At 44.9% G+C, this 144,179-nt stretch overlaps 1 protein-coding gene across 1 annotated transcript; it reads right to left on the bottom strand.

Moving 5' to 3' along the window:
• Positions 1-25,632: 25,632 nt before the first annotated feature.
• ZMYM2 (zinc finger MYM-type containing 2) lies at positions 25,633-115,397 on the bottom strand. Its single transcript, XM_044288057.1, has 24 exons — positions 115,285-115,397; positions 81,009-81,843; positions 76,576-76,858; positions 75,756-75,918; positions 74,070-74,282; positions 60,912-61,122; positions 56,137-56,252; positions 51,644-51,757; positions 49,092-49,242; positions 48,640-48,812; positions 45,248-45,413; positions 44,136-44,170; positions 43,896-44,025; positions 42,035-42,150; positions 40,785-41,082; positions 40,190-40,552; positions 39,991-40,104; positions 38,447-38,541; positions 35,659-35,797; positions 35,180-35,331; positions 31,242-31,356; positions 29,905-30,156; positions 28,246-28,366; positions 25,633-26,526 (listed from the first exon to the last, which is right to left on the bottom strand). Exons 2-24 carry the CDS (start codon positions 81,766-81,768, stop codon positions 26,337-26,339), a joined length of 4,470 nt encoding a protein of 1,489 aa, XP_044143992.1. The 5' UTR covers positions 81,769-81,843; positions 115,285-115,397; the 3' UTR covers positions 25,633-26,336.
• Between the last annotated feature and the right edge of the window lie 28,782 nt (positions 115,398-144,179).

Below are 144,179 nucleotides of genomic sequence, written 5' to 3' on the forward strand. Positions count from 1 at the left end.
CAGTATTTGGCAGAAACAGTTATATGGCAACCCTCAATCAGTTGTCACAACCAGACAGCTGAGAAGCTCTGACAGAAGCCTTTCAGAACCTCCTTCTTGAGTTTCTTTGTTGTGATGTTCAGTTCCTCATCTCGTTAGCCTCTCTCAGCTGTCATGTAGTTTGGACTGATTGCTTCCCTTTAAATTCCTCCCCATAATGCATTACTGGGCGGCTTATACTACTTCCTGGAGTGTGTGTGCATGCTGATCTTGTTTTCCAGTCTGCTAAAAAGTTAAGTGCTGAACATTTATCTGTTATTTTCTGTTTGCTGGATCCCAGGTGACCCTGACTCCCTCCGTGTCTGGTGTAGGGAGCCGGTGGTCGTGTCCCCTCACTATTGTAGGGTGTTCAGGGGTGATATAGTCGAGGTACGTGGATATGCAACCATCCACCTCTGGGATCTTTGCATAGGCTGAGCAGCCAGGGAAAGTCTCAGGTCTTGTGCAGGGGTCTCCCTTTTGGTTCCTTAGCTTTGGTTCCAGTGAGTCATATATGCATGTTGCTTTGTCTTGTTTCCTGTACACCGTCCGTGACATCAGTATTTAGTTGAAGCAGGTGTATCGCAGCCCTCAATCAGTATTTGGTGGAAACAGGTATATAGCAGCCCTCAATCAGTATTTGGCGGAAACAGTTATATAGCACCCCTTAATCAGTATTTGGCGGAAACAGGTATATGGCACTCCTCAATCAGTATTTGGTGGAAGCAGGTGTATCGCAGCCCTCAATAAGTATTTGGTGAAAGAAGGTATATAGCAATAGCACCCTCAATCAGTATTGTGTGAAAGAAGGTATATAGCAACCCTCAATCAGTATTTTGTGGAAGAAGGTATATAGCACCCCTCAATCAGTATTTGGCGGAAACTGATATATAGCACCCCTCAATCAGTATTTGGCAGAAACAGGTATATAGCACCCCTCAATCAGTATTTGGCGGAAACAGGTATATAGCACCCCTCAATCAGTATTTGACGGAAAGAGGTATATGGCACCCCTCAATCAGTTTTTTGTGGAAGCAGGTGTATCGCAGCCCTCAAATCAGTATTTTGTGGAAACAGGTATATAGCACCCCTCAATCAGTATTTGGCGGAAACAGGTATATAGCACCCCTCAATCAGTATTTGTCTGAAACAGGTATATAGCACCCCTCAATCAGTTTTTGGCGGAAACAGTTATATAGCACCCCTCAATCAGTATTTTGTGGAATAAGGTATATGGCACCCCTCACTCAGTATTTGGCGGAAACAGGTATATGGCACCCCTCAATCAGTATTTCGCGGAAACTGGTATATAGCACCCCTCAATCAGTATTTTGTGAAAGCAGGTGTATCGCAGCCCTCAATCAGTATTTGGTGGAAACAGGTATATAGCACCCCTCAATCAGTATTTGGCGGAAAGAGTTATATAGCACCCCTCAATCAGTATTTGGCAGAAACAGGTATATGGCACTCCTCAATCAGTATTTGGTGGAAGCAGGTGTATCGCAGCCCTCAATAAGTATTTGGTGAAAGAAGGTATATAGCAATAGCACCCTCAATCAGTATTGTGTGAAAGAAGGTATATAGCAACCCTCAATCAGTATTTTGTGGAAGAAGGTATATAGCACCCTTCAATCAGTATTTGGCGGAAACAGGTATATAGTACCCCTTAATCAGTATTTGGCAGAAACAGGTATATAGCACCCCTCAATCAGTATTTGGCGGAAACAGGTATATAGCACCCTTCAATCAGTATTTGACGGAAAGAGGTATATGGCACCCCTCAATCAGTTTTTTGTGGAAGCAGGTGTATCGCAGCCCTCAAATCAGTATTTTGGGGAAACAGGTATATAGCACCCCTCAATCAGTATTTGGCGGATACAGGTATATAGCACCCCTCAATCAGTATTTGTCTGAAACAGGTATATAGCACCCCTCAATCAGTTTTTGGCGGAAACAGTTATATAGCACCCCTCAATCAGTATTTTGTGGAATAAGGTATATGGCACCCCTTTACTCAGTATTTGGCGGAAACAGGTATATGGCACCCCTCAATCAGTATTTCGCGGAAACTGGTATATAGCACCCCTCAATCAGTATTTTGTGAAAGCAGGTGTATCGCAGCCCTCAATCAGTATTTGGTGGAAAAAGGTATATAGCAATAGCACCCCTCAATCAGTATTTTGTAGAAGAAGGTATATAGCACCCCTCAATTAGTATTTGACGGAAACTGGTATATATCACCCCTCAATCAGTATTTGGCGGAAACAGGTATATGGCACCCCTCAATCAGTATTTGGCGGAAACAGGCATATAGCACCCCTCAATCAGTATTTGGCGGAAACAGTTATATAGCACCCCCTCAATCAGTATTTAACGGAAACAGGTATATGGCACCACTCAATCAGTATTTTGTGGAATCAGGTGTATCACAGCCCTCAATCAGTATTTGGTGAAAGAAGGTATATAGCAATAGCACCCCTCAATCAGTGTTGTGTGAAAGAAGGTATATAGGAACCCTCAATCAGTATTTTGTGGAAGAAGGTATATAGCACCTCTCAATCAGTATTTGGCAGAAACTGATATATAGCACCCCTCAATCAGTATTTTGTGGAAGCAGGAGTATCGCAGCCCTCAATCAGTATTTGGTGGAAACAGGTATATAGCACCCCTCAATCAGTATTTGCCAGAAACAGGCATATGGCATCCCTCAATCAGTATTTTGTGGAAGCAGGTGTATCGCAGCCCTCAATCAGTATTTGGTGGAAGAAGGTATGTAGCAATAGCACCCCTTAATCAGTATTTTGTGGAAGAAGGTATATGGCATTCCTCAATCAGTATTTGGTGGATACAGGTATATAGCACCCCTCAATCAGTATTCGGCGGAAACAGGTATATAGCACCCTTTAATCAGTATTTGGCGGAAACAGGTATATGGCACCCCTCAATCAGTATTTTGTGGAAGCAGGTGTATCGCAGCCCTCAATCAGTATTTGGTGGAAGAAAGTATGTAGCAATAGCACCCCTTAATCAGTATTTTGTGGAAGAAGGTATATGGCACCCCTCAATCAGTATTTGGTGGATACAGGTATATAGCACCCCTCAATCAGTATTTGGCGGAAACAGGTATATAGCACCCCTCAATCACAATTTTGTGGAAGAAGGTATATCGCAGCCCTCAAGCAGTTTTTTTAGGGGCAGCAGGTATATCACACCCGTTGCAATTAGTTATTCCAATAGCGTTTATTCCTCTATCTAGCTGAGGTATCACAGCAGAACCGCACACAACTGCTACACAATACAAATACACTATAATATAATTTCTATGTTTGAAAGTATATTATAGGTATATTACACCCCTCTATATCACACCTATCGATAGCACACCTATACCAGTCCTTAAAAGGACTTTTGTGGACCTATTAGCTAGCGTTTGCTGTCCCTAACTGTCCCTGCTCCAAAATGCAACCTCTTCCTACAATGGAAAAACACAAAATGTAAAATGGCTGCCAGATCGGGGTTCTCTTATAGGGTTTGGGGTGTGTCCATGTGCTGAAATGTCTCAATTGGCTGACCTGTCCCACCTGATGGATGTGTCATAGGTCAAAGTTCGGCGCTGTGCATAAAAATATGGCGCGTGTGAATATCGCCATCCCTGTTTGTTACTATGTACCATGCAAGGTGTACTACATCAGAAACCTCATTGAAAAGGAATATTTAGGCAATAGAGGGTGGGGAAAAGTACTTATATACAGTGGAGGAATAGAGGTTAGAGTAATGAGAGGCAAATTTTGTGCAAATTGCTTGTATTAGTTCTCACTGTCAATGTCTGAATTCCTTGTTGCTCAGAGTATCTACACTGGAATGTGCAAGGGATAAAGATTTCAGAATTTATTTGTGTAGCTGCTGCCCTGGAGACTGCTGCACGTGCAGACTCTCATGTGTCTTGGTGAAGATTGCTGAGCCCGCAACTCTTCCATTAAATAAAGTTTAGGAATTAATTCATGCTTCAGACGTCTCTGATTGTTATTCTGTGTTAATTTTGGACCAAGAAATTACAGTCAGGGAATACAAAGCTAATACAAATTTTCACACACCACATATATTTTTTCAGCTGTTTTAAACTCTCAGATAGATAGATAGATAATTTGTGTGGATTTGGGCAACAGATAATTACATAATGATTACATTGTACATTTACAAACAGCAAAATTGTCTGTGTAACAAAAACTATTAACGACATCTTTGCCATTATGAAACTAGCATTCAGGAAATATATATTGGTTAGGGCGCAATCTAATAGATACCATTAACAATATATATCTGTATGTATCTGGTAAAGCCAGTGAAGAACACTTTTACACTTAAATAACTTTTTTGTTGTACATTGCCCAGAGAGAAAGGAATTGGAATTGTGCCACCTCCTGGTGAAAGTTTATACTGCACATTGTTGTAGCGTTAGACCATAAAAAGTTCGAAACCTGGCCATTTTCCCTTCAATTTTTATAGGTTTTTTTATGGAGCACATAACATTTTCTCTGCGTAGTTATGTAACACAGGACCTTATTTTTATTCCAATTGTATTTTAGTATTTTTATATTATTTATGCACAAAAAGGAAAAATAATTTCATTTTCATTTCCTGGAGTCCGTAGGCAGAGCCACAAATGTTTTTGTCACAAATCAACAAGTTAAACAGCATTTGTCAGCAGATTTGTACCTATGAAACTGGCTGACCTGTTACATGTGCGCTTGGAAGCTGAAGGCATCTGTGTTCAGGGGCGGATTGGCCATAAACCTCAATCACAAAGGTAAAAGCAGAAGACCAGGTGGCTGCTTTGCAAACCTCCTCTAATGGAACCCTTCTGTACTTGGCCTAGGATGCAGATGTAGAACACATTGACTGATGTCTAAGATTTAAAAAGAACCATCACCATGAAAATGCAATGAAATCTGCTGGCAGCATGTTATAGAGCAGGAGGAGCTGAGCAGACTGATATAGATTTATGGGAAAAGATTCATTATGTTACGGTAATTTAAACCATTGCTTTTTCTATATTTAGGAGTCATGTGCGAGGTACAACTTAATTATTGACTTTCTTGTATGCTTAGTTACCTGTCAATCACTGATAGGGCTACCCACATTACTCCTGAATGAGCAGAGATTTAAATGAATAAATTAAAATAGAATAGACAAAACTAGGTGCTCCTGGGTCAGAAGAAGATGACCACTACTGCTTTTGCTTGCTCCCTCCTGGTTTTGTCCAGGACATGAGGGGTGCCAGCCAGCCCAAAAGCAATGAGGGCTTCCATTAATACAAATGGAAGTGCTCATTGCTGAAGCGCTGACACCCACATACTGCAGCGGGGCAGGGAGCGGGGCGCATAGTTCCATGCCCCGCCGCCGATCACCGCCATAGGCTTCAGGCCTAGTAGGCCTGAAGCCTATGCGGTAGTGAAATCACAGCACAGGCGCGCGTGATGACGTCATCGCGCGCGCCTGTGTTGGGACTCAGCAGCACAGTGCCGGGACTGTGCGAGCAAGCACAGGTAAGTATTTAGCTTTTATTTATTTTTTTCTTTTTCTTTTATGTGCCAACTTTGGGGGACATGAGGGGGCCGGGGTGCACACAGGACAGAGGACGTGTGAGGGGGGGAGGGGGGGGGGGAAATGTGGTGGGATACTGTGTGGGGGCAAATTTTTTTATTTTATGTTATGTGCCAACTTTGGGGGACATGAGGGGGGTGCACACAGGAGGACGTGGGGGGGGGGATATGGTGGGATACTGTGTGGCACAGTGGGGCAAATTATTATGAGAGGGATTACTTTGTGGGGGGAAAATTACTATATGGGCAATGTGGGAGACACTACTGTGTGGGGGGCAGAGTGGGGGACACTACTGTGTGGGGGGCAGCGTGGGGGACACTACTGTGTGGGGGGCAGCGTGGGGGATACTACTGTGTGGGGGGCAGCGTGGGGGACACTACTGTGTGTGGGCAGCCCTGGGGACACTACTGTGTTGGAGGCAGTGTGGGGGACACTACTGTGTGGGGGCAGTGTGGGGGATACTACTGTATGGCGGTAGTGTGGGGGATACTACTGTATGGGGGCAGTGTGGGGGACACTACTGTGTGGGGGAAACTACTTTGTGGGGGACACTACTGTATGGGGCAGTGTGGGGGACACTACTGTGTGGGGGACACTACTGTGTGGGGGAAACTACTGTGTGGGGGGCAGTGTGGGGGAAAGTAGTGTCACAGTAGTGTCCCCCACACAGTAGTGTCCCCCACACAGTAGTGTCCCCCACGCAGCCCCCCACACAGTAGTGTCCCCCACGCAGCCCCCCACACAGTAGTGTCCCCCACACTGCCCCCCACACAGTAGTGTCCCCCACAATTCCCCCCATACAGTAGTGTCCCCTACACAGTAGTGTCCCCTACACAGTAGTGTCCCCCACGTAACCCCCCACACAGTTGTGTCCCCCACACAGTAGTATCCCCCACGCTGCCCCCCACACAGTAGTGTCTCCCACATTGCCCATATAGTAATTTCCCCCCACATAGTAATCCCTCCCATAATAATTTGCTCCCACTGTGTCACCCCCCCCTCCCCCTTAATACTTGACCACGTACCTCTTACATCCAGGGACATCTCCTGTCATGTATACCTTCTCTTTCCTCTTCTCCTCCGTTAAACCGCCATGATAAATTCTTTCAGCCGCATCTCGTCTCTACAGAGTTTTTAACACAGACATGTTAGATTTCTCAATTTTTCCATCAACCCCCCCATCCTGGCGTCCCAACAGTGTCATCCTGCTGCCACCCCCAATACTGTGCACGTTGTGCCCCCCAATGCCCCAGGTACTATACTGCTGAAAAAACAGTGACCCTAAGGCCTCATGCACACGACCGGTGTTGTGTTCCGTTCCGCAAAATGGGGTTCCATTGTTCCGTGATCCGTTTCCGTGTGTCTTCCTTTATTTTTGGAGGATCACCAGACATGAAGGAAAGTAAAAAAAAAGTCTAAGTCAAGTTTGCCAAGCAAATGATAGGAAAAAAACAGACGCGGACGACAACCTTGTGTGCCTCCGTGTTTTTTCACGTACCCATTGACTTGAATCGGTCCGCGAACCGTTTTCCGTTAAAAAAATAGGACAGGTTATATTTTTTTGATGGACCAAAACCACGGATCACGGACGCGGATGACAAGCGGTGCATTAGCCGAGTTTTCAACGGACCCATTGAAAGTCAATGGGTCCGCAGAAAAACACAAAAAACTGAACGGACACGGAATGAAACAACGGTCATGTGCATGAGGCCTAATAGACATAATTGGGGTAATTTATCAAACTGGTGTAAAGTAGAACTGGATTTCTAAAAGAGCTGTCAAATATGAAAGGTGGAATCTTATTGGCTGCTATGGGCAACTAAGCCAGTTCTACTTTACACCAGTTTGATAAATTACCCCAAATGTCCCTATAGTGTCTACAGCAGCTATAATGTCCCCTAGAGTGCCCCCAGTAATAATACCACCCTCTATTGTGCTCCAGGTAATAATCCCTGTATAGTGTCCCCATAAATAATAGAATGGCCCCTACAGTGCCTCCCCAATAGAAAGGCCCCCATGCTGCCCCACTACTGTATGGGGGGCAGTGTGGGGGAAATTACTGTGTGGGGGGCAGCATGGGGGCCTTTCTATTGTGGAGGCACTGTAGGGACCATTCTATTATTTCTGGGGACACTATACAGGCATTATTACCTGGAGCACAATATAGGGTGTTATTATTACTGAGGACACTCTAGGGGACATTATAGCTGCTGTGGACACTATAGGAACATTTGGGGTAATTTATCAAACTGGTGTAAAGTAGAACTGGCTTAGTTGCCCATAGCAGCCAATCAGATTCCACCTTTTATATTTGACAGCTCTTTTGGAAATCCAGTTCTACTTTACACCAGTTTGATAAATAACCCCAATTATGTCTATTAGGCCTCTTTCAGACGGGCGTTGCGGGAAAATGTGCGGGTGCGTTGCGGGAACACCCGGGATTTTTCCGCGCGAGTGCAAAACATTGTAATGCGTTTTTCACTCGCGTGAGAAAAATCACGCATGTTTGGTACCCAAACCCAAACTTCTTCACAGAAGTTCGGGCTTGGGATCGGTGTTCTGTAGATTGTATTATTTTCCCTTATAACATGGTTATAAGGGAAAATAATAGCATTCTGAATACAGAATGCATAGTAAAATAGCGCTGGAGGGGTTAAAAAAAATAAAAAATTATTTAACTCACCTTAGTCCACATGATCGCGTAGCCCGGCATCTCTTCTGTCTCCTTTGCTGAACAGGACCTGTGGTGAGCATTCACTGCAGGAACAGGACCTGTGGTGACGTCACTCCGGTCATTACATGATCCATCACCATGGTAAAAGATCATGTGATGGAACATGTGATGGAACATGTGATGACCGGAGTGACGTCACCACAGGTCCTGTTCCGCAAAGGAGACAGACGAGATGTGGACTAAGTGGACTAAGGTGAGTTAATTTTTTTATTTTATTTTTTAACCCCTCCAGCGCTATTGTACTATGCATTCTGTATTCAGAATGCTATCATTTTCCCTTATAACCATGTTATAAGGGAAAATAATAATGATCGGGTCTCCATCCCGATCGTCTCCTAGCAACCGTGCATGAAAATCGTACCGCATCCGCACTTGCTTGCTGATGCTTGCGATTTTCACGCAACCCCACTCATTTCTATGGGGCCTGCGTTACGTGAAAAACGCACAAAATAGAGCATGCTGCGATTTTCACGCAACGCATAAGTGATGCGTGAAAATCACCGCTCATGTGAACAGCCCCATAGAAATGAATGGGTCGGTATTTAGTGCGGGTGCAATGCGTTCAACTCACGCATCGCATCCACGCGGAATACTCGCCCGTGTGAAAGGGGCCTTAGGGTCACTATTTTTTCAGCAGTATAGTACCTGGGGCATTGGGGGGCACAACGTGCACAGTATTGGGGGTGGCAGCAGGATAACACTGTGGGGACAGCAGGATGGGGGGGGGAGGTTGATGGAAAAATTGAGAAATCTAACGTGTCTGTGTTAAAAACTCTGTAGAGACGAGATGCGGCTGAAAGAATTTATCATGGCGGTCTAACGGAGGAGAAGAGGAAAGAGAAGGTCTACATGACAGGAGATGTCCCTGGATGTAACAGGTACGTATTGATGGGAGGGGGGGGGGGGTGCCAGAGAAATGATCCCCCTGTTTGTAATAATTAGAGATAAGCGAATTTCATATTTTTAAATTCGTTTATGCTTCGTTTGGTGGTAGAAGCAGAATTGCGTTATGGATTTCGTTACCATGGACCATAACGCAATTCTAAGACGGAATGCATAATGAAATGCCTTTAAAGGCATTCCGTTATTCACTCCATCATAATAGAAGTCTATGGGCTGAAAAACGGATCTGTCCCGTTTCCGTTATGCAGGGGAGTCCTCTCCTGCAAAACTGAAACGGATCCATTATGCATTCCGTCATAGAATTGCGTTATGGTCGGTGTTAACGGAATCAATAACGCAATTATGCTTTCACCACTAAACGAAGCGTGAATGAATTTCATAAGATGAAATTTGCTCATTTCTAGTAATAATCTTCAAGGAGATTATATGAGAATCCAGGATGAAGCCCAAGTATCTGATTTGTCTACATGGGATGAGATGTGACTTGTTCAAATCAATCAAATATCCATGTTTCTGAATGAGTGCTTATGGTAAGCAGAAGGTGATTTTGTAGAAACTTTTGCGTTGGGACTATTATCAACCACTTGTACTAGTAAGGAATTGCTCAGATTCCTTGGGCTATGGAGGTGACATTAGCACTACTAATGGCTTGGTGAAAATAAGGGGGCTGAAGACAGCCAGAATGGAAGACTTGTAAAATGAAGATGCAGAAGGCTGTGTTTTGTTTTGATGGCCACACATAGGAATTTCCTGTGGGCTAACAGAATAAGAATATAATCTTGTAATTACAATTTTGAAAAAAATACATAAAAAAAACGAGATTTTTGTATAACTTACCAGTAAAATCTCTTTCTCGCTCTTCCTTGGGGGACACAGGAAACCTTGGGTATAGCTCATCTCCATAGGAGGCGTGACACTAAGTGAAAGACTGTTAAGCCCCTCCTCCAGCAGCTATACCCTCCGCCTGGAGAGAGAGACTTCCAGTTATGTGCCCAAGTAGTTAAAACAAAGGCAAGGAGCAACCAAAGTAACACCAACAAGTCAAAACACCCGTCAGGGCAACCAAAACCATGGGTGGGTGCTGTGTCCCCCAAGGAAGAGCGAGAAAGAGATTTTACTGGTAAGTTATACAAAAATCTCGTTTTCTCGCCCAATTCCTTGGGGGACACAGGAAACCTTGGGACGTTCAAAAGCAGTCCACAAATAGGGAGGGACCACAACCCAAGGCGAATGAAAGCACCATAGGCATTAAGGCACCGCCGCCTGCAAGACCAGGCGGCCCAAAGCAGCATCCGCCGATGCATAAGTGTTCACCCTGTAGAACTTGGTGAAAGTGTGCAAAGAAGACCAGGTGGCCGCTTTGCACAATTGTTCAGCCGAAGCTCGATTACGCTGAGCCCAGGAAGCCCCGACCGCTCTGGTAGAATGAGCGGTAACACCAAAGGGCGGTTCCCTGCCCTTAGCACGGTAAGCCTCAACAATAGCCATCTTGATGAAGCGGGCAATAACCACCTTAGACGCCGCCAGCCCCCTGCGCGGACCCTCCGGAACCACAAACAGAGAATCCGAGCGCCGAAAGGGTCTGGTTACATCCAGGTAGATCCTCAGAGCCCGAACAACATCCAGACGGTGAAGATCCCGTTCCCGAGGATGAGACGGGGACGGGCACAGAGAAGGAAGGACAATATCTTCATTCAGGTGAAAGGCGGACACCACCTTCGGAAGAAAATCCGGAACTGGGCGGAGAACCACCTTGTCCTGGTGAAAAACCAAGAGGGGTTCCACGCAAGAAAGTGCCGCCAACTCAGACACACGCCGAAGAGACGTGATGGCGACGAGGAAGAAAACTTTGCAAGACAACAAGCGAGGGGAAACCTTGCGCAGAGGCTCGAAAGGGGAAGATTGGAGAGCCGTCAGTACAACATTAAGATCCCAAGAAGGAACGGAAGCGCGATATGGGGGAGCACAGTGAGCAACCCCCTGAAGAAAGGTCTTAACTGGACCGAGCGGAGCCAGAGGGCGCTGAAACAGGACCGAAAGCGCTGAGATCTGACCCTTCAGGGTACTGAGACCCAAACCCAAATCCAGACCAGACTGTAAAAAGGATAAAATCGTGGGGAGAGAAAAACGAAGAGGAGGAATCCCCAAGGTCTCGCAGAAAGTCAAATAGGCCCGCCAGGTTCGGTAATAAATCCTGGACGATGCCGGTTTACGCGCACGAATCATGGTACGGACCACGTCAGCAGAAAACCCCCGCCGCGTCAGGACCGCGGTTTCAATAGCCACGCCGCTAAACGTAGCGACCTTAAATGCTGGTGGAAGATCGGCCCTTGAGAGAGGAGGTCTTCTCTTAGAGGCAGAGGCAAAGGAGCGTCTGCCAGGAGCAACATAAGGTCGGCGTACCAAGGACGACGAGGCCAATCCGGGGCTATCAGGATCGCTGGCGTGCCCTCCGCCGCGATCTTCCGAAGGACCCGTGGAAGAAGAGGCAAGGGCGGAAACACGTAGAGGAGCGAAAATTCCGTCCAGGGAAGGACGAGCGCGTCCGCGCCGTAAGCGTCCGGATCCTTGGCTCTGGCCATGTAGGTGGGAAGCTTGTGGTTGAATCTGGAGGCCATGAGATCCACGTCCGGACGACCCCAACGGAGACAAAGAGACTCGAAGACGTCGGGGTGCAGAGACCACTCGCCCGGGTCGATCGTCGTCCGGCTGAGGAAATCCGCCGCCCAATTGTCCACCCCCGGGATGTAAATGGCCGAAAGGGCAGGAACATGAACTTCCGCCCAGCGAAGGATTAGAGACACCTCCCTCATCGCCGCCGCGCTGCGAGTGCCCCCCTGATGATTTATGTACGCCACAGCCGTGGCATTGTCTGATTGGACCCGAACTGGGAGACCCCGAAGCAGCGAAGTCCAATGCCAGAGCGAGAGGAGAATGGCCCTCAGCTCCAGAACGTTGATCGGCAGTTTGGACTCCGATGGAGACCAAGTGCCTTGGACGGACCGAGGAGGAAACACCCCCCCCAACCTCGCAGACTGGCATCGGTGGTAATCACCAACCAAGTTATCGGCAGGAAGGACTTCCCCTGGAGAGGGGTCAGCAGCCACCAGAGGAGAGAGGAGCGAACCTGGGGGGAAAGGGGAAAATGCCGATCCAGACTCTCCTGGGACTTGTCCCAGGCGGACAGAATGGCCGTCTGAAAGGTGCGGGAGTGATACTGCGCGTAAGGAATCGCTTCGAAGCAGGACACCATCTGTCCCAAGACCCGCATGCTGAACCGGAAGGAAGGATGGCGGTGGGTCAGAAGGCTCCGAACCGACCGATGAAGGAGCTGGCGCTTCTCCGACGGAAGCCGAACCTCCGCTGCATCTGTATCCAGCAGCATCCCCAGAAAGACCAGTTGCCTGGATGGAACAAGAGAGGATTTGGGGAGGTTGATAATCCAACCGAACCGGCGTAAGGTTTGTAGCGAGAGATCCACACTGGTGGAAGTCAGTGACAGAGAAGGTGCCTTGATTAGGAGATCGTCCAGATATGGAAGTAGAAAAACTCCCCTGGAACGAAGTAAGGCGAGGACAGGGGCAAGGACCTTCGTGAAAACGCGAGGGGCCGTCGCCAGCCCGAAGGGGAGGGCAACGAACTGGTAGTGGTCGGACCCTACTGCAAAGCGCAGAAAGCACTGATGACACAGAGCGATTGGAATATGAAGGTAGGCGTCCTGAATGTCGATAGAGGCCAGGAACTCCCCCTTTTCCAGAGAGGCCACCACCGACCTGAGAGACTCCATCCGGAATCGCTGAAGACGAAGGAAACGGTTCAACCGTTTTAGATCCAGAATGGGACGAACCGAACCTTCCTTTTTGGGGACCACAAAAAGGTTCGAATAGAACCCCTTGAATCTGTCTCCCATAGGAACCGGGGCGATGACCCCTTTGTCCAGAAGGGTGTGAACGGCAGTAAAGAAATCGGCCGCCCCTCGGGAATCCTGAGAAACCCGGGAGCGAAAGAACCGAACTGGGGGGAGGGACGCAAACTCGAGCTTGTACCCGGAAGACACAACCTCGAGGGCCCAGGCGTCGGAGACGTGCGCCTGCCAGAAGTCCCTGAACAGGAGGAGACGTCCCCCCACCCGGGTGGGTGGGGGCGCACCTTCAGGCAGGGGTCTGCTTGGTCGCGGGAGGGCGAGCAGGCTGTGACTTGCGCCAGGAGGGCTGGGTCCGAAAAAAAGGTTTTTTACGTCTGTCCTGGACAGGGTTAGTGGATGGACCTGAAGTGGTGCGAGGTGCGGGAGCCCTACGGGAAGACCTGAAGCGAGAAAAGGTGGGACGACCACGAGTGGCGCTCCTAGTCCTGGATTGGGGAAGATGTGTACTCTTCCCCCCCGTGGCTTCGGAGATGATTTCATCCAAGCGGGTCCCGAACAATCGAGAACCAGTGAAGGGAAGGCCAGTAAGAGATCGCTTTGACGCGGCGTCCGCCGACCAAACCTTTAACCAAAGCTCCCTCCTAGCCGAAACGGCCAGGGCAGACGAACGGGCTATGAGAGCCCCCGCATCCAGGGATGCTTCACAGACAAATTTACCGGCCTGAACGATAAGTTGAGCTAGAGCACGGAGGTCTTGAATAGGGACGTCGGATTCAAGCTCCAGATCCAGCTGAGACACCCACTCTGAAACCGCTTTTCCAGCCCAAGCGGAGGCAAAGACCGGCCTAAGAGCGGAACCGGAGGCTGCAAAGATACCTTTTGTAAGGGCCTCTATACGGCGATCCTCAGTGGATTGTAAGGAAGAACCATCTGCAACGGGAATAGCCGTGCTCTTGGACAAACGGGCCACAGGGGGGTCGACTTTAGGTGGTGACGCCCAGTTTGTAATGCAATCCGCCGGGAATGGATAACAGACATCCAACTTTTTTGGCGGGGTAAAACGTGCATCAGGACGGGCCCAGGCCTTAGAAACCACTGACGAAAAGTCAGCATGGAGGGGAAAAACTGCAGATGCCTGTTTTTGGCGAAAAAAGGAAACACTGTTTTTTTCAGGATCAGGAGGATCATCGTGAATCTTAAAGGTATCACGGATATTGTTAATAAGATGGCCCACGGCAGAAGCCAGCTTTGAAGGCAGTGCCGAGTCCATATCCCAATCGGAATCGACTAGTTCCCCTTCAGAGGGCAAATCCTGTAATGAGGAAGGGCCCGACTGAGAGCGCACCCTTGGGGGGGATACCGAAGCATCCGAGGATGATAGGTGTTCCGCCCTTGGCCGCTTCTGGGGTTGACGGGCTCTGGAGGTGTCGCCTGCAGAGAGAGACTCAGACGGGTCGGCTAAGACAGCGGACCCGGAGGGCCCAGCAGGGGAATCATCCGGCTGCGGTAATGGCAATGCATCTGCAAGGCGGCCCACAACGCTAGTGAGACTAACCACAGCCTGGGAAAGGGATCTAGCCCAGTCAGGGGGATCCAAGAGGCCAGGGGGTGACACAACAGATGGCGGACCCTGCAATGGGTCTTTGCAAGCCGAGCAATGCGGGTCAGACTGCCCTTGAGGAAGGGGCGCCTTACATGCGGTGCAGGTATGATACCAAGGTCCAGCAGGCACTAAGGGGTCAGACATGTTGGTTGGAAGCAATATAAAATGCGTCCAGGCCAGAGGGCTGCAGTGCTAGAGAGGGTCAACAGTCCTACCAGGTCACAGTGGGAGCAGACGGCAGAGCAGCGGCAACAGCAAAAGAACGGCAGCGGCAACCTGAGGTAATGATCCGTCCTGTAGTGAGACTGATCACAGCAGCAAGCAGGCACGAGAAGAGGCGGGGCTAGCGAGGAGCGGGAAGAAAGGACGTCCGCCCCTTAATTGAATCCTAAGAAGCGGCGACGAAGCTCCGCCCCCCGCTTTTTCGCGCGCGCGCGATTCAAAAATCACATGCCGCCAAGCCTTGAATAGTCTACCCGGTCCGTCTCCCTTGCCCTCCGCCGCAAGCGGAGGCGAATGACAACAACGGTGCAGGACAAGAGCCCGAAAGGAGAGGCCCAGCGCGGACCCTTGCGGTCGCTGTACGCAGCAACCCACCTCCTTGAGCACCGCTCAGCTCACGCATACCAGGGAGCCGACAGGGCGATAGGCCCGCCCCTGAATCGGGACAACGAAGGCCAGGCAGAGACAGCAGGAGCCAGGACCCTAACGGGGACAGAGAGGAGGGGGGGAGAGGGTGGAACGGCTGCACAGCCACCTCACCATTCGACGTCTTCACCCTCTGTCCATCCAGCTGGGACGCCCCTTCAGCCACTGGCACCAAAGTGGCAGAAGCTGGAGAGGGGCTTGCAGGTGGGCGACCCTGTGCTGGCGGGATGCAGGAGAGCTGGGCTGCCCTGGTCCTCCTTTTCTTCTGTGGGGGAGGCAGCAGGGCGGATAACCGGCACTGGCGCAGCTCAACCCCGGGAAAACAGAGAGGTCTACTGCGACTCTGTTGTCCCTGTAGAAAAAATAAAATAAAAAAATAATCATTAGCAAAGACAGCTCTGCAGTGCAGAGAGTGTCTTGCCTCCTTGACACTAAGCAAAAAACTGGAAGTCTCTCTCTCCAGGCGGAGGGTATAGCTGCTGGAGGAGGGGCTTAACAGTCTTTCACTTAGTGTCACGCCTCCTATGGAGATGAGCTATACCCAAGGTTTCCTGTGTCCCCCAAGGAATTGGGCGAGAAATGTTATTATACATTAGAGGAATGACTGCTCTGATGGATTCCATCTGAAATTTCAATTTCTGGATTTTTTGGGTTCAAAAAAGTAAAGTCTATGAAAAGTCTCTGACATTTTGTTTTGGTGCCACAAAAACTCAGGTATAAACTGAAAATGGTTGACGGCTTGGTACTTTTCCTAGGACTTTTATAGAAATTCTTGGAGAAGGGACATAACTTGAGGATTGTCCTCTGAATTTATTTTAAAAAAAAAGGATCCAGAGGAATGCTTCTCAGATACAGAGAATATCCTCAACTGATTGTGGATTGGACCCAGACAGCGGTGGTTATCTCCAACCCGGCTCTGCAGAAAAGTGAAAGCCTTGCCCCTCACCAGACGAATGGATCTGGCAACATACGGTATCAGAGTTAGGATCTTTTTGGATAATTTTCTTTGAAGAAGATTCACTTTTGGGATGAAAATTCATGTCTCCCTCTGATTTCTGTGACTTTTAGGAGATCTTTTAAACAGCTGCTTATATGGTCTCAAGAATGGTTTCCTGAGTAGTTGGAGCAAGGTGGAGGGAAAAAAAAAAACCTTTTCCTTTTAGTGAAGGTTTCCAAATCTTTGTGAGTTGCGTCCTAAACAAAGAACTGGGATGGAACAGCAAGGAGCAAAAATTGCATTTGGAAGAAACATCCCCTGGCTGTTGCTTAATACATCATGCTCTTCTTGCATCTGTAGAAAGCGTTATAATTTTAGAGGCTAATTTCAATCTGTTGGGGGATAACACATAAACTCAGCTGTTTACATAAGAAGCAGTAGAGATTACAAAGATTAACGTTTTGGTACTATGTCTTGGATATCATTAGAGAGATTGCTCAGCCAGATATGTAGAGTCTTAGCAACTGGAATAGTGGACAATGAGGAATAGAACATTGCTGCAGAATAATATTTTTTTTCAGCAATGGAGTCTGCATTTGGGTCCAAATGATCTTTTAGCATGGAAGACTTCTCAGAGGGGAAAAAACGGCTAACTACATTTTAGGAGCGGATTCACAATTCTTAGTATCCTTCCGATCGAAATAATACAGTGACATGTAATGTACACTCCAAACTAAAAAGTTGATACAGCACTTAAATAGATTTTCAAAAAGATTGGTGCGTAATTTATTGCAGATGAATACATACCAGATTGGTGTATATGCATCTGCAATACATTACACACTGATCTTTTAGAAAATCTAATGGACTGCTGCCTCAACTTCTTCCCCACAGTGGGGAGCACCCACACATCTGATCTTCTATATATTATACCTGGAGTGCTTTTCCCCAAGTTTTTCTATTGAAATATGCACTGACATGGAGGGTCCATTCACATGTGCGGAACAGGTACGGACCAATTTATTTTCAATGGGACCGGAATGTGCTGTCAGCATCCACGGAACCGCACTTCCGTTCCGCAAAAAAAAATAGAACATACCCTATTCTTGTCCGCAATTGGTTAGTATGGTACACAGAGATAAGGAAAGAGAGGCGTTGCATTAGGGGCTTGTAAGAGGGCTGGAAATCAGCCATATCCTTCTTGCAAAGAAACTGTATCCTTTACCATAACTTGCAATGGGTTACTCTTTGACCCTGTTGCAGTAGCAATACCACCTAATCGAACTGTTTGTAGAACATGTCAGCATTGCAATAATGCTATGTCGATGCATGTTATTATATCTCCCAGCACGGACGTATGTCATGCAACGGTCATCCATCCTACCATGATTTACCATGTACTGTGAGATGCAAATGTATGTGCACTACTGTGGGTGAAACACCCTGTTAGTATTGAGATCGTAGCAGACATGTACAGTGATGACTTCATGAGCAGGCCATGACAGCACACTCTTGTAGTCATATACCTTGGGCATGATGTGATAGACCAGGGAAAATGGCAAGTAGATTATACAGTATAGCACAGTGCAGTATATTTTATTGCACTGGGAGGGGTGGACATCTACAAACCAATTGTATTATCACTTTGGATCTTAAAGTGTAGTCCCTATAAATAGTCTAAAACAGGGATGATGCTCAACCTGCGGCCCTACAGCTGTTGTAAAACTACAACTCCCACTATGCCCTGCTGTAGGCTGATACGCTGTCCAGGAACGCTGGGAGTTGTAGTTTTGCAACAGCTGGAGGGGCGCATGTTGAGCATGCCTGGTCTAAAAGAAAAGGATCAATAACCGTTTTCTCCTCGGCTTCTTCTTGAGCTGCAGAGAAAGCACAAATAGCAGTGCTCTACAGACCTCATGGTCAGGAGCAGTCAGGGAATGGAAGACTTAGGCTACTTTCACACTAGCGTTCGGGGATCCGCTTGAGAGTTCCGTTTGAAGGCTCTCACAAGCGGCCCCGAACGCATCCGTTCAGCCCTAATGCATTCTGAGTGGATGCGGATCCGCTCAGAATGCATCAGTCTGGCACAGTTTGTCCTCCGCTCCGCAGGCGGACACCCGAACGCGTTGCAGCGCTCGGGTGTCCGCCTGGCCATGCGGAGGCAAACGGATCCGTCCAGACTTGCAATGTAAAATCAATGGGGACGGAGCCGTTTGAAGTTGACACAATATGGCTCAATTTCAAACGGATCCGACCCCTATTGACTTTCAATGTAAAGTCTGGACGGATCCGTCTGAGCAACTTTCACACTTAGAATTTTTTCTAAACTATAATGCAGACGGATCCGTTCTGAACGGATCCCATCGTCTGCATTATAGGATGGAGCGGATCCGTCTGTGCAGACACCAGACAGATCCGCTCTGAACGCAAGTGTGAAAGTAGCCTTAGCAGGTGCTGCTGCTGCTGGAGATTAAGTCCGCAATTATTCCTGCAAGTAACTAGCGGAATTGATTGCTGCAAGTAATAAGAGTACAACACCTCAGGGCTTAGCAACTGAATCTGAATACCTGAGAGGAGTTGGAGCTAGAGCAGACGACGAAGACACAAGCTGTCTAGCCTGTGCATCCTGGAAGCAGCCAAGTACTGTGTATGGACAGGCCTGTAACAAAGAACAGGCAGCTTGCAAGCAACCCTAAAAGTGAGAAACTGGGGCACATTTACTATAGTGTCTGCAGCAGTTTTAAAATTGCTATTTTAGACTGTCTTATGTTTTTTTTTTTTTATGTAACTACTGAAAACGTGCCCATTTTAGGCCCCTTGCAGACACGTGTGTGTCACGCTGCGAGTCTGAAGCACAGCTCCCGTCCTGACCTCCCAGCACTGACAGGGTCACATAGCCTTATATTGATTTATGATGCTATGTAACTCTTACAGTTCTGGAAAGTATAAGATGACACTAACATAATGCGGTCAGTGTTATCCAATACAGTTCACCTATTTTGAATTATTTTTTTTACCAATTCAGAAGTTTGCTAACTTTTGTGTCTATTTCCAACCTAGTCACCGTACATAGGTGTGCCTTATTTTGCATCCGATTTAGGCTGGGTTCGGGAACATGTGCGATTTTTCTGCGCGAGTGCAAAACATTGTAATGCGTTTTGCACGCACGTGAGAAAAATCCGCATGTTTGGTACCCAAACCCTTTGGGATCGGGGTTGTGTAGATTGTAATATTTTCCCTTATAACATGGTTATAAGGGAAAAGAATAGCATTCTAAATACAGAATGCATAGTACAATAGCGCTGGAGGGGTTAAAAAATAATTTAACTCACCTTAATCCACTTGCTCGCGCGCAGCCGGCATCTCTTGTGTCGTCGGCATCTCTTGTGTCTATTCACAAATGGGGATTCGGTATATGATGTCATTGTCGGCGAAACCTTGGGATCTAGTGATCACCAGTCAGTGTGGTTTAATATAAGAACTGTGAAAGAGTCCCACCACACAAAAACAAAAGTTTTAGATTTTAGAAAAACAGACTTTTCAAAAATGAAATTAGTCATAAATGAGTCCTTATCAGACTGGAACGGATTACATGGAGTCCAGGAGAAATGGGACTACTTAAAAGTGGCACTATTGAAGGCAACAGAAAATTGCATTAGACTTGTCAGTAAAAGCAAAAAAAGGAAGAGACCACTGTGGTACTCAGCAGAAGTGGCCCAAATCATTAAAAATAAAAAGCTAGCATTTTGTAATTATAAAAAAAAACAGAGCAATGAAGATAAGGAAATCTACAAGATTAGGCAGAAAGAGGCCAAGCAAGTTATAAGAACTTCTAAAGCTCAGGCAGAAGAGAAATTAGCTCAGTCTATGAAAAAAGGGGATAAGACATTCTTCAGATATATAAATGAAAAAAGGAAATTAAAACAAGGAATAACTAAATTAAAAATAAAGGACGGGAGGTATGTAGAAGAGAATAAAGGGCTAGCCGACTGCCTTAATGAATACTTCTGTTCAGTTTTTAAAAAAGAAGAAGGAGAAGGACCTCCACTAGAAAGGATGACTATTAAATTGTTTGATGCATGTGTCTTTACAGAGGAAGATGTTCTAAGTTTGCTGTCTAAAGTGAAGACAAATAAGTCACAGGGGCCTGATGAGATACACCCAAAATTATTAAAAGAGCTTAGTGGTGAGCTGGCAAAACCGTTAACAGATTTATTTAACCAATCATTAGTAACAGGAGTCGTCCCGGAAGATTGGAAATTGGCAAATGTCGTGCCCATTAACAAGAAAGGTAGTAGGGAGGAATCGAGCAACTATAGACCAGTGAGTCTGACATCAATAGTAGGCAAATTAATGGAAACCCTATTAAAGGATAGGATTGTGGAACATCTAAAATCCCATGGATTGCAAGATGAAAAACAGCATGGGTTTACTTCAGGGAGACCATGTCAAACAAATCTTATAGATTTTTTTGACTGGGTGACTAAAATAATAGACGGTGGAGGTGCAGTAGACATCGCATATCTAGATTTTAGTAAGGCTTTTGACACTGTCCCACATAGAAGACTTATCAATAAACTGCAGTCATTGAGCATGGACTCCCATATTGTTGAGTGGATTAGGCAGTGGCTGAGTGACAGACAACAGAGGGTTGTAGTCAATGGAGAACATTCAAAACAAGGTCATGTTACCAGTGGGATTCCACAGGGATCTGTACTGGGACCAATTTTGTTTAATATCTTCATAAGTGATATTGCAAAAGGCCTCGATGGTAAGGTTTGTCTTTTTGCTGATGACACAAAGATATGTAACAGGGTTGATGTTCCTGGAGGGAAACGCCAAATGGAAAAGGATTTAGGAAAACTAGAAGAATGGTCAGAACTCTGGCAACTGAAATTTAATGTGGATAAGTGCAAGATAATGCACCTGGGGCGTAAAAACCCAAGGGCAGAATATAGAATATTTGACACAGTCCTGACCTCAGTATCTCAGGAAAGGGATTTAGGATTAATTATTTCAGAAGACTTAAAGGTGGGAAGACAATGTAATAAAGCAGCACGAAATGCCAGCAGAATGCTTGGATGTATAGGGAGAGGTATAAGCAGTAGAAAGAGGGAGGTGCTCATGCCGCTGTACAGAACACTGGTGAGACCTCACCTGGAGTATTGTGCGCAGTACTGGAGGCCATATCTCCAGAAGGATATAGATACTCTAGAGAGAGTTCAGAGAAGAGCTACTAAACTGGGTCCATGGATTGCAGGATAAAACTTACCAGGAAAGATTAAAAAGACCTTAATATGTATAGCTTGGAAGAAAGAAGAGACCGAGGGGATATGATAGAAACTTTTAAATACATAAAGGGAATCAACTCGGTAAAGGAGGAGAGCATATTTAAAAGAAGAAAAACTACCACAAGAGAACACAGTTTTAAATTAGAGGGGCAAAGGTTTAAAAGTAATATCAGGAAGTATTACTATACTGAGAGAGTAGTGGATGCATGGAATAGCCTTCCTGCAGAAGTGGTAGCTGCAAATACAGTGAAGGAGTTTAAGCATGCATGGGATAGGCATAAGGCTATCCTTCATATAAGATAGGGCCAGGGACTATTCATAGGATTCAGATATATTGGGCAGACTAGATGGGCCAAATGGTTCTTATCTGCCGACACATTCTATGTTTCTATGTCGTCTTTGCTGTGTACAGGAAAAGGACCTGTGGTGACGTCACTCCGGTCATCACATGATCCATCACCATGGTAAAAGGTCATGTGATGACCGGAGTGACATCACCACAGGTCCTTTTCCTGCACACAGCAAAAAAGAAGACAGAAAAGCCACTTGTTCGCGCAGCCGACATCTCAAGGAGAGTTAAATTATTATTATTTTTTTAACCCCTCCAGCGCTATTGTACTATGCATTCTGTATTAAGAATGCTATTATTTTCCCTTATAACCATGTTATAAGGGAAAATAATGATGATCGGGTCTCCATCCATATAGTCTCCTAGCAACCATGCGTGAAAATTGCACCGCATCCGCACTTGCTTGCGATTTTCACTCAGCCCCATTCACTTCTATGGGGCCTGCGTTGCGTGATAAACGCACAATATAGAGCATGTTGCGATTTTCACGCAACGCATAAGTGATGCGTGAAAATCACAGCTCATGTGCACAGCCCCATAGAAATGAATGGTCCGGATTCACTATGGATGCAATGCGTTCACCTCCCGCATTGCACCCGTGCGGAAATCTCACCCATGTGAACTCAGCCTTAGTCGTAAAAACTGTCTAATTTCTACTCCACACCAAGGCTAAAGTACTTTTCAGACTGCCTGTGGATGTCATTTCTGTGTCTGTTTCACAAAGTGACAGACTAGGTCAGTGATGGCCAACCTTGGCACTCTAGCTGTGGTGAAACTACGACTCCCAGCATGCTCCATTTATTTCTATAGAGTTCTGAGAGCAGCCAAGCAAGAGGGGCATCTTGGGAGTTGTAGTTTTACCACAGCTGGAGTGCCAAGGTAAGCCATCACTGGACTAGGTCTTACTCCTGGCTACAAAATTCAGACCACACACCCACCGAATTTGTCACGCAGTGATCACTTGCAACATTTTACGTAAACTTGATAAATGACCCCTATAGTATGTACGTTGCTTCATTGTATTTAATAAATAAAAGTGTAGCTAATAAATTCCTCTTTATATTTGAACACCCCCTGTATCGCGCACGAATGGCAGTGTGAGTATATCTCCAAAGAGGCCAGGGGTTGGCTGTACCACAAACAACATTTTAATCTGGACAAGGGGATGGGAGCCACAGTACTGGAATGGCAGGTCTTTAAAAAATAAATAAGTTTACTGTTATTTTTTTCCCCTTTGTCCATGGATTGTGGTTTGTAATTCTGCTACTCCCTGTACAATTGAAAGGCACGCTGCTGTAATACTAGACACAGCCCATGGACAGCATGGTGTTATAGCAGGGATCAGCAACCTGCGGCGCTCCAGGTGTTCTGAAACTACAACTCCCAGAATTCTCCATTCACTTTTATAGGAGTTATATAAACAGCCGAGTATGCTTGCCTGCTGGGAGTTGTAGTTTCACAGCAGCTGGAGTGCTGAAGGTTGTTGATCCCTGTGTTATAGGGATAGGAGAGGAGTTTCTGAACACAGACGACAATATCCAGAAGTACACAAATGAGATCACCACTTTCTGTACTTGCCCCTACCAATAAAGTGTATTTTGGCGTATTAACATTTAAGCATAACTTTATTGCTTTTGCATAGTCTTAATACGTTTTGAAACCATAGAAGAAAAAGCACTAACATTTATAACAATGTAAATTGCAAGATTTAAAAAGAAAATGCAGTTAGTAATGTAATATTGCCCTCAGTACCATCAATATAGGTTCATTGGAAATTGCCTACATTAAACAGGCAGCACCCCTATCCATGATTATTCAAGAAAAAGTGCTTTGTGACGATCAATCCTTGGGTCTGGGTGACCCCAATATAACGCAAATCAAATGTTTTACAGTCCAAACTTCAAACGCAAAACTTAAAACTGTATTGAAAAACTGCACATCTGCTGAGGGGGGAACACAATCCTAGAACTAGGAATTATAAAAAAAAAAAAAAACTAGGATCCCTTACGATGGTTTTTGACAATTGAGTTTGTGGTAAAGACGGTTGGACTTTAAAGGGGGTGTCCACTTTACTAACAGTTGCACGAGAGGTATAGAGGTTTTATCTCATAGTTCTGATATTGTGACAACCATTAGCAATGCAACAGCTAATATTGGTTTCTGACCAGGACTATTCAGACTTCCTGTGGTTAGGTAGATCCAGAAAGGGTATTCATATATACTCCAGTCCATTCTGTTTAGGGTACCTTCACAACGGCTGTATGAATGGCTCTGCAAAATTTGCAGAACGGATGCAGACCCATTAATTTCAATAGGGATGGAAAAGATGCAGGCAGCACACAGAGTGCTGTTCATGTCTGTACTTCCGTTCCATGGCCACGCAGAAAATAGAGCATGTCCTATTCTTTTATTACAGGCATCGTCTATATAGCGCCGGCCCTGTGCATTCTGCAAAATGTGGAAAGCACACGCCCGGTATTCGTGTTTTGTAGATCTGCAATTTGCTGACTACATGGTTGTGTGAATGCAGCCTTATAGTCCTGAAAGAATGATCAAAAAAGTTTAATAACTTTGGCAATTTCTCATATTTTAATTAAATGTGGTTGGTCAAGGAGAAAAATCATGTCCTTTTTTTTTATTTATTTTTATTAAGACGAAAAAGTAGCACACTTGCCCACAGGTGGGATGTACCGTTGCAGTTTAGTTCCACTCATTTAGGGCAGTGAAACTGCAATATTTCTCGGGGAAAAAAACAGCTATGTTTTCTAACTACACAGAGCCAACATTACTTGTGCCGTCAATCAATTTTAGGTTTAAAAGGTTTCAAACTGAATTATTGCACGCACTGATAAAAGGGTTGTATAGCGCCTAACTCCTCTACAAATATGGGGGAAAAATTACGGCAGAATCAGAACTGACTATCAATAGCTGTGGTAAGGAACTCCTAATTCTAGATGAGAAAGACTTGCAAATTACCTCAAAGCATTTATAAAAACAAATGGCCACTTCAACCGGACTTTAGCACCTTAAACGTTTGAAAGGCACTGAAATATGTGGCTTGAACACAAGGTTTTCAGCACCACACGACCCACTGTAGTTGCAGACGATTCAAACCCACGTCCTAAATTCTTTTATACCAGTCAGAAGGCGGATATTGCAAGGTCGCTTTAATGCTTTAGGAATGTGCTCTACTAAAAGGGTTATGTCACAATAAAGTACTTATCTATCCACAGGAGAGCCGATAAATAGAAGACTGAAGGGATTCTGACCACAGGGGCCCTGAGAATAAGGGGTTTTTGAGTTCCCTCTCTGAATGGAACAGTAGTGCGCTTGCTGGTCTTCTGCTCCAGTCACTTCCATGAGGCTGAAATTAAATAGTGCTATCGGTACAATAGACTAAAATGGAGCAGTGGAATAATAGGACACTACCGCTTCATATAGAATGAGGGGACTCTGGAACCCTTCATTCTCAGGATTAATAGGGGTCCCCAAGGGACAGACTTCTCACCATTTGTTATTTATCACCTATGTATAGGTGATAAACATTTGAGGGATAACTCCTTTAATAACAAAAACATTTTTTTTTTAAACTTTATCCCACAGAACAGCCTAACTTTTTCAGCTACTCAAATGCAGACCGTAATTTTATTTATGTGGCAATATAAGAATCACAAAGAAAATTCATGGTAATATTTTAATTGGGAGGGGCTAAAATAAAAATAAAAAAATAGGGAGAAATGAAACAAAATTAACCAAAAGTTCACGTTACAGTACACAAATATTGACATTTTCAAAATGGTCTAGTTTTTGGTACAGACAAGAATTTCATTCTAAATAAGTCAATAGGATTTCTCTATTATCCCCAAACTCAAAATAAAAACAGTTCCTATGACTTTACAGTTGAAGTTAAAATTTGAGAAGGCATAATCTAAATCTTGTTAATTCTAGCTGATTTACTTAACTAGCGAATTTAAGAAACTGGGCAAAACCTTTTCTTTTTTTTTTCTTTTTTTTACAGAAAGCTTTTCGACAGTAGAATTGTGCAATATGGAGATAAAGCAAATACACATGGCACATTCTCATTCGGATCTCATGTAAAAAGTTACAAACATCCCTAATTCAAATAAATAATAAAAAAAAAAATCTGAGTTGTATGTGTTGTGTTTTAGGTTTCCTAAAATTCACTACAAGGAAAATGGCAAAATGTCACACAAATATTTACATGGTTATACCCGGGCCGGGTACACTGCTACAAAACTCATAAAATACATGTGGAGTAAACGTGAAATGTTTTTCACTCTTCGCTCTCAGTTATTCACGCCAGCAGCTTGTCTATCTAACGTGACATCCATTCTTGCCACCACTTTACAGCTTGCAACAAGATTTAGTCTGTGTCTTCATCCAGTTCATAACTGTTTTTGTCATAAATATCCTTTACTAGTAAAACCCGTATTAGCATGTTTTCCAAAGTGTTGCGACCCAGGGGAGTTGACGTGAACCACAGAGAGGAATCAGAAGGGATGCTGTCAGGAGTCAAATAAAACACATCCAATCTCTGGTTGAGATTCTGGGGGCTGCAAAAAAGAGAAGAATTAAACATGTTTAAATAAAAGTAGGGGAGGAACAAAAAATAAAAAAAAATCTTTAAACATAAAACATTTTGAATATTGAAAACATTCCAATACAACAAAGCGAGGAGATGCAACAGAGCAAAACATAGAACTGGTAATAGGGGATTGCACAAAAAAAATCTAAATTTCAGAGTTAATAGGGTTGTCTATGATTAGAAATATGGATCATCTTTTTTCACCAGAAACTGCGCCACTCTTGTTAATAAGCTGTGTCTGGTATTGAACTTCATCTCCTATTTAACCTCCTAACAGTTCTGCCCAAGTGCTCTGGCAGTAGGGGAGGGCTGCTTTAGCTGCTTCTCTATCTGAATAGGTAGCAACTAGAGATATGGGATTCCAAGCTTTGGAACAATACAAGAACCACAGGATTATCTTCAGTATCTTCAGTACATTGGAAGATATCGCTGTTAGAAATCGGGATGGCAGTGAATGCAGCTAAAAGCGAAAGTAAATGCAGATATTATCACGGTCATTCCACACTCAATTTCTAACTGCGATCTATTCTGCTCATGATTATGGTCTTGTATAAAAGCTTGCACTTCCAGCTTTCATATCTCTAGCTGCTAACAAAATCGTCTCGCCATTACTAAGGCAAGATGAAACACAGTTCCAACCACCAGATGGCCAGGACACAGCAGAGCGGGCCAGTGTGTGCTGTTTTTGTAGCTCTTATTGCAGTGTGTGGGAGCTACAGAAATCGCGTAGAGCAGCAAGCTATGACTCAAACACCACAGCTTGCTGCGCTATGCTGTTTCCATAGATCCAATTCAATGCAACTGGAGTTACTGAAACAGCAAGCACACCATGCGCCGCTGTTTCCTGGCCGGCTGGTGTTCGGGACGGTGCCTCATCTTGCCTTAGTAATGGCGAGAGGAGACAAACCATTTAAAACTAAAAGCTTTTTCCTGTAACATAGCAAGGGTTAACAGCAGAACAAAACTATTTGATCACTTTTTATTTAGCTTTTTGGGAAGCAGGAAAAAGAAAAGGCAGCAATTCTGCCATTGCTTTATGGGTTTTTATTTTTCTGGCATACAAATACTTTCCCTCTTCGTTGTACATTGTGGAAGTAGGGAGGGGGTAAAACAACAAATGGAAAAACCCCAAAAAAACAAGTGGAATCCACACCAAAATCCACATAGAAAAAAATTGTGTGTGAACATACCCTTAAGAGCTTGTTCACACGACTGTTGCCCCTCCGTGCCCATGCTGTGGACCGCAAATCGTGGTCCGCATTGCACGGGCAATGACCGCGGGCCAGCCGCATGCAGATCGCGGACCCATTTACTTGAACGGGTCTGCGATCCATCCGTTCCGCAAAAAAATAAAATAAAGCAAGTTCTATCTTTTTGAGGTGCGGAGGCACGGAATGGTTTCGTTCCATATCTCCGGATTTGCGGACCCATTCAAGTGAACAGGTCCGCATTCATGATGCGGAATGCACACGGACGGTGCCCAGTGTATTGCGGACTCGCCGTATACGGGCCCCAATATGGCAACGGCTGTAGGAATGAGCCCTTAGGCTAAATACCTATTTAACAGCATTTGTATCACAAACGCATTTTATTACGCAAGTATAGTTTGTTAAATACATATATAGTCTGTGCAGATGAGGAAAACCTCTAGGCGCCTATAAGCAGATGACTGATACTTTTACATTACCTTAGAGATAGATAGTATTCAAAAATTTTCACAGGGCAACGTGATGGGTCAGCTGTGTTTTCAATCTGTTCCATTACTGCCTCGTCATCTTCATGTTTCCTTTTCCCAGGGACAACTTTATCTACAAGAGACATGTAACATATGTTAAATGTTTGCACAAGAAGCACAACATGCAACATCCATGTAGTTTATGCCTGGACTACATAAACAAATTTTGATCAGCTGGCTGAAAGAAAAAAAAATCATCATTCACCAAGTCATCAGAATACATCAAGAAAAATACATTAATTAAAATGACGCAAATAATCATTAGATGGCAGAGACTCAGACGGCAATAATACTGGTGCATTTTAGCAGCGGAATCGTGGACACAAAACCAAGTTTACTGGAAGTTGTGCTACTCGGTATCCTCAGTTTGTTTCAGAAAAGCAATGAAGGACCAAAAAGGATGTTCAAGTGTAGCCTAAGGGTAGAATTATGCATGTAACTTGAGACAAGGGGAAAAATGGATCCTAGTCTTTTTTTAAGTTCTTTCTTCCTTCCTTTTTCCAATCTCAGCTTTAAAAAAAAAAAAAAAAAAAAGCTGCGTCAAAGACTGCATGTGTGATTTCAGCATAAGGCTTCTTACACATGAGCAATATGGAACTAGTCTGACTTGTCAGTGAAAAACATCTTTCCCTCAGTTTGCTTTAATGTTTTTTGCAAATCTGTTAAAGCCAGTTTCACACTGGCGTTAGCTGTTCCAGCAGGGGAACAGCCTGCCGGGTCTGTACTATCGTGTGCTGCTGGAAGTCAGTTCCAAAAACCGGAGCATGCTGTGATACTTGTCTGGCTGCCTCTCTACAGGTTTGATGTGCTGAGGCTGGATCTCCGGCCGGTCCCTATTATAGTGAAAGAGCCCGGGCGGAATTCTGGCAGCACACATGTGCAAACGGTAGTACAGATCCGGCAGCTGTTCCCCTGCCAGAACAGCTTAACACCAGTGTGAAACTGGCCTAAGTTCTTAAGATTTTACTGCACAGATGCAATCAGTTTTTTTGTCTTTTTTTAAGGGTTCACATGTGTGGATAAAAACTGAAGAATAACACAAAGCATCTCCTAGCCACCATCAGTAAAAAAACAGACCGCACACTGATGACGTTCATGGGCCATGTTTTTTTTTCACTGACCCAATGACATGAATGGACTAGTTCCCGGTGAAAAACAGAAGGCGACATAACACACTGCTATTTTTTTTCCTGAACATACAGATGGTGGGTAAAAATAAAATATATGCTCAAGTGCATATATATTCAAATTGGTCAGTGCTCAGTCCAGATGCTAGCCATTCTAAAAATGGAACGCATCCCCACGAAAACTTGGTTTGAGTGAAATAAGCCTGTAATGTGTGCATGAAATGAGTGCCGTATTACGCCTGGGCCTACTACAGGACAGGAATTACTACATCATAGGGTTCTATGGTAATCTAAGTTTGGTTCAGTTGAACCACAAAGGGTGTGACTATTGAAGACTTGAATAAAGAGCCGTATTAAAGCTGTGTAAAAGCGGCCTTACTTCGGTCAGCAGTAATATGTATTTTATTTTTTTCACAAACAAATTGCAAAACAGGTGACTGATGGCGAGTAATTTTTATTAACGCAATGAAACTAAACGGTTTACCTTCACTGTCGCTCTCAAATAATGAAGAACCCTGGTATTGAAGACAAGCCCGTTTCTCTTGCGTAAGGGGATTTCTTTTCCATTGTTTTAAGACGCTACCAAAAGAAAGTCTTAAGTGCTGATCTACTGTCCTCAAATTAAAATACTTAGTATTAAAGTAGAAGAGGGTAAAAAGCAGACACATGGCAGATTGAGTTCCAAGCTGATTTGTTAGCCACAAATAAGGTTCCTCGACGCGTGAAAATATTGAGCCTACAAGTGAGATTTAAAAAAGAAAATCAAAATCAAAAAATTATAGAAATATCTATCAATATTAAATACCATCCACCTACTCATACCTTTCTCTTAGGGCTCATGCACAAGACCATATGTATTTTGCGCAATCCATCGTAACAATGCCTGTCCTTGTCTGCAAAACGGACAATAATATGATCTGTTCTATTTTTTATTTTTTTTGTAGAACAGACAGACATACGGAAACGGAATGCACTCCGAGTCATTTCTGTGGATCCATTTAAGTGAATGGTTCCACATACAGGCTGCAAACCCCCACACCCCCCAAAAAAGAAACCGAACGGACACGGAAAGAAAATACATCTGCGTGCATGAGCCCTTAGTCACTAAAGCAGCCCAGGATCATGGAGTAGATTATAGAGAGGTACTGATTTGCACGGATGCGAGTTTAGCACGGACATATAAAATGTCTATGCAGTCTCTCTTGCTGTGCCTCTAAGATCCTGCCTGCAGGCACACATTACATTAAAAATTTACAACAGCTCCTTGTTGGCATATAAACCTCCAGAGGATTATTCATTTATCTTATGCAGTTATATAGCGCTACTATATTCAGCAGCGCTTTACAGACATTAGCATCACACTGTCCCCAATGGGGCTCACAATCACGGGGAGAACATACAAACTCAATGTGGATGTCCTTGGTCGGATTAGAACCTAGGACCCCAGTGCTGCAAGGCACCAGTGCTAACCACTGAGCCACCGTGCTGCCAAAATAATAAAAAATAAGGCATGCCACACAATATTTTTGCCACACCATGACAGCGAGCTTTACTATTAAAACTGGCATAAGAAAAGTCAGTCATAAAACTTTTAACCCCCAAGTGCCTAGGGTGGTCTTACGTTACCCTGGCAAATAAATGTGAGCTAGCATGTCTCTTACTAGCTTCTATTCTACCTTGGCATGTGTCCAATATTGTTCCCTCTGCTGAACTATTGGAATTTTAGCATTGCATATAGCTTGCCAGAAAAGTAGTCAGTAGGCATTTAAATCACAATATAACTCCAAAACAGCAAGACATTGTATTTGTTTAATTGCTTACCATCTGGTAGAATACTTGGCTGCCAACTTCTAAGAATATTATTGAGGGTCTGTCCAAATATCTCATAATCTTCATCATAAAATATATTTTCTTTCTTCCTGCTGGCAGACAAGAACTAAAAAAAAACCAAAAAAAAAAACCAAAACAACAACCTGTTAAATCTCCATTACACGCACCAGAATTTAAATCAACAAATGTGCAAACTACAGCCCATTTTATTAACCCCTTCAGTACAGAGCCACTTTTCACCTTAAATTCCAGGCCAATTTTTGCAAATCTGACATGCGTCACTTTATGTGTGTACTTCATCAATATATTTTACCTTTATTTATGAAAAACTCCCAAATTTACCAAAAATTTGCAATTTACAAAATTTCTATTTCTCTGCTTTTAAAACAAAGTGATACCTCAAAATATTTATTACTTAACATTCCCCATATGTCTACTTTATGTTGGCATCATTTTGTAAATGTAAATTTTTTAGGACGTTAAAAAGGTTTTAGAAGTTTACAAGCAATTTTACTACACCCCTCAAATTATTTAAAACTGATGTTACAAACTTTGTTAAACCTTGAAGTGTTCCACAAGAATTAAAGGAAAATGGAGGTGAAATTTCAAAATGTCACTTTTTTTGTAGATTTTTTATGTTAATCAATTTTTTCTTGCAACAAAGCAAGGGTTAACAGCAAAATATACCTCAATATATATTACTCTGATTCTGCAGTTTACAGAAATACCGCATATGTGGTTGTAAACTGCTCTATGGACACATGGCAGTGGTCAGAATTAGATGATCTACTAGTTGAGGAAATAGCTAAAATGACATTGAAGGGGGAAGTTATCATTATGGGAGACTTCAATCTTCCTGATGTAAACTGGAAAACCAAAATAGCTAGTTCTGCCAGAAGTACAGATATTCTAAATTCCCTACCGGGATTATCTCTACAGCAAGTAGTTGAGGAGCCAACCCGGAGGGAGGCCATTTTAGATTTAGTATTCACAAATGGGAATTTGGTATCTGATATTACTGTAGGGGAAAGCTTGGGATCTAGTGATCAGTACAGTGACTGAGTCACACCACACAAAAACAAAAAGTTTTAGATTTTAGAAAAACCTGACTTTTCTAAAATTTGATTAGTGGTATACGAGTCCCTATCAGATTGGAACAGTTTCAATGGAGTCCAGGAGAAATGGGACTACTTAAAAGTGGCATTATTGAAGGCAACAGAAAATTGCACACGAGGATGACAGGCTAATTTATAAGATTAGACAGAGAGAGGCCAAGCAAGTTATAAGAGCTTCTAAAGCACAGGCAGAAGAGAAATTAGCTCAGGTCAGTGAAAAAAGGCGATAAGACATTCTTCAGATACCTAAATGAAAAAAGGAAACTAAAAAAAATGGAATTACCAAATTAAAAACAAAAAGGAGGAAGGTATATGGAAGAAGATAAAGAACTAGCTGACTGCCTCAATGAATACTTCTGTTCAGTTTTTACAAAGGAAAATGAAGGAAAAGGACCTCAGTTAGGGAGGAAAACTAATGAATCTTTTGATGCATGTGTCTTTACAGAGGAAGAGGTTCTAAGTCAGCTGTCAGGGGCCTGATGGGATACACCCAAAGCTATTAAAAAAGAGCTCAGCGGCGAACTAGCAAAACCATTAACAGATTTATTTAACCAATCACTGGTAGCAGAAGTCCTCCCAAAAGATTGAGCACAACATTTGCTCATTTCCATTCACAAGAAAGGTAGTAGGGAGGAATGGGGCAACTATAGGCCAGTAAGCCTGACATCAATAGTAGGGAAATTAATGGAAACCATACTTCAGCATGGGTTTACTTCAGGGAGATCATGTCAAACTAATCTTATTGATTTTTTTGACTGGGTGACTAAAATGATAGATGGCGGAGGTGCAGTAGAGATCGCTTATCTAGACTTCAGTAAGGCATAGAAGGCTTATCAATAAATTGCAGTCTTTGTGCTTGGACTCCCATATTGTTGAAAGGATTGGGCAGTGGCTGAGGGACAGACAACAGAGGGTTGTAGTCAATGGAGTATATTCAGACCATGGTCTTGTTACCAGTGGGGTACCTCAGGGATCTGTTCTGGGACCCATATTGTTTAATATCTTTATCAGCGAACATGCAGAAGGCCTTGATGGTAAGGCGTGTCTTTTTGCTGATGACACAAAGATTTGTAACAGGGTTGATGTTCCTGGAGGGATACATCAAAAGGAAAAGGATTTAGGAAAACTAGAGGAATGGTCAAAAATCTGGAAACTAAAATGTAATGTTGATAAGTGCAAGATAATGCACCTGGGGCGTAAAAACCCAAGAGCAGAATATAAAATCAATGATACAGTCCTAACTTCAGTATCTGAGGAAAGGGATTTAGGGGTCATTATTTCAGAAGACTTAAAGGTAGGCAGACAATGTCATAGAGCAGCAGGAAATGCTAGCAGAATGCTTGGGTGTATAGGGAGAGGCATTACCAGTAGAAAGAGGGAGGTGCTCATGCCGCTCTACAGAGCACTAGTAAGACCTCACTTGGAGTATTGTGCTCAGTACTGGAGACCATATCTCCAGAAAGATATTGATACTTTGGAGAGAGTTCAGAGAAGAGCTACTAAACTAGTACATGGATTGCAGGATAAAACTTACCAGGAAAGATTAAAAGGACCTTAACATGTATAGCTTAGAAGAAAGACGGGACAGAGGGGATATGATAGAAACTTTTAAATACATAAAGGGAATCAACAAGGTAAAAGAGGAGAGAATATTTAAAAGAAGAAAAACTGCTACAAGAGGACATAGTTTTAAATTAGAGGGGCAAAGGGTTAAAAGTAATATCAGGAAGTATTACTTTACTGAGAGAGTAGTGGATGCATGGAATAGCCTTCCTGCAGAAGTGGTAGCTGCAAATACAGTGAAGGAGTTTAAGCATGCATGGGATAGGCATAAGGCCATCCTTCATATAAGATAGGGCCAAGGGCTGTTCATAGTATTCAGTATATTGGGCAGACTAGATGGGCCAAATGGTTCTTATCTGCCGACACATTCCATGTTTCTATATGTGGTCGGAAACTACTCTATGGGCACATGGAAGTGGTCAGAAGGAAAGAAGAGCCATACGGATTTTGGAGGCAGATTTTTATTAGATGTTTTTTAGGCACCATTTTGAATTTGAAGAGACCCTGGTGTACCCCTACAGGGGAAACCCTCAAAAAGTGACCCCATTTTGGAAACCACATCCCTTAAAGAATATAGTAAGGGGGTACTGAGCACTTTGATCCCCCAAGCGTTTTAGGGAATTTGGAAACACGTGGCTGTGAAAATGAAAAGTTTCATTTCTACAAATAAAATGTTGTTTTAGCCGCAAATTTTTCATTTTCACAAGGGGTAAGAGGAAAAAAAGCACCCCATAATGTGTTACCCACTTTCTCCAGAATACAACAACACCCCATATGTACTGGTAAACCTATCCTCAGGACAGCTCATCAATATCTGATCAGTGGGGTCCAACTCCTGGCACCCTTGACCTATAGCTGTTTTAAGAGGAAGTCGTAAGATTACACTGTGCATTGTCTCGCTTGCAGTGATAGCGCAGTGCAATTACAATTGCTCATCCCACTCAAGTGAATGGAACAAGCACATGTAATTACACTGCGTTGCCAAGACTTTCGTAACGACACGCAGTGTAACCTTAAAGAGGAAGTAACACACCAGTGTGACCTCTGCTTCAAAAAGTTGATCAGCAGGGGCGCCAGAAGTCAGACCACCACCTATCAGATATTGATGACATGCCCTGAGCATATGTCATCAATATGTACTCCCTACACAACCCCTTTAAGGGGGACTTATTTCACAACCTGTAAGATAACACATAATATACATGCCTGATAACTATATGGTTTATATACTTGTAAGCTTACACTACTGACCTCCTGGATGCCAAGGCATAGATAATAAATGCTGTCTGGTGCATAGCTATCTCCATTTGGTCTTCGCACCTCCTTGATAAAACATGACAGCCAATAACTGAGAACACTTGCAGGGAGCAACAGAAGGTCTTCTTTTAACCTTACTGATTTATCTGAAAAGTAAAATTGAGGGAGAGGTTGGTTACATTATTAGAGTTAAAAACTTTAGGTTCCACTTCTACACAAAATTAGTAATGACACAGATTGAACCATATTCCAACCTCTTTGTGGTGCTGGTGATGTTTTAAAGACAAAGCTAAGGCTGTTTTCAGGCAGCCATAAGAGGAAAATGGACCTTCTATGAATCTTATGAGCCGAACTTGGATTATCATATGGGTCTATGGTGATCAACGTTGGCTACAGTAGGTCTGCAAGTGGTCCAGGTCTTGCAACTGTAATACAAGAGGCTGAAAACAAGAAGCGTTGAGGGGCATACTTACATTCTGTCAGCTCATCTGCAGCTATTCGTGCTTTTACCCACTGCTTCCAAGCATTGATGCCATAGGAATACTTCAGTGGAAACAATGACTCAGAGTTTTCATTAGAGAAGAGGTCAGAAACCGCTTTCCTTTTTGCACCCTTTAATGAGAAAGGTAACTGAGTTTTTGCAAATAATAATAATAATGAAAAAAGTATAGTAGTACAGAATAATATTCGAGTAATCAACTTAAAAGTGTTTTCCAGGATTTAATGACCACCTATCCTCAGGATAGGTCATCAGTATCTGAACAGTGGGGTCCGACACCCAGGAACACTGCCGATTACCGTATTTTTCGCCTCATAAGACGCACTTTTTCTTCCCCCAAAATGAGGGAGAAATGCCCCTGCGTCTTATGGGGCGAATGCGTGCAGTTTTACATCGCTGGCAGCGATGTATCAGTGAGCAGGGACTCGGGGAGGGACTGGGGGCTGGCAATAGCGGCGGGGCGGTGCAGTCAGTGTAGTATAGCACCGCCCCGCCGCTCCAGTATACTAATATAAGATGTCATTTTCAAATAGTCATTAAACTTGCCCCCTTAGTCCTATTACTAACTTACATCCTAATCGCGGCAGTAGAATTCAGGCCGGGCGGGCGGGCAGGCGGCAGCGTAACTCTTGTCACGTGCCTGCGCCGCCTACTTTATGAATGAAGCAGGCGGCGCAGGCAAGTGACGTCAGTAAGACGCGCCGATCGCCCGTCCTGCATTCTACAGCAGCGATTCGGATGTAAGGTAGAAATAGGACTGAAGGGGGCATGTTTAATAAGTATAAATTGAATATAACATCTTATTTTAGTATACTGGCGGCGGGGGCGATCTGTGGATGGCAGTTATGGGCTGGGGGGGGGGGGGGGGGGTCTGTGGATGGCACAGTTATGGGCTGGGGGGGGGGGGAGGGGGTCTGTGGATGGCACATATATAACAGTGCAATCCACAGATTCCCCCCCTCCTGTAACAATGCCATCCACAGATCCCCCTGTAATAGTGCAAGCCACAGATGGCCCCCATAACAGTGTCCGTCATTCACAGATCCCCCCCTCAACAGTGTCCGTGATCCACAGATCCCCCCCATAACAGTGTCCGTGATCCACAGATCCCCCCCATAACAGTGTCCGTGATCCACAGATCCCCCCCATAACAGTGTCCGTCATCCACAGATCCCCCCCATAACAGTGTCCGTCATCCACAGATCCCCCCCATAACAGTGTCCGTCATCCACAGATCCCCCACATAACAGTGTCCGTCATCCACAGATCCCCCACATAACAGTGTCCCGTCATCCACAGATCCCCCACATAACAGTGTCCGTGATCCACAGATCCCCCACATAACAGTGTCCGTCATCCACAGATCCCCCACATAACAGTGTCCGTCATCCACAGATCCCCCCCATAACAGTGTCCGTCATCCACAGATCCCCCCCATAACAGTGTCCGTCATCCACAGATCCCCCCATAACAGTGTCAGTCATCCACAGATCCCCCCATAACAGTGTCCGTCATCCACAGATCCCCCACATAACAGTGTCAGTCATCCACAGATCCCCCACATAACAGTGTCCGTCATCCACAGATCCCCCCATAACAGTGTCAGTCATCCACAGATCCCCCCATAACAGTGTCAGTCATCCACAGATCCCCCCATAACAGTAGTGTCAGTCATCCACAGATCCCCCACATAAGTGTCAGTCATCCACAGATCCCCCACATAAGTGTCAGTCATCCACAGATCCCCCACATAAGTGTCAGTCATCCACAGATCCCCCACATAAGTGTCAGTCATCCACAGATCCCCCACATAAGTGTCAGTCATCCACAGATCCCCCACATAAGTGTCAGTCATCCACAGATCCCCCACATAAGTGTCAGTCATCCACAGATCCCCAGTAATAGTGCCATCCAGAGACCACCATTCGTTCCATACCCACCAAACACACAGCACACCTTTTGGTTAAAAAATTTTTTTTTCTTATTTTCCTCCCCAAAAACCTAGGTGCGTCTTATGGGCCGGTGCGTCTTATAGGGCGAAAAATACGGTAGCTTTTTGACAAGACACCTGAAGGGGGCTGAGCTGCTCCTAGGCCATGTGACACATGACAGTGTTGTTACTTTGCCTAGGAAAAGCAGAGAGAAGGCCGCGGTGCTCACTGGCTAGGTCATCATTATCACATCAGCAGGGGTCCGCATTCCAGCAGCTTTTCAAGTACAGCACTAGAGATGAGCGAATCGAATTTGGATGAAACATCCGAAGTTGATTCACATAAAACTTTATTCTAACACTGTACGGAGCGGGAGCTCCGTACATTAGAATGTATTGGCTCTGATGTGCCTTAGTTATTACTTCGCGAAGTCTCACAAGACTTCACATAACTTCAGAAATTAATTTATACTGTAAAAAAAACATTTCCTGAACTCAGGTTCGGTTCCAAGGTACCACTTGGAACCGAACCAGAGTATAGTGGCAGTGCTTGGTATTGCAGCTGGGCTCCATTCACTTGTGTGGCTGAGCTGCAACTAGTCCATGTGACCGATGTACTGTGACGTCACATGGCCTAGGAAGAAGACGTGACACTCTCAGAGCGCCGCGCTCTTCTAGCAGCTAATCAGCAGGGGTCGCGGGTGTCAGACCTCCACCAATCTGATATTAAATGACCTATCCTAAAGATAGGTCATCAATATAAATTACCAGATCACCCCTTTAAAGGGCCTATAATTTTTAGGTCAACGCCTAATTTTGTATTAAAAAGTACCTTTTTCAATGGTTTAGGTTTGAGCTGATCATCATACTCCTCTTCAAATACAGGAGGCAAGAAAAACTCGCTTTCCGTATCAAATTCCTCAGCAGCTTAAATATAAATAAAATAATACCAATTACACTTGACCAAAAGTTAAATCAAAGCCAGAAAATTCAACACTGACTTACAAACCTAACACCTTTAGGCTCCATTCACACGTCCACAAGTGTTTTGCGGTCCGCAAATTGCAGATCCGCAAAACACGGACACCTACCATGTGTGTTATGTGTACCGCACAAGGCTGGCACTTTAAACAAAAATGCCTTTTCTTGTCATTGTCAGTGCTTTTGTGGAACGGAGGTGTGGATGGGGAACGGAAGTGTGCTATCCTCATCTTTTGCGGCCCCATTGAAAATTAATGGTTCCGGATGCGTTCCGCAACATTGCGGAAGGGATCCGGACCCATTTTGCAGACGCGTGAATGGACCCTTAGAGTATGTTCACATGACTAAGGCCGACACAGAACCTCAGATTTCTGCAGCAGATGTCCACGTACAATGGGGCTAATCAGCATGCGACTAACGTACCACTTAACACCTGAATGTGAATTTCAAATCCGAATAGAAAAAAAAGTGTTTTGCTACTACCACTTCTCATATGGGCGCTAGCCAGATGCCATGTTGGGAACGGTTCAATAGGAAGCTCGCTCATTTGTTCACCGCCTAGGTGACTATTACTTACTTTACTCTGTCCATTATCTTTTGTACAATATCTCTTAAAGGGAGTCTGTCACCACATTTTAGCATGTTAGACCGTTAAAATAGGGTTATGTGATCCAGCCAGAACATAAAAACGGTACCTTTGTGGTAGAAAACGGACTTTTCTTTTTGCCGAAAATGAAGTTATAAGATTATGTTCTGAGCCCTCTCAAGTGCCCAGGGCGGTCTCTCAATCCTCGGAGCCCCAGGCAGGCACCTCCTAAACGGCTCATAACCCCGCCCTCCGTGCGCCTCTGCCCGCCCGTTTACTCCCCTCCCCTGTCCTTTTCCACTGCGGCTGTGCGGTCCAAATTGTAGCGGGCGCATGCGCAGTAGGTATTGCGATGCCCTGCCAGGAGCGGGCATCGCATTGCGCATGCGCCCGCTACGATTTGGACCGCACAGCCACAGTGGAAAAGGACAGGGGAGGGGAGTAAACGGGCGGGCAGAGGCGCACGGAGGGCGGGGTTATGAGCCGTTTAGGAGGTGCCTGCCTGGGGCTCCGAGGATTGAGAGACCGCCCTGGGCACTTGAGAGGGCTCAGAACATAATCTTATAACTTCATTTTCGGCAAAAAGAAAAGTCCGTTTTCTACCACAAAGGTACCGTTTTTATGTTCTGGCTGGATCACATAACCCTATTTTAACGGTCTAATATGCTAAAATGTGGTGACAGACTGCCTTTAAGTAGTCTATAACAGTTTATTAAACTTTTTATGCTCCCAAACCATGTCAAGCCTATCTTATTTCTGGATCTCAGAATTCACAGTAAACCAATATGAAATCTAAAATTAAACCTTACCTCTTGGGAAGTCAATTTCAAGATCAAGTTCTGCTTCATATGGCAAATCTGGCAGTCCCGGTGGACTCTCTGCAGTGCAGTTTGTAGTAGCATCTTTATCTACACTGCCTTCATCTGATAAGAAAAAAAAAAAAGGATTTCAACATTTACCATGTTAAAAACACTTTAGCAAAAATGCAAAGGCAGAGCCATAACATACCTGTGACACAATCTGCCTTATCTTCAGCAACAGTTGTGTCCAGCACAATAGATTCCACTGACTGCAATGGACTAAGATCTAGAACCTCTGTAAATGCCTTCTCTTTGACATCAGCTTCGAGCGATTCACCCTCGTCTTTCAGCGATTCACCCTCGTCTTTCAGCGATTCACCCTCGTCTTTCAGCGATTCACCCTCGTCTTTCAGCGATTCACCCTCGTCTTTCAGCGATTCACCCTCGTCTTTCAGCGATTCACCCTCGTCTTTCAGCGAATCACCCTCGTCTTTCAGCGAATCACCCTCGTCTTTCAGCGAATCACCCTCGTCTTTCAGCGAATCACCCTCGTCTTTCAGCGAATCACCCTTCGTCTTTCAGCGAATCTCCTTCGTCTTTCAGCGAATCTCCTTCGTCTTTCAGCGAATCTCCTTCGTCTTTCAGCGAATCTCCTTCGTCTTTCAGCGAATCTCCTTCGTCTTTCAGCGAATCTCCTTCGTCTTTCAGCGAATCTCCTTCGTCTTTCAGCGAATCTCCTTCGTCTTTCAGCGAATCTCCTTCGTCTTTCAGCGAATCTCCTTCGTCTTTCAGCGAATCTCCTTCGTCTTTCAGCGAATCTCCTTCGTCTTTCAATGAATCTTGCTCTCGAGTTTGTTCTTCTTTATCTATGTCATGCCACTCTTCTTCCTTTAACACCTCACAGTCCAGTCGCTGTTCATCCATCTTCTCGTCTTCCTGAGTATCTTCTATCAGTAATATGGAATCATCCATTTCTTCCTCTTTAACTGGTTCGGCCTTTAAATCATCTTCTAGATTTAGTTCTACATCTTTAGGGCAAAGCTCTTCATTTAGTTCTTTAATTTTGTCCCAATCAGCTGGCACCAAAACTGGGACTGGTACCTGTCATAAATCAATCATATGCGGTTAGCAGTCTTACCTTCCCATGTGTACCAATACTATGATAATGTTAACTGCTTAAACTTTTAAACAGTGTTCATAATAGATTCATTCCTGGAAGGATGAGAACAATCTTTTCTTCAACCACATTTTAAAGGGAACCTGTCACCAGAAAATGCAGTGCAATTTGCAGGCAGCATGTTATAGGACAGAAGAAGCGGTGCAGATTGATATATAGCTATGAGAAAAGATTCAGTAAACCTAGCAATTTATACATTTAAACCTCTGCTCTTTGCTAACTTAAGACCACCCCGTGTACAGCCATCCGTGCATGACAGCTATACATGTATACACACAAATTGAAACTGTCAACAGCGACCTCCTTATCGAACTGTTTGCACAGTCACGCAGCTGTAGTTCACCTAATTAAAATAATGTTTTACTTTTGTTAACTCAGGAACAGAGCCACTGATCATTTGCAAATTAGGTCTTTGGTACAATAAAGGCTTCACTATTGCTCTTTTTGCACCCAAGCCTCACTCCTTTTTGTGACCAGCCGCTCCTTTTATTGACAGGGTCAGGCAGTAGCAAAGCAGTGAGGGAGGAGTTGGACATGGAAGGGAGTGGAGATCAGATGCAAAGAGCAGCGGTGATGCCCTTGTTGCACCAAAGAAAAATCATAACTGATACAGATCCTCAGATCAATAAATGAAAAACAACATTTTATTCATGTGACCCACAACTAAGTGTCCATGCAAAGAGAGTGATGGGAAGGTCGCTGGTGTCAGATGCTCTTTAAACTGGGAGTGCTATCACTCACTCATAAGACAGCCCCTCCTGCTCTAACATGCTGGCTGCAGATTGCACTGTTTTATGGTGACCAGTCCTTTAAGTTTTTTTATGTACATCAGACAGGCCTGGACTAATAATTTCCATTATAAAAAAAGTTACTTACTGGAAAAGGTAATGGAGTTGTAGCCGGTACTTTTTGACTGTAGAGATTCATAGGCACCGGTATATATACAGGGACAGGAATAGGCACTGGAACATACTTTGTATTGGAGTCTTCCTCTGAGAAAATAAAGCACAAATAAAAAAGTCATTGACATATTTAGCACATTGCTCAAGATAAAAATCTTTAAAGGGGTTATCTGGGAATATTGATGACCTATACATCAATATCATATCAATTATCATAATTTAACCTGACTACTATATTGATGACCTAGGGCATCAATATCAGATGGGAGGGTATTCTGGGTGCCCCGTTGCCTCTTCCCAGGCCATGTGACGTCACCATACATCGGTAAAAAAAAAAAAGTTGCAGCTCAGCCCCATTCAAGTCAATGAGGCTGAGCTGCAATACTAAACACAGCCGTTATATGATGTACAGCGCTGTGCTAGTTAAGAGCTTGAGAGGCCATGGTGCTCACCAGAGAGAGCTTCCCAAAACAGCTGATTGGCGAAGGTGCCCCATGAATGTGATATTGGTGACTTATCCTGTGAATAGGTAATAAATATCATTTCCCGGACAACCCTTTTAAGTACTTAAATGCAGCAGCACACAAAACGATGCCTCCTGGAGATATCAAAAGGAGGTACACGGAGTTTCTCTGAATATGGGACTCCAAGTGAAGATAACAGTGGCTAGACAAAACTTATAATATATGGTGAAACTTATTTCTAGTGTCCAGTTAGTATATTAACAAGTGATGGGTAGCTTATTTGAATTAAAACTTAACATTTAATAATGTATTTAAAGATAAAATTATAGGCCCTTTAGTATTAAACACTTGCTTCGGCAGCACATATACCAGGACCTACTTCTGTCTATTGGGCAAAGCTGGGCAGTCCATACTTAGGGAGGGTGACATTAGGGTCATTGGATCAGCTGGGGTGAAGGAGAGATAGTGACAGGGCTGCTTAGGGTTTTGACCCAGCACTGTATCTTTCTGTCTAGGTACTTATGTACCATTCATCCTGTCTGTTAACATTTTTGCTGTCCCTGCATACAGTCCTCTCCCATCTACGCCATCCTTTAGGAGAGTAGTGCAACCAGTGGCTACAAAACTAAGTGTTTAATACTAAAGGGCCTATAATTTTATCTTTAAATACATTATTAAATGTTAAGTTTTAAATTAAATAAGCTACCCATCACTTGTTAATATATTTTGGATTTATAGGGTTTAGCACATCAGATGTAACTATAGTCTGACCCACTATAATCGGTCGTGTTATCATTGCTTAGTGTCCAGTTAGATAAAAAAGGATCACTTTGTGGATAATATGACCCTTAGGCCGAATGCACACGGCCGTGTTCCGCGGCCGTGAGCAGTCCGTGGTATGCCGGCCTGGATTCCTGCTGACAGCAGGAGTGCACGACGTCATTGGTTGCTATGACGCCATGCGCTTCATGCCGCCGCTGCACTACAGCAATACACCAGTATAGGAATCCAGGCTGGCATACCACTGACCGCTCACGGCCGCGTGCATTCGGCCTTAAAGGGGTTGTCAGAATAGCTTTTTTTTTAAGTTATTGCAATAATTATAAAAAATAAAATAAAAATCTCGGACCCCTATTCACTTCCAGAGCAGCCACTCCATGCTCCACTTCGGGCTTTGTTTGATGACTGCAGTGGTGATGTGCCTGTATACCACATGTGATCACAGCAGGTATGGTGTTGTGCCGTGATTGCCTACAGTGGCAAGGTCTGGTATATAGGTACATCACGAAAGCAGCCAATGGCTAAATAAAAACGGACAAATCCTTTAAAACAGTTAAAAAATAAATTTAAAAAAATGACATTTTGCGATACCTGTCTGGCAAGACTTGGTCTGCATATGAGGTTTACAGAAGGTGGCCTTTGTCATTGACAATGGCTTGCACAGCACGGCCTTATTCTTCATGTCCTTGGGTGCTGCAGGAGAACAGGTAGAATTTGGACCCTGAAATAAAAAAAAACACGTTCCTTATTCAATACATAAAACTCAAACTCAGAAGAGCAAGTGTCAAGAACTTTCAGAATGCGTATATTAAACAGGTAAGCTGCAATTACCGTAACTCTTGGCCGTGAAGCTTGAACTCCTTGATCTGTAAAGAATACAATTATTATAAAGGCCTAAAGGCAAAGTCAATAAATACTACATCAACACCACTTAACCCTTAAGTCATACAGCTGCCCACTTTTTCAGGAGAGGCACCAGGACATAGATTAAAAACCCTCTGGGGATGGCACATAACTTTAAAAGACTGGTTTTAGGTAATGTAAACCATCTGTGTCGTGGTGCCTCATTCCATGCGTTTTACACATTAACTTTAAATTAATACAGCAATATTAGCAATTGAAAAATTGCCAACTTAAAGGGGTTGTGCCATGATTGATGTAAAAATGAAAATCAGAAATCGTATAGCGCAGCGATGGCGAACCTTTTAAAGGCAAAGTGCCCAAACTGCAACCCAAAACCCATTTATTGCAAAGTGCCAACAAAGCAATTTAACCTGACTACTATAGTATATCCTCTATGTACTTTATTATTTAGCTATAATAGCCTGCCTACATTCAGTGCGCTGCCTGCGCTGATGAATGGCAGGAAAAGTCTATGGCATATTGTACACCATAGACTTTTTCCAGAGTGCGGGTGCCCACAGAGAGGGCTGAGTGCTGCCTCTGGCACCCGTGCCATAGGTTTGCCATCACTGGTATAGTGCATCTCAAAGCTAGAACCAGCCCTGTACCGCAGATGGATCCAGAGATCTCCATATTCACTGCTCCAATTGCTCGGCTAGATTATCTTCAGCCTGGCAGCTCAGGGGGCGTGTCCTTTCTGCTGCAGGTCTCTCCATGTAACTGCCACAGATTTTAACAGAACATATGGCTGGATGCATTTGAAGATTTAAACCAAGTCCGTTCGACCAGCTCAGTGAGATGGACAAATAATAAGGAAAAGAACAAGCAGCAGGTGGCGCCAAACAGATACATATTATGGATTAGCCCACAAGTATTCAGATCCAGGCGCTGGTTTGAATTTTTTTTTTGTATGTTTTGTGACACCACACCTTTAAATTTATAAAACAGTCTAATCTACAAAACAATTATCTGACCTGCACAAGAGTCAATCATCATTACCGCAAAGCATAAGCAGCTGACAGACCAGTGTGACTACATACCAATATACATGTTTTCTGGGCCCCTCTGTGTAGCCATATTGGGCTCATTTTGCTGGCTGTAAAAACGCAGTAAGCACTGCTGGTCACAGAAGTTCTTTATAGTGCCTCGCCACTGTACTTTCTCCTTAAGAGTCCCTTGAGTTCTACAGCAGTCACATCTTGCTGCCTGAAACAAATGAAAAAGGCATTCAATTCAATTGTCATGAATCAGATTTTACAAGTGCACAAATAAAAAGCAATCTCACATGTAGTTCAAAATAAGCTTTTAAAGTGCGGCACCTTATAGTGACTGTATGGGCTTCAGATACGGAAGACCTATCATCGGGATAGGTCACCAATATCAGATCTGTGGAGGTCCACCATCCCCAACTATCAGCCACGGCACCAGAAACTATACAGTGTACAGAGCACGGTTCCTAACGCTGTGTAGTGCTTGTGCCCAGATACTTCATGTGAATAGGATCTGTGATGCAGTATACCGGCGCCAGAAACTAGTGTACGGAGCCTTCTGCTTCAAACACTTGAGTTTCCAGCACCGCTGCTGATCCATGGGGGTGAAGATAAGTCGCCAATATTTGAAGCCCGGACAACCCCTTTAAAAAGGAAGAGTAAATCACATTTGATATTTTTGATGCAGCTTTTGGAGCCAAACACAGCAGAGGATCCAAAAAGAAGTAAAAGTACAAAAGGAAACTGACTGAATACAGAAGAGTAAACTCATCCTGTGCTAAAATACTGTATCAAAGACTCACACAGTCTCTAGCCCCAAAAAAACTAATACCTCACCATAAGGGCTCATGCACACAACCGTTTTGCAGTCCGCAAGTTGCAGATCTCGGCCTTGTGCCTTCCCTATTTTGCGGAACGGAAAAGCTGGTCCCTTATAGAACAGTCCTATCCTTGTCCGTAAGGTGAATAAGACTTTTTTTTGCGGGCACGAAATGTGGACATACAAACACGGAATGCATATGAATGCATAGTCATTTCAGTTTTTTTGCAGCCCCACTGAAGCAAATGGTTCCACATACGGGCCACAAAAAAACTAAAGGATACGTTTGTGGTCATGAGCCCCAAGATCTTATTTGGGGGGACTCAATCTCCTCCTACCAACTGGCAAACAGACGTCCAGCCTCAAACGCAGATTGCCTATTTAAACCCGGGAGATTTTTTTCGTTTTTTACTCCCTGCCTTCCCAGAGCCACAACTTTTACACTTTTACATTCACATTGATGTTTGAGGGCTTATATTTTGTGGGGCAAGTGGTACTTTCTATTCTTATCACGTACTGTTGCAGACAATGTAGTGGAAAGCTTTAAAAAAAAAATATAATAATTCCAAATGGGGAGGAATTTGGGCCGGGGGTAAACGAAAAATCAGTTACAGTTATGGGGTTTATTTTGATTGCATTCCCTGTGTGGTAAAAATGACCTGTTACCCACACTCTCCAGGTCAGTATAACAATACCTCATTTGTTTAGTTTTTTCGTGTGTTTTGATACTGAAGGAACAAAAAAATAATAAAGATACTTTGTAAAACAATTGTCTCTTTATTGCCATATTCTGCTCCCCCCCCCCCCTTCTTAATAATTTTTTTTTTATAGTTATAGTACGTACAAACTGTAGTTTTTATTGATACCATTGGAATGTATGACTTTTTGATCAATTAACTTATTGGGGGGGGGGGGGGGGAAGTGAAGCAACAAAAGTGGCAAATTGGGCATTTAGATTTTTTTTCTGTTACACTATTCGAAAACAATATTTTAATATTTTTTAAACATTTTTATTTTGTCATGCTATATAGTCATAACAAAGTGGTACAGATCCATTGATTGTAAGTAGCCGATAATCTTTACAAAGGATATACATTAACAACAAAGAAAATGTAGGGTGTGTCATTTCACCGTGTTAGGACTGATATCCTAGATTTGTTCTCAGGAGATACTGTGAAGCCCAGAATTTTCCCGGGCATCATACCTTAGGGTCTCCAGGTCGGTAGCGACCCCCCTCCTCTTCCTGCTCAGATTCTAAGATTTCCTAATGAGGCGTTTAGAAGGTCTCGGATGCCCTGGCTGGAAATGTGTGGTTCAATAAAAATCTTCCATTTGGCAAAGACTTTCTCGGTGTTTTTTTGGAGCATCTGCACCTCTGTCTTAAATAAGCGGTAGATTTAATTATAACATGACAATCAGGGGTTCTCGGTTCAGTCGTTTTGTGACTTCTAAGGGCGACCAAAAGGATCATGTGATGGAGGCTAGGGGGTTTACTCTCCCTATTCGATTCCTCTGAGCCAGTTAAATAAGGATTGAGGGGGATTGGCAACATGCACTTGCTAAAAACTTTTCATGTAATTTACGATATCCTGCCAAAATAGGGATGTTTTAGGATTACTCCAGACCCCATGCCAAACATCCGTCAAGGGTGAGAGACATTTGGGGTAAGATGCCAGTATGTTATGGAATGTGGAGAGCGAGGTGTATTAAAGCCGTATAGTGCAGAGCGCATTAGTTTGAAGCACATTTTTTCGCCATCGCTCAATTACTATGTACTTTCGTACTTTTTCCCAGCCTTGCAACATAATGTCCCTTATGTCCGGTTCCCCAGTTAGCACTTGCCACAGTTAAATTCTCTTAGCGTCTTAGTTCAGGAAACTATTACGGAACCAATTATATGATATTTTTATATTTTAATAGTCGGTGAGTTCTAGGACGCAGTGATCCCTATCAGGTTTTATTATTGTTTATTTTAAATTTTGGGAAAAGGGGGCGATTTGAATTTTTTTTTCCTTTTTTTTTTTTAAACTTTCATCATCAGACTGCTATTTCTATTCAGTAATGGAATTTATTTCATTACTGAATAGAAAATTCTGTATATTCCAATGCAGTGCTGCCACCTGTAGGCCTGCACAGTAATAGGCCTACAAAAACGCCTTCCCCCGATCTCAGCAAGGTTTTTTAGCTCGCAGATGCTATGCTCACATTTGACCACAGAATCTGTGGGGCTAAATGTCTGCAACTGGCGTTATTGCCAATTACAGACATTAGACCACGGTCTCTCTGTTTAAAAAGCAAAAATTCTCTCCGCTCCCAAGTGGGCGGCATATTTAAACTGACAACTTATGCAGTATGGCTGGTCGTCTAAGGATTAAGGATAGGTCATCAATACAAGTCGAGCCCAATGTGGACAGCAATCGACTGCAGTCTGCAGGCAGCAATTTGCAGTTTGGGAGAAGTGCAGAAAAAGGTCTGCCTCTTTGATTTCTATTTATCTTGCTTATGTCCAATATAGAGACCCTCCAGAAAGTTAGCATACATTTCTGCAGCTCTATGAAATCCAGCTTTATATATTGGATTTAGGGCTACTTTAAAACTAATGTCCATCCTCAGCTCAAGTTACCTTGTAATACCAGTCATGAAACTTTCTACTGCAATCCTCTGTGCAGAAATCTCTAACTTTGCCATCAAACTCTTTTGTCGCTCCTCTTTTGCACATCTGAAAGCAGTAGTGGCAGGTCACACATTTCAATCCCAGCCGCTTTGCAAAGTCCTGTTTGTATAGTAGCTTACAACCTGCAAAAAAGGCACACACAATATACACACAATTGGACTCAACATTGCCTTTGCATCCAGATGAGTTTTATTGTAACCTAAGCAGCTTACTGTAAGCTGTATACAATGTTACTATATAGTATTTATAGGTAGGTAAAGAAATTGAAGGCAGAGAGACAAGTGCTTTTGGGGAGGGGAAGACTGTACTCAGTCAGGAAACACACTATAGAAATCTTTATCTAAACCGATGCACAGAAACAGATTCTCACATTTACTTTGCATCTTAATAGAAAAACAAACCTTCACTGCAAAATGGTTTCTTGACACCAGAGAATTTCACGACATCGTGCAAGGTTTTCTCTTCCTGACAGTATTCACAGAAGGTAACGATGCAGTGCAGCTTTTTATAGTCCTCGCAGCAGATCGTGCTGCAGAACTGGTGGACTTTTTTCTGCAAAGGAATTAAAAAAACGTCCCGATTAACGTGGTGCAATGTATAGCCATGCAGAAAACAAGAACAATCATATATCCTAAAGAGAACACTGAGCTCCCTGCTAAGCTTTCTATTAATAGGGGCATTTTAAAATTATGGTCCAATAGGACCCTAAGCCACTTACAGGACCTTTCACCTGCCCCGACATCATGTAAATAGCTGGAAGGGTAGGGCATACTGAAGACATGTGAAAGGGTATATTGCTTACTAATTTGCGGTTTTCCGCCTGGTATGTAAATTTATACCATCAGTACGGGGAGGAGGTGCCGAATCGCAGTGGAGAGCGTCACAGCCAGGGAGATGAGCTCCTCTGCGATTGGGCAGCTCACAGCCGCTTGGGAAACATGGCCGTCTCCTCCTTCTCTTCCCTGTACCGATGGTATTTATTTATATACCAGGCGGGAAACCAGAACAGGGGGCACAGCGGGCAAACAGAGCAGCGCATAGGAAAAATAGTAAGCGATCTCACATGCCTTCAGTATCTTCTACCCTGCCAGCTATTTACACGATAATGACAGGACCGGTGAAAGGTCCTCCTCTAAGTTTTTCTGATCCCACTAGGAGGCTTTTACGTTCACACTTTAAAAAAAAAAAAAAAAAGGGCTAGTTTCACACTAGCGGCAGGCTCTTCCGGCAGGTGAACAGCCTGTCAGATCCGTCCTGCCGCTAGTTCACGTGTGCCCCCGGACTGCAGCTCCATCCCCATCTACTAAAATGGGGGCAGGGTTCCAGCAGCAGCACGGCAGCGCAAAGCGAGAGACAGCCGGACTAGAAGTGCGACATGCAGTACTTTTAGTCCTGCTGCCTCTCGCCGTGTGCTGACGCAGGAACTCGGCCCCCCATAATAGTCAATGAGGACTGAGCGGTAGTCCAGGGGCACACGTGAACCAGGGACAGGACGGATGCGACAGGCTGTTCACCGGCCGGAACAGCTTGCCGGACTCCCCTGCCGCTAATGTGAAAGTACCCTAACTGTATGTATGTCTTTACTGCCTCACCATGTAAAATGCACAGGCATTTGTTGGAGCAAACCTACTGATCTTGGCTGTTCGTGCTGGAGGGTGGCTGTCAATCACAGTCATGGTCCAACTAGCAAATGCACAGGCACAGCATCTAGGCCCTGCACAATCACAATAATGTCTATGTATGTTGGAATAGTAAAAATGGGGTAATCTAACAAAGCTGTGGAAACTGTAAAATTGATCCTGTTCTTTAGAACAAAATACATTCTTTTTTTTTTATATAGAAAAAGCTTTACTATAAGCTAACCAGGACAGTCAAGTCATGAATGGGTGATAATAGAAATACTGATTAAAAGGGTTGTCTTACCAAGGATAACTCTTTTAGGCCTTATTCATCCGGCCACAAAACACTCATCTCGGCTGTAAGCATGCTGCCATTTCCCCCCCGTCATGTTCTATTTTTTGCAGACTTACAGATGTGGATAGCACACCGGTGTGAATTGTTTAGCATCCAATATGCAAAAAATATCGACTGGATGCTGAACGAAATTACGGTCATTGGCATGAGGCCTCAAAAGCTATGTACACCTTCGGAGGCTACTTTTTTTTTTTTTTTTTTTCATATTACTGCACTATACTCAATATAACCTAAAAATCTTTTTTTCAATGGGTCTTTATGAAAAAGGAGCCCTTTTCTTTGTACAGAGCTGAGATGCTCTACTAGTAGGATCTTAATTTTCTCTCTAATTTGTCAGGGAGCTGACAGGCTCCTTTTCTCTGCTCTTACATTATAAGCACTCATTATAGCTCATCTTACTGATGAGAAAAATAAGTGTTTTCTGACCTCTTAGAAAAAGGTTATTAGACGACCAGCAAAAAGTTAAAGCACCATTCACACAGCTAGAAAAAAAGTTAAACCTTTTGTGACAGAATGGTTCAATATTTATACCAAATAAAAAAAATAAAATTTTGAGCCCACAATGGGTAAAAAGCATTCATATAAAAAAAATAATAAAAAATTACCCCTGAAAGTTACATAGCCTTTAATGTAAGAGCTGTCTGAGATCATTCAAGGGGACATTTCAAGGGGAAAGATGTGGCCCTCTGCTCAATTCCCCTGCAGAAGTCTCATTAAGGGAAGCGAAAGTTTACGAGTGCCATACAAATGCTTTTTATCAGCTCTCCACACTTGCTGATATTAGGAGGGGTTCCTGATAGGACAACACCTGTAACCGTTTAGATATACCCAAAAAATGAAATAATTCAATGAAATGAAATACAACTTTATCGTCTCCTAAACACAAGTTCCTGCTATGTCACTATCTACAACATTTTTACCAAGTTATCACTTCCCGTCTAAGACAGAAACGGTGCTCCAGATGTTACCGATGTCTTACCTCCCACTCCAGTGTTACTGGTTTAGAGGAAAACATGTTTTTACAGTAATTACATTTCAACTGAACGTCACTGCTGACATGCTGGCCATTAGTAGAAGACTGCATGCTGAGAGTCTAAAAAACAAGAGCAGAAGAACTATGTTAGAAGACATTTATCTGCATGTTTATACAAAGCTTACTACACACAGGCCTGTCAGATATGTGGTTAGCACTGGTGCCTTGCAGCGCTGGGGTCCTAGGTTCGAATCTGACCAAGGACAACATCTGCATGGAGTTTGTATGTTCTCCCCGTGTTTGCGTGGGTTTCCTCCGGGTCATCAGGTTTCCTCCCACACTCCAAAGACATACTGATAGGGACCTTAGATTGTGGGCCCTATTGGGGACAGTTGGTTGCTAATGTCTGTAAAGCGCTGTGGAATTTAGTAGCGTTATATATGTGCATTAAATAAATAAATAAGTGAAATAATCTCTCATAGGACCGGTCCTGATAATGACCAAACAACCGAACATTTGCAAAACCAGTAAAAGGTGCTGATGGAGGACCTCTTTCAGTTTGTGTAGGTCCACAACAACTTAGCGGTGATCGGCACAGAAGCAACTATGGAAAACCCTACTGCAGATTTGGTATTTTGCTTAATCTATTTTAAGTAAAAAATCAGGAGAGGTTCTTATATACATAAAGTAGAATGGAAAGTTATACTTCTCTTTTGCGCATCTACTCCTGATTTTGGTTATAAAAAAAACTAATGCAAAATACTGACCAAATCTGCACTATGCATGAAGCCCAAGGTCTGTTAGATGTGCGTCAATAAGTGAAGTCTCAGACAACACGACTGCTGCACAAATCTCCTCTAGAAGAAAGGAGAAGACGCACTATATCTGGTTTTCATTCCTACAGATTATAGGATGTTGCTTCTCATTTCTACTATACATATCGCTCATAAATTATTAAAAGGATTTTCCAAAGCAGTCAACCTCTTGAAGGCAGGAACACATTACATTTGCAGATGGGTTGCACAAGGCTATTTCACCGGTAACAGCGCACTCTGCTGTTCAATGTGCAAACTGCATTACAGCATGGTAGGACATGGGACAAAGTTACTGTCCACCCCCTTCCCCAATACAGAAGCAGTAATCATCATCTATATGCAATAATCAGTCAGGTATATCATAAGCGTATTCCTAATGGTATTCTTAAAAAAAGGCATTTAAGGGGGTTTACAAAGTTATAATTATGGCCCAATGACAACGGGCCTAAAAAAACAAAAATAAAACAAAAAAAATATATAAAACTCACATCCCATCCTCATACAATCTATTACTGCTGCACACTTTTTTATACTATAACTACATGCCGCCACTGGTCCGTAATAAATATAACTTTTAAAACCACCTTAATGCAACACTATACCATATACATACATATAGACATACACTCAAACATATTAAGATATATACATTACAAATGACATTTTGTAATACTATGCTATTAATGAAACACTGACATTTAAAAGGGTTTCATCATGCAAACATGAAACTTATACTGTACAGTCTGCAACACAAATCAGAAGTGGTCATGTCCCTTCACACAAGTCTGTTGAGTAAGGCCTCATTCACATGGCTGTGATGACTGACACCTTTGATAAGATGGGCAGTGGTTTATCCATGAAAGATCTGTTTTAGGTCCGTGTGGAATCTGTATTCCATGGACACTGCTTAGATGAATACTTATTTACCCCTGTAGGATACCGGAGGTTTTTGCGTTTTCATTTTTCTTCCCTATATTCCTTAAGGCAGGCATGCTCAACCTGCGGCCCTCCAGCTGTTGCAAAGCTACAACTCCCAGCATGCCTGAACAGCCTACAGCTATCAGCCTACAGCAGGGCATTGTGGGAGTTGTAGTTTTACAACAGCTGGAGGGCCGCAGGTTGAGCATGCCTGCCTTAAGCCATAACTTTTTTATTTTTCTGTTCACATGGTTGTATGAGAGCTTATTTTCTGCGGGACAAGTTGTACTTTTCTAATGCCACCATTTAATATGACATACAATGTAGTGGGAAGCAGGGAAAAAAAATTCCAAAATGGGTGGAATTGGCAAAAAAAAAAAACCGCAATTCCTCCATCGTTTCATGGGTTTTGTTCCCAACAATACCAAATATGTATATGTTTTTTATGTCTAAATAGTGTAAAAATACAGTAAATTTTAACTTTGAGAAAAAAAAAGTTTTTTTTTTTACATCACCATATTCTGACCCCCATAACTTTTTTTATAGTTATATCTACTGAGCTGTGTGGGGGCTTATTTTTATTGCGGGACAATCTGTAGTTTTTAATGATGCCATTTAGGAGTGTGTGTGACTTTTTGAACACATTACATTTTTGGGGTAAGAGAAGCAAAAAAAAAAAAAAAAGGCAAATTGGCCATTTTTACCCATTTTCCCGTTACACCATTCGCCGCATTGGTAAAATATTTTTTATATTTTAATAGTACAGGCGTTTTAAGTCACTGAAATACCTATGATGTTTATATTTTTTTTAATTATATATTTATATTATACGGAAAGGGAGGTGATTTAAACTTTTATATATTTTTAACAGTTTGTTACGTTATGATTTTGAAGCTTGTATTTTTTTTTATTCTGAACAATCATGGATTTTTAAAATCCATTACTGAGAATTTCTCATTTCTTATGTTGGCCTGCCAAAATAAGAATGGCAGCTTTAATACCCTGGATCTCTTCAGCGCATTGAAATCAATTAGGCTACTTTCACACTTGCGTTCGGGGTTCCGCTTGTGAGTTCTGTTTGAAGGCTCTCACAAGCGGCCCCGAACGGATCCGTACAGCCCCAATGCATTCTGAGTGGATGCGGATCTGCTCAGAATGCCTCAGTTTGTCACTGTTTGGCCTCCATTCAGCTCAGCAGGCGGACACACGAACGCAGCTTGCAAACGGATCCGTCCCCCATTGACTTTCAATGTAAAGTCAGGAGTCCCTATTATACCATCGGATCAGAGTTTTCTCCAATCCGAGGGTATATTTTAACTTGAAGCGTCCCCATCACCATGGGAACGCCTCTATGTTAGAATATACCATCGGATTTGAGTTGGATCGTGAAACTCGGATTAGACAGTATATTCTAACACCGAGGCGCTCCCATAGTGATGGGGACGCTTCAAGTTAGAATATACTGAGAAGTGTGTAATAACTGCCCTGCTGCCTGGCAGCACCCGATCTCTTACAGGGGGCTGTGATCAGCACAATTAACCCCTCAAGTGCCAGTATTTTATATTCATTGGTGGCCAGTGCGGCCCCCCTCCCTCCCCAGTATTATATTCGATGGTGGCCAGTGCGGCCTCCCCCTCCCCTAATTAAAATAACCCCCCCCCCCCCCCCATCATTGGTGGCAGCGGAGAGTTCCGATCGGAGTCCCAGTTTAATTGCTGGGGCTCCGATCGGTTACCATGGCAGCAAAGACACTACTGCAGTCCTGGCTGCTATGGTTACTTAGCAATTTTATTAGAAGCATTATACTTACCTGCGATGTCTGTGACCGGCCGGGCGCTCCTCCTACTGGTAAGTGAAAGGTCTGTGTGGTGCATTGCTTTAGCACAGACCTTTCACTTACCAGTAGGAGGAGCACCCGGACGGTCACAGACATCGCAGGTAAGTATAATGCTTCTAATAAAATTGCTAAGTAACCATAGCAGCCAGGACTGCAGTAGTGTCTTGGCTGCCATGGTAACCGATCGGAGCCCCAGCGATTAAACTGGGACTCCGATCGGAACTCTCCGCTACCACCAATGATGGGGGGGGGGGGGGGGTGTTTGATTTTATTTAGGGGAGGGGAGGCCGCACAGGCCACCAATGAATATAATACAGGGGAGGGAGGGAGGGGGGCCGCACTGGCCACCAATGAATATAATACAGGGGAGGGGGGGCCGCACTGGCCACCAATGAATTTAAAACTGGGGAGGGAGGGGGTCTGGCCCCTGCTGCCTGGCAGCACCTGATCTCTTACAGGGGGCTATGATACGCACAATTAACCCCTCAGGTGCGGCATGCTTCGGTGATGTAACCACAGTCTATGGTAGAACACGGATGTGTGAGTAAACACATTAAAATCAATTAGTGCATGTGCTGTAAGTGGGGAACATGGACAGCGCACATCTGTTATTGCTCTACATGTGAATAAGTCCTAACACCTGAAATAACACATGTTGGAGGTTAAATTTTGATCAGGGTCTAGGGTCTGAGGTCTGGTGATCGTTTTCAGCAGTGATTGGCTTTGCTAGGCTCTCCTCAGAGGCCATACAGAGTTGATGGGTCTGTACAATGCTTTGCTCGCAACTCTGAGGAGTCCAAAGTCTAACACAGCAACACACATACTGACTGGATGCCAGAAACCATGGTGCTCATTTATTTAGCACATTAGAAAAAAAAAGAACTTTCAATTTACCAAACAGTTTGCAACAAAGAAAGAAATGGACAAACCTGGAACTTAGCTACACATCCAGAGCTACAGAAGTTATACAGTTTTCCATCAGGCATGGTGGCTTGATACTGAGGTAAGGAGTTTCTTTTACAAAAATGACAAATTATTCCCGGATCTAAAGGGGAAATAGATAAATTAAGAAGTTGCTTAATTTAAAAAAAACTGTATTCTCATCCCAGACATGAACTTATCCACAGGATATTCCAATAAACGTCTGGTAGATGGGGATGCCACATGTGGGAGCGACGTCTATATATATATATATATAAAAAAAAATAAATAAAAATAAGGTATCCAGACCCATCCTGCTGCCTGAATGAACAAAGGTAGCAGGGATTATTTTACTTATAATCTTAAGCTCTTTACAGACATTGGGGTCATTTACTAAAATCAGCTTGTTATGCTGGTCTTGGATCCCCACCCGCCTAAGCTACCATAAGTTTTGGATAATTTATTACCTACAGCAATCTGTGTGTCTGGCATAAAACTACTCCAGCCATGGCATTTACGCTGGTATCCAACAGAATATGTTTGCAAATTAGCTGGGCTGGGTTCCCGACACGCCTCCATCAACTGTCAGAGTCAAAAGGGGACATGCAACTTTAACAACTAAAAAAGTTGCAAGTCACTTGATAAAATGACCCCCATTACCTTCCCTCGCTGCCCCAGCTGAGCTCACAATCTAGACTACTCAAACAGAGTGGGTTGTGCTATTCTATTTCTGTAGCTTCAATTCACTTTAATGGAAGCTGCAAAAATGGCGTTGAACAGCAAACTTGCCCATTTCTGTAATCCCAACCACCTCTCTATTCATTCAGGCAGCGGGATGAGTTAACGTACCACCATTTGACAGATTTATGCGGGTCTCACCTCATTCTCCCCAATCTGCCTTATTATTATTGGAATATCCTGTGGATAAGTCATGAAGGTGCATTTTTAAAGAAAGGCAAATTTTCTAGGGTTTGTATATCGATGACCTATCCCAAGTCCCAACCGAACCCCCACAAATGAGATACTGATGGCCTTTCCTGAGAGAAAGCCATAAATAAAAAAAAAAAAATCTGGAATAAGTCTTTAAAGCTTTGAAATAGAAACAGGGTCACAGATAAAAAACAAAGGACAGCACCTGCATGGAAAAGGCGGACAGAGGACAGCTAAACTCCATATTAAACAACAAGTCGCGGAATTAATCTTATTTAATCTCTCTCTCGTGTGTAAATCAGGGGCTGCACTAACCGTTCTGGAGCCCAGCCATTATCCCCTGTGAAGGAGCCCAGCACCGCCTGTATCCAGCAATCTCCTCCTTGCTCAGAAAGTCAGATCGCTGTAATCTCGCGGTGCGTGAGCTCGCAGACATACTAGCGGCGATCTAGCCGTGCATGTCCGCAACTCTGTAGGGTAAAAAGAGGTGACAGAATCCCTTTAAGAGGAAAAGGTGCTCCGCAAGATGGTCCCCATTATTAGACCAGAAGTCGGGTGATCAATGCGCTTAGAAAATTGGCAAGTTAGGTTTTCTTATGTTTAAGGAAGTTACTGTAGATGGCAATGAGAAATTAATACAATAAGGGAGATTTATCAAAACTGACGTAAAGGAAAACGGGCTTAGTTGCCCATAGCAGCCAATCAGATTCCACCAAAGAAGCTCTGAAAAAAATGAAAGCTGAGCTCTGATTGGTTACTATGGGCAACTAGGTTTGTTTTCCTTTATTCTTCGTATTATGGAGATTTTATAGAAATCTAGAGAAATATTAAATGTGAAAGTAACGCTGGGTTCACACCTGAGCGTTCTGAAAGGAGCGCTCTGTATGCGCGATTGTACCAGCGTTTGCAATCACGCATACAGAGACAAGCGAACGCCCATTGTGGCGCGTTCCCGAAAGTCTATGTACGGGAACACGCGACAAGACGCCCCAAATAAGCTCATGTACTTCTTGGGGCTTCGGGCGTTTTACAGTGCGATCATACGCGCTGTAAAACGCCCAGGTGAGAACCGTTCCCATAGGGAAGCATTGGTTTCTCCTTGTTGAGCGTTTTACAGCGCGTAGGAACGCGCTGTAAAACGCTCAGGTGTAGACCCAGCCTAACTGTGAAGGAGTTTAAAGAGTTTTCTTGGCAAAGCAGTAACTGAGTGTTAATAAGGAGGACCTGTCTTCAGTATTCTACTGAGCACTCAAGACACCTATAACAAGTCAGATAAGCCGGGTGATAGGCATTGATTGGACACATGTACAGGGACTGGAGTAGCGGCAAGAGGCGGATGGAAGTCTCTGCATGTTACACACAGGGGCGCTCAGTAAAATACTAAAGAAAGACTCTCCTTAGGTCCCTTTCACACGGGCGTTGCGGATTGGGGCCGGATGCGTTCAGGGAAAATGGTGCGATTTTGACACTAAAACAAGTCAGTTTTCACTGCGATTGCATTCCATGTTTGCGTTTTTTTCCCGCGCGGGTGCAAAACATTGTAATGCGTTTTGCCCGCACGTGAGAAAAATCAGCATGTTTGGTACCCAGACCCGAACTTCTTCACAGAAGTTCGGGTTAGGTGTTGTGTAGATTTTATTATTTTCCCTTATAACATGGTTATAAGGGAAAATAATAGCATTCTTAATACAGAATGCATAGTACAATAGGGTTGGAGGGGTTAAAAAAAAATATATAAAAAATATAAATAATATAACTCACCTTAATCCACTTGACCGCTCAGCCGTCCTCTTTTTTTTTTTTGCTGTGCACAGGAATAGGACCTTTGATGACGTCACTGCGCTCATCACATGATCTTTTTTACCATGGTTATGGTTCATGTGACGGACCATGTGATGAGCGCAGTGACTTCAACAAAAGGTCCTTTTCCTGTGCACAGCAAAGATGAAGACAGAAGAGAAGCCGGTGTGCGTGGATTAGGGTACTTTCACACTTGCGTTGTTTGATTCCGGCAAACTGTATGCGAACGCATGTCATTTTTTCTGACTGATCAGGATCCTGAAGAAAGAAAGAAAACCGGCACTCCCAAAAGAATCTTTGCTGGTGATAGATTTATTGGTCACTCATATAATCATATGAGTGACCAATAAATCTATCACCAGCAAAGATTCTTTTGGGAGTGCCGGTTTTCTTTCATTCTTCTGATTTTGGGATTACCTCCACACAAACCAAGCACCCCTCAACCAGTACGCTGTGCCGCCTGACTTCATTGATCAGGATTCTGATCAGTCAGAAAAATGCATTGCAATACCGGATCCGTTTTTCCGGCGTCATCAGGCAAAACGGATCCAATATTTGTTTTTTTTCTTCTCATTTTTAAAAGGATCTGGCATTCCGGTATTTTGAATGCCGGATCCGGCACTAATACATTCCTATGGAAAAAAAATGCCGGATCCGGCATTCAGGCAAGTGTTCAGTTTTTTCGCCGGAGATAAAACTGTAGCATGCTACGGTTTTCTCTTTTGCCTGATCAGTCAAAATGACTGAACTGAAGACATCCTGAATGGATTACTCTCCATTCAGAATGCATAGGGATATACCTGATCAGTTCTTTTCCGGTATAGAGCCCCTGTGACAGAACTCTATGCCAGAAAAGAAAAACGCTAATGTGAAAGTACCTTAAGGTGAGTTGTATTATTATTATTTTTTTAACCCCTCCAGCCCTATTGTACTAAGTATTCTGTATTAAGAATGCTATTATTTTACATGTTATAAGGGAAAATAATAATGATCGGATCCCCAGCCCGATCGTCTCCTAGCAACAGTGCGTGAAAATCGCACCGCATCCGCACTTGCTTGCGGATGCTTGCGATTTTCACGCAGCTCCATTCACTTCTATGGGGCCTGTGTTGCATGAAAAACGCAGAATATAGAACATGCTGCGATTTTCACGCAACGCACAAGTGATGCGTGAAAATCACCGCTCGTGTGCACAACCCCAGAAAAATCAACGGGTCCGGATTCAGTGCGGGTGCAATGCCTTCTCGTTACGCATTGCACTCGCGCAGAAAACTCGCTTGTGTAAAAGGGGCCTTAGCAAACTGTTAGAGTATTGCTAGAAGAGTCTACACGCTGTCTTCTAGGCAAAGATGCATCTTTCCCTGATTAAGTAAAATCCAAAAACATGTAAAATCTTAGTCCCTTCACTATTAAAATAAAATGGGTGTCATGTAGTAACCAGAAATACGCTTATATTAGGTGTATTACTGGCACAGATTGCGGCGCCAAGGTCATTTGTACCGCAATCTGCAATTTTCCCCGTGTGGGAGGGTAAGATGACGGGTTGGCAGGCCAGTCTCATTCATCATTTTCTACGCCATTTTATTGGCTAAATGTTGGCCAGCAAGGTAGCTGGCTTACATTTAGACCGGCGGCAAGTACGACAAAGTTATGCAGAAGCCAAAGCCTCTCAACTTCGACGGGTCCACCGCCAGCTTATGAGGTTATTAAGACTGGCGTCTGAAACACTAGTCTTAATAAAATTACCCAATATTCCACATGTCAAACCTTTCATGGATATCGATCCACGTAGCTAAATCACTACCTTGACAGTCAACTTGAGAAACTTTTACACCATTTTCCAGACCACTCACTAGTTGGCATTGGTGATATAACTTTCCATATACCTTAGCAAAGCAAGGCTCTGGGCACACTGGTGTCATTTCTCCCCAACCATTGGCTTATAAGGGTTTCTGTCTGTACATTTTCTGGCTAAAATAGTGCTATTCTATTCTGACCACTGAAAAGCCTAGGAAATCCGATAAGAACTTATTGTGAACAAGGTCTAACTTACTCTGGGTGGGTATGATGGTCTGAACTGGTGGAGGTGGAGGTGGTGGAGGAGGAGGAGGCGGCGGCGGCTTTGCAAATTTTGCTTTGTGAGTATTCATGCACGTTGTTGAACAGTATGGCTCCATGTGTCCGTTTGATCCAATGCACTGAGTCATGTCGAATATTCTGCATTGGGCTTTGCATCCGGTGCAGCTGGTTAGCTTCCCATGTTTCTAAATAAAAGCAGACAAAGGGGATCATTTAGTAATTAAGAATGACAAAGCTTTCCATATGGAGGGCAACTCCGTAACCATTTATACAGCCATGCTAGGAGACTCTACTTTCTGAACGTAAGGGAACTGGTCTGAAAGTCAGGGCAGCAGGACACCATGTCATACAGATGTACACGTTAACCTGACACTTTGCTACATCTGTGTATTTAACCTGTCAAGTTAACATTTCCTACATTTGTATATTGAGTTGGGACAATTCCCAGCCAGGAGGACACTTTTATAAGAAACTGAAAGTAATCTATTATTGGGTCCAAAGAAACAGAAATCATGGACAATCAATACAAAGGTGGGGCAGTGGGTTAAGTATAAAGGGGAAAGGGGAATGAAAAATGTGCAGTGAAGTAACATTATACCACTAGAACATCAGCTGCAGATTATAGAGAGGTTTAGTAGGCCATCAGATTGTTAGAACATTTAGAAACTTATTTTTAATAAAAACACATACCTTTCCCATTCTTCTCTAGCAAAAGCGTTCCTGGCCATAGTGATTAAAATATTGCTACTGATCTTAAGTACCGACTGAAGGAAATCTGCTCCACTGGTTGGAATTTTTGTTTAAAAAAAACTTGCCAAGATGGTGAGATGTGCCATTGTTCCAAGGGTGTGGAACGAAGGAAGGGGATGACTATTAAGTCTGTCAAAGTTCTAGCACCTGTGTGGTTAAGTTTCACTGCAGATTGGCAACCTACTGCATTGATGTCCATTATTGTGCATGTGAAAGACGTCTGACCCCACAGATGGGCAGTGATCATGTGCACAATAATAGTACCAAGCATGAGCTGCTAATGGCTGGAGATCTATCCATTTCTTCAGACAGATGCTGACGGGGGCTCCATCTATCAAGCCTAATAGAGCACGTCACCACCAAAACCAGTTTCAAAGTGACCGCCGTGTAGGTTAAGTTCCTGAAACTATCAAACAACAATTTCTTAAAATCTGGTCCACTAATCCTGAAAAAGGCCTTCAATTTTATGCAAAATTTATGGTGAACATTGAGAGGCTTCTCCTGCATCATCGCTACCAGCGAAACCCTAGGGCAGTGGTGGCGAACCTATGGCACGGGTGCCAGAGGCGGCACTCAGAGCTCTCTGTGGGCACCCGCACTAAGGCATATGGTGTACCAATATGCCTTAGACTTTTCCTGCCATTCATCAGCGCAGGGCGCACTATGAACGGCACAGGCAGCACATTGAATCTAGGCAGGCTATTATAGCTAAATAATAAAGTACATGGAAGATATACTGTATTAGTATTCAGGCTAAATTGCTGTGTTGGCACTTTGCGATAAATAAGTGGGTTTTGGGTTGCAGTTTGGGCACTCTGTCTCTAAAAGGTTCGCCATCAATGCCCTAGGGACTGTGAAAACAAAGGTAGGTGCTGGGCGGCTATACTGGAGGAGCATGGTGCTTGGCGGCGATACTGGAGGAGCATGGTGCACCAAATGAAGCATCTCTCAGGATCAGAGCACCAGATTTATACAAGAAAGGTATGGTTATGCTTACTTTGAAATAGATTTTGGAGGCAACACACTCCTTTTAGTTTGGAGATCACCACTGCTGGCAATCCATGGGCAGGTCATATGAGAAGGTGATGTCTAAACAAGATCCACTATTAAGCATGAGTATGTGTGAATTGAAACGATGCAAAAGTTATAAATTAAAAAGTAGATAAGCAAATCTCGGAGAGCGCCTAGTCATAAATTAAAGCAGATTCTCTGGTAGTGCAGGGGATATCAAAGCCGCAGGCATAGTGACAATGTGTTCCCTATGAAGCCAGAGATGAGACCACCTGCTAATACAAGACTTTATTTTAGGTAGCAGGTGTTCCTACTTAATGCACACACTGACATTGGCCTTGCACCATGTGCTGTCCAAATTAGAGAGCCGACCAGGGCAAAAAACATTCATCTATGGAGAGGTCATGGTACATACGCTATTCAGCTACAGTGCGCACAGGCAAATATTTCCGCAGTTACAGTCTGATAAATTATGGACCATTTGGTGCAAAAGGTGTTCAGACATCCTAGACATACTAGATCTAACACCGCGTGCTCTAGGAGAACATGGATACAAAAGTGACTGGATATAAAATCATGGCATTAACAAAACTTGCTTGAACTTCACTGTTATAAAGTTCAACGAAACTTTTTCCCAGTGGGTTAAGCTTACAACTTCCCAAAGTTGTGGTAATACCACAACTTCACCATGAATCTCTGGCGACAGTCATCATGGAGCCCTAACTTTAAAGAGCTTGTCCTAGAATCTCAACGTATCTAGACACAGGACAGGTGATAAGTGTCTGACAGTTGGGGATACAAGTGCTGGGTCCCCCACAAACACAAGAACTGTGTTTCAATGGGACACTGGTTGAGCTCCAGTCACCGTCTGAATGGAGCAGCAGTGCACATGATCTACAGGGAGGGTAACTAGCCATTCTGGGAGAAACCCTAAGGGTAAGACCTCACAACACGGCCATGCAGGCTCTAACAATGCAGGCCAACTGTCTGGTTGACCCTCAGGCCTCCTGCACAGAGCCATACCCCTTTTGTGGTCCATGTACATCCTGCAAATATTCTAGTCTGCAAAACAGACAATAGGGCAGATTCTATAACACCACGCGCAAAAGTAGTCTGCTACTGGGACAAAAAGCATTTGTCCTATCCCAACTAGAGTGTGCGGATTACAAATCCGAAGTCAGAATTGTTGTAACACGTCACGACATTTTGCTATGCATAAGTATGCCTAAATGAATTAAGCACTTGGAAAGCATTGAATAATTTTGAACAGAACGAGTTTTACTCCAACAATTACCTGATCTACATCAAAGTTTGCGTAGTAAACAGTGTATGAAAATGTAATGGAATAACAATTTCAAAAAGTCTTGTTTTTCAGTTTAAAAGTCTTACTCGAGCAAGGCCCAGTACTGTTAGAAGTACTTCAGGCATCTGCTTTTGAACGGTTATATTTTCCCGTTGCAAAAAACAGCAGTAGTCCGCCATCATGTTGGGATTCCAGTGGCCTTGATACTTGTTCTCCATTGTAGAAATATCTTTATGGAACCGCTCTCCGTGTTCATCACTTACGTGTCCCAAATTGAGTGGGAAAAAGTCAAGATGGGAATGTAAGAAATGCACTTTCAATGACATTCGGCAGCCAAGTTGTTCATCTGCTGTAAGCATGTTGTCTACTAATTCAGCATAGTTTGCAGCTCGTCTGTTCCCAAGGAAGTTCTGCACAAATGCACCCCAAGCTGCAAGACGCACTCGCTTTGTCAGATTCTTTCGCTGATCACAAGTAGTGTATTTGCCACATATGTAGCAGAAATTGTCTGGATCGTTAACACATTTGCGTTTATCCATCTTAAGTTTCAAAGCTGATAGCACTATAACAGATCACTATCAATATCTGTCCAGCTTGCCTTATATACTTACTGCTGACATCAGCCCGAGTGCGTCCGAACAGGTCTAGACATGTCCATTGGAATATCTCCAATATAATGCATTAATATTATAACTGAATAGGCTTTGCATGTATAACTTAACCCTTTAAGGACCTCCAAACATGGCGTCCGCTCACAAGTGCAGCGGGTGCCATAGCCGCCGGGTTTCTGCCATTTTAAATAGCAGAGACATAAGGCTGATCGCATACATTTTCCCTTTCAGATGCCGTGGTCAAATGTCACCACAGCATCTGCGCAGTCTAGAAGCAGAAGTCGTGCACTTTCGCTCCGGTAAGAGCGTCTACCCCATTTGGAATTTTTCCCCTCCGCTTCCTAATACATGGTATGCAACCATAAAAAGTGACATTAGAAAGTACAACTTGTCCCACAAGAAATAAGCCCTCATAAGGCTATGTGAATGGAAAAATAAAGTTAGGACTATGAAAAAAAATTAAAAAAACACAAATGGAAAATCCCAGGGTCCTTAAGGGGTTAAAGGGAACCTGTCACCGGGATTTTGTCTATAGAGCTGAGGACATGGTTTGCTAGATGGCCGCTAGCACATCTGCAATACCCAGTCCCCATAGCTCTGTGTGCTTTTATTGTGTAAAAAAAACGATTTAATCCATATGCAAATTAACCTGAGATGAGTCCTGTGTCTGACTCATCTCACGTACAGGACTCATCTCAGGTTAATTTGCATATGTATCAAATCGTTTTTTTTACACAACAAAAGCACACAGAGCTATGGGGACTGGGTATTGCAGATGTGCTAGTGGCCATCTAGCAGCCCATGTCCTCAGCTCTATACACAAAATCCCGGTGACAGGTTCCCTTTAAAATAGACTTGTCAGGCAAATTCTGAGTTCATATTTTGAATCAGTGCGCTCATTTTAGTATAAATCACGTTTTTCCTCTCAGTAGCAAAATCATTGTGGCGCTGTGTAATTTATGGCCCATGGTTTTTTGTAGACCCATAGATATGAATGATCTCGTGTGCGATTGTAAAAAAAAAAAAAAAAAAAAAAAAATGCGCATATGACAAGGACCGAAAATAAAGTCCTGTGAATGAGGCCTTAAGGACAGGGCTACACATGGATTTTAACACTTGTGATTGATTTTAACTATCCAGCTGTAGTCCAAAAACAAATATAGGCTTGTACAGGTCGCAGCACAACACACAAAAAAAAAAAAAGGTGGTTTTTGTAATTTTTTTCCACCATTGGAAAAGAAAAAAGGCAAAACATTGGATTACAGCATTTACAAAATTGAGTTATGTTAATTAAACTTCTGTGCATTTTCACTGGCTGGATGGAAATGCAGGATAAATGCAGATATGATGTGTGGCAGCACCCTTATGCGTGGCATAAATTGGCAAAACTTAACAATGAGTCCATAAATCATCAATGCAATTCAGGACATGTGAAATACTACGGCTGTCACACTAGTGATTCTAGCGGCAGCCACTGTGCCATTCTATACTGCGGCACAATAGTTGCTCTCTGGACACACCACAGCACAAGTTTTTGGCCACCAAGCCAGGAGACGAGCTCTGAACTTACCTGATGGCTCTGCAGTATTTTTGCAATAGGTCTAATACTTGGACTTTTTCAGCTTCATTAAAGTAGTACCGACCAGACAACTGGAAATTAGATTTAACCATGGCTGTTCATCAATAAGACTTTTGAATGCACGTCTGGTTTTTAGGTAACTGCAAGATCCACTTGAATTCTACGCATGCTCCTGACACAGGATTTCCAGGGTTATAGGGACAGATTTTTCTCCATTTCCCTCCTTAATGTGTGCACTTTAAAGTCCAAAATTTTGTGATTAACTCTTTCCCCGCCAAGGACATATCTCAAACGTCCTTGTAGGTTCGCAACTCAGTCGACAAGGATGTACCTAGTAAGTCTCTGGTAATGATGGTTGGATCTTAGGCTGTGTAAAAGCTAGAGATTAGAGCCAGGTCCTGTTTAAAAGCTGACAATCTAAGTTATAAGTTAAAGCCCTCAGAGCTTTCATTCCTGACCCGATTTCTAAGTGCTGTAACTTGCGATCGTGGTCTTGTTTTAAAGCTGACTGTCTCTGCTTTAAAACAAGACTTGGCTTGAATCCACCCATCAGTAGCAAGGACGTGTGAGATACGTCCTTAGTAGTGAAAGGGTTACTATGTCTTTGAATTGGTTGGCACTGTTTTTCGGATTCTGGCTACCTGCAGCTAACCACTAGAGGAAGCTCATTGCACACTGGAATACGTTATTAAGCTCCCTCTAGTGGTGGCTACTTCCAGGTAGCAAGCCATCTATGAAATCTATTCCATTGCAGGGGATTTGGAGCTCTGTATCAGAAAAACTAAGATTCAACCACTATAAACCTATATTAAGAAATTATTCTGCATAGTATTCTGACCCAATTCAGATGGAAAAAACAAACAAAACAAAGCTATACAAAGGATGAGTGTAACAGATAATTGTATCTAATCTTTTCAAGACCTTTACAGTGACTACATGGAAGGCCTTATGCATGCAGACTGTCAAAAACAGATCCGCAAAATATGGATGGCTTCAGTGTGTATTCCACAATCTTCTTACTTCCATCAATACTAGGGCTCATGCACATAGCCGTATAAATGTGCATGTAAATCACAGATATGCAAAGCACGGATCCAGGCCAAATGCATGACTCCATTTATTTTTTAAACTTCTGTAGAAATGTCCTATCCTTGTCAGCAAAACGGACAAGTACAGGACCATCTTTTTTGCGCCAGATTGGCAGATGCAGACCACACTGTGTGCCCTCTGCATATTTTGCGGGCCCATTGAAATGAATGGGTCCACATCTGATCCTGATGCGGAAAGAAACTACATTCCATGTGCATGAGCCCTTAGGGATATTTTCACCCACAAATAGTACCCGTGTTGAGATATCTGCAAAATAAATTGGTGTGTGCGTGGCCAACAGAAATGAGCTGGTCAAAATCCGATCTACTTAAAAAAAGGATATATGTATATATATATATATAAAATATGGCCATGTACGTGAGCAATAATGAGACGAGACCCGACTGTGTAGAAGAGAGATTCAGGTTAGCAGGTCTCTAGTGGCACATTGTTTTAGGGTCAATTTGCACTACAAGGGCTATGACAGGCATAATAAAAAAACGTGTCATGATGTAACTTAATATGAACCAAAATAAACTACATCAACACTTTTTAAATATAACAGATTTTTAATAAAAACAGAACAGAGATTAACAGACATTTACAATGCTATATTTGCTTGCCAACAGTATAAAAGCATCCCTCAACACCCAACACAATATAGTAATTACACTGCTAAGGAGGCTTTACAAAGTTCTAAGCATTTAGTAAATTATCAATAGAGTACTCATCTATTAAATCAGCAATGTGGGTTAACCAAAGGAAGGAGGCAGATTTAGTGGGGGCCATAAAAACAACCGATGCCAGGTCAGTGATTCTACATAGTCATGCTGGGTTCACACGTACTGCTAGTGTGCCACGCAGCCAAAACATGTTAAATAAAGCTGCACACATAAAAACTGCACTGCAGCAAATCACAGTAAAGCGCATGCAGTTTTGTCGAGTGGTGACTGGCAGGGTGGCACACTACCCTCCGTGTGAACATAGCCGTAAAAGTGTGGGATCGGGGGTAAAGCATGACTTTTCAGCTTTTGTTCAGAGCTTCACCCAGACTTCTATAAATGACTTAATTGCTTCTAGATTTAGTTTCCTAAGGCCCCTGGAGACACTATACTAGGCTACTAATTCACATAAAAGAAAATACTTTTAAATATTTGGTTTAAAAGTTTTTAATCTGGATAGTAAGCTGATCTATAAAATACTTAACTTTACTGGATGACATTCTTCATATTTAAATCGAAATTTGGAATTTCCAAGTATTACCAGAGAGCAGTGAATTATGGGAGCTTAGTATGTCTAAGCCAAAACCAGAAGATGATTTCACACAATTTAGGAAAAGTTAGAAGTGGATTTAATAAGAGCAGGAAATATGAAGGGGGAAAAAAACAAACATATTCCTCTCTGCTGGATCAACGTCTAGCTTTAAAGAAAAAAAGAAAAATATATAGATCTACAATGGCATTTTTCCCAAAAACACTGAAACCACCTGGAAGGTTTTTCACAATTTACATTCCACTGCAGGGTTATATTATGGGATGCACAACATGGACCAAAATGCACCAGCGGGAAAGGCCAGTTTACAACAAGCGTATTGTAGGCATCCCGGACAGGCCGAGTCACTTATCCATAATACAGCCTTAGGCTCCATTCACACAACCGCAATTCCGCCCCTCATTTTGCGGAATGGAATTGTGAACCCATTGATTTCTATGGTGCTGCACATGCGGGTGCGCATTTCCATTCCTGAAAAAAATAGAACATGCCCTATTAATAGGCATATTCTATTAGTGCCGGCGATGTGCGGTCCACAAAATGCGGAACGCACATAACACACACAGATGTGTGACTGGACCCTTAGAATGGGGCTACGCACAGAGCTTAATGGTGGGGTAGCTTCAATATCAGCTGTTGGGGAGTGTTTTTTATTTTAATGGATGTGTTTGTTAAAAATTGTATTCCCAAGTGATGCAATGTACTTCTATAGTCTGTCACTCAACAATGTCTGTATCCAGCTCCCAACATTAGAAGCCTCTTAGATGTCTAGAAGCATAGTATAATTACCACAAGGTATCAGCACTATACTTCAGCCCAAAGGCAAATAAAGCTGTAGATGGATGCAAGCCACAGGTTCTTCGACTTTGCACCTCAAAAAGCAGAAAATCACGAGAACTGGCAGCACTCCAGTAAATAAGTGCAAATTTATTCACCCATAAGGCATCTATACAAGTGAATGATTTTACACTTGTTCACTTTTATCCGATTATTCTTCGGATTCACTAAATGCCGACTGCCAGTTTCCAAGAGCAACCAGAAACCTTGAGCGAAATCTGGTCTGGGCTGTGGTCTTCTCAAAAAAGATGGGTAGTCTGCTTAATATATGGTGGAACTAAAAATCTCACAGGAAATGAGATAAAGGGGGTGGTCATCTCAAAAGGGGGGTCTTTTGGAGAGGCTTCACTATCAAAATCTGTGTAAAATAACATGCAACTACTCAACTCTAGGTAGCTGTGACCTGGAATCCACTTAGGCTGGAGTGGCTTGTTCTTTGCCTTTTTTCATAGCACAAGGTATAGATATGCTGATGTATATTGTCCTTCCAGTAAAACGAATATAAATTCAGGGAAATATATTTAAAAGTGCTTTCTATATAAAACTTAAAGAGTGCATGATACATAAATACTCTAGTGCCTTCTAAGATTCATAGCCGCATCCTACAGCCTAATGGTGGCCGCTGACACTTCACACTGAACACTCCTATTTCTCCTTAGACTTTGGCAGTCTGATCGCTCACCAGGAAAGACGTGAACCTATTACCTCTATTCTATTATCAACAGTTAATGGTTGTGGGAAAATATCAGCGCACATCTCCATTGGATGGGGCCACGAGTTTTAATATTTACAGGGGTTATTACTAACTGAAAACTAATATCTATTTTCACTCGCTCAAAAGTTAAGCATTTCATCCACTACTGTTCTTTTTTTTTTATGCTCTTGCCCAGTCTAGGGATAGTAGCCCCTTTATTACTTTTTGTTCCTAATGAACTGAGGGCTGTGCATGAGCAATTCTTCCCCCATGTCAAGTATTTTCTTGGCTGAAGTTCTCATGCAGTTGCTCCCGTCATAGCCCCAGTTGCTCTCCTGCTTTTCTCCAATTAGAAATTGAATAATTTTTCGAACACCTATGCGTAGGACGGCTTCCAGGCTACTGTGCACATCTGGAGGTATGCAATCGATTTACCGACCTACAACCTTATGGGATGCTGCAAGTTCTGCTCTCAGGTCCTATGTCCATAAGCAAGGAAAGTAGAAAGGGCAGCAGGTGCCATAGTAAGGCCTCATGCACATGACTATCCATTTTGCGGTCAACAACCCGCAGATCTGCAAAGTACAGATAACAGCCATTTGAATGCTGCATTTTCCTACTAGAACTGGCTATTCTTGACCGCAAAATGGACAATAGGGCATGTTGAGTTTTTTTACGGTCCCATAGAAATTAATGGGTCTACGTGCTTGAGGCCTACGGGAATTATTTTATGAAGAACATAAAAATGAAATGCATCCTGCAGACGGCATGATGTGGAGCAGACTGATATATGGTTTTTATATGAAGTGATTCAGTAACTTGTAATTTATTCCATTATCTGCTCTTTCTGAGCTTAGTAGCCATTCGGGCAGTCCATCAGTGACTGACAGATCTGTATACACATTTTTACAGGTACAGCTGTCAGAGTAGGACTGTCCAAATGGCCACTGAGCTGAGAAAATGCAGATAATGAATAAATTATACGGTACTGAATAACGTCACATAAATCTACCCCACTCCTCTATAGAACTGCGGCCAGCAGATTGCACTGTATTTCAGGGTGACAAGTTCCCTTTAAGGCTAGTTGCAGATCTCCGGCATTGTGATCCAGCAGCCAGTTCCAGCAGAGAATTCCAGGAACTGACCGGACACAATCCGCAGTGTGCAGCAGTTTCTGTCCGGCTGATTCTCTGCGTTTTTGCCGGATAGCAGCCAGACCTCCACTGGACCCCTATATAGTTAATGGGGCCGGTGGGCATCCAGGTTGTATCTGGCAGTGCTGGATCCGGAGATGTGAAACTAGCCTAAGCCCGATTTCCTTTAGCCATTTTCTTAAAGTCAGTGTAGATACCTGTTGCTTGGGCTATATGGTGACATGTGACAGAAGCAAGATGATGGTATACAGCGTCCACGTTTCCAACAGTGTCCTATAGGTTAAGGTTTGTGAATTCTACAATGCAATCTTGTGACCTGTGCCATGCTGAAGTTCCCTGATACCATAAACCATTCAGCCGTATCTTAACTGCAAAGGAGGTTACTAAGGGATGTCTTACATATGAAAAACACGCATATGAAACAAGCACACGAAGTAGATAAGATCTCATCTGGCTCAAGTTTCCTTGAATTTATATTAGAAGGAAAATACTTCAGTTTGCGGGATGAAATACATAAAAAGGAAAACTACCAGAACTATTTAGTGTAAATGAAAAAAGAAATTATCTCTCCTCTTTACTAAGTTATCAATGCATGAAGCAACACCACCGAAGCCTGCAAGTGTTCTACTGTCCGGCCAAAATGTCCCTCCTCAATGCTTTGGCCTACCTGTTCTCTGTCAAGGGTTGGTTGTAAGGATACAAGCCACCATACACAGTGTATACACTGCCAAGCGAGTCCTGTATATACCGATAAGAATCCACACAATAGATATGACAATGCAAGACACTTCTTAAACCTAAACTTGTGTCTACGATTAATATACAAGTACATGTGATAAAACAAATTGAACATAGAAACCAGATCAACACAAAACCCTATTTTTGGTCTATTTACGGCAAAACTTTAACCCCCCCCCCAAAAAAAACCTACAAATCTAGCGCACAGTTAATTTAAATGATAGCAGAATTATGAATATAGAAACAAATCACATTTTATGCAGCCTGAATTCAATTACTATTGTAAAGATGACCATAAACTATGAGAAGACTTTGTTCCCTGATTTTCCAGGTGTCCTATAAAGGACCTGATAGCCAGGTGATGGTACCTGCAGCAGTCCCAGCCCATTCATTTATCACATGAAAGGCCACTGTGTGTCATACTAAATAACCCCTGCAGCCGCCGCTGAAGGGGGTAATATATGGTTCCCCATAACTTCCATACCCCACCCCCACCAGAGGGAACCCTGGGAGTTTCAGAAACAGGACCTGAGGCAATAAGTTGCCTAACAGGATGGGCTTTGCTCCAAGCTTTAAAGGGGGTTGTCCGGGATCAACTTTATAACAGCTTACTCACCGTTACTAGCCGAGTCTATGTTCCCCAGATGTTTTTAGGTAGCTTTTATACTGCAGCATGGCTCCTACAGTCCCCAACAGACTGTTTACATATCTGTTCGATCACTTCCTGCCGCACCGCGGTTCCCAGCGCAGCATCTCCCGGTTTCTACATTCTAACATTGCGTCCCTGCACCCGCCCCCCTCATACATATTCATGCATCATGCACGTTACATGGGAGGAGTTTTCTATGCTAACTAGCATAGTGATCTGCCTCCATTCATTATAAAGCTCCATGACTTCACCGGACCGGAGGGGCGAAGCTTAGCGCAATGTCAGCCGGCCTAGTTACCTCCCCTCCATCCACTCTGCATAATGACTTAGGCTGCCAGTGGAAGAGGAGGCTTTGCTCGCTTGCCAGGGACCCGGTACGTTACTGAGAACAAGAAAACAGTCACTTTCAGGCCAAAAATGTACTGGATGAAAACGGGGCATGAGAAATATGTGCAAGAGATAGTACATGCATGTTTGTAATGTGTAAGGCAAACTAGTACTATTAGAATAATGTCCCCCCAATCCCGGACAACCCCTTTAATTAGCTCTGCGAAACCCGCACCTTATTTCTGGTGAGGAAAGCACAGAAACAGGTTGACGAAAAACAAGAGGAACTGCAAAGAAAAATGCACCCCAACTAACACTACTAACGCCCTGCCAAAGTGAGCTCGGTCTTCAGCACTCTGGTATAGTTCGCTACTATTTGAAAAAAAATATGAGCCCTAACGCAAAAAAAAAAAAACGCATGTTAAGTAAATGTCATTTTTTTTCAGCACACACAAAGGAAGTTGTCATATTTGCTTTTAACTTTAAAGCTAATAGTAAGTGTATTACAAGACTCTAGTGGTCCGAGTGTGACCGATACAAATGCATTGGGAACAGCAGGAAATGCTCCCCGTCTACTCAAACCTTAGTTACCAGGCCTAACTGTAACATGCAACAAAGGGTAGCACTGCAAAAACCAAAAGGATAAAATATTTCCAAAGAACAAGATGCATATTTCAAATGAATACTTGTTATTTGTTAACAAATGGGTTTTGCCGAGAACATCAAAACATAAAAGGCATTGGTAATGACAAAAGATGGTAGGTAATTGCCTCCATGTCCCCAAAAATTTATGTTAATGTCAAATCTACAAGCAGAGATAACAAATGAAGAGTAGGCACTCTAAATATAAGTAAATTCTTGCAAGAATCTTAATGTGTGTTTTTTTTTATTTATTTTACAGACCTGAGAGTCAGTAATGCACTGGGGCTGGTGAACAGGCAATACCATGCCCCGCATAGTTTGGAAACAGTTAATGCAGGTTCCCACTCATTGTTTCACATGTTCAGTATCAAAGGCGCCTGGTACAAATTGCATAGCAGTGTGTGCAGACTATCACAATGAAGGACTTTCTTTCCTTTCTAGAAGTATATGTTGGGAACACTTGAAAAGTAGTTTACCAGCTTAAATTCATTGAGGCAGGCTGGACTGCAGAACCTCTTCCACTGGCCATCAACCATGAGTATATTGTCTCCAGCTCCTTTGCTTGGCAGGTATTCACCGCAATGCTCACAGCAATTCATGATCAAGCCGTTGGCCATCCTGTAGCGATTGAAGCAATGGTCGCTGCACAGCTTGTGGGTCATGTTTTTAAAGCTGACCTCATGACGAATCTGGAAGCATAAAAACAAGAGAAATCGAGTTAGTAGTTTCACAAAATCACAACCCGCAACACCAAAGCACTCGAGCTGCATTCATTCTCTTAAATGGGAATTTATTACAGTGTATACTAGAAAACAAAAATTCTGTATGCATTAAATGCGGATTTGCCAAGGATAGCACTCTATGAATTGCAAATGGTGAACTCCATGGTGGAAATACACAGCATAAATTAACATGCTGTAAAATCTCGTCCACTTTGCTAGTTCCATTGTACCCTGTGGATTTTCCACCCAAAATTCTGCTGCTAAAAAATCCACAGCAAACGTGCAATGTGTGAAGATACCCTTATGTCATACAGACATGCTTATTTTAGAACAGGCATGCTCAACCTGCGGCCCTCCAGCTGCTGCAGAAACTACAACTCCCAGCATGCCCGTTTTAGAAGGTCTTTTTAAAGAGCTTAGGTCCGCTTCACATATATCCCTTGTGCCCACCCAGCTCTTTTAGGCTGGGAGCCGGACACAACTGATGTCGGTGCACAGATCCGACGCATGTAGACTTTAACGCCGGACGGGAAGACGTAGCATGCAGAGTTTTACTGTTTGGCGTTATGACATCTGGCGCCAAATGAATAAGAATGATTCCACAGAAAACTATGGGATCAGCTCTACCTTCAGTGTAGAAAACGCCAAAGGGGAACTGAACCAGATCTCTGGACAAACACGAAGCAGGCCTAGCTCTCATGCCCATATTTTTCTCCTGTGTGCTAACCATCTTCAAAGACAATCACATACATATTCACAAATCCCCCTTTAACAGATCTGTGTCCCCGATCAGGAACTCACTTCAGGTCTTTTTCCTTTTTGATTGGAATGAGGCAGGAAAAAAAAAAAAAAAAAAAAAAAAAAAAAAAACACACAATACGCACAGAAGATTTTTTTTCACGAATCCATTTTTTTTGTAGATGAGGAGAAAAAATAAAAAAAATAGCATGGTCATTTTTAGCTCAGAGAGGAGATTTGAAGGAGTGCTAAATCACAAATAGGTCTTATACCATCACTGGACTGTGATTGTGCTATACTCAGCTCCCCCAATCAGACTAAGGCCTCATGCACACAGTCCGCAAAACACGGATGGCGTCTGTGCGCGTTCTGCAATTTGCGGAACGGCACAGTCAGCCTTTAATATAAATGTCTATTCTTATCCGCAAACAAGATTAGGACATCTTATATTTTTTAAGCGGGGCCACGGAATGGAGCAACAGATGCGGACAGCACACGGAGTGCTGTCCGCATCTTTTGCGGCCCTATTGAAGTGAATAGGTCCGCATCCGAACTGCCAAAACAACGGCCGTGTGCATGAGGCCTAAAAGGTAACTGCTAGCAGAATTCTCCCCCCTTCAAAAAATAAGTAAGTATTTTAAAGAATTTGCAGTGCAGAATTTAATGCATTCGAGTTTTTAAGATAATAAAAGAACTATATACCTCAGTTAATTTGCCGCAAATTGTACACCTTGACTTGTTTTGATTTTTGGCAGAGTTCTGCTTGTCCTCGTACAGTGATAGGCAGTAGGTACTGCAGAATTCCTGGAAAGATTCACTTGAATCTACTTGGGCAACAATTGTACCTTTCATTGTTGTTATATCTCTGAAAAACAAATTTAAAAACATCTCAACGCTATTAGACACTGGAGTAAGGCGCCCAGAGCTAGCCTAATTTCAGAAGATCTTTCCTGCGGAAAAATTAAGCAATCACCGTAATACACTGCGGTTTTTCCCACACAGGAATCCTCGCAGAAAGAAAAACCCACACATATTCCACAATGTGTACAGGTGGCCTAGAGTCATAGCATAGAAAGAGGACTTTGCATGGTCTTGTTGGCAAAGCAGCTTTCATTTTGATTCTAAATCAATGACTTCATAATGCCATAAAATACACACTTGTCTCTTTCGGCAACCTCCGTCTGTCTGACCTGTTTGGGCACATGGACAAGGTAGACAGCCAGTTGACCACTCTGGACAGCCTATATAAGATGCAGAGTTGCTAGAAACAATGCTCTGGCAGGTTTGACACCGGATGTGAACATCACAATTGCTATTCATTTAGAAGAGCACCATGTAATACTACATTTCCCAGATGTTACCAGCTGATCACCGGGTTCAGAGTCACACAGAGAAGGCTGTCCAGTTGGCACAACCCCTTTAAGTAAGGCTTCTGGTCAGTCAGGGACAATGTCGTAGTCGGATGTATTTAAGAACCCCTGTCCTGCGCTCTCTCACACTCTAATGTTAAACAGCCGCTTACTTTTTGCACATAGTGCAGAGCTTCTTTGGAGCCGGTTTCTGTGTAAAGGATGATAAGCAAGTAGTGGAACAGAACAAATGAGTGGATCCTTTCCGCTGATATGCCGTCTGCCCTTTCTGAAGCGGCTTCTTGCAATTTGCACAAGTGACTTTGACAGCTTTGGAAGGCTGCTGTGGTGGGGGAGGTTGCAAGACTTGTTTAGGAAGGGAGGCCACTGGCGACATGGTATCAACACCAGGCTGCTGATTTCGAGGAAATGATGCAGATTGCGATATCCAGGCATCTAAAAGGAAAGACATAGGAGTCAATTTTGATAGCACTCAGATTCCATTCTAAATTCTGGTAATGCAACTCAGACCCATTTAATAATATAGAGAGCTGCTGGTCTGGTCACATGGACATAGCTATCCTAGTTATTCCATGGCCTCTCTAATGCTAGTGGGGAAAGGGGGGAGAGGGGGAAATCACAACAAATCAGTTTTTTCCTGAAAAGGGGATGTCTCAACTCAACAAAAGGCATTCATCATGTAGAGAACAAGGCACTTACTAATGTATGGTGACTGTCCATATTGCTTCCGTTGCTGGGTGGATTCATTTTTCCATCACATTATACACTGCTCGTATCCAGGGGTTATGACCACCCTGTAATCCAGAAGCGGTGGTCGTGCTTGTACACTATAGTAAAATGCACCGGTCTCTTTTGTGGCCAGGAAAGTGGGAGCACACACACACACACACACACACACGCGCGCATGCGCAGCAGCTCCTGTCCCAGCCACCTCGTATCTGCACTGTAGTGGTGGTCATAACCCCTGGATACGGGCGGTGTATAATGTGATGGGAAAATTAATCCAGCCAGCAAAGGAAGCCATATGGACAATCACAATACATTAGTAAGTGCCTTGTATTAACTTTCTCTACATGATAAATGCGATTTCCTGAAGTGACAACCCCTTTAACTGCATCAGAGTTATGCTGCTTAAATTCATGAGTCATAAGTTTATGCAAATACCAAACCCTCATTTCGACCCTTTCAAATGTGTCCCATTTTGGCAGCAACTAAGTCCTTGAGTATGACAAACCAGAAACTCACAGTGACAGGTTAAGACAGAAGTGGGTAACAAGATTCTTCCCCCATGGGAATAAGGAATCAAGCAGGACCACTACCAAAAATTTTAATATAACAAATATTTTCTGTGGGACAACCCCCTTAAAGCGAACCTTTCACCTCATTTTCACTTTTTAAACTATCAACAGTACGTTATAGATTACCTTTAGTGTGTTGTTATCCATGTTAGGTGCGCTTTCCTGCGCTCTTTATTCATCCAGAAATCGGCTTATAAAGTTCAAATTTTGTGCTGTAACAGTCAAGCAACAAGTCAAGGGGGTAGCCCTTTCCTCTCCTCTGGCCGTACCGCCCCTGCCCTAACGCCGCCTCTATGCCATGTAATTGACAGCAGGCTCACTCGCAGGGACGGCGCTTCTGAATCCTGCGCATGCGCCGTCCTCCTCATTCGCCGCTCGCTCCCGTCTTTCTTGCGGACACAAGCTCCGCTCCCGATGATCACTGGCTTGCAATCTGGTTACAAGTCTACAGTGATCACGTGGGGCACTTGGAGCATGAAGATAGTGGAGCGCGCGCACGGGAGGTAGAGAAGAGAAGCAGGCAGGAATCGCGTACGGCGCATGCGCTATTCTCTTACATGGTCGCGCTTGTGTCCGCAAGAAAGACGGGAGCGAGCGGCGAATGAGGAGGACGGCGCATGCGCAGGATTCAGAAGCGCCGTCCCTGCGAGTGAGCCTGCTGTCAATTACATGGCATAGAGGCGGCGTTAGGGCAGGGGCGGTACGGCCAGAGGAGAGGAAAGGGCTACCCCCTTGACTTGTTGCTTGACTGTTACAGCACAAAATTTGAACTTTATAAGCCGATTTCTGGATGAATAAAGAGCGCAGGAAAGCGCACCTAACATGGATAACAACACACTAAAGGTAATCTATAACGTACTGTTGATAGTTTAAAAAGTGAAAATGAGGTGAAAGGTTCGCTTTAAGCTAATTTTTAAACACCCAGAAAACCCCTTTAAATAGAAAGGCTTACATAGTTACTGCCTATGAGAATTCGGGAGTACTGTAAACTCATTTTTGGTCACAGTTACTCTATAAAATATAAGGACGATTTGTATATTTCTGGATTTGGCAAGTCATGACCACATTTTCTATAGTAATGACTTGTCATGTAAGCAAGCTGAGCTATTCCATAAAGCATCATTGTACAGCAGGGATCAGCAACCTCCGGCACTCCAGCTGCTGTGAAACAACAACTCCCAGCATGCACACTTACTCTGCTGTTCTTGTAACTCCCACGGAAGTTAAAGGAGGGCTCTTGGAGTTGTAATTTCAGAACAGCCGGAGGTTGCTGATCCTTGTTGTACAGAGTAACACATGCTGCAGAGCGCAACGCTGGGAGCTCATAGCTCACCATATATTAGAGGTATTTCCAGGACCGACAAAGCAACCTTAACTACTCATTACATGCCCAAGGAAGAAAGTTTGTAATCTCAGGAACATGATCATGAGACGCTCCTCTTCTGAGAATCCTGCTTCCATTAAGACACCTCCCTTTACCAGGTTTCTGGCCTGGGCTATGGACAGGATGTCTCTTCCACTGTGGATGGGGCCACAACGATTCCTGGAGTAACTGCAAACTCCTGAATACAACTCATTTGTGCATTCACTCGGAAAAGCAGTAGTTCTGTCCACATCCAGCCCAAGCAATGTCCTACCCATAGCCCAGGCCAGAAACCTGGTAAAGGACGCAACGTCAGCAGAAGCAAGATTTTCATAAAGAGCAGAGTCACAGGACTGGGTTCCCGAGAGGCTCATAACTTCCGAATGCTAGGTAAATAATAATCTTTGTTTGAAAGGCAGGTTATTTGTAATTAAGGTGGGTTTGTGGGACCGCAGGATCCCAGAAAAGCCCTTTAAAAGGGATCTCGTGGGACTTTAAAACAGATGGCCTACCTAGTTTGATCGCCACATTATACACTGCCCGTATCCAGGGTTAAGAGCACCCTGCAATCCAGAAGCTGTGGTCGTGTTTGGACACTACAGGAAGCTTTGGTCTCTCTGGTGGCTGGGACCGTGGGAGTGCACATATGTTGGCACTTTTTCCTATAGTGTGCAAGCACGGCCACCGCTGCTGGATTGCATGGTTGTCATAATCCCCGAATATAAGCAGTGCATAATGTGATTGAAAAATTAATCAAGCCAGCAAAGCACTCTAAGATCCTCATGTACAGTAGCTTTTGTCATACGTAACCAAGCCTGGTGTCTGGAGAATGTCTGTTTGCCCCTGTGAAAGCAGATGTGCAGTACAGACAGATGCTTCTCTGGCTGAAGGAATCTATACTGCACCGATGCCTTTGTTTCCTCCTTACCTGGCATTGGCGCAGTACAGTTTCCTTCAGCCCGGGAAGTGTCTGGCAGCCATCAAGGAAACTGAGTTAAGATCTACGTGCAAATCAAAAAAAATCCCAAAAAAAATCATCAAAATCAAATAATCAACTGGCAAGTGCTCATCTAAAAAGTAGGTTAGTTTAACATGTGATGTGAGATTTCCTTTTAAAGTTTTGCTGTTTTTTCTAAAGATGTCTCCATCCCTATTACTCAGCAATAGGAAGCTTTCACTATACGCAACAATAAAGATACAGTAGAGCTGAAAACCGGTCATGGTCAAAGGTGACAGGATTTTATTAGATGAACATTCCCTTTAAAAAAGACACAAATATGGCTTATAAGTCATTGCCTTAGTCAAGTTACTTTAGCTGCAGATATGCAGGACTCCTACTATGCCCCATACTGAAAACAATGGGTAGGAGCATCCTGCAAAAAAAAAAACCACAGGATATAACAATTATTTTTGAAATCTAGATAAACTAAAAAACACTGAATTTATGCACTGACATGTATAAGAGTTTTTATGCATATGACTGGAGGAACTCCTTTAAAAGGGGTTATCCGACACTAACAAATGCTCCCCCATATGCTCGGGCCCTCACACCAATTCTACTTACCTGGCTCCCCGCACCGCAGCTGCTTCTCCCCGTGCACGGACGAAAATATCCGGTGTCGGGGAAGCCAGTGGCAGGTGGTGACGCGGGTGACGCTAGGGAGGCTTGTCCCCATCACCACCTGCCATTGGTTGCTCTTTTCATCAGCACACGCGGAGGCGGTGCGGGGACCAGGAACAACGCAGGGAGCCAGGTAAATGGAATCAGTGTGAGGAGCCCTGCATATGTGGGAGCATGTGTGTCGGATAACCCCTTTAAGGTAAGTAATATGCATATTCATTAATGCAGGATATGTAAACCTTCCCAGAATCTGTAATTTTATCCTCATTTTACTTGCTTATTGACTCATCATTTAACACTAACCAGAAGTATGATGTGTCGTAGATTCACCATTTTGAAAGACATCACCACCAACGCTAATTCTTCCTGGATTATAAGGTCCTGTTGTAGACTTGGTCTGTGAGGTAAGTGGAGGTGGAAAAGTCGGTATATGGCCACTAAAATTAGCTGACTGCAATCCATTAGATACGTCTACCATACCAGGATTCTGCAGGGATGTAACATGTGTGATCATCAGATTCATATCTCTACTCTCTGTAGTGTGATGGTGTCCATCGCTTACAGAGTTCAATCCAGAATCTAAAGTGGTGACATTTGCTATCTGTATTTCAGAGTCAGGCTCAGTAGTAATACCAGAACTGATTAGGCCGGCATTTGGCTTGTTTCTTGAGAAGTTGGATGAAGATGGATAATCCACACCGATAGGTCTGTTGGAGTCCATAAGTCTGCGATTGGCATAAGTGGAAGCATTTTTGTCATGGACACGAGTGGGCTCAGGTTCTTCCTCATCATCAATGATGATTGTCTCACTTATTGCTCCTTTGCTAGTCTCTAAATCCTTGCTGGAAGAGTGCGATTTCAAGTCTGTCCTGTTATTTTCTTTTGCCGTTGATGAAAATCCAGCACTTCTTGGAGTTGTGGTTGCTGCATTCGGAGGCACCTGCACAGGTTCAATGAAGACCACGTCATCATCGTCATCTACTACAACAGGGGTGGTCTGGAAGGTTTTAGAGGAAGCTGGGCCACCAAAAGCGTTGCCCACATTTTTTAGTCCTGTAGCCATTGCATGAGATGGAGAAACAGAATGTGTGTCGATTTTCAGCCCCTTTTAAAAGGACACATGTGCATTCCAGGTAACCTAGGACAGAGAAATACACAGTCATTATGACATTGGGAATAGCTGGGGGAAAAGGAGCCATTAATCCTTAAAGAGAACCTAACCTATTGAATAATGTTATTAAAATCTATTCTAAAATTATTTTTTGTAATCTACTTTATTTTTTCCCCATTTAAAGGGGTTCTGCACTTTTATTTAACTGATGATCTATCCTCTGGATAGATCATCAGCTTCTGATCGGCGGGGGTGTGACACCCGGGACCCCCGCCGATCAGCTGTTTGAGAAGGCAGCGGCGCTCCAGCAGCGCCGCGGCCTTCTCACTGTTTACCGCCGGGCCGCCCGCCCACTGACGTCACGACTTGTATCAACTAGAGTGGGCGCGGCTAAGCTCCATTCAAGTGAACAGAGCTTAGCCGCGCCCACTCTAGTTGATACAAGTCGTGACGTCAGTGGGCGGACGGCCCGGCGGTAAACAGTGAGAAGGCAGCGGCGCTGCTGGAGCGCCGCTGCCTTCTCAAACAGCTGATTGGCGGGGGTCCCGGGTGTCAGACCCCCGCCGATCAGAAGCTGGTGATCTATCCAGAGGATAGATCATCAGTTAAATGAAGGTGCAGAACCCCTTTAATTTACAAAATAGGCATCTGTACACTGGCACAGTGCTGACACGTATGCGGTGTACGGATTCCATTGTAGCGTTAGTTAGTTCTGAACTGGCACACACATCAGTGCTCCTACCTGTTCCTGCCGGGGCTACATGGTGGCATTACAAAAAATGTTGAATGTCTTTTCAGCGACAATTAGTTGTGCGACACATGTCACCATTTAGCTGTATTCTTTTTGTTGTGCAACTTTTTTTGTAATATCAACAGTCTCACAATGCGATATGACGCACCTGCGACAGTAGCCAAGAAATCCATTTCAATGGATCCACAAAAAAACAACGTGTGCTATCCGCATCCGTATGTCCGTTCCGTAGCCCCGCAAAAAAAATATACCAAGTCCTATTCTTGTCCATTTTAGGCATGGTTACAATGGATCCGCAAAAATAATAATAATAATAATATGGATGGCATAGACTTGGAGGGTGGGCAAAGGCAGAGACTGGGGAGGAGTAAAGTGAAAAGAAGGCAGAGCAGTCTGGGCACCTACACACTGAACTCCTCCCCTGGGCACTTGCGAGTGCTCATTTGCATATGAATTAAACTTAGTTTTTCCCGCTTGTGCAAGAACAAAGGTACCGTTACAATCCTGTATAGGCGTGCTACAGAGCCATGTAAGCGCTGTATATGGCCATATGGAGGTGACAGACTCCCTTTAAAGGGAATCTGTTACCTATTTTGACCATATAAAACAGTTTACATAGCAATGTGCAATAAAGTACCTTCTTACCTACATGTGTCTTCTTTCTTTTATTCAACTTTTCGTTCTTAAAAAAGCAATTTTTCTGATATGCAAATGAGGTTCCAAGGTGCCCAGAGGGGCGTTATTACTCTGCTCTAGTGCCCAGTAACACCCCCCTGCAGTGCCCAGCCCGCCCCTCTTCCAAGCCCAGCACGCCTCCTAAGAAATAAATGTCCTCCCACATACTTGCCGAACGGCACCGCCCCCTTCTGATTACGTCATTTAATTTATTCACTTCATCGGGCGTTACTACGTATTCCTCTCTTGGCCTACGGCGCCGCCCCCTCCCCGTTACATCATTTATTTTATTCATTGCATCGGACCTCCCTTCCTCCTCTCGTCCTCCAAAATCCCACGCAGGCACTCACCGATACTGCGCCTGCGCGGGATTTGCCCAGTCACTGCAGGGGGGCGTTACTGGGCACTAGAGCAGAGTAATAACGACCCTCTGGGCACCTTGCCAAAGGCAGGCGGTGACTGGGACAATCCTCCTTAGCGTCCCGTGGGCGTGGTTATGTGCTCCACTGGTATGTAGCCTCCGTTCTGGTCCCTGCATCTGCAGAAGCAGGTGAAGGAGTGGAAGGAGCTAATATTAATTATGGGGAATGGCGAGGGGAGGGAATACTATAGAGATACTCATAGAAATAGGTCCCCCAGAGTATATTTGCAGAAGTGACCCATTTTCCCCAACCTAAAATAGAATGATGAGTTGACAGATAGCTTATCAGTTAGCTATAACAGTGATGCTAACTGGTAGGCAGACTTATAGCTAACTGATAAAGCGCATGGACTGTAGTATTCAGGTTTTGGGTTGCAGTTTGGGCACTCTGTCTGTAAAAGGTTCACCATCACTGCTCTAGCTGGTGTCCGGCCAATTCCCGGCATTGTCTGCCGATACACCCAACACCAAAGGGGTGAGACTAGCCTTAGCAGAATATGGTTAATTGATGGAGCAGCTTTTTACAGAATTTATTATTTTTTTTTTTTTTTAATTACGTTACCCCGTGTGCATTCCATATGTCTGTTTTTCTGTTCTGCAAATAAATAGAACACATCCCATTATTGTCCGCATTACGGACAAGAATAGAACTGTTCTATTAGGGGCCATCTGTTCCGTTCCAGAAAATACAGAATGCACACGGACGTCATCCGCATTTTTTGCATGAGGCCTAAGGGTTGAAAATTAGGGAAGCAAAAAACTGGAGACAAACTCCCTTTAAAAGAGCACTTAAGTAAAAAAAAAAAAAAAGTTTGCATAATGGCTGTGCTTCTTTATACAATCATAACTATGAAGGATCAGTTTTTTTCTGGGTTTCCCTAATGTCTTTCAGCTGCACAGCTAGATGCATTCCATTCAGAAGCAGAGGGTGTGTCTTCCTTCTGTGGAATCAGCCAGCACTATACTGCTGCGACGTCCTTTCCCCTTTTAATAGGTTTTCAGCTCTGGAGCTCACAGAACGGAGGGGGACACCACACTTACAGATACACAGGAGACTCCTATAATTTTCATAAGCCATGTAGAAGCAGTTTTTATCTGGCTCAGTATCCCAGTTAGCTCTGACATCCGCCCACTTCCTCTATGCCTTCCGTTACCAGGGACGGATCTTGCTGGTAGTGGACTGCAAATTAGGCAGAAGGGACACCCCTAGAGGCCGTGTCTACGTTCTTTTTAGGTGCCAGGAATATTTTTTTAAATGACGTTATTTAGAAATGTTCACCATGCTCTATTACTTCTGCCAGATTCCAGGCTGCACCTACGACCAGGCAGCACTGTCTGCGTGATGCCTGTAACTAAAGTCATAAAAATCTGTGGACTGGGTGTTGAATACTTTTGTGCGGCACAGTGTAACAGCATACCGGGGGGCACCAAGTGTCTGGAGTTCGTATATCCATGTCTGTATGGCTTAGCATTGGATACTCCAGTCTCCTTCAAACACACAAATGGGTTACTTTTGTACTATGAAGATGGACCTAAAGAGACTGTCTAAATCCTGCTTTACTCTTCTCAATTGAGCAGGCAACGACCAGGAGAGAAGCAGGCCACTGCAATTACGTGCAGCGATCTCCTCCACAGTATGGGGAGCAGCGATCGCTAATGCCATTGATCGTTCCTCATACAGCACTGTTTACACAGCACGATCTGCTGATGGCAAAAAAATGATTTAGGTGACCGCACAAACGAGCATATTACCCTATGAACAAGCACCTTTACACTGCCAGATAATAGCTAACTAGTGTTCCTACAAATGCTTGTTAGTAATTATGTCCCTGATGCTCAGCCCGTGTAAAGGGCCATAAGACCCTGAAACATAGCCATGGCTGCGTTCATGAACCTTGAAGGTTTTTTTTCCCCAAGGCCTTGTCCTCTGGATAGATCATCAATATCTTATCGGTGGTGGCCCGACACCCAGGACCCCTGCCAATCAGCTGTTTGAGAAGGCAGAGGCACTTGCAGTAGCATGGCAGCCTTCTCTTAGTCTTCCCTAGGCCAGTGACGGCACGTTCATCTTTCACATGGCCTAGGCAGAGCTCAGCCCCATTGAGGTGAATGGGGATGAGCTGCGATACCAAGCACAGCCACTCTACAATGGACGGCGCTGTGCTTGGTGAGTAAGGGGAAGGCCGTGGTGCTGACAGGAGGGCTGGTGCCTTCTCAAACAGCAGATCGGCAGGGGTCCCAGGTGTCAAACCCCACTGATCAGATACTGATGACCTATCCAGAGGATAGCTCAGTTCTAAAGTGTCGAAAACCCCTTTTAACATAAGAAACTGAGCTCTTACAATCCTCGTACACTGCTGCAGAATCTATGTTGGCCACCAATTACCATTCTGTAAATGCATACGTAGTCTAAGACAGGGCTGAGCAAACCCTGGTCTCCATGGAGACTAGAGAAATCAGCCCTTGCAAGACAGTCTCCCTCTGAGACCTAGGCGCAATCAGCTGCTGGGTGCTTCCATCCACTGTCACATGAAAGCATCAGGCACCATCTGTTCTGGCAGAGGTAGTCACCGAGTTGTCCTTCCAGGTAGAAGGAGCAAACATTGCGGACTAATGTGTCTTACTCCTGTAGGTGAGCCTTATGTGAGATTGTTACAGAAAGCCTTTTATATCAGCCAGGAATACAAGCACATGTACAGAGGTTGCAATAACACCTGTACAAGCGTCATAGACGCCTGTTCCGTCAATTTTACTCCCTGGAAAAAGTCTAAGGCGCACCAATACACCTTAGACTTTTCCCTGCTTTTCATCTGCGTAAGACACGCAGTGAACGAAACAGGCAGCGCAGCGATGCTGCCTGAAGTAACCAATAGCAAAGCTCCAGACAGCAAGGAGCTTTACCATTGGTTAGTTTGGGCAGGCGCAGGAGCAATATAGGTCCTGCCTCGGGGAAGCCGGAGGGCTGGCTCCTGGGGGATGTTTGAATATGGAGTGCCGGGTGCGCTGCACAAGTACCCTGGCGGCGGTGGAGCTAAAGACTGGGCCCAGACATGAAGATGGACGCAGAAGAAGGTGACAGCAGCGTGTAACTTAATGTGTGTGATCATCTCACACACACATACATCACACACTGAACCACATACATCAATTACACACATCAATCACACACTGAACCACATACAGACTATTATAGCCAAGTGGTAAAGTACAGGGAAGATCCGCCATATTAGACTGGACTTTATAACTTTGCTTGATGTTATTAGACCAGTAATGGTCCCTACATAAAACCCCCCCTTCTTAGGCCCCATTTACATCACCACTATTTATTTCTGCTGTTCTGCTCAGAACGAAAATAATGAAAGTGCTGGATCGGGCACGCAAGTCTGGGTTTTTGTCATACGATCAACATACACAACAGATGCCATACTGGGACATACATCACCATGAAGTTCCATAGTTAAAAAAAAAAAAAAAAAAAACACAACATGTACTTGTCAGGATGGGAAAGTGTAGTGTACTATGTTTTTCCTTCCTGCAAAGTCCAGCAAAAAAAATGTAGGCTAAATTTTTTTTTATACAATGGAATTCTATGGTGACAGAAGCCACAGTATGGCGTCTGTTAATGTATATATACTTTTTTGTGTGTACATTAAAGGGGTTGTCTCATCATGGACAACGGAGGCATATCGCTAGGATATGCCCCGATTGTCTTATAGGTGCGGGTACCACACCTATATTGAGAACAGAGCCCCGCAAGTGAAGCACCGCTGGCTCGGCTATTTCCGTCAGCCCCATAGAAATGAATAGGAGCGGGGGGCTGCGCATGTGCGGTACTCTCCCATTCACTTCTATGGGCAGCCGGCTTGGTGGTGGCTGGACCGGAGTCCTCCAGCCACCTTGCAGGGCTCCATTCTCGATATACAGTGGGGATATAAAAAAAAAGTCTACACACAAAGATAAATCATTTCAGAACTTTTTGCACCATTAATGTGACCTATAAACTGTACCACTCCATTGAAAACTGAAATCTTTTAGATGGAGAGAACAAAAAAATAAAATAAAATAAAAGTGGTTGCATAAGTGTGCACACCCTGTTATAACTGGGGATGTAGCTGTGTTCAGAATTAAACAATCCCATTCAAAATCCTGTTAAATAGGAGTCAGCATACACATGCCATCATTTAAAGTGCCTCTGATTAACCCCAGATAAAGTTCAGCTGCTCTAGTTGGTCTTTCCTGAAATGTTCTTAGTCGCATCCCACAGCAAAAGCCATGGTCCACAGAGAGCTTCCAAAGCATCAGAGGGATCTCATTGTTAAAAGGTATCAGTCAGGAGAAGGGTACAAAAGAATTTCCAAGGCATTAAATATACCATGGAACACAAAGACATCATCAAGTAGAGAAAATATAGCACAACAGTGACATCACCAAGAACTGGACGTTCCTCCAAAATAGATGAAAAGACAAGAAGAAACCTGGTCTGGGGGGCTACCAAGAGGCCTACAGCAACATTAAAGGAGCTGCAGGAATATCTGGCAAGTACTGGCTGTGTGGTACATGTGACAGCAATCTCCTGTATTCTTCATATGTCTGGGCTATGGGGTAGAGTGGCAAGACAAAAGCAGTTTCTTACGAAGAAAAACATCCAAGTCAAGCTACATTTTGCAAAAACACATCTGAAGCCTCCCAAAAGCATGTGGGAAAAGGTGTTATGGTCGGATGAGACCAAGGTTGAACTTTTTGGCCATAATTCCAAAAGATATGTTTGGCGCAAAAACAACCCTGCACATCACCAAAAGAACACCATACCCACAGTGAAGCATGGTGGGGGCAGCATCATGCCAAGGGGCTGTTTGTCTTCAGCTGTAACTGGGGCCTTAGTTAAGCTAGAGGGAATTATGAACAGTTCCAAATACCAGTCAATATTGGCACAAAACCTTCAGGCTTCTGCTAGAAAGCTGAACACGAAGAGGAACTTCATCTTGCAGCATGACAACGACCCAAAGCAACAAAGGAATGGCTTCACCAGAAGATGATTCAAGTTTTGGAATGGCCCAGCCAGAGCCCAGACCTGAATCCGATTGAAAATCTGTGGGGGGGGATCTGAAGAGGGCTGTGCCCAGGAGATGCCCTCGCAATCCGACAGATTTGGAGTGTTTTTGCAAAGAAGAGTGGGCAAGTCTTGCCAAGTCAAAATGTGCCATGCTTATAGACTCATACCCAAAAAGACTGAGTGCTATAATAAAATCAAAAGGGGCTTCAACAAAGTATTTGTTTAAGGGTGTGCACACTTATGCAACCATATTTTATATTTTTTTTCCCTCCACCTAAAAGATTTCAGTTTGTTTTTCAATTGAGTTGTAGTTTATAGGTCACATTAAAAGGTGTAAAAAGTTTTGAAATGATTTATCTTTGTCTTTTTTTTACATCACAGAAACCTGACATTTTAACAGGGGTGTGTATACTTTATATCCACTGTAGGTGCGGGTCCCTGCGGTGGGACCCGCACCTATAAGACAGTGGGGCATATCCTAGCGATATGCCCCCCATTATCCATGATGAGACATCCCTTTAAAAATATAGCAAAAATGTAATGTGAACCCGGCCTAACTGACGGAAGAAGCTGAACAGACAACACTTACTATGATTGAGTCCGTTCAGTTTCCATTCACGAGCCTGTCTTTATACCAGACCAAAAAAAGTGCTGCATACAAGGCTTTTTTCATCCGCAACAAAGCCTCCGCTGCAGATGTGAGCAAGTGTAATATCACAGAGAAAAATGACTTCATATAAAACTAAACTTTTACTTATAGATCTTAAAATACCACACCATACAAATAGAACATATATGAACTGTGCCAGGTAAATAGGCAAAGTCTCACTTTGGATGTGACCATGGTAATACCATCCAAATGAATAAAGATGCAACGACTTACAGTTTGGAGACCGAGGCCTGGGATAATGGATATCAAGAGGTGAAGTCAGGACAGGAGGGGGGGGGGAGAATCCCTGAACACTACCCCTACTTACAGGCGGAGCACCCACCCCGAAAAGGGCGAACCTACCTCTCGATGGCCAAGCCCTCACCTACTGTGACCCTGCTGGTCAAATTGACAGATTCCTGTCCCGACACGTTTCCGTAGAGTCCGTAGAACTGGTTCATCAGGGGACCACAGATGAATAATCAGATAATCAAAAGCAATTAATCTTGATAGTTGCATAGATAAAGGCATCCTGGTATGATAAGGTGCTATACAGGTCCTTCTAACAAAATTTGCATATTGTGATAAAGTTCATTATTTTCTGTAATGTACTGATAAACATTAGACTTTCATATATTTTAGATTCATTACACACAACTGAAGTAGTTCAAGCCTTTTATTGTTTTAATATTGATGATTTTGGCATACAGCTCATGAAAACCCAAAATTCCTATCTAAAAAAATTTGCATATTTCACCCGACCAATAAAAGATAAGTGTTTTTAATACAAAAAAAAGTCAACCTTCAAATAATTATGTTCAGTTATGCACTCAATACTTGGTCGGGAATCCTTTTGCAGAAATGACTGCTTCAATGCGGCGTGGCATGGAGGCAATCAGCCTGTGGCACTGCTGAGGTGTTATGGAGGCCCAGGATGCTTCGATAGCGGCCTTAAGCTCATCCAGAGTGTTGGGTCTCGCGTCTCTCAACTTTCTCTTCCCAATATCCCACAGATTCTCTATGGGGTTCAGGTCAGGAGAGTTGGCAGGCCAATTGAGCACAGTAATACCATGGTCAGTAAACCATTTACCAGTGGTTTTGGCACTGTGAGCAGGTGCCAGGTCGTGCTGAAAAATGAAATCTTCATCTCCATAAAGCTTTTCATCAGATGGAAGCATGAAGTGCTCCAAAATCTCCTGATAGCTAGCTGCATTGACGCTGCCCTTGATAAAACACAGTGGACCAACACCAGCAGCTGACATGGCACCCCAGACCATCACTGACTGTGGGTACTTGACACTGGACTTCAGGCATTTTGGCATTTCCCTCTCCCCAGTCTTCCTCCAGACTCTGGCACCTTGATTTCGAATGACATGCAACAGTCCAGTGCTGCTTCTCTGTAGCCCAGGTCAGGCGCTTCTGCCGCTGTTTCTGGTTCAAAAGTGGCTTGACCTGGGGAATGCGGCACCTGTAGCCCATTTCCTGCACACGCCTGTACACTGTGGCTCTGGATGTTTCTACTCCAGACTCAGTCCACTGCTTCCGCAGGTCCCCCAAGGTCTGGAATCGGTCCTTCTCCACAATCTTCCTCAGGGTCCGGTCACCTCTTCTCGTTGTGCAGCGTTTTCTGCCACACTTTTTCCTTCCCAGAGACTTCCCACTGAGGTGCCTTGATACAGCACTCTGGGAACAGCCTATTCGTTCAGAAATTTCTTTCTGTGTCTTACCCTCTTGCTTGAGGGTGTTAATGATGGCCTTCTGGACAGCAGTCAGGTCGGCAGTCTTACCCATGATTGCGGTTTTGAGTAATGAACCAGGCTGGGAGTTTTTAAAAGCCTCAGGAATCTTTTGCAGGTGTTTAGAGTTAATTACCGTATTTATCGGTGTATAACACGCACTTTTTCCCCCTGAAAATAGGGGGCAGGCGGCGCATGACCGAGGGAGCTGGGGCAGGCGGCGCATGACCGAGGGAGCTGGGGCAGGCGGCGCATGACCGAGGGAGCTGGGGCAGGCGGCGCATGACCGAGGGAGCTGGGGCAGGCGGCGCATGACCGAGGGAGCTGGGGCAGGCGGCGCATGACCGAGGGAGCTGGGGCAGGCGGCGCATGACCGAGGGAGCTGGGGCAGGCGGGCGCATGACCGAGGGAGCTGGGGCAGGCGGCGCATGACCGAGGGAGCTGGGGCAGGCGGCGCATGACCGAGGGAGCTGGGGCAGGCGGCGCATGACCGAGGGAGCTGGGGCAGGCGGCGCATGACCGAGGGAGCTGGGGCAGGCGGCGCATGACCGAGGGAGCTGGGGCAGGCGGCGCATGACCGAGGGAGCTGGGGCAGGCGGCGCATGACCGAGGGAGCTGGGGCAGGCGGCGCATGACCGAGGGAGCTGGGGCAGGCGGCGCATGACCGAGGGAGCTGGGGCAGGCGGCGCATGACCGAGGGAGCTGGGGCAGGCGGCGCATGACCGAGGGAGCTGGGGCAGGCGGCGCATGACCGAGGGAGCTGGGGCAGGCGGCGCATGACCGAGGGAGCTGGGGCAGGCGGCGCATGACCGAGGGAGCTGGGGCAGGCGGCGCATGACCGAGGGAGCTGGGGCAGGCGGCGCATGACCGAGGGAGCTGGGGCAGGCGGCGCATGACGAGGGAGCTGGGGCAGGCGGCGCATGACCGAGGGAGCTGGGGCAGGCGGCGCATGACCGAGGGAGCTGGGGCAGGCGGCGCATGACCGAGGGAGCTGGGGCAGGCGGCGCATGACCGAGGGAGCTGGGGCAGGCGGCGCATGACCGAGGGAGCTGCCGGTCTGCGCCGTCTTAATGTTATACCTCCGGTACTACAGTAAGTACCGTACAGCGCGTCTACAATTAGATATAGAGATCAGATTGAATGTTTAACAGTTGCGGGGCCCGGTGTATTAGAGTAGAGTCACTGCACCGGGCCCCGCCATGAGTGTCCCCGCCTCCTCTCTCCACACTGATCCATCTGATGGGGGATCTGTAGATGACACTTATGGGGATCTGTGGATGACATAAGTGTCATCCACAGAGCCCCATAAGTGTCATCCTTTTACATTATTTACCTTATAAGTGGTAATAATATTAATAAAAAAAAGTTCTGAGCTACCCTTATTTTGCTTCAAAGTTCTTTATTTGAAATTTAAATTTTTTTCCTGAAATTTCCCTCTTAAAATGAAGGTGCGTGTTATACGCCGATAAATACGGTAGTTGATTCAGATGATTAGGTTAATAGCTCGTTTAGAGAACCTTTTCATGATATGCTAATTTTTTTAGATAGGAATTTTGGGTTTTCATGAGCTGTATGCCTAAATCATCAATATTAAAACAATAAAAGGCTTGAACTACTTCAGTTGGTGTGTAATGAATCTAAAATATATGAAAGTCTAATGTTTATCAGTACATTACAGAAAATAATGAACTTTATCACAATATGCAAATTTTTTGAGAAGGACCTGTATATTATGTATTTGAATTACTGCAAATTTCGTACTCCTCGGGTAAAAATACTCCTCAAAAATGGGCAGGAGTATTTTTACTCTTCTGGAAAAAATGTAGTGCGACCTCTGCACATGCGCCCTCTACTGGTTAGAAGCTACATCAGAGAGCAGGAAGGGGCAGTAGGGCAAGGACCATTAATTCTCTATGGGGCAGGAATGGATGTAGACAGCACACAGTGTGTAGTCCGCATCTGCATTTCCGGAGCGCGGTGATCGGAACCCGGTGCCCCCCATGTCGGCGATCGCAGAAAACCGCAGGTCAATTCAGACCTGCGGTTTTCTGCATTTCCGGGTTATAACCCGGAACAGGATGGTGATGGTGGTGTGATTTCACCCCACCAATCACCATTCAGCGATCCTGAGTGGTGATTGTGACATCACCTCTCAGGATCGCCTCTGATTGGTCTGTGGGCGGGCCGGCGGCAGATTCAAATGATGCAAGCGCTCCTCTCCTCCTTTTGTGTTACGGAGCTGCCTGCACGTGTCGTCCATCGGTGCCAGCGTCACCCCATCTGTGCCCCAGCACCCCCTATCTGAACTTCACGTACATAGGGAAAGTTTGGGTTAGGCAGGGGAAAAAAAAGGGAAAGTTAGTTGCATTAGCTTTGATTGCATCACCCTAAGTTAGGGTGTCTGGGGTTCACAGCTGTGTGATCCTAGACCCCCAGGGGTGCTGCCGCTTGTCCCCTCCCCCCCCCCCCCCCCACACTTTTTTGGGGTGCAGGATTTTTTATTTTTTTTGTGTGTACGCTGACTGTGGCCGGAACTCTTAGTGTCCGGCCACTGTTAGCGAAACGCACACCCCACCGCTGATCAACTTCGGACGGTTGATCAGCGGTTTTGAAAAAAAGAAAATTCTCATTTTTTGCCCTTTTTTAGTTAGTTTTTTTTTCCTGTTAGTTTTAGGGTTAAAGGGGTTCTGCACTTTCATTTAACTGATGATCTATCCTCTGGATAGATCATCAGCTTCTGATCGGCGGGGGTCCGACACCCGGGACCCCCGCCGATCAGCTGTTTGATAAGGCAGCGGTGCTCCAGCAGCGCCACAGCCTTCTCACTGTTTACCGCCGGGCCGCCCGCTGACGTCACGACTTGTATCAACTAGAGTGGGCGCGGCTAAGCTCTGTTCACTTGAATGGAGCTTAGCCGCGCCCACTCTAGTTGATACAAGTCGTGACGTCAGTGGGCGGGCGGCCCGGCGGTAAACAGTGAGAAGGCCGCGGCGCTGCTGGAGCACCGCTGCCTTCTCAAACAGCTGATCGGCGGGGGTCCAGGGTGTCGGACCCCCGCCGATCAGAAGCTGATGATCTATCCAGAGGATAGATCATCAGTTAAATGAAAGTGCAGAACCCCTTTAAGTCCGCGAACACCCGTAACCACACACAAGATTTACACACACTCCCCTATGGCCCGCCGGACGTTGTCGGCCGAGGAGGCATAGGCCCAGCTTGCCTCCGACTCAGAGTCCCAGTGAGGACGAGGATGACCCCACATTCCTGTTGTCATCGGCGTCCTCCTCATCATCATCTATCGATGATTATGAGCCCCCTAGGCGGCGGAGACGCCGCCAGGCGGAGCATGGGGACCGCCATGTTAGGGACCCTGTGGCCCAGCCTAGTACGAGCAGCTCTGGGACTCGTACTGGTTTCCCGGCCCACCAGTTAAATCCACCGGAGCACCCTGCCGGTGAACTAGTCTGGTGTAGCCCAGAGCGATACGAGCCTGTGATTCCTGATTTTGTAGGCCAATCAGGAATCCAGATTTCCACAGTGGGCTTCACTGAATATGACTGTCATTTTTTCAGTGACCCACTGGTAAATCTGTTGGTGGAGCAGACGAACCTGTACGCCCAACAGTTCGTTGCTCAACACCCGGGCTCCTTTTTGGCCAGGCCCGGTGGCTGGAAGCCGGTCAGTGCAGCGGAAATGAGGACATTTTGGGGCCTCGTGCTGCATATGGGCCTGGTCAAGAAACCCAGTGTCAGCCTTTACTGGAGTGGGGATACCTATACCAGACCCCACTTTACAGTACGGCCATGACACGCTCCCGGTTTAAGGCCATCCGGAAAGGTCTGCATTATTCCGATAAAGCAGTTTTTTTTAGGGGTATTACTATGTATTAGAGAAGTAGAGAAACAAACTTTGAAATTTGCTAATTTTTCCAAATTTTTTGTAAATTAGGTATTTTTTGTGCAAAAAAAATATTTTTTTACTTCATTTTACCAGTGTCATGAAGTACAATATGTGCCGAAAAAAATATTTCAGAATGGCCTGGATAAGTCAAAGTGTTTTAAAGTTATCAGCACTTAAAGTGACACTGGTCAGATTTGCAAAAAATGGCCTGGTCCTTAAAGGGTTTCTACCACATCGTTTTGACAAATTTAGCTGTCAGACACTAGCGATCCGCTAGTGCAGTGGTGGGCAAACTTATTAGTAAAATGAGCCAAATATCGACAAAACAGCGATTTTTTTTTTTTTTTAGAGCCAAATTTTTTAAACTTCAAGTATATAGGAAGGTACATTGTTATTTACTTCATAAGGGTATTCCTAACCATCTGAACATACCTTTCTCAATCCTTGACTCTACATCTTTCACTCCACAACGTTTCACCCTATAAGACGCACGTAGGTTTCAGAGGACAGTATGGAAAAAAAAAATTTTCATTACGCCTCAGGTCAGACCACTAATCAGAACCCCAATGTTAATAAGACCTCCCTGAGATCAGACGTCAGCTCAGACCCCAAAGTAAATGACCCCCTCAATCAGCCCCATGCCTCTCATCATCCCCATTATCATCCATGATGCCTCTCATATCTCCCATTATGATTCTCATCACTCCATTGCCTCAGATCAGCCCCAAGTTTCATAAAATAAAAAAGCACTTACCTCTCCGGCTCCTGGATGCCGCTGCTCCTCACCACCTGCGCTCTGTGTTCCTCCTGCTGTCGGCTGTGCTGTGAACTGGCGTGCACAGCGTGACGCCACAGAGCACCTCACACTCTGCGCAGCCCTGCACAGCCTACAACCGAGGACCAGAAAGCGGTGAGAACAGAGCCATCACCACTTCCTGGTCTTCACCCTCCTGCCTATTTTGCTACGGGCAACGAAAATGCTATCGCACTGTACATGTGGGCCCGCACCTGGAAGAGCCAATATCATGGGGCTAAAGAGCCGCATGTGGCTCTAGAGCCGCAGTTTGCTGACTACTGCGCTAGTGTCTGCTCTACCAAACAATGCTATTATAATAGCTTTTTGTGCAGCAGTTTCCATAAAAAAAACGAACTTTAATTTATATGCTAATGAGCCTTTAGGTGCTATGCGGGCGTCTTTTCAGCACCTAGAGGCTCGGTCTACCTTCACAAAATGCCGCCCAGCGCGTCCCTCCAGCCCGCCCATCTCCTCTGGAATGCGATCCTACCTCTGAGTCAGCGGACTAATTCTCGCGCCTGCGCTGTGCGCGTCTGTCTTCGGCGCAGTGAATGTCTGACCGTTCCCTGCACAGACATCTCCACTGCACCTGCGCCGATGCCAGAGATGTCTGTGCAGGCAGCGGTCAGACATTCACTGCGCCTGCGCCAAAGACAGACACGCACGAGAATTCGTTCGCTGACTCAGAGGTAGGATTGCATTCCAGAGGAGATGGGCGGGCTGGAGGGACGCGCTGGGCGGCATTTTGTGAAGGTAGACCGAGCCTCTAGGTGCTGAAAAGACGCCCCCATAGAACCTAGAGGCTCATTAGCATATCAATAAAAGTTTATTTTTTTAATGGAAACGGCTGCACAAAAAGCTATTATAATAGCATTGTTTGGTAGAGCAGACACTAGCGGATCGCTAGTGTCTGACAGCTAAATTTGTCAAAACGATGTGGTAGAAACCCTTTAACCACTTCAGCCCCGCTAGGTGAAACCCCCTTCATGACCAGAGCACTTTTTACACTTCTGCACTACACTACTTTCACCGTTTATTGCTCGGTCATGCAACTTACCACCCAAATGAATTTTACCTCCTTTTCTTCTCACTAATGGAGCTTTCATTTGGTGGTATTTTATTGCTGCTGACATTTTTACTTTTTTTTGTTATTAATCAAAATGTAACGATTTTTTTGCAAAAAAATGACATTTTTCACTTTCAGCTGTAAAATTTTGCAAAAAAAACGACATCCATATATAAATTTTTCGCCAAATTTATTGTTCTACATGTCTTTGATAAAAAAAAAATGTTTGGGCAAAAAAAAAATGGTTTGGGTAAAAGTTATAGCGTTTACACACTATGGTACAAAAATGTGAATTTCCGCTTTTTGAAGCAGCTCTGACTTTCTGAGCACCTGTCATGTTTCCTGAGGTTCTACAATGCCCAGACAGTAGAAAAACCCCACAAATGACCCCATTTCGGAAAGTAGACACCCTAAGGTATTCGCTGATGGGCATAGTGAGTTCATAGAACTTTTTATTTTTTGTCACAAGTTAGCGGAAAATGATGATGATTTTATTTATTTATTTTTTTCTTACAAAGTCTCATATTCCACTAACTTGCGACAAAAAATAAAGAATTCTAGGAACTCGCCGTGCCCCTCACAGAATACCTTGGGGTGTCTTCTTTCCAAAATGGGGTTACTTGTGGCGTAGTTATACTGCCCTGGCAATTTAGGGGCCCATATGTGTGAGAAGTACTTTGCAATCAAAATCTGTAAAAAAAATGACCGGTGAAATCCGAAAAGGTGCACTTTGGAATATGTGCCCCTTTGCCCACCTTGGCATCAAAAAAGTGTCACACATGTGGTATCGCCGTACTCAGGAGAAGTTGGGGAATGTGTTTTGGGGTGTCATTTTACATATACCCATGCTGGGTGAGAGAAATATCTTGGCAAAAGACAACTTTTCCCATTTTTTTTATACAAAGTTGGCATTTGACCAAGATATTTTTCTCACCCAGCATGGGTATATGTAAAATGACACCCCAAAACACATTGCCCAACTTCTCCTGAGTACGGCGATACCAGATGTGTCACACTTTTTTGCAGCCTAGATGCGCAAAGGGGCCCAAATTCCTTTTAGGAGGGCATTTTTAGACATTTGGATCCCAGACTTCTTCTCACACTTTCGGGCCCCTAAAAAGCCAGGGCAGTATAAATACCCCACATGTGACCCCACTTTGGAAAGAAGACACCCCAAGGTATTCAATGAGGGGCATGGCGAGTTCCTAGAATTTTTTTTTTTTGCATAAGTTAGCGGATATTGATTTTTTTTTTGTTTTTTTCTCACAAAGTCTCACTTTCCGCTAACTTAGGACAAAAATTTCAATCTTTCATGGACTCAATATGCCCCTCACGGAATACCTTGGGGTGTCTTCTTTCCGAAATGCGGTCACATGTGGGGTATTTATACTGCCCTGGCTTTTTAGGGGCCCTAAAGCGTGAGAAGAAGTCTGGAATATAAATGTCTAAAAATGTTTACGCATTTGGATTCCGTGAGGGGTATGGTGCGTCCATGTGAGATTTTATTTTTTGGACACAAGTTAGTAGAATATGAGACTTAGTAAGAAAAAACAAAAACAAACAAAAAATTTCCGCTAACTTGTGCCAAAAAAAATGTCTGAATGGAGCCTTACCAGGGGGGGGGGGTGATCAATGACAGGGGGGTGATCAATGACAGGGGGGTGATCACCCATATAGACTCCCTGATCACCCCCCTGTCATTGATCACCCCCCCTGTAAGGCTCCATTCAGACATCCGCATGATTTTTTACGGATCCATGGATACATGGATCGGATCCGCAAAACGCATGCGGACGTCTGAATGGAGCCTTACAGGGGGGTTATCATTGACAGGGGGTGATCAGGGTAATCACCCCCCTGTCACTGATCACCCCCCCTGTAAGGCTCCATTCAGACATCCGCATGATTTTTTACGGATCCATGGATAGGATCCACAAAACGCATGCGGACGTCTGAATGGAGCCTTACAGGGGGGTGATCAGGGAGTGTATATGGGTGATCACCCGCCTGTCATTGATCACCCCCTGTAAGGCTCCATTCAGACGTCCGCATGTGTTTTGCGGATCCGATCCATGTATCCATGGATCCGTAAAAATCATGCGGACGTCTGAATGGAGCCTTACAGGGGAGTGATCAATGACAGGGGGGTGATCAATGACAGGGGGTGATCAGGGAGTGTATATGGGTGATCACCCGCCTGTCATTGATCACCCCCCTGTAAGGCTCCATTCAGACGTCCGTATGCTTTTTGCGGATCCGATCCATGTATCCGTGGATCCGAAAAAATCATACGGACGTCTGAACGGAGCCTGACAGGGGGGGTGATCAATGACAGGGGGGTGATCAATGACAGGGGGCTGATCAGGGAGTTTATATGGGGTGATCATGGGTGATCAGGGGTTTATAAGGGGTTAATAAGTGACGGGGGGGGGGGGGGGGGTGTAGTGTAGTGTGGTGTTTGGTGCTACTGTACTGACCTACCTGAGTCCTCTGGTGGTCGATCCTAACAAAAGGGACCACCAGAGGACCAGGTAGGAGGTATATTAGACGCTGTTATGAAAACAGCGTCTAATATACCTGTTAGGGGTTAAAAAATTCGGATCTCCAGCCTGCCAGCAAGCGATCGCCGCTGGCAGGCTGGAGATCCACTCGCTTACCTTCCGTTCCTGTGAGCGCGCGCGCCTGTGTGCGCGCGTTCACAGGAAATCTCGGCTCTCGCGGGAGGACGCGTATATGCGTCCACCCAGAAGAGCAGGACCGCCGGCAGGACGCAATCCTGCGTACGGCGGTCCTGAGGTAGTTAAGGTGAAATAAGGCCGTGTCCATATGGGGTTAAGTGTACACGCCCGCCCGCCCCCCCAAAAAAAATTTTTTCACAGGCTTTCAAATTTCATATTTATTATCCATTACTATTTATTATCCTTCAAAGTCTCCTTCTGTTATTCATTAGTATCCCCACAGTCCTTGCACCCTGATGTACTCACTCATAGGGGTTGTCTCACTTCAGCAAAAGGCATTTATCATGTAGAGAAAGTTAATACAAGGAACTTACTAGTGTATTGTATATATCAAGGGAAGAAAAACAGAACTGTGACGTCACAGAGCTGGAGCGCCGAAATCTTGCGATGAGCGAGCTAGCGCATGCGCAGTGTCGGCATCATGTTCATTCCCCGTGCTGGCATCAGCACAGGGAACGAACTACGCATGCGCTAGCTCGCGCATCGCGAGATTTCGGCGTTCCAGCTCTGTGACAACAGCCAGCAAGGAGGAGATTCGGAGGGAGCGGGGCGGTGCTGGGCTCCTTTCCTCTTGACTCATATCAGGTCATTTGCATATCAATCAAAACGGTTTTTTAACACAATAAAAGCGCAGAGAGCTATGGGACCTGGGTACTGCAGATGTGCTAGTGGCCATCTAGCAGCCCATGTCCCCAGCTCTATGCGCAAAATCATGGTGACAGGTTCCCTTTAATGTACATTTTGATCAAAAGGCATAAGCCCACTCACCGCGCAAAGGTCGCTTCTTTAAGTGGGACCTACTCTGACAAAAGGGCGCAGCACACTGCTGTGACAAAGCGTTGCCATTGTCAGACAGCTGGTTGATGTTTAAAGGGAACCTGTCACCGGGATTTTGTGTATAGAGCTGAGGACATGGGTTGCTAGATGGCCGCTAGCACATCCGCAATACCCAGTCCCCATAGCTCTGTGTGCTTTTATTGTGTAAAAACAAACGATTTGATACATATGCAAATTAACCTGAGATGAGTCCTGTAGGTGAGATGAGTCAGGGACAGGACTCCTCAGGTTAATTTGCATATGTATCAAATTGTTTTTTTTACACAATAAAAGCACACAGAGCTATGGGGACTGGGAATTGTGAATGTTCTAGTGGCCACCTAGCAACCAATGTCCTCAGCTCTATACACAAAATCCCGGTGACAGGTTTCCTTTAACTCCTGGGTCCCGCCGCCTACTTGGGCAGTGCAGATTATTTCCCCGCAGTGTGCTGTGCCTTTTGTCAGAGTAGGTCCCACTCAAAGAGGCGACCTTTGCGCGGTGAGTGGGTTTACGCCTTATGAACAAAATGAGGGGGGGAATGTACACTTTAATATGGCGCTGAGAATAAAGTTTAATTAGATCGAAGCATAGCATTTTGGATGTGCGATCCAGTTCTGTTTTTCCTCCCCTTGTTATATTACGGTACTAATGTATTGTGATTGGCCATATTTGCTGGCTTGATTCATATTTCCGTCTCTTTATACACTTCTTGATTCCATGGTTACAACCACCCTGCAATCCAGCAGTGGTGGCGGTGCTTGGACACTAAAGGCAAAAGCTGTGGCCTGTCTGGTGGCCAGGACCGCGGGAGTGTGCATAGACTAGTGCTTTTTCCTGTAGTCTGCAAGCACGGCCACCACTGATTGATTGCAGGGTGGTCGTAATAATGGAAACGAGTAGTGTAAAAAAGGGAGGGAAAAATGAATCAAGCAAAGGAGGCAATATGGAGAAATCACAATATATTAGTAAGTGGCTTGTATTAACTTTTTCTACATCAAATCCTCTGGATAGGTCATCAGTATCTGATCGGTGGGGTTCTGCCACCCAGGACTCCCACCGATCAGCTGTTTGAGAAGGCAATGGCGCTCCTGTAAACACCGGGGCCTTCTCACAGCTTTACCTAGGTCATGTGACAGCACATTCATCGGTCACATGGCCTCCTATCCCCTATCCAGTGAATAGGAGACAACTAAGTGATCAGTGAGGGTCTGACTGCTAGAACCCCTACCGATCCTAAGAACAGGAGTTATCCAACCCCATCCTGATGGGGTGGCAGGTCAGGCGCGTGCCCGGCTGCTTCATTCATTCTCTAGGGCAGTTGTGGCGAACCTATGGCACTGGTGCCAGAGGTGGCACTCAGAGCCCTGTCTGTGAGCACCCGCACCCTGGAAAAAGTCTAAGGCATACCAATATGCCTTAGACTTTACCCGCCATTCATCAGCGCAGGGCGCACTATGTACAGCACAAGCAGCGCACTAAATGTAGGCAGGCTATTGTAAATAAATGATAAAGTACATAGAAGATGTACTATATTGGACTGTAGTATTCAGGGTAAATTGCCGTGTTGGCACTTTGCTATAAATAAGTGGGTTTCTGGTTGAAGTTTGGCACTCGGTCTCTAAAAGGTTCACCATCACTGCTCTAGGAGATTGCCAAAGATAGCTGAGCAAAGATGTCTAAAGAGCCAAATGCACATGGCCTCTCAAGTCACAACATTAAAGGGGGTCTTCTGAGGGTCATACTACAGATGATCTATACTCATGAATGGTCATAATTATCCAATCAATGAGTGTCTGGCAACCAGCACCCACATCAATTAGCCATTTCCTGCATTCTCATTCATGAATGGGACCTGAGCTGCAGTAACTCGGCATGGGCACTACACTTTATATGGAGCTTTGCTTCCGGATCCGTTCAGAGGGCTAGTTGTGGTGCCAGAGGATGCAGGGGACAGCTGGTTGGTAGGTGTCAGATGTTGGACCCATGGTAAAGTCATTTGAGAGCACAGAAAAGGTTTTCTTGCAAGCGCTGTGTTCTCTTCACAGTTTACCTGCTCACCGCCAACACTGCAGAGGAGCAGTGTAATGACAGCGGCTCCATCCCATTCACTTGCACACCTCTAAAGGGGTTACCCAAAACTATATTAGGCCTCAGAGTAACTGACCAGTGTTGGTGAACATACCACCAATTGCTGACCTCAGCAGTGAGCTTCCTTTGCATCAATTATAGTTTGTCAATTATAGTTTTTATTATTTTTATCTGGATAGACATTTGTAAGCAAAAAATTAGGGGTGCACCGAAATGAAAATTCTGGTCCGAAACCGAAAATTTAGGATACCCCTTGACTGAAACCAAAACTGCCTTTTTGCCCAAATACTTTTAAAATACTTTTTTTTTTAAATTATTTTATTAATAATTCTTTTTCATGAATTTAATAAATCATATTACCCACCCCATAACAGTGCCATCCACAGACCCCCACCCACCCCATAACAGTGCCATCCACAGACCCCCCCACCTCATAACAGTGCCATCCATAAAATGTGTACAATTAATAGAAAATAGCGGGGAGGAGCTGGGGGCCGGTGCGTTCACTGTGCTCCGGCCCCCAGCTCCAGTAGTTATAAAATGTGTACAATTAATAAGGATTCTATTCATGAGGCCCCTCTGCAGTAGAACATTCAATATAGCCACATCCTACTCACAGGGCTGTTATCTTAATGCTGGCCGGCCGGGCAGACGAGCGGCAGTGTCACGACTGACGTCACATGCCTGCGCCGCCTCCTTCATTCAGAAAGTAGGCCGGGCACATGACGTCAGTCGTGACGCTGCCGCTCCTCTGCCCGGCCGGCCAGCATTAAGATAACAGCCCTGTGAGTAGGATGTGGCTATATTGAATGTTCTACTGCAGAGGGGGCCTCATGAATAGAATCCTTATTAATTGTACACATTTTATAACTACTGGAGCTGGGGGCCGGAGCACAGTGAACGCACCGGCCCCCAGCTCCTCCTCCCAGTCCCTCCCCGCTATTTTCTGCCGATATGCATCAATATCGGCCGAAATTGATTAGGTGCATTTTCGGCCGATATTTTCGGTGCACCCCTACAAAAAATAAAAATGACTTTCCTTTCCCCAAGCATTCCTATTTGCGGAGCGTGGCCCCAAACTTCCAGGCCGCGGCTTCACAAAAAAAAATAGAACATGTCCGCAATTGCGGACAAGAATAGGCATTTCTATGGGGGGTGTCGGCCGGGTGTATTACGGATTCGCAATACACTACGGACGTGTGAATGGACCCTTAGTCGACATAAGGAGACTTATAGGCCATACATGCTCCTCTGGAATTCCGGGAAGAAAGGGAAGCAAATGAGCTGTTAAGCTCTGGCTCTGATGCCACCTGGTGTAAGGCAGGTATCCTATAAGACAGGGCTCGACAAATCCCAGGCGCCAGGTCGCCATGGCAACCAGAAATTTAGTCCTGGCGCTTGGGTATTTGTTAGCCCGTTTTCAAAGGTGCCCGGCGATGGGTGCAGCACAGTAGTGGAGATGAGCGGAGAGCTGCGTGACGGTGACTTAGGTTCCCTATACCCGGCTGCTCTTTAGGACACGCTCCCCGCTCATGGCTGAGCGTACGCAGCGGAAGTCCACTGTGACAGACGTGGTGGCGGCCCCGGGGTGGGATGAGGAGAAGCTCCGTACTGCCCCCAGCGGGCTCGGGCCGCGCATAAGCGGAATGCAGAGTCTGGCCTGGCAGCACGTTAAGCGGCTGCTGTGTCTGATGGGCCGAAGGCCTGACCTGCTGTGCGGGGCCATAGCGCTAACCTGCGCCCTCCTCGTGGCTCTCAGGTTCACCTGCAGGTAACTACACGCCTCCAGTGCAAATTACTACTACTCTCATCCAAGTGAGGCAGGAGCCTGAGGTGTCAGCACATGTACACTGTATGCCATAGTCCTATATACTGTACATATATCATGGTCCTGTATACTGCATATACCATACTATACAGCACATGCACACTGCATATGTAACATGGTATACAGCATTATTTTGTGGGGGGGGGGGGGGGGAGCACTATGGGGGCATCTACTGAAGGGTTTATGATGCGGCTCCGCCTGGCTCCTAACTTTTTTAGCTGGCTCCTAGATTCCAAGGAAATGTCAAGCCCTGCCATAAGTCAATGTTCAGCTCTTTAATTGAGACTTGAGATATCACTCAGATATTAAATAAGTCAGCATCTCATCTCCAGAAAGCTGTTTCGGGGCGATTGCCCCTCATCGGTGCAGTGCAGAGTGTACTGGCTTAACTTGGTGAGAAATTAAGAAGTCAGAAGTAGAAGTCAGAAATTAAAGCACAGCTTTCATTTTACCAAAGCAGAAATTAAAACCTTAGCCCTGACTGGTTGTTATGGGCAACAAAGGGTTCCTCTTTTAGACAGTTAAGCTAAATGAGTCTCATTGTTTACTTCCGGGACCTGCGGCTGCTTATAACGGCTGATGGTGGGGGGGTGTCGGACCTGCTCCGATCTCATATTAATGACCTCTGTTCTGGATAAGTCATCAATTTGCTACTCCTGGAAAACCCCTTTTGGGTCCATTCACACATCCGCAAATGGGTCAGCATCCGTTTCGCAATATCGGGAACGGGTGCAGACCCATTCATTCTCAATGGGGCAGGAATGGGTCCGCATCCGAGCCGTCAAAACGGCGGCTCGGATGCGCACCCAAACAACGGCTGTGTGCATGAGGCCTTACAGAGATATTTCTCTCACCCAGCATGGGTATATGTAAAAATACACCCCAAAACACATTGCCCTATTTCTTCTGAGTACGGCGAAACCACGTGTGACACTTTTGCAGCCTAGGTGCGTAAAGGGGCCGAAAGTCCAACGAGTACCTTTAGGCTTTACAGGGTTGCTCACAATTTAGCCCCGGCCAAAATGGCAGAACAGTAAACACACCCCACAAATGACCCCATTTCGGAAAGTAGACACCCCAAGGTATTCACCGATTGGCATAGTGAGTCCGTAGCAGAAATGGAAACTATTTACACTTTGAGGGAAAAATAAATAAATTTTCCGCTAACTTGTGAAAAAAAAATTAAATCATACATGAACTCACTATGCCCCTCTGAATACTTTAGGGTGTCTTCTTTCTAAAATGGGGTCATTTGGGGGGTATTTATACTATCCTGGCATTCTAGCACCTCAAGAAACATGACAGGTGCTCAGAAAGTCAGAGCTGCTTCAAAATGCGGAAATTCACATTTTTGTACCATAGTTTGTAAACGCTATAACTTTTGCGCAAACCAATAAATATACACTTACTGGATTTTTTTTTATCAAAGACACGTAGCACAATAAATTCTGACACAAACTTGTATATGAACGTAATTATATTTGAACAATTTAACCAGAAAGTTAAAAATACACTTTTTTTGATTAATATCAGAAAAACGAAAAATCTCAGCAGCAAATACCACCAAAAGCAAGCTGTATTTGTGAGAAGAAAAGGAGGTAAAATTCATTTAGGTGCCAAGTTGCATGACCGAGCAACAAACCCTAAAGTTGTGAAGTGCCGATTTGTAAAAAAGAGCCTGGTCACTAGGGGGGCTATAAACCTGTGGTCCTTAAGTGGTTAAAATGGTTCCCTTCACGTGTATGGGGGAATGTCAGACCGTGAAAACAGGTCCCCATTTTGATGGCCATTATTCAGGCAGTTAAAAAAAAAAAGTCTGTGTGAATAAACCCATAGACTACCATTGTTCTTAAAGAGGACCTTTTATGCGATTTTATTGAGAGATATACAGTTGTGTTAAAAATAATAGCAGTGTATTTAAAAAAGTGAACAAAGCTCAAAATCCTTCTAATAGCTTTTATTTCCATACACAAATGCATTGGGAACACTACACATTCTATCCAAATCAAAACATGAAGAAAAATATATAAAATTTGTGTTCCTCTTAAAAAAAAAAAAATTTAAAAATTGAAGAAAAGTGATTATTAGACTGTTCAAAATAGCAGTGTTTGTATTCTTCTTTACAAACTCAAACATTCACTATATTAAACTGAAAAATGTTTGAAGATTTTGCTTTCCTTTGAATCACTTCACTAATATTTAGTTGTATAACCGCTGTTTCTGAGAACTGCTGGACGTCTGTGTTGCATGGAGTCAACCAACCTCTGGCCCCTGTGACCAGGTATTCCAGCCCAGGACGATTGGACTACATTCCAAAGTTCTTTATTTCTTGGTTTTGCCTCAGAAACTGCATTTTTGATGTCACCCCACAAGTTTTCTATTGGATTAAGATCCGGGGATTGGGCTGGCCGCTCCATAACGTCAATCTTGTTGGTCTGGAACCAAGATGTTGCACGTTTACTGGTGTGTTTGGGGTCGTTGTCTTGTTGGAACACCCATTTCAAGGGCATTTCCTCTTCAGCATAAGGCAGCATGACCTCCAAGTATTCTGATGTATTCAACTGACCCATGATCCCTGGTATGCGATAAATAGGCCCAACACCGTAGTACGAGAAACATCCCCATATCATGATGCTTGCGCCTCCATGCTTCACTGTCTTCACAGTGTACTGTGGCTTGAATTCAGTTTTTGGGGGTCGTCTGACAAACTGTCTCCGGCCTAGGGTTGGGCAATATAGCGGTATCACGATATACCGCGGTATTAAAAAAACGGCCAGCAGGTATCGGGGACATTTGCACGAGTACAAGTACTCTGCAAATGTCTCGTATCGGTTCATGCTGGGGCGGGCGGCCGCAGATTTAGAAGCGGTCAGTGCGCTGACCGCTTCTAAATCTGCGTCTGCGGCCGCCCGCCCCAGCATGAACCGATAAGAGACATTTGCAGAGTACTTGTACTCGTGCAAATGTCCCCGATACCTGCTGGCCGCTTGCGGCAGTGCTCTTAGCAGTTCGGCCAGCGTGGGGGAAGGAAGGAATTCTGTGACTCGCATTCCCGGCACCCGACCTCTGAGAGGACGCTGTGATCCGCGCAATTTACCCCTCAGGTGATCACAGCGTCCTCTCAGAGGTCGGGTGCCGGGAATGTTCTTAAGTCCCTGCATTGGTGGCAGTGGGCAGTTCCGATCGGAGTCCCAGCAGTGTAATGCTGGGGCTCCGATCGGTTACCATGGTAGCCAGGATGCTACTGAAGCCCTGGCTGCCATGGTATGTTAGTGAGCAGCATTATACACACGTGCGCCGTGGCCGCCGGGCGCTCCTCCTTCTCATAGGTCTGTGCAGCGCATTGCTAATGCTATAAGCATTAGCAATGCGCCGCACAGACAGAAGGAGCACCCGGCGGCCACAGCACACGCAAGCATAATGCTGCTCACTAACATACCATGGCAGCCAGGGCTTTAGTAGCATCCTGGCTACCATGGTAACCGATCGGAGCCCCAGCATTACACTGCTGGGACTCCGATCGGAACTGCCCACTGCCACCAATGATGTGGGGGGGAGGGGGCCCTGCCACCAATGATGGGGGGACGACCCTGTGGCCTCCAATGATTAATACTGGGGAGGGAGGGACGAGGGGGGCCACTGCCACCAATGATGGGAGGGGGACCCTGTGGCCACTGTCACCAATTATTAATACTGGGGGGGGGGGTTACCAGAGGGGGCTGATAAGAGGGAGAGCCTGGGAGGCACATGAGGGGCTGATCAGAAGCTGGGGGCTGTTTTTTGGACTTTTGGTTGGTCAGTGGTCACAAAATAAATGTGTTATTTATTTAATTGTTATAATTGGTATCGGTGAGTACTTAAGGAAACCTGTCACCATGATTTTGCGTAAAGAGCTGGGGACATGGGCTGCTAGATGGCCACTAGCACATCTGCAGTACCCAGTCCCCATAGCTCTCTGCGCTTTTATGGTGTTAAAAAACAGTTTTGATTGATATGCAAATTACCTGATACGAGTCCTGTATCCGGAGATGAGTCAAGCGGAAAGGAGCCCAGCACCGCCGCGCGTCCTCCGAAATCTCCTCCTTGCTGGGTGACGTCACAGTGCTGGAGCGCCCAAATCTCGCGATGCGCGAGCTAGCACATGCGCAGTGTCGGCATCATGTTCATTCCCTGTGCTGGCATCAGCACAGGGAACAAACTACGCATGCGCTAGCTCGCGCATCGCGAGATTTCGGTGCTCCAGCTCTGTGACATCAGCCAGCAAGGAGGAGATTCGGAGGACGCGGGGCGGTGCTGGGCTCCTTTCCGCTTGACTCATCTCCAGCTACAGGACTCATATCAGGTCATTTGCATATCAAAACTTTTTTAACACAATAAAAGCACACAGAGCTATGGGGACTGGGTACTGCAGATGTGCTAGTGGCTATCTAGCAGCCCATGTCCCCAGCTCTATGCGCAAAATCATGGTGACAGGTTCCCTTTAAATAAGATTATCGGTACTCGGTCTAAAAAAATAAATTGTATCGGGACATCCCTACTATAAACCACTCGTTCTGGTACAGAATTAACCCTGGAACGCTTTTGTTGTTACTAGAAGTCAATTGACTAGTTAAAAAATGGTAAAAAATGACATAAAAGTATAACAATTAACGTCTCCTTGTGGCTGCCCCTATACAGTGTAACATCTCCTTGTGGCTGCCCCCTATACAGCGTAACGTCTCCTTGTGGCTGCCCCCCATACAGCGTAACGTCTCCTTGTGGCTGCCCCCCATACAGCGTAACGTCTCCTTGTGGCTGCCCCCCATACAGCGTAACGTCTCCTTGTGGCCCCAAGTGGTTTTTCTTCTAAATGGGCATTTATCGCGATATATATCGTTATCACAATAAATTTCTTAATATCATTATCGTGGGAATATTTTTGATACCGTCCAACCCTACTCCGGCCACTAGACCCAAAAAGAACAATCTTACTTTCATCAGTCCACAAAATGTCTCTTTAGGCCATCAACGCGCTCTTTGGCAAATTACAACCTCTTCAGCACATGTCTTTTTTTCAGCAGTGGGACTTTGCGGGGGCTTCTTGCAGATAGCTTGGCTTCACATAGGCGTCTCCTAATTGTAACAGTACTCACAGGTAACTTTAGACCTTCTTTGATCTTCCTGGAGCTGATTGTTGGCCGAGTCCTTGCCATTTTGGCTATTCTTCTATCCATTCGAATGGTAGTTTTTCGCTTTCTTCCACATCTTTCAGGTTTTGGTTGTCCATTTTAAAGCATTTACAATCATTTTAGCTGAGCAGCCCATCATTTTCTCCTCTCCAATCAACTTTTTAATCAAGGTACGCTGTTCTTCTGAACAATGTCTGGAACGACCCATTGTCCTCAGAATTTCAGAGAGAAATGCACTGAAACCGGCATGTACAAGATTTGCTGCCTTCCTTCCTTAAATAAGGGCAATAATTGCCACCTGTTTTTCAAAGAATGAATGACCTCACTAATTGAACTCCGCACTGCTATTTTGAACATGCCCTTTCAATAAGTGATTGAATTACAGAGAATCAGCAGCATGCATGTCATAACTGTTGGGTTTCTATTAGGGATCGACAGATATTGATTTTTTAGGACCGATACCGATAATTTGTGAATTTTCAGGCCAAAAATTTATACCGATATTCTGTGAAATTTCATTTTTGAAAATAAAAAAAACCTACACAAATCTGCTGAAAATGAATATTTTTATTGTTAATGTGTAGTTTTTGGTAAATCTTTCTTTTTCATTTATACTTGGTGTTTTGTTTGTTTTTTTACTAACTTTTAGCCCCCTTAGGGACTAGAACCCTTGTCCTATTCACCCTGATAGATCTCTATCAGGGTGAATAGGAGCTCACACTGTCCCTGCTGCTCTGTGCACACAGCAGCATGGAGCTTACCATGGCAGCCAGGGCTTCAGTAGTGTTCCGGCTGCCATGGCAACCAATCGGAGCACCAGGATTACATTGCTGGGGCTCCGATCGGAGAAGAAGAGGGGACCCTGTGGCCACTGCCACCAATGATTAATACTGGGGGGGGGGGGGGGGGGGGGCGCGCACTGCGCCACCAATGTTTTTAATACTGGGGTGGAGGGCGCACTGCGCCACCAATGATTAATACTGGGGGGCTTGGGGTGGCACACTGCGCCACCAATGAACATAAATATCGAATTTATTCATATACAGGAGGCGGGAGCTGGCTGCAGAATGACATAGCCGGCTCCCGACCTCTGAGCGGTAGCTGCGATCCGCGGCACCTGAGGGGTTAACTACCGCAGATCGCAGCTACCGCTCATAGAGGTCGGGAGCCGGCTATGTCATTCTGCAGCCAGCTCCCGCCTCCTGTTCAATTTGAATGAATGAGTAAGTTAACATCATAACATCATTGGTGGCGCAGTGGCCACAGCCCCTCTCCCCTGCTCTTCTCATCCGTCTCCTCATTGGTGGCCGCAGCAGCACAGGGGGGAGGGAGACACTACTTCCTTCTCCCCTGTGCTGCTAAGGGAACACGGAGAGCGCTGACAGCAGCGCGATCTGTGTTCCCAATAAGTTATCGGAATATCGGCAAAATAGATGCCGATACCGATAACAGTCCAAATCCTGAATATCGGCCGATAATATCGGTAAAACCGATAATCGGTCGATCCCTAGTTTCTATTACTCTACTACACCTGCTAGTAAATTTGCCATGTAGAAATAGCATTTCTACCAAAAACAGTGATTGATCAGGTTAGTGATGTCTGACTGCTATTATTTTTAACACAAATGTAGATACCTATACCTGCAGGGTACCCCCCCTCTGATGCTAATACTAACCATCGGGACAGGGAGGAGGAGACGCCAGGGTTTCTCAATGGGCGTCTCCTTCAACCAGCTGTAGTGCTGTCCAATCGCAGCACAGAGCGTCACAGCCAAGGAGAAAAAACCTCCCAGGTTGTGAGCTGCGATTGGCCAGCGCTGCAGCCTAGGAGAAGGAGACGCCCACAGGACAAGGGCAGACACCGCCTACTATAACTTACAGAGCAAAGATACCGGAGGGGAGAACGGAGCGGCACCCGGGGATAATAGTAAGTGCAGTGAGATCCCCGGGCGCCGCTCTACATGTCAGCATACTTAGCTCACATTGTTTTAACAAGTGAAAGGTCCTCTTTAAAGGGCTTCTACCACCAGAAATACCGTTATGTAGCTGACTGACATCAGCGATGGGCTAATGTCAGAGCTACATAACAGTATGTTTCTAACAGCCGTTTTTGTAAAAAAAAAAAAAAAAAGCACTTTGATTATATGCTAAAGAGCCTCTAGGTGCTATGTGGGCGTAAAAACAGCACCTAGAGGCTCCGTCCACTCACGCTTTATCCCGCCCAGGTCCCCTGTTCTGCCCGCCCAGCTCCTCTTGATTGATGGCACGGTCCGCCACATCGCTGCCGAAATCCCACGCCTGCGCCGGTCACTTCTGTCTTCGGTGCAGGCGCAGTGAGTGAATGATGCTCTCCTGGTGCCGGATTCCTCACTGCGCCTGCGCCGACTACGTCACAGTGAGGAAGCCGGCATTAGGAGAGCGGCCTTCACTCACTGCGCCGAAGACAGAAGTGAACAGCGCAGGCGCGGGATTTCGGCAAAGATGAGGTGGACCGTGGCATCAATCATGAGGAGCTGGGCGGGCAGAACAGGGGACCTGGGCGGGATAAAGCGTGAGTGGACAGAGCCTCTAGGTGCTGATTTTACACCCACATAGCACCTAGAGGCTCATTAGCATATAATCAAAGTGCTTTTTTTTTTCAAAAACGGCTGCAGGGACAAATGTTAGAAACATACTGTTATGTAGTGCTGACATGGGCGCATCGCTAATGTCAGTCAGCTACATAACGGTATTTCTGGTGGTAGAAGCCCTTTAAAGTGGTATTCTGGTAGGCACAAGTTATCCCCTATCCACAGGATAGGGGTAACTGAGATCGGTCGGGTTCCTACTACTGGTGCTGACCGCATCTTTTGCGGCCCCATTGAAATGAATGGGTCCGTGCGGATTCATTCATACGGCCATCTAAATTACCCTTAGATTGTGTTCACATCTGATGACATTCAAATGCCAGACAGAATAGCGTAAAATGCTGTGCTATCCTGTCCAATAAAATTACAAACATCACAGAATACAAAATGACACCACGAGTCAGTGAGGTCTGTCAGGCGCCACTAGCGTCCGCCATGCAATTTCAATGTTCTGCTCCTATACCGGACCATGGCGGAAATCACCAAAGGAGATGTGAGCAGCAGCACGGACACGGGCCCTCATTTATTATAAACTTGCACCGGTGCTCTAGTATGAAAAAGTTAACTGCGTGTTTGACTTTCGACAACACATGCGCAAACATTTCCTGCAAGTCACGTTTTTGCCTTCGCCACTTACCCAAGAAGGGACAGGGCAAGGGCAGGGAGGAGCGGGCCAGCAGCTCACCCACATCCATCTTTTACGCCAGTTGCCTGAACACCGTAATCTAAAACTGATGCTGCGCCTAATTTCCGACGGGGCGTACGTCAGCAGTCAGACTTTCTGTAAAGAACGCAAACCATCGAGAAGTGCGAATGTGGGGGGTGGGTTAGGAAGAGGCTTAACTGGCATTAAAAGGCTCAAGCAATTTCGGCAGTATTACATAAATTTACTAAACACGCAAGGATATTGAGAGCTCAGGAAAAAGGGCACCTGATAGAGCAACACGGCCACAAAACTAAGGCTACATTCACATCAGCGTTTTCTTTTCCAGTATTGAGGGCCGTCATAGGATCTCAACGCCGGAGGAAAACGCTTCAGTTTTGCACCAGTATGCCTTCCGTTCGGCTGAGTTCCCATGCCAGAAGCATTTTTGCGTGTGTCATGGGATACTGATCAAGACGGATCTGTTTTCTCAGACACAAAATAAAACTGATCTGGCACTAAAACCATTCTAAGTCAATGAGCGCCGGATCCGTTTTCTTATGTGTCCGCCTTAGTCATTTTAGAGATATTACAACTGGATCTATTCAGAACGGATGCAGCCGGTTGTATTATCCGAAGAGTTTTTGCGTAAAGCTACATTCACATTTGTGGTAAGTTTGTCCGGCAGAGAACGGCCTGCCTGAAATCACCGAATCCTGCAGAGCTGGATACAGCCATTCACCACCAGACTCCATAGACCATAATGACTTCCATCCGCTATGCGCCAAAACGTCAGGTTGAATGCAACAGTTTTACTCCGGCCGAAAGCCGGATCCCATTATATTCTACAGAGTCCAGTGGTGAACGGCAGTATCCGGTGAACTCCGGCTCTTCTGTCGGATACATTTACTGCAAATTTGACCAAAGCCTAACAAGCGTGCCACGGGAGCAAGCAGAGCATTTCAGCCCCACTGCAGCACAAAGTATTTCAGCCGTAGCTTTTACCAAACGATCAATAGCCCAGAAATCTGCAGAGCTCGTGGACAAGACTCTCCACATAAAGAACGGCTTACAGTCACAATCATCAGGCCAGTTCCATGATTACACGAGGGCTGTATTCCCTACTAGTAAAGCCACATTTACAGTGTGTTTGGTCAGCAACTGGGATCCAAATCCCCAGAACAGGAGCAGAATCTTTCCATTATACCAGTTCTCTGTGCAGACTCCCCTTCTGCTTTTGAAAAGTCACTGCCCAAAACACTGACAGTGTGAACGCAGTCCTGCAGAAAGCCAGCCGCTCCCCATTTACATGCAGTTCGAGAAACGATCATTACTTTTGCACAGGGCAGCCACCAGCACAACGACTTGGAAACAGCGCAATCCTAAAGGTAACGGGTACATGCAGAGGGCCACAGCAGCCTTTACTATATTGTACACGTTGGTACTAGAATAGAATATTCAACGCTGGATAAGTTCCAAATCAGCAGTGTTAATTTCCTGGAATGAAAAGGGTTAAAACCAGGAGCCATGCTTAAATGAGACCAACATGCTCCCAGTGTGGCTTCAGTTTCAGGCAGAAAGGCACCGTGGTAACGAGGCAGATGCTAAAGCATTTGCATTCTACCCCCTTGCGCTGCATTGTGAGACACCTAGCGGCCGGAGCCGGTACCGCACTCAGCTCTGCGCTCGCTGCCCCCTCCCACAAACCAGCCTCGCTGCCATGATGTTCCAATCGCCACACTCACTGAGCAGACAAGGATTTCCCTCACACAATACAACAGGCTGCAAATGTGAGAGTCGGGCCTAGTGAGCAGAGCGGCTGCACTACTGCGGCGCAAGCGCGGCCTGCTCGGGCCTCACAGCAGATTGATGTAAAAGAATAGTTAATACACACATATACTCCCCCACATATGTAAGTGGTATCGCCCGAGGAGCACTACAGCTGCCTAAGTGCATACCATTTACCTATATGAAGGTGGGAAGCGCCGGGGGCACATACCGCAGCCTGCGTCCCTCCATATCCCCAGGGCCCCGCACAGTAGGAGGGAATACAGGGAGCGTTACCGCAGCGGTTCCCACATCCCGTCCCTTTGTATGAAGAGACTGGCGGGACAGATGAGGGGACGTGGGATTTGCCCTGTGGGAAGGTTTCTGCCCCAGCGCTGTTACTCCCACTCCGCTCTGCCTCCCCGTCCGCCATTAGCCAGAGGAGGCGAACGATACAGAGAGCAGGCAGCCCCGGCACACCCCGAGGTGACCCGACCACACAATAACGCCCGGCGGGCACAGCAGGCATCTCCTCCCGTCATAACACGGTCGAGAGGCGGCGCCATTCCCGAGCAACGACCACAGATTAATACCCGCCACATACAAGGGGGGGGGGGGGTAAATAATATCTATACCCCCGCCAGGTGGCGTGAGAGAGCGCCTCCACACGCGGGGGTAAAAGCAGGTCGAATAACGTAGATGCTTTCTTCCGTTACATGCCCCGCCATCGTCCGTCCACTTACCGGTCGCTAGAGATAAGAGAGAACAGGCCCCAACCGCAGTTTTCTCTCACAGCGATCCTTCCCCCCGTAACCCAACTCTCCCGTCCAGTCCCGGAGCATAAGGGGGGCGGAGTCAAAGAGCAGCAAAGTGGAGAAGGCGCGGCCTGAGCTACCGAATGTCCCGCCCCCTTAACTACTCGATTGGCCGAGCCCGTTCGGCTCCAGAGTAAAGGAGGGCGGAGCCGATTGGTAGAGAAAGCCGTCAATCGCTTGAAGGTTTTCCCGCCTCCTCTAGTGCGAGGGTGAAGGGCGGTCCCTCGAGAAACTTGATGAAGGCGAAGCACCGCCCATGCGTTGCAGTTAGTCTGCGAGAAGGTGGAGGGAGGGTCAGACGAGGAATTGAACCAGTTATTAGCCTGGCGCTGTACACGGGCGAAGGGGCTGATATTGACGGCAGTATACGGGGGGAGGGGCTTAGCCCAGAGGCGGGCGCGTTACGGAGCTATGCTGCAAGCTGCGCTATGGTAATGGCGAGAGGCTGCTCCGTCTCGCCATAGAGCCTTTCACACCCTTTCGGTGCCGGAAGAGCGGCGTGCAGCATTTCTCCGCCAGTAATGAAGATGAACGCATTTAGCATGCGCAATTTGGTGAAGCGGCAAAACTATCAATTAGCCGCGGAATTAAAATATAACGCAGCGTGTGGAAAGCGTCCAATAGGTCGACACGTTAATGTAAACACGGAGGTCGCGTTTTACGTGTGTACATCGTGTACTTTCGGGTTTATCATGATGGCGACGATGAACGTGGGCTGCATGGCGGCAGCAGTGGCGCACACAAGCCTCTCAGGCGTAGGACTTTGTGTCCCACCCCTCCCCCAGCGGCCACGCTTCACCTCACACCTCCTGGTGCTGCACAAGCGTACCGCCCGCCTCCCGCTCCAATACGCAGCCGACTAGAGCGCGGTGTAAATATTAGCTCAGTGAGGCACCCCTCCCCCACACCACATCACTAGTGGCTTCCACCACGTCCCGTCCTTGGCTGTCAGTGCCGCGCCGTCCACCATTTTGTCACTGGGGGAGACACACGACGTGACGGACGTGCCATGGGCTAGAACAGAAATAGGAGAGGGTTTTATTTTCCAGTCAGGTTAGGGCGTGTCCTCCGCCAGCAGACAAGTGGTAGCCGAGGAGCCATAAAATAAAGAGCAGCGCCGGGCAGTCAAGGAGGAGAGCACTGTCACCCGGCAGAAAACAAAATGGCGGGCGCGCGGGCTCCACGTCTCAGCCTCGCAGCCAAGCTGTGGGGAAGTTTCATTTGACGTTTTCTTAAAAAACGTGTGGAGAACGTGTCCTCTGTTAGCACCGGGAGACCCGTTCAGACACCGTGTTAGTCATGCAATGATTTTTTTTTTTTTTTGCTGAGGTAATTTTTTTTTTCACTGACTTTAAACGATAGGTGGAGATGTTTCTCGATTTTGAAGTTTGTGGTAAAACAAGTGATGGCAGTAGAGAAAAGTCACTAATTGAATTATTGTAAAGTTATTTGTGAAAGAAACTTAAACTTTTGGCTGCTTCCAAATTGAAGTTTATTTAATTACTTTTTTTGCATGTAAAAACTGCCATTATAAGTGGGTGTTTTTTGTTGTTGATTTTTTACTGACACAGTCAGACTTAGTTCTTATAGAGTAGTTTATGGTAAAATGCCTAAAAAGAAAAAAACGCTAAGGGGCAAAAAAAAGCCATTTAGAAAAAAACAAATTTTTTTTCCTTTAGGGCGTTTTCTAATTTCCTTCAGGCAACTCGTAACGTTTGGCTGCAGTGTTTTTTTTTTTTTGCTAAAACCCAAAAACCTGACAAGTGATAAAAAAAAAAAATCAAACTAAGCACCCACACAACGACATTTGTCACGCGACAGTTTTCATAATGGCAGTCTATAGTGTCGCACTGCAACATGCTGTGACTGCGACAACAGTCGCAGAAAATCCATTTGAGATGGATTTTTCTGCGACTGTTGCGTCGCAGTAAGTTGCATGTTGCAGTGCGACACCTCAGACTGCCATTATAAAAATTGTCGCCGTGACATTAGTGCAACCAAATGTTGCAGTGTAGTTGTGCCCTATCTGTCACGTGACAAATGTTGTCGTGTAGACGTAGCCTAAGGGCCCTTTCACACTTGCGTTGTCCGGATCCGGCGTGTACTCCACTTGCCGGAATTACACGCCGGATCCGGAAAAACGCAAGTGTACTGAAAGCATTTGAAGACGGAGCCGTCTTCAAAATGCGTTCAGTGTTACTATGGCACCCAGGACGCTATTAATGTCCTGGTTGCCATAGTAGGAGCGGGGGAGCAGTATACTTACAGTCCGTGCGGCTCCCGGGGCGCTCCAGAATGACGTCAGAGCGCCCTGTGCGCATGGATGACGTGTTCCATGTGATCACGTGATCCATGCGCTTGGGGCGCCCTGACGTCACTCTGGAGCGGCCGGGGAGCCGCACGGACGGTAAGTATGCTGCTCCCCACTACACTTTACCATGGCTGCCAGGACTTTAGCATCCTGGCAGCCATGGTAACCACTCTAAAAAATCTAAACGTCGGATCCGGCAATGCGCCGAAACGACGTTTAGCTTAAGGCCGGATCCAGATCAATGCCTTTCAATAGGCATTAATTCCGGATCCGGCCTGGCGGCTAGTCTTTAGGATTTTTGGCCGGAGCAAAAAGCGCAGCATGCTGCGGTATTTTCTCCGGCCAAAAAACATTCCGTTCCGGAACTGAAGACGTCCTGATGCATCCTGAACGGATTTCTCTCCATTCAGAATGCATTAGGATAATCCTGATCAGGATTCTTCCGGCATAGAGCCCCGACGACGGAACTCTATGCCAGATCCGGACAACGCAAGTGTGAAAGGGCCCTAAAGGGGTTATCCCATCATAATGATCACTGTTAAATCTGTTAATGATTTGACAGTGATCAATTTTGTAAATATATATTGATTAATCAATTCCCATAGTTTAAAATTTATCCCCACTTACCTCATTGTTGTCAGTCGGTCTCCCCTGGTTACGGCCACCGCTCTTCTCCGGAATCCCGGTGGCCATGCTTGCGCAGAAGACTCCTTCTTTTCTCTCAACCGGGCCGCTCGCTACTTTCACACTGGTGTTTTGAATTCCGTTTGTGAGATCCATTTCAGGGATCTCACAAACGGTTCAAAACGGATCAGTTCAGCCCCAATGCATTCTGAATGGATAAGGATCCGTTCAGAATGCATCAGTTTGGCTCAGTTCAGCCTCCATTCCGCTCTGGAGGTGGACACCAAAACGCTGCTTGCGGAGCCAAACGGATCCTTACTTACAATGTAAGTCAATGGGAGCGGATCCGTTTTCACTGACACAATATGGTGCAATTGAAAACGGATCCGTCCCCCATTGACTTTCAATGAAGGTGTGAAAGTAGCCTTAGGTCCAGATGCGATCAGTGAAAACGGCGCTATTTCGCAAGCAAGTCTATTCAGTTTTGTTAGCAATCGCCTTCAGTTTTTATCGCGCGGGCGCAATGCACGCGCGTGATAAAAAACTGAATGTTTACAAGCAACATCTCTTAGCAACCATCCGTGAAAACACACTTGCATGCGGATGCGATTTTCACGCAGCGCCATTCACTTCTATGGGGCCAGCGTTGCATGAAAATCACACAATATAAAACATGCTGCGCGAAAACCAACACTCATGTACACAGACCCATTGAAATGAATGGGTCCGGATTCTGTGCGGGGCAATGCGTTTGCATCATGCATTGCACCCGCGCGGAATACTTGCTTGTGTGAAAGGGATTATCTGCACCTGTCAGACAATGAGAGCATATCCTTGTCTGAGATGGGAATACCTCTTTAACCACTTCAGCCCCGCTAGCTGAAACCCCCTTCATGACCAGAGCACTTTTTACACTTCGGCACTACACTCCTTTCACCGTTTATCGCTCGGTCATGCAACTTACCACCCAAATGAATTTTACCTCCTTTTCTTCTCACTAATAGAGCTTTCATTTGGTGGTATTTTATTGCTGCTGACATTTTAACTTTTTTTGTTATTAATCAAAATGTAACGATTTTTTTGCAAAAAAATGAAATTTTTCACTTTCAGCTGTAAAATTTTGCAAAAAAAACGACATCCATATATAAATTTTTCGCCAAATTTATTGTTCTACATGTCTTTGATTAAAAAAAAATGTTTGGGCAAAAAAAAAATGGTTTGGGTAAAAGTTATAGCGTTTACACACTATGGTACAAAAATGTGAATTTCCGCTTTTTGAAGCAGCTCTGACTTTCTGAGCACCTGTCATGTTTCCTGAGGTTCTACAATGCCCAGACAGTAGAAAAACCCCACAAATGACCCCATTTCGGAAAGTAGACACCCTAAGGTATTCGCTGATGGGCATAGTGAGTTCATAGAACTTTTTATTTTTTGTCACAAGTTAGCGGAAAATGATGATGATTTTTTCTTTTTTTTTCTTACAAAGTCTCATATTCCACTAACTTGCGACAAAAAATAAAAAATTCTAGGAACTCGCCGTGCCCCTCACAGAATACCTTGGGGTGTCTTCTTTCCAAAATGGGGTCACTTGTGGGGTAGTTATACTGCCCTGGCAATTTAGGGGCCCATATGCGTGAGAAGTAGTTTGCAATCAAAATGTGTAAAAAATGACCGGTGAAATCCGAAAGGTGCACTTTGGAATATGTGCCCCTTTGCCCACCTTGGCAGCAAAAAAGTGTCACACATCTGGTATCGCCGTACTCAGGAGAAGTTGGGGAATGTGTTTTGGGGTGTCATTTTACATATACCCATGCTGGGTGAGAGAAATATCTTGGCAAAAGACAACTTTGCCCATTTTTTTATACAAAGTTGGCATTTGACCAAGATATTTTTCTCACCCAGCATGGGTATATGTAAAATGACACCCCAAAACACATTCCCCAACTTCTCCTGAGTACGGCGATACCAGATGTGTCACACTTTTTTGCAGCCAAGGTGGGCAAAGGGGCACATATTCCAAAGTGCACCTTTCGGATTTCGCAGGCCATTTTTTACACATTTTGATTGCAAGGTACTTCTTACACATTTGGGCCCCTAAATTGCCAGGGCAGTATAACTACGCCACAAGTGACCCCATTTTGGAAAGAAGACACCCCAAGGTATTCCGTGAGGGGCACGGCGAGTTCCTAGAATTTTTTATTTTTTGTCGCAAGTTAGTGGAATATGAGACTTTGTAAGGAAAAAAGAAAAAAAAAGAAAAATCATCATTTTCCGCTAACTTGTGACAAAAAATAAAAAATTCTAGGAACTCGCCATGCCCCTCACGGAATACCTTGGGGTGTCTTCTTTCCAAAATGGGGTCACTTGTGGCGTAGTTATACTGCCCTGGCAATTTAGGGGCCCAAATGTGTAAGAAGTACTTTGCAATCAAAATCTGTAAAAAATAGCCTGTGAAATCCGAAAGGTGCTCTTTGGAATATGTGCCCCTTTGCCCACCTTGGCTGCAAAAAAGTGTCACACATCTGGGATCGCCGTACTCAGGAGAAGTTGGGGAATGTGTTTTGGGGTGTCATTTTACATATACCCATGCTGGGTGAGAGAAATATCTTGGCAAAAGACAACTTTTCCCATTTTTTTATACAAAGTTGGCATTTGACCAAGATATTTTTCTCACCCAGCATGGGTATATGTAAAATGAACACATTGCCCAACTTCTCCTGAGTACGGCGATACCAGATGTGTGACACTTTTTTGCAGCCTAGATGCGCAAAGGGGCCCAAATTCCTTTTAGGAGGGCATTTTTAGACATTTGGATCCCAGACTTCTTCTCACACTTTCGGGCCCCTAAAAAGCCAGGGCAGTATAAATACCCCACATGTGACCCCACTTTGGAAAGAAGACACCCCAAGGTATTCAATGAGGGGCCTGGCGAGTTCATAGAAATTTTTTATTTTTTTTGCATAAGTAAGCGGAAATTGATTTTTTTTGTTTTTTTCTCACAAAGTCTCACTTTCCGCTAACTTAGGACAAAAATTTAAATCTTTCATGGACTCAATATGCCCCTCAGCGAATACCTTGGGGTGTCTTCTTTCCGAAATGGGGTCACATGTGGGGTATTTATACTGCCCTGGCATTTTAGGGGCCCTAAAGCGTGAGAAGAAGTCTGGAATATAAATGTCTAAAAATGTTTACGCATTTGGATTCCGTGAGGGGTATGGCGAGTTCATGTGAGATTTTATTTTTTGACACAAGTTAGTGGAATATGAGACTTTGTAAGAAAAAACAAAAACAAACAAAAAATTTCCGCTAACTTGGGCCAAAAAAATGTCTGAATGGAGCCTTACAGGGGGAGTGATCAATGACAGGGGGGTGATCAATGACAGGGGGGTGATCACCCATATAGACTCCCTGATCACCCCCCTATCACTGATCACCCCCCTGGTAAGGCTCCATTCAGACGTCCGTATGATTTTTACGGATCCATGGATACATGGATCGGATCCGCAAAACACATGCGGACGTCTGAATGGAGCCTTACAGGGGGGTTATCAATGACAGGGGGTGATCAGGGTGATCACCCCCCTGTCACTGATCACCCCCCTGTAAGGCTCCATTCAGACGTCCGTATGATTTTTATGGATACATGGATCGGATCCGCAAAACACATGCGGACGTCTGAATGGAGCCTTACAGGGGGGGGGGGTGATCAATGACAGAGGGGTGATCACCCATATAGACTCCCTGATCACCCCCCTGTAAGGCTCCATTCAGACGTCCGTATGATTTTTTACGGATCCACGGATACATGGATCGGATCCGCAAAACACATGCGGATGTCTGAATGGAGCCTTACAGGGGGGGGGTGATCAATGACAGAGGGGTGATCACCCATATAGACTCCCTGATCACTCCCCTGTAAGGCTCCATTCAGACGTCCGTATGATTTTTTACGGATACATGGATCGGATCCGCAAAACACATGCGGACGTCTGAATGGAGCCTTACAGGGGGGGTGATCAATGACAGAGGGGTGATCACCCATATAGACTCCCTGATCACCCCCCTGTAAGGCTCCATTCAGACGTCCGTATGATTTTTTACGGATCCACGGATACATGGATCGGATCCGCAAAACACATGCGGACGTCTGAATGGAGCCTTACAGGGGGGGTGATCAATGACAGGGGGGTGATCAGGGAGTCTATATGGGGTGATCAACCCCCTGTCATTGATCACCCCCCTGTAAGGCTCCATTCAGACGTCCGCATGTGTTTTGCGGATCCGATCCATGTATCAGTGGATCCGTAAAAATCATGCGGACGTCTGAATGGAGCCTTACAGGGGGGTGATCAATGACAGAGGGGTGATCAATGCAGGGGGTGATCAGGGAATCTATATGGGTGATCACCCGCCTGTCATTGATCACCCCCCTGTAAGGCTCCATTCAGACGTCCGTATGTGTTTTGCGGATCCGATCCATGTATCAGTGGATCCGTAAAAATCATGCGGATGTCTGAATGGAGCCTTACAGGGTGGTGATCAATGACAGGAAGTGATCAGGAAGTCTATATGCGTGATCACCCACTTGTCATTGATCACCCCCCTGTAAGGCTCCATTCAGACGTCCGTATGCGTTTTGCGGATCCGATCCATGTATCCGTGGATCCGTAAAAATCATACGGACGTCTGAATGGAGCCTTACAGGGGGGTGATCAATGACAGAGGGGTGATCAATGACAGGGAAGTGATCAGGAAGTCTATATGCGTGATCACCCCCTTGTCATTGATCACCCCCCTGTAAGGCTCCATTCAGAGGTCCGCATGTGTTTTGCGGATCCGATCCATGTATCAGTGGATCCGTAAAAATCATGCGGATGTCTGAATGGAGCCTTACAGGGGGGTGATCAATGACAGAGGGGTGATCAATGACAGGGAAGTGATCAGGAAGTCTATATGCGTGATCACCCACTTGTCATTGATCACCCCCCTGTAAGGCTCCATTCAGACGTCCGTATGCGGTTTGCGGATCCGATCCATGTATCCGTGGATCCGTAAAAATCATACGGACGTCTGAACGGAGCCTGACAGGGGGGTGATCAATGACAGGGGGGTGATCAATGACGGGGGGTGATCAGGGAGTTTATATGGGGTGATCATGGGTGATCACGGGTTTATAAGGGGTTAATAAGTGACGGGGGGGGGGTGTAGTGTAGTGTGGTGTTTGGTGCGACTGTACTAAGCTACCTGAGTCCTCTGGTGGTCGATCCTAACAAAAGGGACCACCAGAGGACCAGGTAGCAGGTATATTAGACGCTGTTATCAAAACAGTGTCTAATATACCTGTTAGGGGTTAAAAAAATCAGATCTCCAGCCTGCCAGCGAGCGATCGCCGCTGGCATGCTGGAGATCCACTCGCTTACCTTCCGTTCCTGTGTGCGCGCGTTCACAGGAAATCCCGGCCCTCGCGAGATGACGCATATATGCGTGACTCTGCGCAGGGCCGCCACCTCCGGACCGCACATCTGCGTTAGGCGGTCCGGAGGTGGTTGGGGTTATCCAACACTAACAAATGCTCCCCTATATGCCTGGCACCTCACACTGATTCTACTTACCTGGCTCCCCGCGATGCTAGGGAAGCTCGTCCCCGTCACCGCCTGCCATTGGCTGCTCTTCTCCTGACACCGGATGGTTTTTATCAGCGCACAGGCAGAAGCAGAGGCGGTGCGGGGAGCCAGGTAGGTACAGTGCCTTGCAAAGGTATTCACCCCCCTTGACTTTTTTTGTGTTTTGTTACATTACAGCCTTAGGGCTCATACACATAACCCTTGTTGTTTTGCGGTCCGTTTTTCACTGATCCGTTCCGTATCTGAGTTTTGTTTTTTTCTGATTTAAGTCCTCTTCCGTTCCATTATTCCATAAAACATATTGATCCGTTTTTTGGGGATCGGAAACAGTAACTTATTATTTACTAAATACATGAGCAATATGGGCTGGGCATAGCATTTCTACAGTATGGATCCATGAAATACGGATGTGTTCCGTGTGCGTTCCGTATTTTTTGCTGACCCATTGACTTGAATGGGGCCTCGGACCATGATTTAGGGACAATTAATAGGACATGCACTACTTTTTTGCAAAACGAAAATATGGAAACGGAATGCATACAGAGTACCTTCCGTTGTTTTTGCGGACCCATTGAAGTGAATGGTTCCTCATACGGTTCGCTAAAAAATTCAGATTAACAAAACATTGAACTTAAAGAGGACCTTTCATCAGTTTTAAGATGTATTACCATAATTAGCCTTTTGTAGGGCGGCCCCCACTGATGTCATGGATTTTTTTTTTTAAAAAGCCCCCCCTCATTCGTTCGTCCGCTGTTGCCCCCGTTGATTTGGCGCCTTGTATTCTAATAAGCAGTATCGTCGCAATGGGGCGGAGACGCAGTCTTCTGCGGTGGGCATCTCCTCCCTGGCTGTGAGCGCGATCCAATCAGAGCGGACCGCTCACAGCCAGGGAGAAGGAATCTCGCGAGAACTTGAGCTCCTTCTCCACGTCTGAACGATCCACATCCTCCCAACTATCCATCACGTCTGGATTGGTGAGATTGTTCCTTTTCTTTTTTTCCCCCTTACATTGTTTTCTTTGGTCCCATTCACTTTGGGTAGTGTGCTACATGCTGTCTCAGCCAGGCGTACATTGAATTATTTGTGTAGTGTATGTCTTTTTGGTGTGGAGATAGTTTTATGCGAATTATAATAAAGTAGTAAAACATAAAAAAAACTATAAATTTGGTATAGCCATAACCGTATCAACCCACATAATAAATTAATCATATAATATTTACCGCAAGAGGAATCCCATAAAAAACACTGACAGAATTGCCATTTTTGCCCACTTCACCTCCACAAAAATGGTATAGAAAGTGATCAGAAAGACATATGTGAACAAAAAGAATACCAATAAAAACTGCAGCCCTTGCCGCAAAAAGCAAGCCCCCACACAGCTACATTGGTGAAAAAAAAAAATTTTTATGGGCCCTAAACTAATTTCAGCAAATTACCGTATATGTTAGAAAATCCTGATGCCGCTCCTTCCCTTATGAATGCTGCTGTGCCCCCAAACAGCGGTTTGTGACCACGTATGAGGTGTTGTAGTATTCAGGAAAAAATGCATAACAAATTGTGGGGTGCATTTTCTCCTGTTACCCCTTGTGAAAATGAAAAATTTGGGGCTAAAACAACTTTATATTGGAAATAAGTTATTTTTTCATTTTTACAGCCATGTGTTTCTAAATTCTTTGATACGCTTGTTGGGCCAGAGCATTCACTTTACCAATAGATTTATTCCTTGAGGGGGTTAGTTTCCAAAATGGTCTCTTCAAATTTGACATGGCACCTGAAAACCATTCCAGCAAAATCTGCCCTCCACTAACAATATGGCGCTCCTTACCTTCTGTACCATGCCGTGTGCACATACAGCAGGTTATGACCACATATGGGGTGTTTCTGTAAACTTCAGAATCAGGGTAATAAATATTGAGGTTTCTTTGACTGTTAACCCTTTCTGTGTTATATGAACATTGGATTTAAGTGGAAAGTCTACACACAAAAAATGTAATTTTAAGATTTCCCCTCCATTTTGCTTTAACCCCTTAGGGACGCATGACGTACCGGTACGTAATGTTTCCCGAGTCCTTAAGGACCCATGACGTACCGGTACGTCATGGCTTTAAATCGCGATTCCGGCGCCGCGGGGGTTAACCGGAACAGGATGCCGGCTGTAACAACGCATCCTGTAACAACGGGTCATTTGACCCCCGTATCGGCGATCGCAGAAAACCGCAGGTCAATCCAGACCTGCGGTTTTCTGCGTTTCCGGTCCATTCGGGTCTCCGGTGACCCGATGAACCGGAAAAAGACTGATCGGTGGCGTGATTACACACCACCAATCACAGTCCGTGCATTTGGAGAGGCGGTGCTGGCCATGGTGCTGATGCCTGCTGTCCAGGGTGCTGATTGGTTCAGGGGAGAGAGGCGCGAGATTCAAACTTCCTGCACTCCTCTCTCCCCTCCTCTTCCTGTTCTGCACGAGCACCCTGCAGCACCGTCCAGCTCCTGAGTCCCCCTAATCGCCATCCATCACCCTCCTGCACCCATCGCCATCCAGGTAGGTTAGGGTCAGTGAGGGAGAGACACCGTTAGGCAGGGAAAGAAGGGAAAAGTTAGGGGGGGAAAAAAGCACTTTTAGTCAAAACTTTCTTTGTTTCAGCTTTCAGACCCCCCCTGCCATTTGCCCACCACCAACACTTTTTTTATTTTTTTTCTGCGTGCGCTGTGTCAGCTGACTGTCCGGCACGCTTTAGCGTCCGGCCACTGTTTAGCGCATCGCCCACCCCACCGCTGATCAGCGTTGTCCCGCTGATCAGCAAGTTTAAACTTTTTTGGGTTTTTTTCCTAACACTTGCCCATCTTTTTGCCTGGACTTTTTAGTACGCGAATACCCGTGCCCCCACACACACGCACATAGAATAAAGGTTTCCACACACGCACATATACACGCACACACACTCATGGCCCACCGGATGTTCTCGGCCGAGGAGGCATACGCCCAGATTGCCTCCGACTCAGAGAGCCCCAGTGAGGATGAGGATGACCCCACGTTCCTTTTGTCATCAGCATCCTCCTCATCATCATCTGATGACGATGAGCCCCCAAGGCGGCGGAGATGCCGCCAGGCGGAGCCAGGGGCCCCACATGCTAGGGATCCTGTAGCCCACCCTAGTACGAGCCGCCCTGGGGTTCGTACTGGTTTCCCGGCCCACCAAATAAGCCCACTACCGATGAACTTAGCTGGTGTCCCCCAGTGGACTTTGAGCCCGAGATTCTGGATTTTGCTGGCAATCCAGATTCCCACAGTGGGGTTTACTGAAATTGACTTTTTTAGTTTTTTTTTTCAGTAACCCACTAATGAATCTGATGGTGGAGCAGACGGACCTGTACGCCCAACAGTTCGTCGCTCAAAACCCGGGCTCATTTTTGGCTAGACCCGGTGGCTGGACGCCGGTCAGTGCAGCCGAGATGAGGACATTTTGGGGCCTCGTGCTGCATATGGGTCTAGTGCAAAAACCCAGTGTCAGGCAATACTGGAGTGGGGACGTCCTATACCAGACCCCACTCTACAGTATTGTCATGACACGTCCCCGTTTTGAGGCCATCTGGAAATGTCTGCATTATTCCGATAATGCAGCATGTCCCCCCCGAGGTGATCCTGCCTATGACCATCTGTATAAGATACGGCCGGTTATCGATCACTTCGGGGCCAAATTTGAGCAGGCCTACGTACCTGGAAGGGAGGTCGCGGTTGATGAGTCTCTTGTTGCGTTCAAGGGGAGACTCAGTTTCCGCCAATACATTCCCACAAAGCGGGCGGGGTATGGCGTGAAGCTATACAAAATGTGTGGGAGTACCTCAGGGTACACTTAAAAATTTAGTGTGTACGAGGGGCGAGATTTCCGTATTCAACCCCCAGAATGTCCCCCCACTCTGGGTGTTAGCGGGAAACTCGTGTGGGATCTTATGTACCCACTGCTGGATAACGGTTACCACTTGTACGTGGATAACTTTTATACCAGCATTCCCTTGTTCAGGTCCCTTGCCGCCAGATCCACATTCGCTTGTGGGACCGTGCGTAAAAATCAACGCGGCCTCCCTGCCCACCCTCTCCAGGTACCTATCCCCAGGGGTGAGACCCGTGCCCTTACCACTGGAAACCTGTTGCTGGTCAGGTACAAGGACAAGAGGGATGTCCTTATGCTGTCCACAATCCACGGTAACAGCACCACCCCCGTCTCTGTGCGAGGTACCGCGGCAACGGTCCTCAAGCCCGATTGTATCGTCGACTACAATCGGTATATGGGAGGAGTTGATCTCTCTGATCAAGTCCTCAAGCCATATAATGCCATGCGCAAAACCCGGGCATGGTACAAAAAAGTTGCGGTCTACTTGGTGCTATCCCGAAGCGCTGGCAGCACAGGGATTTCCTCCAGTTCTATGAGGTAGTCCTCAAGGCCCTGATCTTTTCAGACCGGGAAAGAGCAGGCCGGAGTACCTCGGGAACTGGAGGCGCCCGGATTGTCCCTGGCCAACACTTTCCAGGTGTGGTCCCCCATACTGGAAAGAAGGGACGAACCCAAAAAAGATGCAGAGTGTGTCACAAGAGGGGGATACGGAAGAACACCACTACTCAATGTGACACGTGCCCCGATCATCCGGGCCTCTGCGTTATCGATTGCTTCAGGGAGTATCACACTTCCATGGAGTACTACATTTTTATAATCCCCAACAGTCCACTAGAGAACATAAAAAACTATGGCTCTCAGACTTTGGAGACACGGAAACAATTTTTTTTCCCCAAAAAAATATTAGTTTTAGTGCAGGCATCCTCAAACTGCGGCCCTCCAGATGTTGTAAAACTATAACCCCCAGCATGCCCAGACAACCTACAGCCATCAGCAGGGCATGGTGGGAATTGTAGTTTTACAATATCTGGAGGGCCGCAGTTTTAGGATGCCTGCTTAGTGTCTCCAAAGTCTGAGAGCCATACATATTGGGCATCGTCGCGTGCGTAAAAGTCGTCGCTATAAAAATAACATTTGACCAAACCCCTCGGATGAACAGCGTTAAAAATATTAAATAAAAATGGGGCAAAATTTCCATTTGAATCCTTTTTTCCGGTAATAAAGCAAGGGTTAACAGCCAAACAAAACTTTATTGCCCTGATTCTGTAGTTTGCAGAAACACCCCATATGTGGTCGTAAATGGCTATATAGCCGCACAGCAGGGCATAGAACGAAGGGAACTCCATACGGTTTCTGGAAGGCAGATATTGATGGACAGTTTTTTTTTTTTACACCATGTCCCATTAGAAGCCCCCCCTGATGTAGCCTAGACTAGAAACTCCAAAAAAGTGACCCCATCTAAGAAACTACACCCCTCAAGGTATTCAAAAGTTACTTTACAAACCATGTTAACCCTTTAGGTGTTACACAAAACTAAATAGCGAATGTAGAAACAATTTTAGAATTTAAATTTTTTGTTACCTTGCCTCAAAAAAGTGTAATATAGAGCAACCAAAAATCATATTTACCCCTAAAATAGTCACAAAACAACAACCACCTTATCCCGTAGTTTCCTAGATGGGGTCACTTTTATGGAGTTTCTACTCTAGGGGTTCATCAGGGGGCTTGAAAGGGTACATGGTGTAAATAAACCAGTCCAGCAAAATCTGCTTTCCAAAAACCATATGGCGTTCCCCTTCTTCTATGGCCTGCCGTTTAGCCAAATAGTAGTTTACGACCACATATGGGATGTTTCTGCAAACTACAGAATCAGGGCAACCCATTTTGAGTTTTGTTTGGCTGTTAACCCATTTTTTCCAGTAATAAAGTAAGGGTTAAAATGGAAAATTTTCCCAAAAAATAGAAATTTCTAAATTGTTTCTCCATCTGCCATTAACTCTTGTGGAACACCTAAAGGGTTAACAAAGTTTGTAAACCCAGTTTTGAATACCTTGAGGGGTGTACTTTCTTAGATGGAGTCACTTTTTTAAAATTTCTATTCTAGGGGTGCAACAGGGGGCTTCAAATGGGACATGGTATAAACAAAACCAGTCCTGCAAAATCTGCCTTGCAAAACCCATATGGTGTTCCCCTCCTTCTATGTCCTCCCGTTTGGCCAAACAGTAGTTTACGACCACATATGGGGTGTTTCTGCAAACTACAGAATCAGGGCAATCCATATTGAGTTTTCTTTGGCAGTTAACCCTTGTTTTTTTCCTAGAAAAAATTGATTATATTGGAAAATTTTCCCAAAAATCTAAATTCTTAAATTTTATGTCCATTTGCCATGAAGTCTTGTGGAAGACCTAAAAAGCCTGAAAGTTTGTAAAAACAGTTTTGAATACCTTGAGAGTGTAATTTCTAGAATGGGGTCATTTTTGGGAGGTTTCTATTATCTAAGCCTCACAATATGACTTCAAACCTGAATTGGTCCATAAAAAGTGGGATTTTGAAGATTTCTGAAAAATTTCAAAATTTGCTTCTAAACTTCTAAGCCTTGTAACATCCCCAAAAAATAAAATATAATTCCCAAAATGCTACAAACATGAAGTAGACATATGAGGAATGTAAAGTCATCACAATGTTTGGGGGTATTACTATGTATTACAGAAGTAGATAAACTGAAACTTTGAAATTTGCTAATTTTTCTATTTTTTTTGTAAATATGGTATTTTTAATGCAAAAAAATTAACTTTTTTGACCCAATTTTAGCAGTGTCATGAAGTACAATATGTGACGAAAAAACAATCTCAGAACGGCCTGGGTAAGTCAAAGCGTTTTAAAGTTATCAGCACTTAAAGTGACACTGGTCAGATTTGCAAAAAATTTCTCCATCTGGCCTGCGCCGATGACATCTTCTCTTTCGGTGATGTCATCGGCGCAGGCGCACTGAGGGAGTGCTGAGGAGGCAAGCCTCCTTCTCTCAGAGCGCCTACGCCGAATCAAGACAGGCGCGCGATTTTGAAATGCAGACCGGGCCAGCCCGGGGAGGAGATCGCTGCTGGCCCTGTCAATCAACAGGATGAGGGGGGCGTTTTTTTGCGGCTGCTACCAGCAAGTAGACGCCCTACTTGCTGGTAGACAGGAAATTTGCATATTATAAAAGTATGTTTTTTGCATTATCTACTGAACGAAAATGATTAATAACAAAATGTATAGATATATCGCAGTATAGGGATTTTAAGTACCCCCCCAAAAAAAAGAGTTTAGTGGGGTGACAGAAGCCCTTTAATTCTTGTAGAATACAAGGGTTAATATAGTTTGTAAAATCTGTTTTGAATGCCTTGAGAGGTGTAGTTTCTAAAATGGCATAATTTATGGGTGGTTTCCACTTTGTAAGCCCCACAAAGTGACTCCATAACTGAACTGGTCCTTAAAAAGTGGGTTTTAGAACTTTTCTTGAAAATTTTAAATGTTGCTTCTAAACTTCTTAGGCTACTTGCACACTAGCGTTCGGGTGTCCGCTTGTGAGCTCCGTTTGAATGGGCTCACAAGCGGTCCCGAACGCTTCCGTCCAGCACTAATGCATTCTGAGTGGACGCGGATCCGCTCAGAATGCATCAGTCTGCCAGCGTTCAGCCTCCGCTCCGCTCAGCAGGCGGACACCTGAACCTGATGCTTCGATAGCGGCCTTAAGCTCATCCAGAGTGTTGGGTCTTGCGTCTCTCAACTTTCTCTTCCCAATATCCCACCGATTCTCTATGGGGTTCAGGTCAGGAGAGTTGGCAGGCCAATTGAGCACAGTAATACCATGGTCAGTAAACCATTTACCAGTGGTTTTGGCACTGTGAGCAGGTGCCAGGTCGTGCTGAAAAATGAAATCTTCATCTCCATAAAGCTTTTCAGCAGATGGAAGCATGAAGTGCTCCAAAATCTCCTGATAGCTAGCTGCATTGACCCTGCCCTTGATAAAACACAGTGGACCAACACCAGCAGCTGACATGGCACCCCAGACCATCACTGACTGTGGGTACTTGACACTGGACTTCAGGCATTTTGGCATTTCCCTCTCCCCAGTCTTCCACCAAACTCTGGCACCTTGATTTCCGAATGACATGCAAAATTTGCTTTCATCCGAAAAAAGTACTTTGGACCACTGAGCAACAGTCCAGTGCTGCTTCTCTGTAGCCCAGGTCAGGCACTTCTGCCGCTGTTTCTGGTTCAAAAGTGGCTTGACCTGGGGAATGCGGCACCTGTAGCCCATTTCCTGCACACGCCTGTACACGGTGGCTCTAGATGTTTCTACTCCAGACTCAGTCCACTGCTTCCGCAGGTCCCCCAAGGTCTGGAATCGGTCCTTCTCCACAATCTTCCTCAGGGTCCGGTCACCTCTTCTCGTTGTGCAGCGTTTTCTGCCACACTTTTTCCTTCCCACAGACTTCCCACTGAGGTGCCTTGATACAGCACTCTGGGAACAGCCTATTCGTTCAGAAATTTCTTTCTGTGTCTTACCCTCTTGCTTGAGGGTGTCAATGATGGCCTTCTGGACAGCAGTCAGGTCGGCAGTCTTACCCATGATTGCGGTTTTGAGTAATGAACCAGGCTGGGAGTTTTTAAAAGCCTCAGGAATCTTTTGCAGGTGTTTAGAGTTAATTAGTTGATTCAGATGATTAGGTTAATAGCTCGTTTAGAGAACCTTTTCATGATATGCTAATTTTTTTAGATAGGAATTTTGGGTTTTCATGAGCTGTATGCCAAAATCATCAATATTAAAACAATAAAAGGCTTGAACTACTTCAGTTGGTGTGTAATGAATCTAAAATATATGAAAGTCTAATGTTTATCACTACATTACAGAAAATAATGAACTTTATCACAATATGCTAATTTTTTTAGAAGGACCTGTATAATGCAGACGGATCCGTTCTGAACGGAGCCATCGTCTGCATTATATGAGCGGATCCGTCTGAGACGGATCCGCTCTGAACGCTAGTGTGAAAGTAGCCTAAGCCTTATAACTTCTTACAAAAATAAAATGACATTTACAAAATGAGGACAGTATAAAGTAGACATATGGGGAATGTAAAGTAATAACTATTTTATGAAGTTACTATCAATCTTAAAAGCAGAGAAATTCTAATTTTGAAAATAGCAAATTTTTTCAAATGTTTGCAAATTTTAGATTTTTTTTATGCATAAAGATAAAATGTATCAACTCAAATTCACCACTAACATGAAGTATGATATGTCACGAGAAAACAGTCTCAAAATGGCTTGGATAAGTAAAAGCGTTCTAAAGTTATTACCAGATAAACTGACACATGTGAGAATTCAAGGCCATGAGAATTCAAGGTTTACTCCCTACGTTAATCTCCCTAGATGAAGTGGGCTTCATCATCAGTGCTGTGATGGTACTAGAAGTATGATCGACTTACTGCAGCTTTCAGAGTCCTCCGGTGCCCCTACCATCTTTATTTCTTTGGATGCTGAAAAAACAATTGACGGTGCATTGGGGGTTTCTGAGGGCTGTACTTCACATAATGGCCCCATTGTCATGACCATTATGAACATTTATACACAAATACTTTAATATAACTAATGGTATCCAACAGGGTTGTCTATTGTCCCCCTTGATTTTTAGCTTTCATTATGGAGCCCTTGGCTGTACGTGTACATGTTTAGTTGATCACAACCAAATTATAGGCCTCTGTGCTGATGATGTAATCTTGACATTAACTAAGCCTGAAAAATCTATTCTTGAGGAATTTGCATTATCCTCCTTGCATGATAGCGCCCCCATGATGCACTTCCCAGGCCACGCCCCAGATGGCACAGCATAAGCCACGCCTCCTGATGGCGCATCATTTAGGCCACATCCCTCGCGCTGTCCTGCTTAAGTCACGCCCCCTGGTGATGCAAGCACACATGCTTGCTGGGGGACATTAGTGAGTTATTTGTATCACCTGTGTATGTTTGTGGTGTAGGCTGAGTGACTGCTCAGCCTGCCTATCTCAGGACTCTTTGTATTGTGTTCCAATGGGGAGCTGAATTCCTGGACCTATCATGTTCTGATCCCCACTTTGTGCTCAGTTTAAACCACCGGCTGGCAATACACCCTTGACAATTATAGCTTTTTCCCTTGCTGTGCTCCGGTTGCTATCGTGCGTTATTGGATTGCCACTATTTGGATTTAACTTCGGCTTGACTTGGACCTCTCTCTCTGTTTAGTGATTTTTGTACCCCGTTTCCCATCTGGTTTGACCCTTAGCTTGGATATTGTTGACCACTCTATGTCCTGTAATTTGGTACTGTATTGATGTCCCAGCTTATGACCCATTTCTGTACGACCATTCTCTGTGTAATGTGAACAGGCCCCTGCAGTTTTTTACTGCAGGAGCTTGGTTTAGTTCCGTGCACTTATCAGTATAGGGACGGTTGACTAGTTGTGGACTAGCCATTTAGGGCTTTCTCTGCAAGTAAGCAGGGACAGGGGGGTTTGGTGCAAGTTAGGGCTCACTATGTGAGTGTGTTTCCCTGCCTACGGTCGTGACACACATATTCTCTCCTTGCCTGTCCCTGAATCGGTTCAGATTCAACTTTCTGAGAAGTAAAATTACAATTGGCCAATAGATCACATCTCTTTCTTGGGAAAATCGGGGGATTGTGAATATAAACCATCTCTTACAAGAGGACACCCTTGGAACTTTTGAATTCTTACATCAGAAATATCATATCCCAAACTGCTACTTCTACTAATTTTTACAAATACGAAATCTCTTAGAGAAAGTGGGACTTCCCCCCTCCCTCATTACTTGAACATCTTTTCAGTTGGAATTCATCACACCTTAAGGGGCTCTCTACTCCATATCTTACCTTAAGTCCTGCTTTGGCATTCAAGGAGGGTCATATGGTGAAGTGGGAGGAAGAATTTAATTTCATGTGAGCGTTAAATGAGTGGTCTGACTCTTTTAAATGGATGGTCGGAAATTAAAGTTTCGATGCAGGGGTGTGAAAATAAAAAATAAAAAAATACTTGTCGAAGGACTAAAGCGGGGTCTTAATCTACTTGTCCTGATACAAAAAGTAATTTTAAATCAAAACCATATTTAAGTGAATCCCTTTAATGTACATGCCATACTGGGCCAGTGAATCCCTTTAATGTACATGCCATACTGGGCCAGTGAATCCCTTTAATGTACATGCCATACTGGGCCAGTGAATCCCTTTAATGTACATGCCATACTGGGCCAGTGAATCCCTTTAATGTACATGCCATACTGGGCCAGTGAATCCCTTTAATGTACATGCCATACTGGGCCAGTGAATCCCTTTAATGTACATGCCATACTGGGCCAGTGAATCCCTTTAATGTACATGCCATACTGGGCCAGTGAATCCCTTTAATGTACATGCCATACTGGGCCAGTGAATCCCTTTAATGTACATGCCATACTGGGCCAGTGAATCCCTTTAATGTACATGCCATACTGGGCCAGTGAATCCCTTTAATGTACATGCCATACTGGGCCAGTGAATCCCTTTAATGTACATGCCATACTGGGCCAGTGAATCCCTTTAATGTACATGCCATACTGGGCCAGTGAATCCCTTTAATGTACATGCCATACTGGGCCAGTGAATCCCTTTAATGTACATGCCATACTGGGCCAGTGAATCCCTTTAATGTACATGCCAGTATGGGGAAGTCCCCCCCCCCCTCCTATTCATGGAGGGTGAGTGGCTGGAAGTTGGAACCTGGCAGCACTCCTATTGACACTTCAATGCCAGGGAGAAGAAGCAGAGCGGCAGCCTGACAGCAGAGCATAGCTGACCCAGAGCAGTCACCACACACACTACCTGCTGGGCTATCTATCACGGCACGGGCTGCCACCATGTCAGGAGCTCCTACTACAGCCGCTGACTAACGTGTGCCTCCGCTGGGAGCTGACTTCCGGCCCGTGGCGCCCGACTTCCGGCCTGCACAGGAGCGCTGATAACACTGCGGTAAGCAGCCCGGACTTGCTGCACCGGGCTGTGTATTAGAGGAAAACACAGCGCAACCCTAGCCCTGCTACTTGCCCGCAGGGCTAAGCTGCCTGCACAAACTGCCTGCCCGGCGCCCGGCGATAGGAATTCCACACCCCTGCGATGGTATCTTAACCCAATTAGGATAGCCCATACTACCCCAGCTACAGTCCTGTATATTGGAGACTTTGCGGTAATAGAGGTACCCTTTCTCACATGTAGTGAAACTGCCCCATAATTCTCCTATTTTGTAATAAAGTTTTCAAACTTATTTTGAGTATAACAACTGTCTCCCACACCGGCCCTAGACGTAATTTGTATAGGAATGCATATTATTCCACATCAACATAGATGGTTGGTATCTAATATACTACAGCTTTCAGAAAACTAATTGTCAGGACATTGAAGCTTCCTATGACCCCTAGTATATCTGAATTTACTTATTTAATTAATCATTCTATGCAATGAGAACTTATATATGCATCCTATTCCCAGAGTAAAGCTAAGTTCTCTGATAGGTGGGATGCATGGTTGAAGGGACCCTGGTAAATTTAACTTCTGACATCTGTTTTGTGATCCTTTCCTCAATCCTTTTGCACACTAGGTGGTATTCCAGATGGTGGGCATTGGTGGCCAGATAGATACCATCACACTTAGACTCCCTGAGTCTGTTCTTACCTAGATATCAGGTCACACTTGTTGATTCCATTCTCCTTCTGCTAGTTTAAAGAGGACCTTTCACCACTCCTGATATGTCTGTTTTAATAGCTTCATGCATTCCCCTAACAATTCTGGAGCATCTATAATTATGTCTGAATGTTGTGCCATTCCTTTATATTTTCTACTATAAGTTATGAATGAATTGCTATTAGCCTTCAGTAAGGGTACAGAGGGGAGGTAACCAGTTGGGGGGGTGTACCTACACAATCTGAAAATGGCAGCACTGATTGGATATAGTGAGTCTGTGCAGGTACACCCTGGTTACCACCCCTCTGTACCCTTACTGAAGGCTTATAGCAATTGATTTATAACTTCTAGTAGAAATAATACAGGAATAGCACAACATACAGACATAAGAATAGATGTTCCAGAATAGTTATTACATGGGAAATGCATGTAGTTATTAAAAAGACATGTCTGGAGTGGTGAAAGGTCCTCTTTAACCCCTTATGGACCGGGCTAAATTTCACCTTAACCACCTCAGCTCCCCTAGCTTAAACCCCCTTAATGACCAGACCACTTTTTACAATTCTGCACTACACTACTTTCACGGTTTATTGCTTGGTCATACAACTTACCACCCAAATGAATTTTGCCTCCTTTTCTTCTCACTAATAGAGCTTTCATTTGGTGGTATTTCATTGCTGCTGACATTTTTACTTTTTTTGTTATTAATCGAAATTTACTGATTTTTTTGCAAAAAAATGAAATTTTTCACTTTCAGTTGTAAATTTTTTAAAATAAAACTACATTTCTATATAATTTTTTCTCTAGATTTATTGTTCTACATGTCTTTGATAAAAAAAATGCAATAAGTGTATATTTATTGGTCAAAAGTTATAGCGTTTACAAACTATGGTACAAAAATGTGAATTTCCGCATTTTGAAGCAGCTCTGACTTTCTGAGCACCTGTCATGTTTCCTGAGGTTTTACAATGTCCAGACAGTAGAAACACCCTACAAATGACCCCATTTCGGAAAGTAGACACCCCAAGGTATTCGCTGATGGGCATAGTGAGTTCATAGAAGTTTTTATTTTTTGTCACAAGTTAGCGGAAAATTATGATTTTTTTTCTTACAAAGTCTCATATTCCACTAACTTGTGACAAAAAATGAAAACTTCTATGAACTCACTATGCCCATCACAAAATACCTTGGGGTGTTTTCTTTCTAAAATGGGGTCACTTGTGGGGTAGTTATACTGCCTTGGCATTTTAGGGGCCCTAATGCGTGAGAAGTATTTTGAAATCCAAATGTGTAAAAAATGCCCTGTGAAATCCTAAAGGTGCTCTTTAGAATTTGAGCCCCTTTACCCACCTAGGCTGCAAAAAAGTGTCACACATGTGGTATCGCCGTACTCAGAAGAAGTAGGGCAATGTATTTTTGGGTATATTTCTACATAAACCCATGCTGGGTGAGAGAAATATCTCTGTAAAAGTCAACTTTTCCCATTTTTTTATACAAAGTTTTCATTTTAGAGAGATATTTCTCTCACCCAGCATGGGTATATGTAAAAAGACACCCCCAAAACACATTGCCCAACTTCTCCGGAGTACGTCGATACCATATGTGTGACACTTTTTTGCAGCCTATGTGGGCAAAGTGGCACAAATTCTAAAGAGCACCTTTAGGATTTTCACAAGGCATTTTTTTTACACATTTTGATTTCAAACTACTTCTCACACATTAGAGCCCCTAAAATGCCAGGGCAGTATAAATACCCCACAAGTGACCCCATTTTGGAAAGTAGACACCCTAAGGCAGGGATGCTCAACCTGCGGCCCTCCAGCTGTTGTAAAACTACAACCCCCACCATTCCCGGCTGTAGGCGTATAGCTGTAGGCTGTGCAGGCATGCTGGGAGTTGTAGTTTTGCAACATCTGGAGGGCCGCAGGTTGGGCATGCCTGCCCTAAAGTATTCGCTGATGAGCATAGTGAGTTCATAGAAGTTTTTATTTTTTGTCACAAGTTAGCGGAAAATGATATTTTTTTTTTTCTTACAAAGTCTCATATTCCACTAACTTGTGACAAAAAATAAAAAATTTCATGAACTAACTATGCCTATCACGAAATACCTTGGGGTGTCTTCTTTCCAAAACGGGGTCACTTGTGGGGTAGTTATACTGCCTTGGCATTTTAGGGGCCCTAATGCCTGAGAAGTAGTTTGAAATCCAAAATGTGTAAAAAATGCCCTGTGAAATCCTAAAGGTGCTCTTTAGAATTTGAGCCCCTTTACCCACCTAGGCTGCAAAAAAGTGTCACACATGTGGTATCGCCGTACTCAGGAGAAGTAGGGCAATGTGTTTTAGGGTGTATTTTTACATATATCCATGCTGGGTGAGAGAAATATCTCTCTAAAAGTCAACTTTTCCCATTTTTTTATACAAAGTTGTCATTTTAGAGAGATATTTCTCTCACCCAGCATGGGTATATGTAAAAAGACACCCCAAAACACGTTGCCCAACTTCTCCTGAGTACGGCAATACCACATGTGTGACACTTCTTTGCAGCCTAGGTGCGCAAAGGGGCACAAATTCCTTTTAGGAGGGCATTTTTAGACATTTGAATTCCAGACTTCTTCTTACGCTTTAGGGCCCCTAAAATGCCAGGGCAGTATAAATTCCCCACATGTGACCCCATTTTGGAAAGAAGACACCCCAAGGTATTTCGTGATGGGCATAGTGAGTTCATGGACTTTTTTATTTTTTGTCACAAGTTAGTGGAATATGAGACTTTGTAAGAAAAAAAAACGAATCATCAGCGAATACCTTAGGGTGTCTTCTTTCGAAAATTGGGTCATTTGTTGGGTGTTTGTACTGCCCTGGCATTTAAGGGTCTCCGCAATCATTACATGTATGGCCAGCATTAGGAGTTTCTGCTATTTTCCTTATATTGAGCATACGGGTAATGAGATTTATTTTTTTCCGTTCAGCCTCTGGGCTATGCTTCTGTCAGAATGCACATCAGTGCTGCAGCTGGTTCATCGGTTGGTCCACCTAGAAGGTAAAAAAAAAAAATATTAAAATCCAGGCCGCAACGCAATAAATTTATTAACATGAACTTTATAATAACATTTGAACATAACTTTAACTTTATTGAACTTTTGGAACAGAACAATAACTTTTTTGCTTACCGATGATTTTTATTTTATTTTTTTACCTTTATAGGACAAACCTCTCCTTCCCCATGGGACAACGTGCAAAGCGCAAAGCGCCTACAGATGTGGCGAAGTACATTATGCACTTTGTCCCAGGTGAAAGGAGAGGTTTGCAGCAGCTCTGTGTGAAATGGCCCTAAGAGCCCTGTGTGCCTGTCCTGTGAGATGCAATCCCTATGCTAATAGTGTACCTGTGAGTGGTACTTCCAGAAACACTCCCCTAAGCATAGGGCAGGGTGGTCAGGACAGAAATAGCGGGTGTCACGCCTTATTCCACTCCTGCTACAGACACAACATCTTTTTCGGGGTGACGCTTGGGTTGAGGTACCAGCAACGACATTGGGGAAATGTCACTCGTGTGGCTCACTACACTGGTGGATGGGGCCACGGAACCTCCTGGATACAGGAGGTTCTTGATGATCTCTTTCTGAAATTTAAGGAAGGATCCTGTTCTCCAGCCTTACTGTAGAGAACAAAACTATTACACAGTGCCAATTGAATTAAATATACAGACACCTTCTTATACAGCGTCTGGTGCGGCGGGACACTAAATAAGGAGCCAACATCTGGTCATTGAAGTCCTCCCCTCCCATGAGCAAATTATAGTCGTGGACCGAGAGGGGCTTTTCAATGACACTGGTTGCTCGTTCAATTTGTATTGTCGTGTCTGCGTGAATGGAGGAGAGCATGTAAACGTCACGCTTGTCTCTCCATTTCACTGCGAGTAGTTCTTCGTTACACAAGGCAGCCCTCTCCCCCCTTGCAAGATGGGTGGTAACGAGCCGTTGGGGGAAGCCCCGGCGACTAGGTCGCGCGGTGCCTCAGCAGCCAATCTGTTCTAGGAACAAATGCCTGAAGAGAGGCATACTTGTGTAAAAATTGTCCACATAAAGATGGTACCCCTTGCCAAATAAGGGTGACACAAAATCCCAGACTGTCTTCCCACTGCTCCCCAGGTAGTCAGGGCAACCGACCGGCTCCAGTGTCTGATCTTTACCCTCATAGACACAAAATTTGTGCGTATAGCCTGTGGCCCTTTCACAGAGCTTATATAATTTGACCCCATACCAGGCGCGCTTGCTTGGGATGTATTGTTTGAAGCCAAGGCGCCCGGTAAAATGTATAAGGGACTCGTCTATGCAGATGTTTTGCTCAGGGGTATACAAATCTGCAAATTTGGTGTTAAAGTGGTCTATGAGGGGCCGAATTTTGTGGAGCCGGTCAAAAGCTGGGTGGCCTCTGGGACGAGAGGTGCTGTTGTCACTAAAGTGCAGGAAACGCAGGATGGTCTTAAATCGTGTCCTGGACATGGCAGCAGAGAACATGGGCATGTGATGAATTGGGTTCGTGGATCAATATGACCGCAATTCATGCTTTTTTGTTAGGCCCATGTTGAGGAGAAGGCCCAGAAAAGTTAAAATTTTGGAAACTTGGACGGGTTTCCACTGGAAAGACTGGGCATAAAAGCTTCCCGGGTTGGCGGATATAAATTGTGTGGCATACCGATTTGTTTCTGCTACGACTAAGTCCAAGAGCTCCGCAGTCAAGAACAGCTCACAAAACCCCAGTGCCAATCCGATCTGAGCTGTCTCAACCCGAACTCCAGACTGGGCGGTGAAAGGGGGAACTACTGATGCGGCTGAAGTTGGGGGCTGCCAATCAGGCTTTTCCAGCACCTCAGGGACTCTAGGGGCTCTACGGGCCTGTCTGCGGTGGCTGCGATGGGGGAACTACTGCACCGTAACAGCTTCAATTGCCCTTCTGGTGCTCGCCACTTCACCATGTTGTACGGCAGTGCTGGTACTAGGTCCAGGATGGGCTGCGCTGCTGGTGTATGCCTCACCGCGTAATCCGACAGCGCCAGCCCCACTCTGCTGCCCTTGAAGCGGATCCTGCGCAACCTGTGGTCTAGCAACACAGGGCCGGGTACGCCTGGTGGTATCGGGGACCTCAACCTCCTCGTCCGAACTTTGGGTCAGACTGCCACTGCTTTCTACAGGTTCATATTCTGACCCGCTGGATTCGTCAGATGAGGGTTCCCATTCCTCATCCGACTGGGTCAGAAGCCTGTAGGCCTCTTCAGAAGAATACCCCTTATTTGCCATTTGGTCAACTAAATTTAGGGGGTATTCCCTGAGACTACCCAAGAAGAAAAGCAAGCCTATCTTACAAATGGGAGGCTAGCGAAGTACCGAAAGCCGCTGCGATTGATAAAAAATATCAAAACTGATTTTTTTTTTTATCGCCGCAGCGCTTGTAAAGTGATTGTGCAGTGATCAAAAAATAATAATTTTTTTGTCACTGCGGCGGGGCGGGCGTGGGTGAACGCACGTGTGGGCGACCAATCAGGCCTGATCGGGCAAACACTGCGTTTTGGGTGGAGGGCGAACTAAGGTGACACTAATACTATTATAGATCTGACTGTGATCAGTTCTGATCACTTACAGATACTATAAAAGTACCAATGCTGATTAGCGATACGCTAATCAGCGATTCAGTGACTGCGGTGCGGTGGGCTGGGCGCTAACCGACGCTAACTACTTAACAAAGGGGCCTAAACTAATCCTAAAACCTAACTGTCAATACTAGTGAAAAAAAAAAGTGACAGTTTACACTGATCACTTTTTTCCCTTTCACTAGTGATTGACAGGGGTGATCGAGGGGTTAATTGGGGTGATGGGGGGGTGATCTGGGGCTAAGTGTGTGGTGTATGTGTACTTACAGTGATCTGTGCTCCTCTGCTGGGACCAACCGACGAAAAGGACCAGCAGAGAAGCACAGAAGCCATTTAACACATTATATTTATAAATATAATGTGTTAACTGGCTTGTGATTGGTTTTTGATCATTGGCTGGCAGGCTGGTGAAGAAATAGTCCTCTAACTTTTGCCGGCCCGCAATGCGCTTGCGCGGGCTGGCTCTGACCGAAATCTCGCGTCTCGCGAGATGACGCACGGATGTGTCCAGGAGGAATGAATCGACCGCCTCCAGAACACGATCCTGCGTTAGGCGGTCCGGAGGTGGTTAAAGGGAATCTGTCACCGGGATTTTGTGTATAGAGCTGAGGACATGGGTTGCTAGATGGCTGCTAGCACATCCGCAATTTCCAATCCCCATAGCTCTGTGTGCTTTTATTGTGTAAAAAAAACCCGATTTGATACATATGCAAATTAACCTGAGATGCGTCCTGTAAGTGGCATGAGTGGGACAGGACTCATCTCAGGTTAATTTTACACAATAAAAATAAACAGAGCTATGGGGACTGGATTTTGCACATGTGCTAGCAGCCATCTAGCAACCCATGTCCTCAGCTCTATACCCAAAATCCAGATGACAGGTTCCCTTGCACTTTATTGTGTTTTGTTATGTGCATGGAAGCTTCAGTTTGTAGCACACAGGAGGACCAAAAAAGTGCCAAATTTAAGAAGAGGTGCAGGCCCCTGAATAAAATTAGGGGCATCTTACTACAGCGGTGTTCACATTAACCCCTTAAGGACCGGGCTCATTTTCACCTTAAAGGGGTTGTCCGGGTTCAGAGCTGAACCCGGACATACCCTTATTTTCACCCCGGCAGCCCTCCTGAGCCTGGCATCGGAGCATCTCATGCTCCGATGCGCTCCCGTGCCCTGCGCTAGATCGCGCAGGGCACAGGCTCTTGTGTTTACAATAACACACTGCCGGGCGGTAACTTCCGCCCAGCAGTGTGTTCGGTGACGTCACCGGCTCTGAGGGGCGGGCTTTAGCTCTGCCCTAGCCGTTTTACTGGCTAGGGCAGAGCCAAATCCCGCCCATCAGTGCCGGTGACGTCACCGGGGTTCCTGTCAGCCCCATAGAGAGCCCCGGTACGTCACCGGACCTCAGAAAAATGCCTTTGCCCTGCGCGATTTAGCGCAGGGCAAAGGAGAGCATCGGAGCATGAACTGCTCCGATGCTCATGTCAGGGGGGCTGCCGGGGTGAAAATGGAGGGATGTCCAGGTTCAGCTCTGAACCTGGACAACCCCTTTAAGGACCAGGCCATTTTTTGCAAATCTGACCAGTGTCACTTTATGTGTGAATAACCTTTAAACGCTTTTACTTATCCAGGCCATTCTGAGATTGTTTTTTCGTCACATATTGTACTTCATGACACTGGCAAAATTTACCCCACATTTGGAAAAATTAGCAAATTTCGAAGTTTCAATTTCTCTACTTCTATAATACATAGTAATACCTCAAAAATTCAGAAATTTTCCAAAACCCACTTTTTAAAGGGATTCTGTCAACTCATTTTAGGTTATAGAGATGCGGACATGCACGGCTAGATCGCCACAAGCATGTCCACAATATACCTGTCCCATAGCGCTGTGTCCTTTTATTGTGTTTAAAAAATGATTTTATAGATATGTAAATGACCCTGGTAAGGAGCCCAAGGGGCTGTACTAACCTTCTTG

The sequence above is a fragment of the Bufo gargarizans genome, chromosome 3 (genome assembly GCF_014858855.1).
Source record: "Bufo gargarizans isolate SCDJY-AF-19 chromosome 3, ASM1485885v1, whole genome shotgun sequence".
Taxonomy (NCBI): Eukaryota; Metazoa; Chordata; class Amphibia; order Anura; family Bufonidae; genus Bufo; species Bufo gargarizans.

What these genes read in the sequence shown, in the direction of transcription:
- ZMYM2 (XM_044288057.1), bottom strand. Translation starts at nt 81,768, where the DNA reads ATGGCTACAGGACTAAAAAATGTGGGCAACGCTTTTGGTGGCCCAGCT. An exon ending in TTTGCGGCAAATTAACTGAG is followed by an intron (nt 74,283 to 75,755) that starts GTATATAGTTCT and finishes TTATGCTTCCAG; the next exon opens with ATTCGTCATGAGGTCAGCTT. An exon ending in AGGAGATTCGCTGAAAGACG is followed by an intron (nt 40,553 to 40,784) that starts AAGGAGATTCGC and finishes GCTGAAAGACGA; the next exon opens with AGGGTGATTCGCTGAAAGAC.